Raw genomic sequence first — 116,876 nt, 5'->3', positions numbered from 1 at the left:
GGATGTGGAGGTGTAGCCATTGGAAATGTATTGACAAGTTTTGAGAGCCAGGACACCTGTGAAGCATAGGTACTTCAGAGTGAAAACTTAATTTTATTTTCATTGTGCTTTCAGAGTATATATTCAAATAGCAGGATTATGTTATTTAATATGTGATGATGAAAAAAGAAGAAATTTATAAGCTATTGATCACTTGAAAGCAAAATCAAGGTCACACAGGGTACTTAAGTCAACCAACAATGGGCATTTTAATTGTTTAAATAACTCTCTCTTTTCTGATATGACTTTTTGATCATATTCTCTCAGGTTTAACAAGCATAAAGCTATTTCAGTACAAAGTTGATTCTGTAATTTGATGGCAAGTAGCAGACTAATCTGTAACAGTACTAATGTGTACTTCGAGTAACCAATGTCATTTTGATGGGTCCACCACTTGAGGACTTATCATATGATGTTTTCAGTTTTGCATAAAGATTGGTGAAGAACATCCATAATTGTGAAGACATATAAAACAGTTTACTGAGAGAGGGCAAATTTGCAACGAATAGAATTATTTGCTGCCTTCACCAATGAAGAAAAGTCTCCCCCCCCCCCACCCCCTCCTCCCCACCCCCTCTCCTGGAAGTGGATATGGAGGGCTGTGTGGCATTTAAGTGCAATGTGCAACTAAGCCTGCTTATCATCATTGTGAGGCTTTGTTTTCTTAGCACTTTATAAATGACAGAAATGTATCATTTTTATTTATGCAGTTGTTGATGAGACGTACAAAGAGATCAATATCTTTCATGAATACTGCCTGTGTTCTCATGTTTGTCAAAATTATTCTTCCATCTCAGTGACAAGCCACTTCAGACTTCAGTGAGAATATTAAGAGTCAAGCACAAAGCATTTCTGCTGCTATGCTATGGAGCAGCACAGAAATCCAAACTTCATGAAATGTGGTCAAATGGCAGGAGAGGATGTATTACCTGCCATTTTGTTGTTTGGTCCTGCCAGAAAAACTATTAGGAAGCAGAAAGAAAGGAAACGAACAAACATAAAAGAAAATGTACATCGTCATATTATGAGGACGTCGTGGCAATTTTATTTCGATTGTAGGGCCCATGGACCATACTTTACAAGATCTTTCTGCATGTAATGATGAAAGCAATGAATGCCATGTCATTATGTATGTTAGTAAAGGGTAGGATTCTACTTTCTTTGTGTGTGTGTGTGTGTTTGAATCAGTTCATATAATGCCAAAGGTATGTTCATTTTCGGTGCTGTACAAATGGTGTTTGTCTCTGCATGCAGTTATGTATTCCAGATCAGACATTATTTTTCTTTCTTCTTGCATTTCTCTAGCTTTGATATGGATATGTATGTTTAGGACAGCTTAGATGTGTCCAAAATATTATAAGGGTTAGTGAGAATGCTAAATCATATCTGGTGTATATTTGATGAATATGAATCTCTATTCACACATAGGAAATGAATATACAAAGTATTATGACTTGCAAAATAAAAGACCCTTTCAAATGGTATATTACAATTACATAACCATTCTCAAGGACTTGTGTGAAATAGTGTAGTGAATACTTTGTATCTTTAAAAAATATCAAATTTTAGGAATTTGAGAAAAAAAATGTATTGTCTTGGAATGCCATGTGAAATACAGAGAAATTGCCACATCTGGCTGACTGCATATACATATCAAATTTGTGTCTCTGTCTTTAGATCAGCTTTAAAAATCGTATAATGAAGAACAATATCATATCCACCCCAAACAATATTTGATGTTCATTCTTTCCCTGTTGTTTCATTGGTCCATTTCACAGTGGAATTATTTATTCAGAATAGAGGAAAAGTCTTGTGAAGAATAAGTGCAATCTTCCTCTTGCGTAATTTGCTGTTTGCCAATTTCTTACGATTTTCCGCAAATGTAAATGTTTGATCTTGATTAATGATGTCTGTGTACGGAAATCTTGACATGATGATAGATTAGCCTAATTTCCAGACTTCTGAACATTTTCTTATGGATTTATACGAGCTTAGTCAGCATCAGAAGAACTATACCTCATCAAAATGTTGGTCTAAATAGATCAAGGGCTTGATAGATGTCAGAGGTACATGTATTTATTGAGTTGCATGGATCATAATTCTGTTTGGAGGATTAAAACAAAAGCAACAAAGAAAGAGTTCAGAGCCTGGAAGCTAGACCAACAATCTTGTTTGATATCATGCATGGTGTTATATATTTCTGGTCTGTTTTTACTATCATGGACCTTTCAGATATAAATGTTGTCTGTGAAGTGCATTATCATTTTGTTGGTGGAAAGTAATGAAATAAAACATATTTATTGCTTTTCAATGATATGCCTAACTATATGGTATTGTACTAAGTAGTCATGTGTGTTGTATTGTAATATACTTAATTATTTATTTGTTTATTTATTTGTTTGTTTGTTTGTTTGTTTGTTTCTTTATTTCTTTATTTCTTTATCTATTTATTTATGTACTTACTTATTTTTTCAATTTATAATCTTTTGTTAGAGTAGTCCATCCATCAATAAGCAGTGATCTTCCATGGGACCCTGAGTAACATTGATTGAAAGTTTTCGTGAGGTGAATGTTGTCTACAATAGTTGCATGATAAAAGAAACTCCATATTTGTAAAAAAAACAAACAAACAAACAAACAAAAAAACTTGGATCAATGAAGAAATTATTGTCATTTAAATGTCAGTAAATTAGTATTGTTAGATATGCCCAAAAGTTACTCTTTCAATAAAATCTTCAAGCAAGGCTTGACGTTACTGGCGGCCGGGTGGCCCAGGGCCTCTAAAGATTAATGTCGGGCCACCAAATATTTCTCTAGGTAGCCTGATCAGGTAATATTTTACAATTCTTTTGGCAAATAATTCCATATTTAAGGTCCCGAATATGAAAGTGATGATTTCCCTAGATTGCATGGTGTTACTCATGGAAACACTCAAATTAGATTTCACTTTGTTTCTTGTTTGATACGGGTATTCTTGTACTGAAAAATAATCAGATAAGGAATGAAGCGGGTGGTTATATAAATTATGTCATGCACAAATATACCAATTACGTAGCAGTATTCTTTGAAACTATGAAATAAAGGAGCAGAGTGATATCTCGAACCTTTACATTTTTGTCAAAGTAATTTCTCGTGCCATTTGTTTCTGTAGCATTAGAATAGGGTTCAGAGTTGTTTTATACAAGCAGCACCCCAAACCTCTAACTCGTACATTAAATGGGGTAAAATATAACATGACCATAATTCTTCTTGACACAAAGTGTCTTAATATATACAATATTCTAATCTTTTTACTTAATAGATTGCATTCAATATCAATGTTTATGCAAATTCCAAGGAATGATGTTAACCGACTCTAGAATGGCATTATTATTATTATCATTATTATTTTTATTATTATTATTATTATTATTATTATTATTATTATTATTATTATTATTATTATTATTATTATGTAATAATAATAATAATAATATTATTATTATTATTATTGTTATTATTATTATTATTATTATTATTTATTCGGCAATTCAACATACAATACAAACGGACATAGAATACAAACAAATACATTCATGATCAAATTTCTTTTTTCTGTAAGAATACCACCAGTGGAATATTTACAAGTTTTTCAAACAAATTATCCATTACTGGTAAAATAGATAAGGGTCTATAGTTACCCGGTAGACTTCTGTCTCCCTTTTTAGATACAGGTATGCCTACAACTTTCGCTGCTTTTCACTTTATCTGGAAAGATGCCCGTTGTGAATAATAGGTTTAATATATGCGCGAGCGGTTTGCAAACATAATTCTGACCATATATCAATAGCTGAACCAATAAATTATCATATCCACTGGCCTTTGACTGATCAAGATTACAAATCACTTCTGAACTTGTCACCGTAAAAAGCAGGAGAAGAAGAAGAAGAAAAAAAAGAATAATTCATTCTGGTAGGAGCCTAAATACCTATCATAATCAACGTCTGTATTTTCTCTTTTCAATTGTTTTTGAGAGAGAATGGTGACTATTTCATCAGTTTTTATTATCATTTACCCAGATACAATGTAAAATTGGGACAAGTCACGGTTTTGCAAGGTCTGGCATCAGCAAGTTTTCGCGGAATTTACGTTACATCCACCTCTACCCATCGGTAATTACTAGTACTTTAGCGAGACGCGCGCGCGCATGTTGAAATTGGGAGAATGACGTAATGCTCCTAGCTTCAGTGCAATGGTCTCCGCTCCGAGGAATCAGTTGCGTCGGTCATCTAGTACAGCAGAAACGTAATAAAAGTTAGACTTTGTAGCAGTCCCTTTCTTAATTTCCACAGTGCAAATGAATTTTGTAGTCAGTAGTGGGTGTTGGTCTGTTTGTTTTTGTTCTGAGTTCCTGACTGTTTCATGCCTCCACCATGAAGTGTCACTTGAGGTATTCTCTTTTCTGGTTGTCCGTCCATCCCTCTGTCCATCCTTCTGTCTGTCCATCCGTCCTGTCCGTAATCAATAGTTTTCCGACAACATAACCAACATAACTAAGAACCGATTGAGGTATCCAAATGAAACTTGTCATTAGATTATGTATGTATCATATGAGTGGATACAGTGTGCCTATCAATTTTGGGTGCACACGCTCAAGGTCAAAGGTCAAATATCAAGGCTGAATTCATAAAATTTCACTCTTTCCTCCATATCTCTGCAGTACTTGAAAGTATTTACATGTATTATCCATTACCAGGTAAAGATCGTCTCATTGTCTTTGGCCACGAGGTCAAATCTTTTTAAGGTCAAAGTCAATTGCCAAAAAAAAAAAAAAAAATCTCAATATCTTTTTATGATAAATCAACATGGAATGGACTTAATTATTGATACCGTATGATGTGTGAAAATAAGGAAGACAGGTGTTATGAATAGGCTAATTAAAACATGTTTCCCTTTTGATATTTTTATCAATTCAATTCAAATAAATTTATTTCCTTAACAAGTAACACAATTAGGTAGTATACAATGTATAATTATGTTACATGATTGAATCTTGAATATTCACATTAGATTTTATCAAACCTTGATCTTGCCACACCTTACCTTACTGCAATATTATTTGGGCGGTGAACAGTGCATCAATTCATGTCATTAAAATGGAATTTTAAATCTTGAGAAGCGTGAAATAAGAATAATAAAAAACTCAAAACCACAAATTGCCCATCTTATTATCAAATTCAAATGTCTTGAAAGGGTCTGATATTAACAAAACTCAAACTGTTTTGTATTTGTTTAAAAGTATTATATTGCCATACTCTTCTTGTAAAAAAAAATGAAAATGAGGTATAAAAGTATACATGCTGTACACTGAAAACAGTGGAAATTTATGTACAAAAACCCAATTTTAAATCAAGGGTGAGTTTTTGCAATGCACAATAAGTTGTTAATTTGACCCGTTAAAATGTGGAATGGTCTTCCAAATATCATGAAGCAATGTGCTTCTATTCAAGACAAAACACCTTATGAGAAGCTATGAGAATGTATTGCAAAATCATGGTGCCTTCCTGTAATAAACTCATTATCATTTAAGCTAATTCATTCTATAGTTTTTTGTTCCGGTTTGTTCTGTTTGTGTTATTTTAGTAGTAGTAGTAGTAGTAGTAGTAGTAGTAGTAGTAGTAGTAGTAGTAGTAGTAGTAGTAGTAAAGTCTTAGTTATCCAGGGTAGCCTCTTCAGTGTTGCCAATGCTCTGGCAGACGTACATTTTAATATGCCCGTAAAAGAGAAAGAGAGGCCAGGAAACAAACAAATCAAAACATTTAATAAACAAACAAGCAAACAAACAAACAAACAAACAGGGAAACCATGGCGGGAAACGGAACCTAACCAGCATTCATCAGCATTCATCACCATGAAGTGTTTGATATATCAACTACGGTTTAAAAAAGCAGGAGATGGACATAACTTTATTTCATTAGACACTCCGGCAGAAAGTCCAAAATGTATAGGGCCGATGTAACGTCTATAATAGATAAGGAGGGGTGATATTGACCTTGACCCCCCCCCCCCCCCGTCCCACACGTGTCCCGCAGCACCCCCTCTCTCAAAAAAAGTCCTGTCCCTGCCTTGTTGTATAGTTGAGGCCTCATGACGTTATCAATAAATGTCAATAAGCCATGTAATGATGGATGTTGAGTACCCATGCACATCCGAATTTTTCTTTTAGAGTATATCATGTTAGTTTATAAAAGCAAATATCTTTCCAAAAACTGGGGTCCAACTCCATAGATCAGATCTTAGCTTTGAAGAAAAAAAAAAATTAAGAAAGAAAATCAAAGGATTGAATGACCACAGACAAATTATCATTGCAAACAGCTGGATTTGTAATCTAGTTTTGACGTGTATGTTGTACTGCGTAGAAAAATCTTCCCTCCTCCCTGCACGTAAAAAAGTAAAAGATACTAGAACACAAGGGAACGAGCGAGGCATATGTTTTATGCATATATGCGTGTACAGATGCGTAGTAACTGTGTGCAAGTGGATGGGCCCGTGCAAGTGTACCCGTGCCCATGCTGCTGTAGGATCAGCATCGAAGCTTCATTCTCCATGACAGAGCGTATTGCGTGGTGCTCGTATCCCTCAAGTAAGATAATCGTTAAAAATGTGTTCATTCCTCGCTCCTTTCACCGATTGTACTGTAATTAGTGGTTTTGTTATTTTCAATGAAATTACATGTCGGTACTCTTTCGTTTTTTGTCCTTATCACAGGCATTTGTCAACATTTTTGAACCTGAACTGAGTGGTAGCGTGGACAGAAAATACGATATCGTTTGTGGGCACGCGTGTTCCTTCTGCGAATTCCAAGTTCGTCCGTGACAAAAGGCAGCCGAAGTCATTCCGCTTTTCTTCGTAAACATTCTACACCTCGTCGTGTTTATGTCTTTTTGCAGTTTTAACAGTAAGTTATGATGTAGACAAGTTAGAATTAATGAATCTATGACTTCAATTTCGAAGAGTAATGTCTGTGTCTGTCTGAACATGTTTTAAAAATGTCCAGATGTCTCAATATAGACAATACTCTCGTTGTGTGAACGTAACACATTTCAACGTGTTCCTGTGGTCCTATGGTTAGAGTCCTGACTCCTAGCTAGCTTCAGTCTGTTGAGTTTTGAGTATAACTATAACAATGTATAAATCTGTTGTCTAGATGTCTAACGTTAGAACCGATCCTCCCCCCTTTCGTAAACATGCGATGTGCCGCTTTGCATGTCTTTGCCTTGGACTGACCAAAATGTTTGGCGAGTCAAGTCCAGTGACAGTGTGCCCAGTATGCAGTGCGTTTGCCCCCACGGCCCAATTGTCTGTCATTTTTGCATAAGCCATAAGTTCTAATTATGAAATAAATTTCTTGTTTGGATCAGTTTTAGGGCAAAGCTATCTCTCAATGCATTCGCAGAAAATCATCATTGTAATTTGGGTGGGTGGGGGAGGGCACAATTTATAGTGTAAAAGTAAAAACATTTAGAAACGTAACTAAAATAGCCCAATATCCCTGAAAGTGAAAAGTACAGTAGGTGTAATGGTTTAAAAAGGCTTTTAAGTTGGTTACTATGGAAATGCCCATTTGCAATGTAGATCTATGCATGTACAGTATAATGTATGTGACTTATGTGAAGTTACAGATTAATCATCAATAAAGAAGATAGATTCTAACGTTATAGAGTTGAGACATACTCTAATAGTCTATTTTGCTCTGAAAGAAGAAGGGATCAGTATGGCACACAATTTTCACATTTTCATTTTCTTCTTGAAATCACAGGCATGGTCAAATATGTCGCCAAACTTGGAATGCACTGTTGCTACAAATTCTACAATGCTTTTGCTCTATGGGTGATAAGATATCGGGCCTACAAGTTGTACTACTACATGCCTATGATGCAAAATACTTGGCTGATATTATTGTCAGTGTAAATGCGTGGATGGTAAACTTGCGATAGGCCTAGTACTCCACTGAGTGCTAGACCCACTGAGTCATGGGTCTAATTCTATCGTTATAATCTTGAACACATAAAGGTCCCGTAGCCTCTTCCCATTCATCATATTTGATGCACGGTGATTTGTTGCATAATTCATTGCTTTAATTAAACTGTTATACCAGTATAAATCATGTGTCAGGAATACATGCATGGGTTGAAAAATTGAATTACCGATTTAAAGATAACTGGTTAAAACTGACTATTTCCCATTACATTTACTGTGATGCCTTTTCCCATCCCTGGTCCCCCACAATGAATATGTTAATACTATGACTTGAAATTGTAGGCCCTAATGGTTGTTGTTGTTAATGTGGAAATAAATGAATGAAATGAAATAAATTACTCTGTTTCTTCCCTGCCAGAACCACTGTTGGTGAGATTCACCTGTGCCCAGTGCCAGAGGCATCCCTGTAGAGTCCAGAAGCAACCCCCAGACAGGTTTATGTCGTCACAGGCGCAATATTCCATACGTCCAAATCATCGCTGTACCAGGCGGCCTAGTAAACACCATTATCATCACAACATTAGAAGACAGCTAGCGTGGTCAAAATGTCTCTCAACGTTAACCGAGCGGTCACTGACCAGTTTTACCGCTACAAGATGCCACGTCTCTTAGCCAAGGTCAGGCACATTAGCAAAAATGCATGACAGAAATCGTGTAGTCTTTCATGCACTTTTCATTTCTTTGTTTGCATTGGTGTTTGGATGTTGAAGGACAGTACTGTACTTGTTTCTTTCTCATATTATGACCTCACCCGAGGAGGAAGATAATGTATTTGTTTGGCATTTGTTTGTTTGTCTGTCTGTCTGCAGATCACTCAAAAAGTTGTGAACGGATTTTGGTGAAATTTCCAGGAAAGTTGATAATGACACAAAGAACTGATGATTAAATGTTGGTAGTGATCCAGGAATTTTTACAGATTTTTTAAGGATTTTTTTTTTTTATCTTTTGGCAAATGGGGTCAATGAACTTGGGGAGTTCAAGCTGCATGTATTTGAGGTTTGCATACATACAAGCACTGAAAGGCGTGCTCTGCTCAAGGCATGGCGCAGCATGAAGCTGATGAGGTAAACACAAGGCTTATTTAACCTTGGACGATTTTCAGCATTCGTGTACGGGTGGAAATGCACTTAGCAGAGGTCTGTGCTCTCCGAGTGCTTTTCTAGTTTTTTTTTTTTTTTTTTTTAAATTAATAGTTTCATAGATTGAGCGTCCCATTCACCATTGTCACATCTCTTTTGTTGTTGATGCTGCAGGTCGAGGGAAGTGGTAATGGCATCAAAACTGTCATCACAAACATGGTGGAGATTGGCAAATCCTTGAGTAGGCCACCCACGTGTGAGTACCTGGTGTTTTTCTAGTCTAATAGCTAATGAAGCTATATTACCATCTCCCAAGATGTTCTACACATGAGTTCATATAAAAATCTGAAAGGGAAGCAGGATGTGAAGAAGGATCACTGTGCACTTCCCTAAATGTTAACACTTTCCAGAGATACAGTGGCCATCTTAAATCTTTTTATGTTGACTTCAGCTCGTAGGTATTAATGCTCTCAACTTAACCATTGTCAGGTAAAGATATACACAGGCCTCTCAACCATTCTAAATTTTGATCATTCTCAGCTCTTGTTTCAATAGGATTTTCCTATTTTTCTTGATGAATTCACTACACACTCATATGGGAACTATTCTTGTTTTCCCATTTATGAGCCAAGTCATTCCTATTTTTCAGTCAGTAGGGTTGGGAGGTCTGTATACATGTATCTGTTGTACCTCCAATTTACAAACTGTCTGTCCTCATGCTATGGACTGTGGCCTGTACGTCATGATTGCCAAGCTACCGAAGCATTTGTGCATTAATCAAAATCCTGGTTTTATGTCTGGTTTTTATACCCCCGCCAAACGAAGTTTGAAGGGGGTATATAGGAATCAGCGGACGGTCGGGCGGGCGGTCGGTCCGTTGCAAATCTTGCGTCGCGAACTACTTCCTCAGTTTTCAACCGATTCCCATAAAACTTGGCACAGATGTGTGCCTTGGGTTGTAGATGTGCAAGACGTATTTTTTGACAGTACCCAAAAGTACGTTGCCATGGTAACAGCATATTATGGGCAAAAGTGGGTACAAATCTTGCGTCGCGAACTCCTCCCACAGTTTTTGATCAATTTTTATGAAATTAGGTACAGATGTTCATCTGAATATGTTAATGTGCAAGACACATATTTCCGCAGTGGCAAAAAATGCGTTGCCATGGTAACGGCATGTTATTGGTAAAATATAGGGCAAAATGCTTCATGGCAAAACTGCTTCATCAGTGTTCTTCCAATTCTCATGGAATTCATATTGAATGTTTGTCTTAGGATATAGGTCAGCATGACACATTTCTTGACAGTGACAAAAAGTATGTTGCCATGGTAACAGCTCACATATTATGAGCCAAAATGATGGAAAATTTTGTGTTGCAAACTACTTCCTCAGTTTTTGCCCAATTTCCATGAAACTTACAGATGTGTGCCTTTGGTTGTAGATGTGCAAGACGCATTTTTCGACAGTACCCGAAAGTATGTTGCCATGGTAACGGCATATTAATGGCAGAAGATCAAGGAAAGATTTTGCGGATTTAACTACTTCCTCAGTTTTTTGACCAAAGCTTATGAAATGTTGTTTGGCGGGGGTATAACCAGTCGCTGTAGCGACATTTCTAGTTTTTTATTGGAAATGAAAATTTCTGAAAATGTCAGATTAAGATGTCATGAATGAAAATATTTTATTAGCATTTTGCTCCCCCCCCCCCCTTCAAAATACGAAAGATACTACATTCATTGCTATAGGGTCTTGTGTTGTTCAGAGAAGTCAGCAATTGAAGCAATAGATCATAGCTTTGTTCATTCAATACTCAATCCACCATGGCTTACAATGGATATGAATCTTACAAGTAGACAGTATTCAGTCAGACAAAATGTAAGATTTGATTGACACATTACTGAGGTTAATCTAACATTCAAGGGAGTGTGCAGGGATCAATTGAGATTTGACACACATGGACGTTTGTTGTGTGCACAGACAGCCCATGATGTGATCCACAGTTTGCCAAGTATCAGCTGTTGCTTTCTCACAATAGCAGTCATTGCAGCCTACCTCAAGGCACCAATTTTGCTTCAGCTACAGTCACCATATGCTGGAGTTTGTATTTGTCATTTATTTATCATTATTATTTTTTTTTAAGGAAAAGTATATTATATGTGAGCGGTGTTTATTAAAACTGATCCTCCATTGCCCATTTCAGATCCAACAAAATTCTTTGGCTGTGAGCTTGGCGCCCAAACTCAATTTGATTTCAAGAATAATCGCTTCATTGTAAATGGCTCACATGATGCTAGCAAGCTGCAAGACCTGTTGGATGACTTCATCAAAGCTTATGTCCTTTGCCCAGCCTGTGAGAACCCAGAAACTTTTTTGGTGAGTACTCGTTGTACTGATGTATGAGATGTATTTATGCAGTGTGTAATTTACTTGTGATTTAACCAAACTTAGCGGCCCAACATGTATTCATCAAGTAGAAGTGTCATGCGTAAAATATTGTGGGGGAAGTATTGGAGCATACTCCAGGCACGAGTAAATAGGAAGAACATTGAATTGTCTGTGTAAGCGGTTTGGGACATTTGAACAGGCATGTATATTTTTTAGCTTCATAACTTATTTAGTTAGTTGCTGTTCAGTCATTAAATATAAACATGGAGGTGTCAGAAAGTAGTATGAATCTTGATATCAGATTGATGTGCCTTATTAAGTTAAAAGAGAAGCTTGGGAAGCCCTGCTTGCATTTCCAATGTCAATAGTATTTGCTAAAGTGAAATTACAAAACAAAAAGAGTAAGTCAAGATCACAGTGATGTCCACCATGGGTTGAGTATAGGAAATGTCAGGTATCCAGTTGCAATATGCAGTTTTCTGAATTAGGCTCGCCAAGTGTACATATGGCGACTGTTAGTGTGACAAGAGGGAAGAGAAGGTTCTTAAGCTCTAGTGTGGTAATATCTGAAGAAATTGCAGAAATTCTTTGTCATAAGCCTGAAAATTGAAGAGCTAAACAAGACTTTTTCGTGCTCCACCAGCAGACCCAGTGGGAAATGTGAAACAGGATGTGACGTTGAGTCTTGTTTTATGTGATCGATTCAGGTGGTCAAGAGGGGTGCTATTGGGCAGCGCTGCATTGCGTGTGGTCATGTCGGCATGGTGGACCTACGGCACAAGCTGAGCACTTTCATCATCAAAAACCCACCGGAGCATGACCCCCGCAGTGCTGGCTCCTCCAAGACTACGCGCAAGACCAAAAGTTCAAAGTCCAAGCACCAGAATGGCGAGGGTGATGCTTGCCAGGAAGAGGAGGAATTCAACGATACCGCTGAGGTACACCTTCCCTCCTACCCCCTTCCTCTACCCCCTCCCCCTCTCATCTCTTGAGATTCCAGGAGAGTGTACTACACAGCTCTTTTTCCAACTCATATATGTGACCGGCGACAACGGTTTCAGGCAAAAGTCAGAAATTTTGAAAATTCCTTTTTTCATTGAATCAAATTGCCCATTTCCTAAGCTTTACATTGATATAAAACACTTGTATTCTCCGGTACTGTGAGTGGTCATATGAAGCGAAATATAATGCACTTTTTGATTTGTTAGCCAGACAAAATTGTGAGAAAACGGGCTTTGAAGATTCCCCTCATGCTTGAAGACAATGCCAGGCGGCGATGCGAGGTGAGAATCACCCATCTGTACAATGATGCCAATCGAGATTAAGCTCCGCCTCTAGCAACCACAGCGACTTCTGATTGGCTCACTGAGAGAGTCAAATTTCCCGGGCACCTTCCTCGGAACTCAGCGTATGGAGCCGAATGCACAATGCGTTTCGCTCGGGTTTGTTTACCAGTACGTCTTTCAAGATGGCGGATACAATAACTACAAGCTGCTGGTTACGTGTGCATGGTGCACGTATTACTCAATGGCATCCACACGCTATGCCCTTGTGTATACGTTACGGGAGCGGGTAGCACATTCGTTTCCACATCTTTACAAATCACGTTTTTATAGTGCTTGATTTGTCTTGTAAATTTTATCATGGGGATCCTTTCGAAGGCAGAAGGTTGAAAAGGGTCATGCTTTCTGTAGTTTCTTTTCTTTTAAAGCTGTACATGTGTTGCGTTGTGCAGTAAACAAGCAAGCAAGCAAACAAACAAACACGACTTTACTTAGTTTGGTGCAATTTTGACGTTTACGACAGTGTATTATTTGAATACTGGTCATTTATGAGTCAACCTGCTGTCATATTTACTACACGCACAGTATCAACAAGTCAGTTTCCGATCGTGCGTTGCACGATTTGTGTGGCAATTTGCCACTCTGATACTCTTAAATCATGTTCCCTATCATATCTATTTTCACATTAAGTTAGTGCTGCCTATATAGTGTTGCTGTTCACTTTTGTTTCACTAATTCCGTTGTCAAACATTGCGGTAAAAAAAGCTCGGATAGAAAGCCAAACGAAGAGCTTACACTAAAGACCGAGCGTACTGGTATCTATTGTAGCACCAACAATGGAGCATGCGTGCGTAATTAGCGTGGACAAAACATTTCCGACACGCTGCGAGGCGTATCTCTGAAAGCCGAACTATGTAAATGTGTGCGACGCACTATCCAATCGCACGCGAGATGCCGCGCCGTAGCAACACTCTCTGGGCATAGTGGCGCGGCGTTCGAAAGAAGATCGAAACTGACGAGTGCGCTCCAACATAGGGTGTTTAAAATTCCATTTTCGGTAGGAAAAACTGAGTGTTATGCTGTGAAATTTAGTGTATATGTAGAAAACATATCAAAGATTCAAATTCTGCAGAAACCCAAAATCGACAAAAATAATGGTCAAAATGTTTGTACCCCGCCTAGGAGGGAATTTGCTTTTGCGACTTTTGCCTGAAACCGTTGTCGCGGGTCACATATTACAACCCCCATATCATTTGATTTATGTGCATTTCATGTTTCCCCACAAGATCAGGTATGTTTACTTCACCACCCTATGTTCTTCCTCTCTCCCAAATAAGGAAGACACAAATGCTGTAGTGTGTGTAGTATTCATCCAACCTTTCTACCATGTGCACATAAGTTTGACCCACATCATGTATTGACTGGTAGGCTATTGCTGACACAAAAATGTTATTTTGAATTGTGACTTGAAAATTGGAGAAGTTTTACTAGAGTGTGTGTGTCTAGTGATTGACAAGTGGATTATACTGGTGTGTGGAAATATCTCAGCTTCCGCATAAAATTGCATCTGGTAAAGACTTAGTAAGTGGGTCAACATCCGTCTTGGTATCACTTTAGATTTCACTTTGACTGTTCCACGTCGATCTAAGCGAATATTCCAGTGAAACGATCTGTTCTAGCTGTGATACCAGACAGGCCCAGGTGCAACGATTCTTTGACTGTTTCATCATCATTGGCCACATTGTCTCTCATCTCACAGGATTATGAGTGGTCTGTTGATACCAGTGAGGATGCTGTGAACCAAAGAATGCAGTCATTGACCGGAGGAGCCAAAGGCTTGACCCTCAACGATGACCTTGAGAAAACTCAACAAGAGAGACTGGACATCTTTTACAAGTTTGTCAAGGTAAGGAGATATTCTTGAGAGTCTTATCTTTGAAAAGCCAGACCAAAAAAAACAAATTATTATGTTCATGGAAGTCCACTAAAATTTTGATTAGCCTAACATCTTTTACAGACATTATTGATAGTCTTTTGTTAGTGGGCTTGTGTCAAAAGTCCATAGATAGTCTCAAACACATTGCACCAAGTACAATGACTCCCTGAAATGTGACAGAAAGGTGCCACAAGCATTGCTCAAGTAGAGATTGCAGTTGTATGAAATTCCTTGCTGTGCATGCACCTAACTAGTTGATACAGTACATCACTTTTTTTAATCCTGCCTGTAAGATTCAATTGATAAATCAAGTTCAAAGTACAAGAGGGGAAGTAAAGAAGATAGAGATACTTGAAATTCCTTCCTGTTTCCTATCTGCTACAGAGAATTTACACATTTGTGGCCAAATTAACAATGCCATCCTTGTGGTAATTCCCACAACAAGGGTGTTCTCGGCAATGACATGGCTGTATTTCACCAAACATCAGGAAATTTGATATTTGTGTGAAGCTCTGAACTCATGTGGAGTATCATTACTTCATGCAGCATCACTCATGGAAAATATCACTTGTGCAGAATATCACCAGGATATGGAAGAAAAGTTGGAAACTCGTGCAATACTCATTATAAGTAAAACATTTGGATATCCCAGTACAATACACTCCTGTTAACAACAAACACAGTTATAACGAAACTCTTCTTGCAATGAAGTAAAAATTAAGGTCCCAAAATTACTACCTTTTTTTCAGTTACATACTTTATTGTTAAGCTATAAAGAAATTTCAATGTAGTGAAAGAAAACTGCCAGTCCCAAGGACTTTTTTAGAATGGGAGTTACCTTTATGTAAGAATTGATGGACTTGCCTCCTCTCTCTTACTCTACCAAGGCCAAGAAAGAAGAGGGTCTCCCAAAGGGTGTGGACAAAGACTTCCTGGGGGAAGCAGAGCGTCTGGAGGTGAAGGACAAGGCTGCCCTCGTCCTCGTCGAGCTGCTGCTGGATGAAAACGTGCTGAAGCAGCTCAAGCAGTACAAGCTGCATTTTGCTAGGGTAAGTGGAGTAGTCATCTCTGATATGGATGCCTTTTGACCTCACAAAGCTGTCTGTATAGGGCCAAGCAGTGAGAGAGTCTACATATGTAGGTAATGTAAAAGAAGAAACATTTGCGGCATGAAAATTTCACAAATTGCCACACTTATACAATGCATTTTGTAGAAAGAAGCTTTAGCGGGCATTTTACTTTCGCGTATTGTGGCTTCTCATACAATTCACATAAAATGCATGCACAAGAAAATTTCTGGTTTTACAGCAGTAACTAAATGCTTGTAAGCATGGCACTTACCCAAGATGAAGATCGTGGTGAACAAGATAAGATTTGTCCCCTTCAAGTCACTGGAATGGTAGAAATTTTTGCACTCTTAGTATGTTTCATCATCAGTATGCATCGTCAGAAATGGGATGAGAGTTAGCTTGGATCCCATGAGTCGATCAAGGAGTTGCTTTTCACATGTCCATATATCTACTGATGGATGCTTGTATGGTAGCATCCAGTCATGTCTATAGATTGTGCTTCACATCAAAGCTCACATGGTTTGCTTGTTGTTTTATTCCTAAAGAATGCTAACAATGTAACAAGACTCTCTTAAAGGGAAAATATAGTTCTCATTTGCCTGCAGAATTGTCAATTTTTTGCTCTAAAATGTACACTTGTACATAAGCAGTGTGAAAGTAATGCTAGAGTAACACAATTTCACTCACAGGTAATGACAAAAACGGACAAAATTAATAATTGATTATTGATAATCAACAAGTCTTGTCACAGCAGTATCCTCCGATCCTCTATGCTAGAGTGAATCACATGCAGCTTCTTGGAAAATGTGATGGCTAGGGCATGATCGATCATCACGTAACATTCTATCTACCCACTGCAAAATGGGGAGGTCGCTCCAGGAATAAAATCTGGTTGCATACGACTGAAATTATGTTACACAGTTGAGCTCAAAATACTAAAAAACACTCCTATTCTGGTAAATATTGTCAGCCAGATTACTTCCTCAGTAGACCCTTTGGATGTATTACAAGCAAATTCCAAATGTTGGAAGATGAATTTTGAGCCCTTCTGAGAATTATATCTTGACTGTAAGATATAATTTTCATGATGTCCATTTGCAAATTTCTGATTGGTTATGAGGGACACGATTACTTATGTCACAGCATCACAGACTTAACAAACTTGAGTAGAAGATATTTGATATATCGTGTAGATACTCATGTATAACTGTACACGTCTGTTTAAGCCCAAAAACATAGCAAAAGTTTCAGGCTTATTAACCAGTGTTTATTCAAGATGAAATATTATCTGCCTTTTTCCTCTATCTGGTAGTTTGTCACCGACAACACCAAGGCCCAGAAATACCTTCTTGGTGGTCTGGAACAGGTCATCTCCCTCCACTCCAAGACCTTGATCCCAAAGGTCCCCATCATCTTAAAGACCATCTATGACCTGGACCTCGTCGAGGAGGAGGTCATTATTGCATGGGCAGCTAAGGTGAGGATGATTATCGTGAGAGATTTACCATGATGAGAATAGTGTCTCATCAGTATGATCAATAAGTGAAATGTCACTGTACTTTTTCTTAAAGATCCAGTAGCCTGGGGAAACATGTGTGGTCAGATTAAATCTGTCTTCATTTGCTACCCACTGGGGTACACTCAAATCTACGATTAGCGCCGTCAGCCACGTGTCAGCAAATGTGTGCATAGAAGTGTACGCTGGTTGGTACCATTTGACACCAGTCAAGATTGTTCAGCTGTGTGTGTACTTAAATAGAGATCAGTGATAAAGATGTACACAATTCATTACGGAGATTCTCAAACATATCCGAACTGGGCCAGCCTTCCGACTGCATGTATCCCCATGCTATGGGGTCTTTAATGTAGCAGAGACTCTTGTTAATAGATGATATCTCACTCCTCCTTCCATATGAAAGAGAAAGTTAAATTTGTTTGAAGTTTAAGTTTGTTGCCCAACAAAGAATATTGTGAATTTTGCAGTTTGTCAAGATTTTTCTGTACAAAAAATATTCTTGTTCAAATACCACTTAAGTCAGGGAAATGAAACAATGATAAAGAAAGACAACTAAAAGTGATGAAAGAAGTTGCCTTGCATTCACATCACTGGACTACATGATGTGGAAATGGTCTCTTGAATGCTGTGAATATTTATCAAAAGGGGAAAAATATAATTTTAGTGAAATGTGAACTGGTACACTTAATTTCTCTTTTAATTCAAATGCCTGCAGCCCAGCAAGAAGTATGTATCCAAGGAGATGATTCAGCAGATCCATGAGAAGGCAGCTCCTTTCATCAAGTGGCTGAAGGAGGCCGAGGAGGAGGATTCCAGCGAGGATGAGGAAGTGGAGGTAGGCATTAGACAGCTGCTGATGATTTATTTCTGCAGGATGAGACACTCGGACTGTCTCTACTGTATCCTGTCTACTACTCCAACCTTAGCAATGCGACAGACCCCTTTTGATCATTGTTTAGTTTTGTTGTTGGTACACTGTATGTATGTATGAATGCTTGCTGGTGGATGTATTTCTATGGGTGATTGGCTTACATGTTCTTGCTGCTTTGTCAGAAGCAGAACCCATCTGACATCTTGGCACATGTAAACTTAGAACTTTTGTGACTGAACCAGTTATTTCAGCAGTGAAACATGCTATCATGCAGCAACCCTAGCATGCAACTTGTTGCAGGAGAATATCAACCACTCACACTTTTCTTTTCATTTTTTTTTTTTTTTTTGGATGTTCAGAGTTGCACAGAAACTCACTGTTTTAAGATTTCCCTGTCCAGCAAGTTGGCCATACATCCAAGATTTGATTGAATGGAGGGAGCCCCACAGATGTTACAAAAGGCCCCTTCACACACACCCAGAATTGGTCATTATTTAAAATTGAATTTTGCAAAGTGAAACCAAAAAAAAAAAAAAAAAAAAAAAATGTAGACACACAAAAAATCAGTCCAGGCGGATTTTTTTTTTTTTTTTTTTTTTGGGGGGGGGGGGGGGAGGGAGAACTGGTGACAAGTTGCCCTACACAGCATTATGTTAATGTTATAAGAAAAAAAAAATCCTATAATGCTACTTGCAAAACTTAGTCTGCAAAACTACGGTGCCCAGGATCATGCTCTGGTCATTGTTTAGGCATGCACAGTCTGGAAATCAAAACGCTTCATTTTCATCTAAGTAGTTTATTATTTTTTTCTTTTTTCTTTTACAACAAGATTTAAAAAAAAAACCAACTATAACGACAATGAAAAAGCCTCCTGTTTGTGAATGTGGCTCAAGACGACTGCAATGGAGACAACTTGGTAGTCACGATGAATTCTTTCTTTCATTCCTCTAGGTGGCCTTCAGTCACCGTGGAGGAGCTGGCCTGAAGGTGGAGACTGTGACATCACCTAGCAACACCAAACCAGGCCAACCTCCGGCCCCAGCCAAGCAGGAGGAGGAAGACTTTGACATTGATGACATCTAAAGGGACACCTGTAACACATTGTTCCTTTTTCCTGTGACATCTATAGACCATTGTACATTTGTCCCCCTTGTTTCACCTTCTCTATCCTAGCATTACCCATGTCCGCTCGTAGGTCTGCAGTATATAAGGTGGCTTACTTCATCCATTCTGACCACTAGAAATTTATGATGTAATTTGGTGGATCTGCAGATTATACCAATATATATTCACTGATGCTCTGTCATTCTCAGAAGTCACATTTAAAAAAGAAGTGAAGGAAACTGTCCATACGCCATGTGTATTGCATTATGAAAACACTTGCTGCTGCCTACTCGTATTTACAGTATTTCAGCCACAATACGTATAATTACTAGTGTCACCACACAATTCATCACTTTGTGTACATTGAAAGAGAATGTTTTCTCTGCATGAAAAGGGAAAACAGTTTTTGGAAGATTATATATTGGAATGAAAACAGGAAATTGCATTTGAATTTTGTGTCAAAATTGCTATTTAGTCATATTTTTGATTGGTGTTTCATTGAATGAAATGTCTGGTTGCAAACAAAAAGGGACAAATCTTTATAGTTGTGATTGTGATGAAAAAACAAACAAACATTGGGTGTGATTGATATTGCACTAGAGGGGTTTCGTTCGAGACATTGGACACATTGTGGCCCTTAAGATAAAAGACTTGTCATATTATTGGTATGTGTGGTTCACTCTTTTGAGTTATCTTTCTCATTTGTTGAATATTTGTTTGAATGCATGAAGATGAAATTGTAATTGAAAATTGATCAATATTACCATTTATTGTCTCATCGACTTCATGGCTTTGTTGCCATCAAGCATGATGTTGGAGAACTATGATGTACTGGTATACTGTTTTGAATTCATCTGTATACTTGATACAATACTGCTATCTTTCTGTATCTGAATCATCAACAAATTGTAATAAATATGTAAACAGCAGTCTGTATAGATGAGTTGATATGAAGGATCTGTAATAAAGAGCACCAATGTAATCACATACTATTCTACATCTTAATACGGTTTGAATGATATGGTTGAAACCTAATCAGAGTGTTGCTCTTTAGAGCATACAATGTGTGACTTTAATTTGTCATTGCAAAACCATATAAATAAAGTTGTGATGTCTGTATCAAGATATTGAATTGATGTAGAAACCTCCAAGTCAAAATGGTCGGCAGTATATTTGAGACATGTATTAGTTTACAGTTTGTGTGATGCGGTCTGTTTAAGAGACTGTCCGTATGGTCCGGAAGACAGAATTAAAACAGATGATTCTTTTATAAAGTGGTTTTCCACTTTAAGAAAAGAAAATGAAGAAGAACACACTACTTTTTATCACACTTCTGAATTGATAAGTAAGGTCAAGGAACTCAAATTAAGTGAGTGAATTACAGTATTGTAAGGCAACATTCATACCCTGAGCTCATATGTTGGTTACTTCTCCTTATTCTGTAGGTACAGTATTATAGCCATAGCTATGTTATAGATGATGTACTGTGATCACTGATGTAGTGCTATATGTTGGTTCTAGGAACTTGTGTGAAGAAAGGCAGTTGTCACTTTCCACACCCTAGATGTCAAGTACATAACTGCAAATTTAGCAGACGCTTGTGACTTGTGCTGTTAGATACATATCACGGTTTTCATGACTACTTGAAAAAGTGAATATGACGCTTACAAGATACAGTGACATGTGGGATTAAAGAAGGACATTATTTTGTGATTGACTTTGTTGTGCAAAAAAAAAAAAAAAAAATATCACTTGTTCTATGTTTACAGAACAAGCATGGTTATATGTTTTGTGTGTATTATGTGCATGCCCTGATATGAAATTAAACTTGAGAAATATGTGTCAAGTAAGACTGTTGTTTCCATTTGTAATGAACTGTTCAACAGCCTATTTCTTAGTGAAAGGACATGAAAGTTTGAGGGATTGAGAGAGAGGAAAAATTACAGTGGAGAATAATGTGGAACTTGTAGTCTTAATAAATGCCTTTTACACTCATGTAGCGGTTATTTATTGAGAAATACACTACATGTAGTTGTTGTACTAAAGGACAATATTCCAGTATAATAATGGTAATCAAAATTGTGTTGTATTCAACAAGAACATAAATTGGTTATGTTTATGTAATCAATTTAATTAATCGATTTAATTCATTTTCACAAACATTCACATAATCAGCATTTACACATAGGCCCTACATGTCATCTAAACATGTACATAATAAAATGCGTGTCAATTGCAAAATTAAAGCAGGTTTATGTGCTGTAGAACGTTGTGTGGGACAGAATACTACATATACATGCAGATAAGTGAAAGTGATATATTTCAGAAGGAAGGAAGGGCTGAAATGAGAAACCAAGAGGGAAGTGGGGAAGGAAGAAAAATGGAGAGAGTTGTGAATTGGGATATACTTGCAGGATGTATGGAGGACAGTGCAAATTTGGCAACACTGAAACGATATTGAAAATTGGCTATTTGAAGTATTATAATGGCTCTTGTGTGTGCAAATTACACCTAGTATTGAATCATAAACAAGATGTTTATTTTTAATGTGCAGATGGACATTGTAGCATTATGACAGGTGACTTAACATTCAAATTGTCTCTAGTATCTGATTTATTCTCAGATTATCAGTCTGTACATGTTTCAAAGAGTAAATCCAGGAGCTAGAGTAGAAGAATACAAGCAAAGTACATGTATGTAACTGTATTAAGTCCTCATGTTATTGTTTTGTTGTGTGTGTGCTTGTGTGTGTGTCTGTGTGTGTCTGTGTGTGTGCATGCACACACACACACACACAAAACAACAACAACAAACAACTCAACCACCTCTGTATTATTTTGCATTCAGCATTTTTGTCTGCACTTGTGTCTGTCTTTGTAGGTGTAGATCAGTTGACATACAAACTTTACAATACTTTCTAGTGTCCAAACATGCTTCACTAAAAGTTCTTTGCACTGCACATGTTAAGTTTAGATCTCCTGACACCAGTGGACTTCAGCATTGAGTCGGTATCTCACTGTATAGGCCTTGCTGTGACAAGAACATACTCTGTGTACATAAATAAAACACCATGTATTTTTGTGAACAGAATGTATGCCAAGTACAAAGTACAGTGTGTAGTATGGTTTTGGCCATGCACATTCTGTACACACGAGTCTGGTACACACACACACACACACACACACACACACGTGCGTGCGTGCGTGTGTGTGTGTGTGTGTGTGTGTGTGTGTGTGGTTGTTTTTGGTTGTTTTTGTTTTTTGGTTTTTGGTTTGTTTTTTTTATTTCTGGTATAAAAATAGAGACTGCTTTTGAAGGACACTTGTACCAAACATCCATGCATGAAGTTGTTATGTACTGCAGGTTAACAAAATTTAGGTATCAGCTGTTAGAAATGACTGATGATTCTTGGCAAACATCAAGGGAAAGAAAGAACTCAGTGCAAAGAAAACTCATTGTAGTCATGATAAACTCCTTTGCCTATTGCATCCTGAAGTGAACTTATGACGCCAAAAGAACCCAAAACTTTTCATTCTCTTACTCCATGCTTAAAGGGTATTCATTTAACAGACATGCTTATATATTATATATATATATATATATATATATATATATATATATATATATATATATATATATATATATATATATATATATATATATATATATATATATATATATATATATATATATATATATATATATATATATATATATATATATATATATATATATATGTATACAGTATATATACACACATTTGCTGGATGTAAATATTGGAATAATCTCTGTGAAAGTTTAAAAGCAAACAAGTTTTAGTTCTTTTCAAAATAATTTGAAGAACATCTTTTTGATTATTTATAAGAATTCATCTTAGTCTCAATACCAAAATTAATGTCTTATATTATAATAACATCAAGGAATCATAAAATTGTGCTGCTCCTTTAATGGTTGCAAAAGAACCGGAGAATTCAACTTTATTTTCTGCTAAAATAAAGCAATCACTGCTGAGTGGCTCCAACCATCCATTTAACTCTCGTCTTGCTTTAGTTTTCTATCTTTTATCTTTACACCACGTTATCAGTCTCTCTCTCTCTCCCTCTCTCTCTCTTCCTTCTCTCTTCCAGCATGTCAGCTACTTAGTGTAGGTATTTGTCCAGGTTAGTTAGGTTTCCATATCTTGGGTCTAGGGCAATTACCCCTTGGGCAATTACCCCAGACCCTTCCCCTGGCCCTTATCCTAATCCTAATCCTGAACCTAATCCTAACCCTAACCCAAACTCCTAACCCTAACCCTAATCCTAATCCTGACCCTAAACCTAATCCTAACCCTAATCTTTGCTCTAACCTTACCACTAACCAGTATTTAGAGCCGGGGAGGGGGGGGGGGGGGAGTAATTGCCCTGATATATTATGCATATCTTATTTTCTCTTGTAATTCTGCTTCTTATATATTTAGCAGTATATAAATGATACAAGACTTATTGTATTATGTGTGTGTGTGTTTGGGGGGGGGGGGGGGGGATGCACTCTACACAAGCATTGCTTTTTAGCATTTCTCTCCATTTCCAGCATTACCGTATACCTACAATATTCTGTATGCATATCTTTTTATTATGTATGTTGTGATTTAATTCACAAGTTCAATTTCTGTAAAATATCCGTATATGTTAGTGTTGGAAATAGAAAAAAAAAATAAATGCATGAAAAAAGTTTCATTCCATTTAATTTCCAACAATTAACAAAAAAAATTTTATATAGGCCTGCATAGTAACACAAACTCAGTACAATGTTGTATCAAAGAAAAATATCGTGAATTGACAATAAATACTGAGGCCTTCTGGTTATACTGAATTAAATTAAAGTTGTTGGAAATGGTGGAGACATGCTGAAAAGCAAAGCTTGTATTTTGCAGTCTTCTCGTGGAGAATTACTGAACTGAACTTATGAAATTAAAGCAAATTGTCTTAAGAAAGGAAACAAGCATACACACATACAAATTAACTCTAGACAGCTCTCACAAAGATAGAGGGAGAAAGAGAGAGAGAGAAAGAAAAAAAGCTGAAGGTGCTCATCTTTGTTTAAGCATTCTTGATATAGAAATATATATGTATATATATATATATATATACATATATATATATATATATATATGAAATGAGAGAAGGGGTGTCAGAGGTCATCAGGGGTTAATTGTATTCCCCTCCCCACTTCAAAAAAAATGTAAGGGTGGAACCTGAAAAAAGTCATGGGTGTTACGATTTGTCCCATTTTTTTTTTTTTTTTTTGTGAGTGTGTGTGTGTGTGTGTCTGATTTTTTTTTTTTTTTTGGTCCGATTTTTCCCCACCAATTTGTTTTTATTTGTTGTTGTTTGTTTGTTTGTTTGTTTTAGACCAAAAAAAAAGGGGGGAGGGGGCAGGGCCCATGCTATTGACCGATTCGGGTTCGTTGAGGGCAGCAGACATTTTACGGCACAGGGCGCAGCCATAGTGGGTGTATCAGCCGACCCCCCCTGCTCTCCCCCACCCCGGGGCAACATGTTTACACGCACTTGTAACAAAGGTTCGCGCACTAAGCAAGCATTCGCGCACTCAGTACGAGACGCCTATTGGCTAAAGCAGTTTTTCATTCTGCGCGCGTGCTAATGTAGGGAGAGGGGTGGGGGAGTGCGGAGGGGGGGGGGGGGTCGGCTGATACACCCACTATGGCTGCGCCCATGCCAAAAATACACATAGCGCGTCACAGAATCGGTCAATATGATGGCAAGAAAAAGAAAGATTAATTAATGGCTGCACTGCATTAACAACATTGGGATTTGAAGCAGCATGATAAAAACAAACAAACAAACAAACAAAAATTGCATGATATGATAACAGATGATGACGTGGGTTGGCCAGATTAGTAATATTCTAGAACCTTTAAACAAAAGTGGACATTTATTCCCTAAACAACATTTCAAATCCTCAGGGAAAGGAAATGCAATATGTTCTCTCCGATCGGTCATTGTGCCATGCACTCAGTTCTTTTTCTTTCACTAATCTTTGACAGATGAAAGTTGGTTTTGAAAATGGAAAACCTACGCTTCTACCTAGGAGGTGTTTCTCATCTACTACTGTGCGTCGAGAACTCGGCAGTTGACTGTCAGACCTAGCCCTTTACCTTCGTGAAATAGCGCCATCTGCGAGGCACACACCCTAATCAATCGTAGCCATTTGTGCCGGAGACGACGACTGTAGCCTGCAAGATGCGGCTGCTGCGTAGCCACTCGATTAATAGCCAATGCACTACGTAAGCAGCAAGTAGAACTTCCACATTGCATGCATACATACGGTACAGATTCGATTGTAGTCTTGAGGCGTTACTGCACTGCCATCGCTGATGCGGAGCAAGTCAACGAAAATCTGTTTCAGCGTAATACAAATTCACCCATATTTCCCAAATGGCGTGAAACAGTGACAGATAAACCGCTAGTTGACAGGGACCTCAAAGAGTGAGTATTATTTTAATGTCGATCTGATAAGATAGTAGGCACCAAACCCTTTTAAAATTAAATTTGTAAACAGATTCACCAGTCTTCTATCAATGCCCCTAGCACCAAGAACGTAGTAAAATTAACTTTTAGTTCAAGTTTCTATCTTGCTTACAGATCTAACACACATCTAGTCTAACGTTAGGTAGTTTTCTACCACTGGTCTGAGTTGCGTTCTATGCTACTTGTGTTGTAGTTATACACAACGTTAACTACACGCAGCCGCTGTCGCGAATCGCGACAGCGCTGCACCTCTATTCCTTCGCGGACGTTGTTATCGTTCACTGTTTCCTTCATGAATATCTTTATTAATCGTGGAAAACTAAAATATAAGGAATTATCGTAATCTATGACCATCATTCAATAACCGGTATGCGATTTTTTGTTTAATTACGTCTAAAACTTACCGAAATCAGGTCTGTAAACGTCCTTACTGCTTCACTCCTCATCTGCGTGTTATATGAATGGCATTCACTCTCGTATACTACAACGTAGGTAGTCGGGGCGAAAGTGATGAGATAGTCGGGTGACCCCGACTAAAAAAGGTCAAATCATTGCCGGTGCAGCACGCGCGGATTTACTACAAGTTTTACGTAACACATGAAACGCACGGGCGCACGGGCGTAGGTAAAAAGCAACCACTTCTGAATGCGCATGCGTGGTAGTTGATTTTTTGAAGCTCTCAAAGGAAAAGATGCCACCGCACGATCTATACTCCGAAAAATTCAACAATAAGGTCTGGATACCAACAAAACGCCGAATTCAACTCAACAATCAGGAAAATATGCTGTAGGTAAGTGTTGCAATTATATTACTCTTAAAATCATACAAAATAAAAGGTATTTTATGTGATTTTGCCGTCAATAGTGACGGTCGTTTACAACGTTGAAACACTAACACATGTCAGACCCTGTGCGCAGCACAGTGTCTGGTCAGGCTAACACAACGTATACAGCATGAACAGACACCTTTGCTTTGAGGAAAAGTTTGTGTGTGGATGATGGCGTTTGGTGTAAAATAATGTTAAAAATTTACGTAAAACAAGTCTGCCTTGACTCTGTGAGTGCTCAGTGTAAAATTCTTGTTCCCTCGCTTGTCATTACATTTGTTGTTATTGGCAGTTCATTCACTGTCATTCTAACAGTTACATGCTAGTGCCATTGACACATGAAATGTAATTTATTTTATTACCAAGACTAGACTCTTAATTACTGTTTTGTGTTTGTTACCACCATTATTTTATGCACCATTATAAGCATTATTTGACTGAAAGATTGGTCTGTATCTTGTCGTCGTGATATGTTCAGTGGAAACTACTTCTATCTGGCTTAATGGAATCCCCTCCTTTGGAGAGCCATAAAAAAAAAAAAAAAAAAAAGATAAAAAAAAAAAGACTCCTCCGGACATCGGACAAATGGATGTTTCTGTCTGTGGCATTATAACGCTTGTCTGTTGAGATACTCTAATTGCAATTTGTGTGTTGCATTTATTGCATTAAAAAACCTGCACCAAGGTTCGACCTCCTGTGCCAAAATTAGACCATGTGCAAGCCAAAAGCATCTGTTTTACATGTAATTGGCAGTCAAATTTTGGACAGCGTTGTGGTTGACATGGGCAGCTTGCTTTATATGGCATACCCTCCTCTATGAAGCCAGCAGAAGCTGAATTTCTGCACATGAAATTTTCAACAAGTATTCCGTACTGGCGAAATCTGCATGTTGATATTTGATTCATATTGATTGGCAAAGAGTTGTGGGTTTTATGCAACACTGCATACTGGCACTGGTCCGAGAGTCCAGGACCAGTAAAAATCACTGTCGATGTCGGACCAGTAACTTTTTCACCAATGAGCAAGTCAAAAAAGATTTGAAAAACTGGGTACCGTCTGACACACAGGTCGGACCAGTGGAAAAAATGGGTTAGTGTGCAGCCCTGTTTTATTGTACTTATTGGTACACGTGTAGGCATGCTGATCACTGATTAGGGAAATTTAACTCAGGAGATTGTCGGTGCTGTTCATGACAATGTGATGTTCCCTTTTGCAGCTAAAGATTAGTGCATTTTTGAGATTGTTGCCTTGTTTTCTTGGTGCTTTGCCAGGAAAGTTAATCTTGTAAAACTGAGAATCCAAACACAACCATGTGATGTAGTGCTTTTCTAGTCCTTGGTCTAGCCCATCTTTAAAAATGCAAGTGAGCTTCATGTAATGTGATGGCAAGACTTCTTATGTGCCCCCACCCTCACTTGCCTAATGTGGGGTGTGCATGAATCCATACCTACAATGTACACTAACAAGAGTAGGGCAGTGTAGAGTGGTACATGGCAAAATTATGGGGGGGGGGGGGGGGTGGGGGCATAAGGAAGTCATTCCGTTTGTTGTCCAGAGACACAGTTTTACCAGTGAGAAAAAACTCTTTTCTTTCATCATGTATATGACCATATATGAAACTTCAACATTTTGAAATTATTAAAGAATTCTGATATGATGATGGTAGATGGTTGTCAATCACCAGTGTGAGATAAGTTGTAAGGTGTTTTGAAGAATATTTTGGCACAGTATAATGTTTGATACATGATTTATGCGACCTGCTAGGTGAATACGACATGTTTCCCTATGACTGCAAGTTTCTGCTTCTGTGCTTCATACAATGCTGAAGTATTACCTAACAGCAGTTCTTCCTCTCTGGCCATACAGAATGTGTGTAACCTATCTTTTAATGTGGGCATGCATCCATTAAGTCTGTGCTTGCATCATGAATGGACAAAGGAAAACAACAGTGTATAATTTGTATTTGTTTTCACTGTCTATCAAGGGTATTCTTCTAGGTATTTTGCTTACTTTACCCATAGGGCTTACTGTGTTTCTTTCCCATTTAAATTGGGATAGGTAACCTGGCATTCAACAAAAAAAGAAAGAAAGAAAATAAAAAGAGGAAACTTCTGTAATAGAGTCTTTGAGTTGTCTTGATGTATAGAAGCAGTCACACATCAGTCAGTAGGCATTGAAATGGAATCTTTTCCAACTACCATGGAACTACATGTCATGTAAAAATTTGGGTCATGATGTTCGTTACTTAATAGATATGGATTTGCATCTAATTATAAGTCTTTATATTATGGTATCAGAAGAATTGAACTACAGACTGACTGTGGTACAAACTGATCTCTGCATGAGTTAACTCATTGCTTGAAAGTGCTTTTCGTAGATTTACCATGTACATGATATATTTACAGGGAATCATCTTCTGAACAGGATTAAATTATCATGGTCAAAGTGCTGAAAACTGAACAAATTTATCAATCCTGACTGTATACATGTTTTGTGCATGTGCAGTATCATCGCTGGGGTGACAAGGCCTCGTATAGCCTACAAAATGTCAAATGTTCAGGAGAGCCAAAAAACATGGCGGCCAAAGCACTATAGTGAATCGGATAGCCTTTCCTTTGACATGCCGTGGTGGCTTCATTTTTGGAGTAAGACAACTGGGATTTGGACAGGACATCATTTAATCCATTATTTGATCATTAATCCTAAAAAAGTCATTTTCACCAAAAATGCAGATACATTGTACAAGATCTTGTCACCCCAGTGACAGTATATATTTTTTTTAAGATCCGTAACTGATGTTGACAGTGCCACAATTACACTCTTATAAATCACACTCAGTTTCAGGTTTGATTGAAGGAGCAGGAAGGGCTACTTTGATCTGTTATCATGCAGAAGCAATATTTTACAAAGCAATCACTATCAAACTAAATCAGTTTACTTTGCATTGCCAGGAAGATCTGAGAGTATTATTGTCTTTTTTCATTGACATGATCATGCGAATACATTGTATACCTTATTAACCTTACTTGCAGTACACAGTAGATGGGAATGAAGAATGTGTGTACAATGTAGGATATTGAGTATTGCACATTATGTATGATTGCAAACCATCCACACAGTGCCATATTGCAACATAAAACATTGTACATTGTAGAGAAGACTGTAGTATGTGTGTGCAGGATATTTATGTACATGTACAGTATGCTTGTGAACCAGCCACACTAAATGCTTTATATTGCAAGATAGTAACTGACGAGTACATCGTAGGTGACATCAGTGGTACACTTTGAGGAGCCATGGTAACATTTAAACTGATAGAGAATATTTTAAAATGTAATTACCTTTCATTTCCTTAAATAATTGGATTTATGTACTTACATTGTTTGTGAAGTGTATTTGTGACCATGGATATACTGTAATTATTTGCCAGGACTGTCGTTCATCAATAAGACAGTGACTGCCAATTTTTCATACTGAATACACATTCACATATATGAAAGTAAACTGTGGCCTGCTTTCAAGCCTGTAACAATGAATTACATGCTCTGCAAAATGATGATTGCAGTTCACCATGGTGACTAAAATGTGTTAACCAGTGTTACTTCTGTCTTGGTAATGTGGATAATGCTGTTTGTTAGAATCTTAACTATGTATAGCGATATAAGAAAGATGCTGTTATCTAAATACCCAAAGTTGAACAGAACATGCAGGATGTAAGATGTAAGCTGTTGTCTGTCCCTTGCCTTCACCATTGGGATTAAACTCCTGTCTCTAGTAGTTTTGTCCTGTCTATCAAAAGAACATGACACCTGAGGTATGATGAGCCAGCAGTGCAAACCACCTCTTCCCTCTATAATTTGTAAAATGAATTTGAATTTTACTTTAGGTTTTGTCCCAGATTATCTTCACTGTCAGTCTCTTTCTTCTTTGAGTACAATGTAGTTCAGGCTATTGATGTTCATTTAGTATTTGTTTATTTATTTATTTATTCATTTATTTTTGTGTGAATGACCCAGTCATATGACTAGTACCTCCTTGATATGACATATCCATATGCTTCAAATAAGATTATCAATATAACATGTTCTGCATTGTATTATGTGTAGTATACACATACCAACAAAATGGATCTGATAAACATTAGAAGAAATGCTCTGCCACTCTATCAAAAGTTGTCATTCACAGTAAAAACCAAGCGTCAGCTTCAAGTTCTGTCAGTGTGAGACTCACTTTTATGCCTCCCAGAACTATATGTTATCAGAAGACATGGGTCTGAAATCAGCATGCGGTATATTATGTGAAATTGTGGATAGCATGTTGCAAATTCATATGAAAGAAAGAAAGAGAGAAAGGAATGGGTAGCAGTTAGAAAAACAAACTTGGGGTTTACTTGGAGCTTTGGACTCTGGATGTCAGTCAGATCGGCTAAATACTGGTTAGTTGTAAGGTTAGAGTAAAGATTAGGGTTAGGGTTAGGTTAAAAATAGGGTTAGGAGTTTGGGTTAGGGTTAGAATTAGGTTCAGGATTAGGATTAGGATTAGGGCCAGGAGAAGGGTCCAGGGTAATTGTCCTAGACCTGTCAGTTGCCTTGACTAGTTATGGGTCTGTATCATTATGCAAATGAATACACTACTTGATACACCATGCATGGCATGTTGTGTTGTTTCTAGTGCATGTAGATGAGGTGTTAAACTTCCTTGAGCTATTTTCTGTCCGAGACCAACCTCAGGTCTTATGATGCTTTGCAAATAAGGCAGCTGCCTTCATTGATGTGAGGTGAAGGTTGTTAGTTTTAGAGATTGCAAACACAATTTATACGGTACTCAGTTTACAACATGGCGAAGTAGTGATCAAACTTTCCAGGTACAGAAACTCAAATCCACATTTAAATTGTTCTCTGTATGAAATTGTATTTACATGTACTCAGACATTGTACCTTTACATTTGTACACTATATCTCTGAAGGCATTAATACAAAGTGAATTCATATTCTATCATGTGACTGAGGAACCATGTTTAGGTTCGTCACATTCTTCAAATGCTGCTCCACAAATTGTAATTTTTATCTGACTTTAAGTGAATGTGTGGGTGGTTGTCATTGTGGTCCAGGTGTTTTTGCTGAGACTGGAAAACTATTTGTATTGTTTAAGATCCTGTTTGGAAACAACAAGTACTCACTAGTTTGTTATTACTACACATACATGTATATCACATACAGAGATGTACCTTTTGAATTCAATGTCCACAAGAATATTGTGAAAGTTACACTAGTTTTTTGTAGATAGCTACAGTACGGATACCTCACAGGTTTTCACAAACTAGATGTACAAGTTGTATGCAAGACACCTTCAGTATTGCTGTGGTAGGTTTCGTTGTAGTGTGTTCCTGTTTTGTATTGTGTGTGTGTGTGCGTGTGTGTGTTTGGCAAGTAAAGTCTATTGTTGGAATGAGTTATTTGTCCCCGCCGAACGAGTTCGAGCAGGGGACTATGAAACGGGCTCCGTACGTGTGTGTGTCCGTGTGTCCGTCCGTCCGTGTGTCCGTCCGTCCGTGTGTCCGTGTGTCCGTGTGTGCGTCCGTGTGTGATCAAAATGTTCAAAATGCTACTCCTTCGCCATTTCTAACCCGATTTTGATTCTGTTTGCTTTATATGATAGCACTACATGGGAGCTTTGAAACTTCTACACAGAATTTTGACCTTTGACTTCTTTGACCTTTGACCTTGATTTTTGACCTATATTGTACATTGCCTACAAAATGCTACTCCTTCGCCATTTCTAACCCGATTTTGATTCCGTTTGCTTTAAGTGATGGCACTAGGTGAGGGCTTCAAAACTTCTACACAGAATTTTGACCTTTGACTTCTTTGACCTTTGACCTTGATTTTTGACCTATATTGTACATTGCCTACAAAATGCTACTCCTTCGCCATTTGTAACCCGATTACAATTCCGTTTGCTTTAAGTGATGGCACTAGGTGAGGGCTTCAAAACTTCTACACAGAATTTTGACCTTTGACTTCTTTGACCTTTGACCTTGATTTTTGACCTGTATTGTACATTTTCCTACCAAATGCTACTCCTTCGCCATTTCTAACCCGATTTCGATTCCGTTTGCTTTATGTGATGGCACTAGGTGAGGGCTTCAAAACTTCTACACAGAATTTTGACCTTTGACTTCTTTGACCTTTGACCTTGATTTTTTTTACCTATATTGTACATTGGCTACAAAATGCTACTCCTTCGCCATTTCTAACCCGATTTCGATTCCTTTTGCTTTATGTGATGGCACTAGGTGAGGGCTTCAAAACTTCTACATAGAATTTTGATCTTTGACCTTTGACCTTCATCTTTTTACCTATATTGTACATTTTGCTACTAAATGCTACTTCCGGCGGGGACATATATTACGCACCGCGTAATTTCTACTTTTCCTTGTATTTTCATTCAGGTAATCAAGGACAGCTGAACTTCACAGCTCACACAATACCCCTGCTATGAAAGGCTTGTTTTTTTTTTTTTCCCCCACAGGTTGTGTAGGAATACAAATCACATAAATACATGCATTATCTACCTGCATTGATTTTGGATAGTACACTGTACATGTATCCTAATATAGTGTTTTGCTGTTTATGATCAATACATCTTTGTGATACACTAATTGGTTTTTTACACTGTACACTGGGCCTGCTTAGGGTTGCATACAATGTAGTGTGATACTGATATATACACCCACTATGATGAAAGAAGCTGGTGTACATGGTAGCGTAGTATTGTACAGGCACTGACATACTGTAGTGTAGCGTTGTGTTGCATAATATAACATAGACATGGCGTACTGTAGTGTAGTGCTGCATAGAGTTAGGTATAAATTTCATATACTGTATTTTTGCATTGTGTTCTATGCCGAAAGTACACAAAAAACAAAAATGAAACAATTCTTTCACGTATCCTTTGCGTAATTTGGCCTATTGTTGTGCAGGCTAGGGTAGGCACAGCGTAGGGTAATGTAAGCTAGGCATGGTTGTTATGCAACGCTATGCAAGCCTGGTGTGATCATGAAAGCCCCTTAAGCTGCTTGAAACATGTATGACATTTTACCAGCTTTTCTTTTGCCGTTATTAATTGACATCAGGTGCATATCCCATAGTGCATTTGCCAATGAACAACTAAATATTTCCTTGGTATCATAAAAGCATTGAATCTTAGTACCCAAAGATGTACTTGGAACAGTTTACATAGAACAAGGAATTATATACATTGTATGTGTTTCTATTCATCCATTTACATGTATGTCGGGTCCATGAAGAAGCTAATTTACAGGATGCTAATTTCCTGAAGATTTAATGAAGTCTGCGTAAGTTCATACTTTGATGCATATTGCAGGATAAGTCGTGTATGATTTAAAGATTAGGCTATTGTGAATATTTTAAAAGATAAATTATCTAAAAGTAGAACCATTTCCAGTGAAGATTTTCCAATATAAAAATGCCTAACTGAACATTTACAAAGGAAAAAAAAAGGCTGCTAATTGATGTATCCTTCATTATTTCTTGTGATAGCATCTCTCCTTGTACAGTAGTTGTATGGATATTAAAAAAGTAAAAGTCATATCTCAATATTGTGTTAGAATATTGTGATGTTTTCTATCATGTATTTCCCATTCAACCCAATTTATCCCCAAAACATTGAATTTGGAAAAAAAAAAATACTATTATGGTAGTTACTAAAGCAACAGTATACTACAAACATAGTGAGAGTCTGCTGATAATGCAGATTAATACCCCTTTCAGTAACCCTCCTGGCTTGGGCCAGGCCCGAGCTAAGGTATAAAATTTCAAGTTTATGAATTGGTTAGGCCAAAGTGGCCCGCGACAGGCACGGACTGTTTTGCCGCTGCTGCAGCCTAATGCCAGGACCAGGTCAGGCTCGGGCCTGGCACTGATTGTTAAGAGTTTATGACAAGTAGCAGCACCAGGCTCGGGCCAAAATTCCTTGCACGGTCAAAGGTCACAATTACTTGGCTGTGCCTCCGTCGGAGCGGGCATTCAGTTACCATGGTACATTTGTAGTTGTCCCTTACGTGGCCGAGTTCGTGAATGGGTCATTGTAAAAGAAGCGCAGCTCTGCTATATAGTTACTGAACGCAATTTTTACTGCTTGGCGTGGGCCAAATTAGCTCGGACCAGGAGCTGGCCAAAAATGCACGAGTTACTGTAAGGGGTATAAGTCGTAAATGTTCTGTGAAAGCATTTTTTACAGTATACAATTTACACTTTAGGATAAGAATTTGATGTGAGGTACCATGTAAACTGTGAGGGTGTTTGTGTCTTCATTACATTATAGTCCCACACCTGTACAATGAGGAAGTTTTTGATACTGATGCTGCAAGGACTATTTTCGTGTTTTGAATGAGTCTTATTATTAGAGTCTACGGGGACAGCTGGCTGAGTTGGAAAACTGACCAAAAACAAAAAACAAAAAACAAAAACAGTAGCTGGCTAGGACAGGCATACATGTATTCCCATGACACTTAACCTTTCATCATTGACAACATGCCTGCCCATGCTCCAGGAATTTCTCAGGATTAAGCATGTAACTCAATACCGTACCATGATTGAGTTTAAGTAATTAATATTCAGATGAATAGAACAGTATCAAGAGTTTTATACATAAATCTTGCTTGGAAAGGTAGGAAAGTAAAGGAATTTGAAAGTTTCATATATTTTTGCATTACACATTTACAGTATCATTAGTTCTTATTACAATGAATGCAAATAATGCTGTGATGATACCAAGGAGGTACTACGTAGTACGTAGTACCTCCTTGATGATACCAGGCTCTCATACGTGTAAGTTTTTGTTTGATCTACGTTTCTGCACATACATCTTCACTAAATTTTACTTTCAAATGAAAATATGATATCCTTCACTGATACATGTATATATTGAAATCAAAGCTGGGTAAAATAGCACAGGACTAACAAAGTCACTTTAAAAAAGGGCTAAATTGTTTCATGTAAAAGTGTGCAAGACATACAAATAGTGTCGTTGTTTGCAGAGTAAATTTCTTAACTTTCCTTACCAACACCTCAGGAATGACTCTCTATCTTTCTCTCGCTCATTAAAACAAAGAAAAAGAAGAAAAAAACTTGACTTAATCTGCTATCAATTGAATATATTGTGATTCCCAGAGACTTATAATACAGTTACCTTTCCTTGGGAGAGGAAAAATTAAAAACGTAAAGTAGTTGAAAAGTCAGGATGAGTGTGTGTGTTGGTTTTTTTTTTTTTTTTTTGCTTTTTTTTAAAAAATAATTCCCTTCATGTATGCATTATCCTCAAATGTCATAACATGTAATGTCATACCAGACATGCACCATTTGTCATTTGCTGTAGCTGTTGAAGTCCCCTTTTCCCCACATAGCACAATTTTTATATGGACCCTTTAATGGACCAGCCCCTTCCAAGAATGCTTCTTCAGACATCCTGGTCATTATTCAGACAGTGTTTTTTTTAAAAAATCAATAATAACTCTTCAGCCATTAATTGTGGCATCTGTTAGATTGGAGCGACAAATAAAAGCAAATGATATGATCATACATTGTACCTTAATTTTGACAATCAAAATGACGGGGAGAGATGATATATTTTTGAATAAAAAAAAACAACAACAAGCAGTGCAAATGTTAAAAACAACAGTAACTATATGGGTATGCGCAGAATACTCTAAATAGAAGCATGCATGATTCTCATGCATGGAAAGGGGGTATAAAGTATGGTGTGATGCATGCGAGTTACGTGAACATGCTCTTTTCAGATGCAATGTTTGGAAAGTAAAGTGATATTTAAGTAAAATCCAAAGGCTCTGAATTTAATTTGTAGGGGCAGCCTGCAGGCATGGACTTGCATGTTATGAGAATACCACTGCCTCTCTGGTCTCTAAGAAGTGGATTCAATTCCATTTGGACTTGAGAGAGAAAAACATGGAGGAAAGAGGGGTGGATGGAGTACAAGCAGCGGGAAAAGATTGTGTTGTAAAAGGGAGATTTTTGGAGAATGGAGCAAGATACATGTACACAATTTCCACTAGAGAATATAGTTGAGTGGGATTGCAGAATTTCAATATTTTCATGCATCCAGGAAAACATGGACACACACACACACACACACACACATGTAATGCACACACACAAAATGTTTGCTTATTATAGTTTTGTGTTACATATTTGTGACTGTAGATTGTCAGCTCAAGGATACCAGCTGTGACCATCTGCCGAAAAGATTATGTTTTGTCACATTTAGAATGTAACCTCAGAGTAAAATGTTTCTTCTTGTAGAAAATGTCAGTAGTCTCAAAATAGAAATAATACTTGTGCACTTTTATTGTGTCTTCTGTTCCTGAATCACCATCATTGAAGTGAACACTCCGGGCACGCACCCCACCCCACCCCCTTTTGTTTTTTGTTAAAACAAAAGAAAAAAAATGGGGGCGTGCCCCCCCCCCCCCCTTTACAGAATTCCTGGATCAGCCCCTGGACCCTGTATAAAATGAGCAGGTTTATGACCCTTTGACTACAAAATCTTGTTGGTGAACTTGACCAACTGTAGCTTTTTTTCAGTGAGACAAGTCTGAGTATTGCTGGTTGTTTGTCATATTTCACACTGAGAGTTGCCTTCTCTGTTTATGGTACATGTATGTACATTTGAATTCACAAAGTTGATGGGACCTCTAGCTCTGTCTGCAGGGAATGAGGTAGTGCTTACTTTGTTGCTGTGGTGTCATCCCTTGTGTCCAAGGATGTTGTGATTATGGGAGGATGATTACGTTTTCCACCAGTGCTCACGTTCATGGTGAAAATGTATGCAGAGTTGGCACTGTCCACCTAGTGTCCTAACACCCACCCACTCCATGGATCCCCACACTGAGGGGCTAGGGTCATTGTAAATTCAGTATGTGGAGAGGCACTGAGATTTGGTACATATGCAGGGTGCGAGTGCAGAGTCTGTCTAGAATTCCTACAGTCTCTCACACACAGGGCTAATACACACACAGCACAATATACTTTGCATACGCTTCAATGCAGGTCCCCACACACTCGGGAGAGGCACACAGGTATTGTGCATAGGCTTGTGCACAGTAGTGCATGGGAATACAAGCAGGCTGAATGCACGCTTATGGATTGCAGCAAATCATATTCACACACATCTAATTCGTGCGCGCACAATTAATGCATGCTCCCTGCTGACGTAAACGCAGTAGTACAAGTGTAGTAGGCGTGCATGGTTGGGCAAGCAGGACTCGGCTGTATTAGCCTCAATTCAAATTCAGTTGATGTTGGTAGTATTTCTGCTAGGAAGGATAAAACCTGTCTAAATATCTAAGAATGATATCCAAGAGACCAGAGTGAGTTGTTTTATCTGCTGCGATTGCCATGATGGGATTTTGCCATTGTTGGATATTAAAGGGACAAACTTCTAATGGCACAGGAATATAATATGGTAAGTTTCAGAAGTTCACGCCATATGAAGAGTCATTTATTTTATTGTGAATATCAGAAGCCTATACCGGTATAAGATCTTTTCAAGAAAGCAGGAAGAATCTGTTTTTCACTTCTAACTGCAGGTGACATTTCAGTTTAGTGATGCTAGCACAATCACATGAGAGGGACGTCCAGTGGTGAATATATTAACATACACTGTATTCATGAATGAAACAGCTCTATGTACGGTCCTTAGCACTGATGAGTGACCAGAAACATTCCTTAAGAATATGAACATGTTGCATTAATGTTTTGTCTGTCAATACCGTGCATGAATGCTATAGATGCACCATGATATCACAAATTTTATCCTTCAAAAAGCTTTACCACTGTAAGTGGACGTTGTGATTGTTTTGTAATAGTAAAGTTGAGCAATTTACATACAAGAGGTTAAGCAATATTGAGAAAAATAGCACCATTGCCTTGGGATATTAGCAAGTAATATTTTGAACAGCAGTCTGAGAGAGAGGCAAAATATGTAACATGTAATTACTTCTGACCTAAATCACAGATGGTGCAGCAATACCAAATTGTGAAAGGCGAAGACATGGTGCATGACCTCATTAGGTGCTGTGAATAGTAACTTGCTGAGTACCCTAGGGCCCACAGCATGAGAAAGATTTGGTTATCAGTCAAGACTGGATGAAGCGCAAGCTTCTGTGAACATTTTTTAGGATAACAGCACTTGGTAGGGATGTTTCCTGTTCAAGACTTGTCATGGTGTCAGTTTCATACAGTGTTGGCAGAATTGTAGTGAGAAGTAGAAAAAAACAAACTTGATACTAAATCATGTATAATGGGTATGCATCCACCATGAACTCACAAGCGTATTTATGACTCCAATTAATGATAAAGTATAGGCATTATAGTCACAAAGAGAAACAATTGTCAAAAGAGATGTATACACATAGGTCCTGAAAGTAGCAAGTGAAAGGAAAGTGCTCAAGAGATTGATGACAATTATAGCCTATAGGCCTAATGCACAGATACACTTATTTGTTTGACCGCAGGAGTGCCATCCAACATGATTGCTTTGCAGGCTTCTCAGAGTACCATGTTTGAATACTCGCAGAAAATTCCTCCCACGGAATAGGGTGTGAATTGTTCCCATTTGATTGCATTGCATTTTTAAAAAAATAACTTCAAACACATAGTGTTCATGCATTCCTATGTTTAAAAAAAAATGCTGTGAAAACTGAATAGAATATCATATTTTGGGAATTGATGTATGTGTACTCGGCAAATAAATATACTGATGCATATGATATCAATGCATCCAACAAACATTGCAACTTGTTGACCAAGGGAGGATGCTCTTGTAATGATATTTGCCTTTCATGAATTTCTAGTAATCTGCTATTTCTTATGCATTAACTTACCTAACGGTAGTTATTTCAATTCTGAAAATTTTCTCCTTTGAGGCAGTTTTTCTATATGTGAGATAACTATGGCCAGATGGAAATGCCCAGCAGAATATCAGTTGATTTAAATTCTTGTCAACTTCTGCTTAAAGCCAGAAATTATCATCTTTGGAAAATATTTAAGTTCTGTAGTTATTCACAGAGCTTAAATGATGACCAATTTATGACTGCAAGTATGCATTTGTACCTGCATGTTTTTTTTTTTTTTTTTTTTTTTTTTTTTTTTTTAGTAGGCCCCTAAATCAGGGTTCGAAATTGGCGATGGTCCGCTGGCCATTGGCCACCCAAAGTCACGTCGGACTAGCTAAAAATCATAAAATTCTGAAGTTACTAGTCCGTCTGGCTAGCCAAAATATTGCTTCAGTGTTAAAATTGATTCTAAGTAGTCCGCCTGGCTAGTTAAAAAAAAGTTAAGTGCGACCCCTGTAAATGGTTTAGAATATGTTTGATTATAAATCATCTCCCAAGAGAAGAGCTAAGAATGATAGAAATCAGACATTCAATGTTATAGACCGATTCTGTGACGCGCAATGTGTATTTTTGGCATGGGCAGCGCCATTACTGCGGTGTATCATCCGACCCCCCCTCCTCTCTCCCCACCCCTCTCACGCGCACGGAATGAAAAACTAATGCATGGTTGTTTTAGCCAATGGGCGTCTCGTACTGAGTGCGCGAATGCTTGCTTAGTGCGCGAACCTTTGTTACAAGTGCGCGATAAACATGTTTCCCGTGGGGTGGGGGAGAGGAGGGGGGGTCTGCTAATACACCTCAAAATGAGCTTATGGCTGCGCCCAGTGCCACAAATTGTCTGCTGCCCTCAACGAACAAGAATCGGTCTATAGAATGTTGATAGAACAAGGAAATATAATGTTTTCAATAACGTGATAATCCATGCATTGCAAATTGCTATTCATAATCTATGCACAAGAGCATGAACAGTTACGTACATTCAAAAAGTGTCTGTCCTGAATGAACATGCAGGCGCGGCGCTAGGGTGCAATTAACTCGCCAAAAGCTTATGACCTCGAAGCCTCAGTTACAAAAAGTAGACAGCTTGTGTGCGTAAAACCGCTGGGGAAGTGTTGCAGGACAATCGCAATATCTCACCTCAAAGCCATCAAATGATTAAATCTATACAGCAAACTGAAGAAGAAACTATTCTCTAACTCGTAATGTTAGTTATTTGGGGTTTTATTGAGGATAAACGTGTGAAAATAATGTCAAAACTTAGCTTCCAAAACAGAAAATTTGGTCTCAAAACAAGTGTTATTTTCTCACATTTCCCTTCATTGCACAAAAATGAAACTTCGGTATATGACTTATGGTAGTATATCCATGCTGCTCTCCAAATATCTTTTCTGTATCATTTGGCGCACAGCTATGTCTGGAAAAAATCGAGATCACTGTCACTTGTGACCCACGTAAAATCCATGGCGTAAGGAATACGCAGTCCGATGTATTGGTTTTTGTGCTGCTTGAAACAGTTGAAGCACAAAGCAGGGTTCCTCTCTTGCCCACTCACCACCCTGCTGACCGAAAATCGACCTCTGTCGCATTGCGCCGAGCCTGACACCGCTGATTGGCTAAGCGTGCACTCACCAGTAGAAAACGCATGCGCAGGAGGATGATCTAGTTGTGCATGTCCAGTATCTTCTCTTAAAGTTGGTTGTCTTTTTGCTCTTATTTTTACCTAACCACTAATTGCACAAACACGAGACTTCGCAGGTAGTGAGTCTGGTGTATACAGACTAGTAATATGTTGATCAAATGCATATTCATGCAGGCGCAGACTTGTGTCGGGAAAAAATCGTAACCCTTTCCCACAGTCGACTCAAGCAGAAAAATACACATATCTCGAAAGATACATCAGCGTTTTCGCCCAAAAATCATATGAAGGATGATATATTCATATTTGATATATGTGTGAAGTTTCAAGGGATTTGGTGGTAAAATAAGGGAGATACGAGGAGGTGAACTTTCGAGATTTTTTGTCCTTCCCTCCGCACAGCGCTTCGATGACCGTTAAGAATTCAAAAGCTTTGGCCTCTTATCAGTGAGTTAATTGCACCGTAGCACCGGGGCTGTGGAGAGAATATTATGATTAAAAGTTGTTATTGCGGGGGAAAACAGTTTTTCACATTTTCTAAAGCACTGAAACATAATTTATTATGATGTCACCAGTTGTCAAGGGGACCGATCTTCAAAAGCCCTGAACAACACTTTCAGCTGCTGGCAAAGTATGATCATTTCCTGTAACATACAGTATGACCTTGCCCTATAGCCACACAAGACCTTGTGTGGTTCTTACAGCTTGAATGACTTATTACACCTTTCTATGCAGTGAGTGCTATGTTTAGCATGAAACAGCAGTATTACATCATTCTACATGAAAGAGCAGTTGAGCATGGATTCCTCTTCAGGTTTGCAGTCAAAGGGATTTGGATTTGATATGGAGGTTTTGCTGTCAGTCCATATTCATGAGATTAAGGACCAGCCTCACCCTAGATTGTTCATCCTGGGATTCAGTTTCCCCTTTCTCCATCATCCAAGCTGGGATTACTTTTATCAGGGACTTTGCTGTCTGTGAGTCTGGAAGAATTGATCCCACCAACCATTCTTTCAGAGAAATAGGAGCCCTGTAAACCTGTCGTACTTGTTTACGTCCATTGCTATGTAGTGAAATTGTCATACGCTTTGATAATACATGTACATCAATGCCATGATATTTCAAAAATGCCATGATGTGATGCATCACACGTTACCCCGGGGTACTGTTGTACCCCGGGGTACCATGTTGTGTAGCGCCACCTCACGTCCACTCGAGGACAGCCGCTGGGAAATGCATGCACTGTGTGTGCGTGTACATGTACATAGTCATTCCCATGCCACTGCATGTTATACTATGCATGCATGGTACGCTGTGCTAGCAATAGCGTGTGCTTCAGTGCAGTGCAGCATAGTGCAGTGCAGTGACTAGCGCGTGCTAGCTCCAGCACCAAAATAATTTCCCACTTTTTGGCAGCCAGGGTACAACCTTTAAAAAAGAAAAAAAAATTCAACAAAATGGCTGATTTTTATTTGGTACCCCGGGATACCATGTATGTCATCATATTTCAAATATATATCTATAAAAAATAAAACCTACATATGGGTCGTCAACGTGCAGAACGGCATTGAAACATGAAGTCATTGTAGGATCTGTAAGCATCTTCTAGTATCATGCAAGTATTCATCACTATAATTTCAGAAAAGAAATGCAATGTACATAATGATTTGGGTAATGTTACACCATGTTGCAATGAGCCTTTCTTTGTTTCAGGACTTGCACATTTTGGACAAGGATTTCAGCCCTCACATATGTAGCCATTAGCATTTACCTTCCCTCAGTAGATATTTCCATGAAAGAATGCCACAACAAAGGGCATTACATTTGTGCAGATGAGATGAAATCACAACAGAAAAATCATTATTTGTCGTCAATAAATTATGCAGAACAAAGGCATTTGATTAATAGCATACAGGATGGTCCATGAGGGGTTTGAGCATGTCACTGCATAATCATGCTCAGATTCTTAGCAACATCTTCAAAAGCCAGCAACATGCTCAAAATAAGATGTATATTCAAACATGTGAAAAACTGCCAAAACTTGAGTAACAGCTATCTTCTTAGAAAATTTGTGTGCAAAACATGAGACAGAACATCAAACATGAGCATCTCAACAAAAAAATAAGTCATGACTTATTGTGTGCTGCACGCTCGTGATGTGCACACATTCAATTTCTGCAATATTCTCACATTCAGAGCCTGCAACGTGCTCAAATTTCAAGTTGTGCACCATCCTGGACATATTGTATAGGCACTGTACAATGTGAACTCAAATCAGTTTCATAGAGACACTACACTGTAAATTTGACTGCTCCATCATATCTCTTCACACCATAGCCAATGAGCACTAATCTTCATTAGGATGTGAACTGGCTTTGATTCATGCATTTGTACGGCTACTAGTATTTGAACAACCTTAGTCATGCACGAAACAATGAGATTGTACCACTGTGTAGAGATCTGTCAGAAGAGAGGCTCTTTGCATCTCCAGTGTTTGATCAGCCTCATCACTGACATTTGGTGTCTGATGCATGCTGGGTTTTTCAGCGCCTGTATTGACATTTAACCATTGTTGGGTCATTGTAGGGGATATGAGCAGTTATCTAGTTATCACATGACGTGGCTGCATGTCCCACAATTGTCACATGTAGCGATACCAAAGTTCACTGGACAGGAAAGGATGCCACTATATCATAGATTTGTAGCCGATCTAGATTAGAAAGTGACATGACAGTAGATATGATGTTGGAAACAAACTTTCATTACATTACAAGGCAGGTGTACTGAGCAGTTGGCCCTGTATCAGGTTTCCCCTTATCTGAGCTTTATAAATTATTTTCTGCCTTTTACGAGTACATAATTTATTGAAATAATGATTTTGTCCCTTTTTTCCCAGAACTCAGAGAGTGTGCTTTCTGCTGTGAAGAGGATCCACCATCATTGAATTTTATCGCCTGTAGCAACAGCCCAAACAAACCTTGTGCCAGCTGCTTGTGGGAAGAAGGCGTGTGTGACTCCCCCTGCGGTTCTGGTACCCCACACCCCCCAACCCACTGCAGCCAAGCATGTCTGGCTCCAAAAACTCCACCTCAAACAGTGGGGGTGTGCAGAACCTGTCCCAAGAGCAGATCATCACAGGCACCAAGGAAGTCATCAAGGGCTTGGAGCAGCTCAAGAACGAGCACAATGACATCCTCAACAGCCTCTACCAGAGCCTCAAGATGCTCAAGAAGGACCAGCCCGGTGACTCCAACCTCGTGGAGGAGAAGACCGACATCATTGAGAAGTCCCTTGAGAGTCTTGAGCTGGGTTTGGGTGAGGCAAAGGTGAGTCTAGCAGTGAGAGCTATAGAGCTGTAAGGAGGTATTGGGGGGGGGGGGGGGGGAGGGAGGGGAGAGAGAGAGAGAGAGAGAGAGAGAGAGTGTCTGAATGAGTATTCAATGCATCCTGATGATGAGTGGCGTAGGATGTGTTGGTTTGTTTGTTTGTTTGTTTGTTTTCTGATGAAGGATAGCTGGTGATGTAAGTGTTGATTGTGATTTACCTTGCAGTGATAACACTGGTCAGCCATTTTTTTTTTCTGCTAGAGGCATAATATACTGTGAATGACATTGAATGACAACAGCTACAGCTGTAATTACATAATTTAGATTTGAGCATGTTCGAGTATTCTATCAATTGGTAAGTGCAAGCATATTGCTGTTAGAGCAACAAAACCTCTTATCTCAAAAAATTCAATTTATGTTTTGGAGAGCGAAAAAACGAAACAAAAAACAAAGAAGCCAGAGCACTATAACAAATGGGATTGCCTTTCCTGTGACATACGGTGATGGCTTAATTTTTGGAGCAAAACAGCTAGAATTCGGACAGGACATCACGTAAGTGACTATGTGACAGTAATAAAAAAAAGTGATTTTCACCAAAATCTGAGATACAAGGTCTTATCACCCCAGCGACAGTATATATCATGCCCACTTGCAAAATATTGAGCTGCCTAACCACTGAGTGGACTTATTGTTCTATTTAGATATGAATATTCATGACAGTTTTATGTTCTATTTTCTTTTTGTGGTTGAACAAGTTTCAAATTTAGGTGCCCCACTTCCATTGACCACTAGCCTGATTGTGGCATTAGCAAAAAGCAAAACAAGACAAAACAGTATTGATCAAATGAAAATATAAGAGCAACACACAGGGTCTGCAAAATCATTAAACTTTCTTTCTGCCATATAGCCTTTTGGTCCACTGTGCCTGCCAAAAAATGCATCCATCATAGTTATAGGGATGACAAAAACAGAATGTAGCCATGTTTGCATTCAATTGGCAGGGTGTAATCTTTGAGACAGGTCAAGTGCTAGATGACCATTAGGTCATTTCGCACTGAAAAATAGATTAAGTTCGCCCAGTCATAAAGATTTGTTTGAATTGGCCCTGTCAATCCTGAAGCCCTGTTTGATATCTGTCATTATATTGTATCTATAACTATTTCCAGGTGACCTGTTTGGTGAAAGTGGGCCAAATTACATCAAATTGTGCATAGCCAGTTTAACAAGATATGAGAAACCACTGAAGCATGACTGGGAAGAAATTTATTTTGTTACAGATTTTCCATTATGCAGGTTTCCAAACCTATGTTTCATTACTGGCAAGAGGTATTATGAAACAAACTTGTTTGTTTTTCTCATGCATGGATAACTCCAGTAGCCTTAGGCACAAATTAGATTGTGTGTTTGCAAGAATACAAGAATTTCAAAGGTTACAAACATGGCATGCATTGTAAGGTAAAGTGACAGAAATATACTTGCATATGATAGTGTTTTTTTTTTTTTTTTGTTAGTCTAGGTGTGGTAATGGTAATGGTAATGGTTTATTTAAAAAATTCATTTGCAACCATGAACATGGCTGAATTGCAGAATTTTGTACAGTGTAATATTTCATTTTATGGTAACATACATAATCATACAATCAGTCTACGATTAAAAGATAAAACTACACAATTATATACATACATATAGAAAGCCACCTGATAACCAAAATAGCAGAATTAATCAAATACACTTATACACACACATTGAGAAATCTGCTAGGGAAATTATACATAATCTTCATATCACCATCATATACATACACAAACGTATAGACTAAAATATATCAAAAATACACAAATCATTACACTTTTCCGACAACTTTCAAATTTTGTTTACATCAAATACATGTGCTGAAAAAAAAAAAATTAGGCCGTGTGAGTTTTAAAATCTGAATCACAGATATTGATTGGACCATTGTACTAAACAGTGTCAGATGGTGCCAAGGACAAAACATGGAAGAGACAGGGTCTATTGTTGATGGAAGGCACCACTCCTACTGGCTGGGTTCATCACATGGATCAATACTCTTAACTAATTAATACTGCAGGCAGAGCATTTCCAATATAATGGCTCTGGAAATCTAAGGGGGTGGGAAATGCATTCAATCTGGGTTTTGAAGGATGCTAAAAGCATTCAAAACTGAAATTTTAATTAATCTGACAGTGATGCTCTCACTTAATTCAGCTTTGCTTTCCAGGGTGCCATTTGTAAAGCTCCTTTGTATCTGCAGTTTCTGATTCAGTGGAAATTGAATTAATGTTTAAAATTCATGCTTCAATGCTATTTACAGAGTACTGTCTACTAAACTGTGCTTCTGCTGAACAAAAAAAAAAAACCCTCAACAACACAACTTTGCAATAAGATAGATTCACAGTAATGATTTTTAGTGTCAAAGTGTTATTTTGACATTTGTATCTTAGGACTATAATATAAATGTTTTCATTACCATGTGGTTCATCCTGTTATTTTTTAATTTTGTTTAAGGGGAAAATGTAGTGATTCTGTGGTTTATAGTATCGCTTGAAATGTCACTGGTGCCCAGATTGTGACAGATTTATTTGCAGATTGTAGGTGTTTTCATAGGTTTGATTTGATTTGATTGAAAGGTATTTTATAAAAATCATGCATGGCAGCCATCAGGCTGAAATGCAGACATGTTAACATTATGAAACCAGTTTGAAAACACTGAAATGGGTACAAAACAATAAAAGATACATAGGGAGAATAAAAAAATATAAAAAATATCCATGGATCTTGAATATTTCACGATAGAAATGGGCCTTTACTATAAAACAAAAACAAATAATACGGTTGCAATTTCTACTTATTGTAAAAAAAGAAAAGAAAACAGTCCAAAAAACTGTCATAGATTGAACATATCAATTAAAAACTAAAATATATTAACATTAACACAATGAATTTCAATGTGCATTCTATCCTTTTTCTGGCACCTCTATGCTCATTATTACATAATTATTATTAATTTTATTACATAATGAATATCAGTTAACTGGCAAAATTCTGACACAAAAAAAAAAAAACACTATGAAATATACACATATTCAGTAATTACGTTATTCCGCATATTGTGTGTAATGTAATACTGCAAGTTGAGGTTGGCCATGGGGAAAGATTGCTGAAAATGAAAATTTCTGCTGAATGCTTTTAAAGGTCACAACATTAGTTCTGAAAAGAACTGTCTTATGTTGTATTTTTCTGAAATACTTCTGTACGGTAATTGAAAACAGCCTTGATATAGTGGTGCATTAATGTGTCATTCTGCCAGGTCTTATGTTTGTACATAATGTACATTATAATGCAGATTGGGGAAGTCATCTTTGGACTGACATTTTGGACTACATGGTTTGTATGGAAAGATACCACCATGAGACATCGTTAAACACTGCAAGTGCATCTCAGTTTACCAGAGAACAAAAAATGGAGATATTTTCTGTTTGATTCTGTGCCATAAGATGCTGTATCTAAAGGTTAGCATTGCTCATCCGGGATTAGATGCTGGGCGCCCACAGGGCATGAATACATAGAATACATTAGATGATGACGAGGGATGAAAGATTGGGATGGATGGAGGAGAAATCCATCAAGGGAGGGAGTAGGGGGTGGGAAGCATGTCTGCCATCTTGTCCGGCTACACACATGGATGACACTGTATTCCTTGCAGCATCCTGTTGATAAATGCAGCTGATTATGGTGTTCTACTTCTGCTATTGATCCCGGTAGACAATCATTTCAGTTCTCCTGTATTATTCAAAAGAAGGCTTAGCTTGCAATACTTGAGAACACAGGTTTGGGCACGACATATTGTAAGCTGTACTCTCTGAGCATTTATATAAATCATCTCTTAGCACACGCTGTTCTTGAGTGTTTTGATAAGAAGTATCCATACAGCTTTACTTCTAGGCTGCTGTGCTGTGCGCACATGCATGCCATTAAACGCTTTGGGCTCTATGCAGTACATATTATGAAATTCAATGATCTCCAGACTTTGATTTACAGATTATCACTGCTGTGCATTTAAGAGCATTTGTTTTACCTTGTATTAGAAATATTGTGATAGTAATATCCAGATCAATATAATCGGGCTATATGTTTTTGTTTTTGTTTTTATTGAAGGTAGATGTACAATGTAGAAAGTTGTAGTAATTGTGTTATGAATATCACTAGCCTGCAATTCTCATTTTAAGGAATGTCACAATACAGAAGAAAGAGAGTTCCAAAAGCCCTTTATGTGAGTATAATCCACTTGTGGAAGAAGAAAAAACAAAAACAAAACACACACACACCAACAATCGTGATGTGTGTATGCATACGGTATTGTGCCACTATTATGCTGTATTAAATGTCAAGCCTGATAATGCTGAGATTTTCCCTTGCTATTGAGAGTGAACCTTTTGGGCTGTAATCCTGAAATCAGGCTGATGATTGTGATGATGTGTCAAAGAGAAATTGTGTGTGCTTATTTAGAATAAGTCCCTTTAAGCCTCTTTCAGGCCATACTGTAAGTACATTGTACCATGGTTTGTGTGAAACAGACATGGCATTCTGAGCATTCCAAGTCACGGTTCAGTAGAAAATTTCAGTAATGCAGGGAGGCCTTCTTAGTGGAAAGTGGAAAGGTTTGTAACAGTACTGTAGTGGGTGATGAGCTGAGTAACATGAATCAAGCAATTGGAAATGTATTGATTTGTTTCAAGGATGCTGGATAATATGCCATAGACAAGATGATGAAACTATTAATTGAAGAACAACTGAGACACTAGGACAATACTTGGAGATTATGAATACATTGCAGTGCCATTATGAAGAATGCGTTTGGCAAGCTTGATGGTCTTTCTGCAGTCATTCGGAGGTCTGCTAGACATACACAAGAAACTATGTCATCTCTTCATGTTGTAAAGTGAGAATGCATTATATTGTTGACATTTGGTTGCCTGTCATCATGTGCTGTGTTTACAATACAAGCCAATTGCCTTTCATAGATTTTCAAAGACCTCATGAACATGTATCTGGATTATACAAATCATGATATTGCAAGGCAGGAGTGATTGCACATTTGTTCTCCTAAATGTGCATTAAGATACTTTTTATGCTAGTTTTTAGTAAAACTATTTTGTTCACATTTTGTATATTTGAGTAGTTAACACTGATTAATATTTTCATGTTGTTTTTTATCCCTAACTCACATGTTAGAAATATTTTGAACCACTACAACTGTTGGTTTTTGTTTTTGTTTTGTTTTTTTGTCTGCAAATGTTAGCATTGGGCTTTCATACAGAGAAAGCAAATTTATCGCTTTCATACAGAGAAAGCAAATTTATCAGACTAATTTAGAAAGTACTTGGGTACATTTCATGGCTTTTGTGTATGACATTTACATCCATAGAGATTAGAGCACATCCATATTAAAACACAAGTCAACTCATGTGGCTCAGACTTTTGCTTTAGTGGTTCATCCTGAGAGGAATCTTTGATCCTCAAATGGTTACAATATTTTTGGTTACTTTTCTTATATTACCCGCATTTTCAAAGATTTTTTTCTTTTTCTTTTTATGTTTTAATGTAGACCAACCGTTTTATGGAGGGGAATTATTCATGAATGTCTTGAGCAGCTTGAATTGGACACAGCACTCAGATAATTTGATTGCATTAAAAAGAAAAAAAAAAGGAGTGCATATTCTTGAATTTGGTATGCTCATTTGCCCCCTAATTTGACAGTTAAATGTAAAGATTTGTGCAATTTATTTTTAAAATTGTTTCCTTAGACATATTAGGCTTGATTGTGGACCAGATTGTGATTGATCATTTTGAATAATTCTTCAGGCTGAGTGGATTATAAAGCCAGTAAAAGTCAACTGAAAGCCCTGAAGTGCTTTGCTTCATTGGTGATATATTTCTGTTAAAGTATGCTATTCTAATACACAAAGAAATGTCATGGAAAGCAGGGCACGATATTGTTGCCAGGGAAATAGTATTTACTTTCATTACCTCTGTATCAGTTGGGGCTCCACACAAATTGGCAACAGGCAGCAGCATTATTGACCAGTGATTTCAATAATTGCTGATCGGCAAGTTCGTTTGACTCGTCCGTCATGCAAATTTGGAGGCCTTCTCGCGAGAAGCTGTGCTCTTTCCTCCACTGTTTTCACACTTGTCGCCAAAACAGAAATTACATCAGCGCCAAAAATGTACTTCGCCGCATGTAAAACTTCCCCCCTCTCCTCCGATTCTGGGGCCCCATACCCATGAGTCATCCATTGCACGACCACATCTCGTTGAGGACATGCGTGGATGGTGATGATGGTGATGCGGCAGTGGAGGAGGAGGAGACCAGGCTGCGGTAGGAGAATGTACTGTACAGTGTGTATGAGGAGCCCACCTGCTTCTCTCGACTGCGCATGCCTGATGTCGCCGGATGATGCCTTTTTTTTCTGTTGAGATGGAGGATAATGAGGCCCCATTTCCCTGTTATTTCTTTACAGCTAGAGAGGGAGAGAGGAGGAGATGAAGACAGGAAATGAGAGAGAGAGGAAAAAAAAAAAGAGAGAGGAAGCATGTGATGAATATAGCCACATTTTGTAATTTTCCAACTAAATACAGAGGAATAGATGTATGAAAGCATTAGACAGTAGAACACAATAAACTTGTTGAAAAGTAAAGAATTCATTTTATCTTTGCTTTCATTTTAGTATTTATGTCAAATAAATTGAGCAAAGTCATTGTGCTGGTATGACATTGATATAGAAAGCTTTTTTTATTTTTTTTTTTTTATTAAGGCAATAGCACAATTTTGAGTTTTTCAGATTGTTTCATTTGGTTAGGAAGATATGACATCAGATATCAGTATCAGTTACATCAAGCATGTGAAGGGATTTTCTGATGACTTCCAAACAGTATTAGTGGCAGGAAAGTGTTCTCTCTGCAGATTTGTCTGTAGAACAGGTTAGATTTTGCTCTGTTTTTAAGAGATTTAGTTCTACATCATTTTGCTACCTAGTGTGAAATGTTCACTTTGTGTTATGTACAAAGATGTACACTTGGACAAATGAGAGATTTAGTCATATTTTCCAAAGAGATCAGTTCTATCATTGGTGTAATGCCTGTATGAACCCCTGTGCAGTATGAAAAGGGTATTTATGTATCAGCACTATGTCATCTTTAGTGTAAACTGCTTTTTGAGATGAAGACAGTCAGATCTTAACCTAAAAGAGTGAAGAACACAGGACTTTGTGTCACAGGTTAAGTTCTGGTAGTATGTTTACATCATCATTAGACAACATTTTCCTGTCAAACGTTGCTCTCAGTATTTTTGGGAAACACGGATCAAAGTAGAAGTGATGCATGGAAAGGAGAAACAAAGGATTATTAAAATGCCAGCACAGATTTACGTAGGAATGACAAATCTATGTTTTGATGGTGATATTGAGGGGGTAGAAACAACAGATTAAAAAAGACCGCTATTTTGATCATACCTTCAGTAATGTACTGTGTTATACTCAAAAGGAAATATCACTTCATGTTTGGTCTTTACATTATGTATTTCACTGTAGATAATGCATTATTGAATGAGATGCTTTACAGCGAGATTTTTATAGAGTTGTATGATCAATTGCGACACTGCGGCTGCGCTCCTCCAACCTGCGGCATTTATTATAATCATTTGTACAGACAGTGTGTGTGCCATGAACCGAGGTGAGTCACCAGTGGCCAGAATGCATTAGCAGTCAGTGGATGTAGAGTAGTGTGTATGTATATCAAAAGCATTCAACAGTACAATGTATCAGCAACATACTGGAGTAAATGCGCCATAACTGTTGTGTTTCTCGCCAACGGAAAGTTCATAGTTCAATGAGGCATTTGACAATCAGTCAAAGCACCTCAGCTGTACTTTTTCATCCTTTGCTGTCAATCACCGTAGATGAGCAGTAAAACTGTTAATACCATTCTTATAAAGCTGCCCATAATTATGAGCAGCAAGCAAGACAATAGAATGGGTGATATATTCACTTTGATTTAGTATGTAGTTTTTCCCCTTACTAACCATTGTATTAGTAATCAGATTACCAGCGACATGTACAGATTCTTGGATTTTGCGTGGAATATTATTAGAGTGTAGCTATAGGTGACTTTACTTTCCATTGATGGCAATATGGAAGAAAGCATTATGTGTGCAAGAGAATGTAAAGAGACAATATTGCTTGTAACAAAATCTGAACAGGCAAATTTCTAACAAAAAGTTGTGTTCTTGCTGTCAGTAACTGTGTCAGGGTACACATCTAGAGCAAGTGTTTGTAGTGAAGTGTGATATTTTTTGTCATTCAGTTTGATCCATAATGTTAGAAACTTGACACATTCAACAATGCAGGGCAAATTAAAGTGGGATATCTATCAAAGTGCACTGTTCATTACCAAGACTAAGAAACTTATAATATCTTGACAGTATACAGAAAGTGTATGGAGGAATCATACGATGGGACAGGGTTTCCTGTGTCAAGCAAGACCTTGGTCTTGATATAATCCATCACTCATCTCTTCTTCTCATCCCATATTGTGCCTCAAGAATGGCAGCCATGCATCATTATGAACAGCATAATACATGATGTATTGTGGTTTCAAAATATCAACATTATGCTTAGTATTTCACTCTAACAGTTTTAGGGAAATCATATTTTGCAGACTAATGAAAGGAATAATATATACAATTGTTGTAGCCATCACATTTCTCTTCAAAAAGCAGTCTACAACAAGCCCCACCTACTAACCAAAATTAAATCTTCCCCAAGTGGACGTGCCTGACAGCATCTTTATCAACGATGGTGAAAAAACGTGCACACTTTGGCATTTAACTTGAATGAGGGCAGCATACAATTCTTTTTTTTTTCTTCTTCTTCTTTTTTTTTTTTCTGAGGGGAGAGCCAGTGAAATTTGGTGGCATTAGGTATGGGGGGAAGTATCCAGGCAGGAGAACTATTGAAGAGGACAAGTGGCGGCGTTCAGGAGAAGTACCTTCCCTGCCTCCCAGCTATTGCCACATAATCAGTTTTCTGCTGTAGGCACTCCCATAGAAATCTGCGCGTTGACTCTGCCTCCTTCTCGTGTTACGGGTGTGCTGTTTGATGCAAACCAGGGCGCGTGGCTTCAACTTTGATGAACAGAACATTCGAGACACACTTTATAGTCAGGGCATGAGGAATTATGTGCGACAAAGAAGATGAGATAAGATTGGCAGAAAAATTGGAGTTGATTACCTGTTGCTACCCAGTTCACATGAGATTGTTGGGTATCCTTCAGTAAAGAAGCAGAGAGCATGATGATATCTATGGTGGATGATGACTTTTCAAAAAAAAAAAATGTCCATGTGATGCCTTAAAATGGGCATTTGATATCAAATAGCTGATTATTTGCCCTGCACATTCATGCAAGCTGAGATACACAGTTCTTTATAGTCATTGTACACTGAAAAATGTAAAGTGAACTATAGAATTACTTCCTACTAAATTTCCATCAAGGTATTCTGAGCTTGTTTGAAGATTTGATGTGGCACTGATGTGGCATTTGTAGGAGTTCTCCATGACAAGATGGAAAAAGGCCAAGCCCAAAGCTGATGAAATTAATTCTCTCTTTTGATATTTTAAATATGACAGTATATGTGGGTATTGCATCTGTCACCCGTTTCAAGTAACTTATGGTGTCATCTCTTTGCTAATTGTCAACTTCTAGACAAATGAATCTGATTTTTACCCAACCATTGCCATGTATTATTTCATATCTCACTCTGTAGAGTCATTGTACAGCTGTGTTTAGTGGCTATAGACTCAAATTAATCCTTCTTGAGCAATATAACATGATATTACAGGGATGGAAGTTTTATCAGGGAGTATAAAGACTGTGAGTCAGACTCCAACACTAATTTTAGCATCCTGTGTGTAAATGTGGTTTCAGGGATTTCATGATCACTAATGGGTTGCATGCATGTGTGGTATCATCTGATGAAATAATGTCCATCTTTTGTAATAGCTATAGTGAAACCCATTTCAGTGAATAGATGGGAGTACTGTGTATAAATGATCAGGAAAATCTAAGGTAACATATGGCCCCACCCGAGGCTGAGCGAGTAGCTTGCAAGCAATCACCCACACATAAACATCAGTATAGTGACATATCATATGGCAAATTGCAGCTGAATTTGATTATGCTTGGTTGTCATTTTTTTTTATTTTTTATTCTTAGCTTGAAATGTCACAAAATTTACATGCATTTATGGATCATGAACATTTTTGGACTTTGAAATAATGTCATTGATGTAGTCAAATACAGTATGCTTTAACTAAAATTTGCAGAGTCTCCGAAGACAGTACATTTTATATGTTTGCATGTTTCTGTAATTCTGTCTCATGAATGGGATGAGTCTCCCCCCCCCCCCCACCCCCTCGCTCTGATTGCTATTGAAAGAAAGCTAGAAAACCCTATCATCAAGAAGATCAATTATTTGCAGTGTGGAGGTTTACATTTCTCTCAGAGTTTGCAAATCTCTCATGTTTCTTCCTTTGAATTCCTACCTATTTCTCCACCCTTTGCACTGTACTGCATAAACATAGAAGTAAGCCATGCCGGTGTTTGCCAGAATAAATAAGTCTCTGCATGCCTCCCGGGTAGGGATTGATTGGAGAAGGGATGAACAGCAGGTTGGAAAGGAGAAAACAGAAAGGAGAGGGAGAGGGTGGAAGCGAGAGAAAGTGGAAGGATAGAGAAAAAAAAAAGAGGTTATGAATGTGCAGTTCTGTTGATGTAGGTATTATGTTTGCAGGCATTGCAAAACAGACCGCATATTTTCTGGAATTGAAATGTGTTTGTGTGTGTGTGTGTGTGTGTGCCATAATCCATTGATTTCACTACAGAAATGAAGTTATGCCGAAGTATGTGAATTACAGGTACTTCACTTTGTATTGTTTATGAAAATTCAAGAGAAAACAGGATTGAGAAGTCTGTTTTGCCACTCACAACAAAGTATGTCTCAGTCACCGTAGTCAGGGCATGAATTATTGTCTCTTGATTTCGTAAATCAGAGAATACAGTTTTATTTGCTCTGCGAAATCATTTTGTAACTTAACCCGTCGAAGCTGAGTCCCAAGAGTACTCTGGCAGGTGTCTATGAGAAATGTGTGTTGTAGTAAAATCAGTCTGTTCTCAGTTGGTTTAGAGTGAAACACCCACATTATGAAGTATGGAAAATGTTTCTTTTAAAAAATCAGGAATCTACTATTTACAGGTATAGCAGATGAATTTTCCTACCCAAATGCAATCACAGATTGCTGCTGAAATATTGCAGTCCTCCAGACGCCCCCAACTCATTTTCAACTTTACGATTAAATTTGCCCACATATGTAACCGAATACCGAGTATATGCCTGTGTATATCCAAGCATAAGAATGTTGATGTGAAGTTGGATTGTTACTTTATGTATTATAGTGGGGAAAAATAATTTGAGAGTGTAGCCAGCACCCTGTGAATATTAAGAAGGTCTCTAACCATGTGGGTATTCCAGTTAGTGTCATTAGGATGTGCTGTAACGTTCCTCCCAGCATGTCACCATGAGCTAACCTGTCCTGACTTCTTCCTGCTGCAGGTGATGATGGCTCTCGGCCACCATCTCAACATGGTGGAGGCAGAGAAGCAGAAGCTGAGGGCACAGGTGCGGCGGCTGGTGCAGGAGAACACCTGGCTGAGGGACGAACTGGCAGCCACCCAGCAGAAGCTGCAGACCAGTGAACAGAACCTGGCGGAGCTGGAGGTCAAGTACAAACACCTGGAGTACATGAACTCCATCAAGAAGTTTGACGAGGACAGAACACCAGATGTGAGTTTCTCGCCTTGATCAGTTTGAGTTGTAGATGAAGATTAGATGTAGAGACTATCTGTACTGGGGTTTGTGACTCAGCATTCAGCTTTTGTTAGACTTTCGGTTTGTAGGCCTGTGGCAAGCTAAAATACCACATGTGTTTTAGCAGGCATGATTGAATGTTTGATGTATGGCAAATTTATTACTCAAGACAGTAATATTATCAGTGTTTCAATATGTTCATTACTTTTATTGCCTTTTTATTTGAATATGATTGTCTTATCAACATTTCCTCATACACTGTTCTAAAAGGGCAAAAGTTTTATTCGGTTGTATGATTAACAGCTAAAAAGATGAATGACATGTGGGGGACAAAGAATAATGTAGTATCGAAAATTAATAAGCATTCAAATTTATGCAGAAGAAAATCTTCCAGTGATTTTTTTAATGGAAGCAGCTATGTTGACAGTTATGCATCGTATACCATGAGGTCTTCTTGGATATGTTGATTGGGAAATAATATGACAATGGAACTGTGTGAGATTTCAGGGAAATGGTGTAGGAGGAATATTGGATCGATTGCTCTGTCCATCACTAGCGGCTATCCGTGCTACTGTGCCTCTGAGTGGGAATGTTGAGTTGCTGGTAATTTTGCTGCGGGATGGTAGATTAGAGGCGATGCATTGTAAAGGTCATGCCATGGAAATGAACGTGAAGGCTAATGTCATGAAGAGCCAACATGAAGGTCCCAGAGATCGTGTAATGGCCTTGCAGAATTAGCAGAATGGAGACGGGAGAGCTTTAATGGCAAATTACGGCAAATGGAGTTTTTTCGTCTCGTAGAAGTCATTGCTCATCACGTACATGTAGACTCCTTTAAACTGATCTTGTACAAGTTCCTGGCAGTGCCTTGCCAATGTAAATTTGTTTTAATTGATCTTTATTTTATATTTAAACTATCTAGATATAATGGCAATTGTTTTCTGTAGATTTGAGGTACTCATATAACCTCAGTGGTACATCTGCTACAATAAATTTCTCCAAGCAAACTTTGAAAACACTTGTGATTACCTAATAGATTGACAAGTACAGGTACAGAGATACACCATTGAATAGTTGACATTCCAGGAAGTGTATTCAATGTACTTTTTGCAATTGGTTTCCACGGGAAAGCTGATTGTTTTGTATGCACATAACAAAAAAGAGTAGCATGGGGGAGTGGGAGGCATTAGATCTTGTAAATTGTTGGCTTAATGGCAGATAGAAATGACAATTTTCCAAGGTTTTATGAACATCTAATCAGAGTTTCTACATTAGCCAGAATTACATGGTAATGTATGCACAAATGTGGATCCACCTCCCTGATTACATGGTGTAGATTCTCGTTTGCATGTTCCTTTTTTAGTTTTACTGTCAGTTGACGTGCATGTCTCATGTGTACTTGTACTCTGGCATGTATGAGGTTTAAAAGCAACCAGAGCACTCTCTGTGCATTTAATGAAATTGATAATGTGAAATCAGTTTGGAGTCAGGAGTCTGTGTTTCCAATTCCCCCCCCCCCCCCCACCCACATACATGTAGGATGTACATTAAGTAGCCTTATATGAGGTAAATGTATTACAACCATGTACCGTGTTCAACTCCGCCATTTGTTGTGAGCATCTCTTATGGTTCGTTTGAGTGATTTATATAGATGCGCATTGTTTGAGATTGTCACATGGGATTGTGTTTAGATTAGATTTAGGCTTGTATGTAATAAGCAGACATGTGTTACTTTCTTTTTGTGTCTGTACATGGAAGGATGTTCATTGCTTGTTGAGCACTTGTAGTAAACATACTTGTCAACTTTGATGTGTATTGTGCTATTCTTTGTTTCTTGAAGGAAAAGTGAAAGTATGAGTATCATGTCAATACATTTCGTATCTTGCATGTATCTTAACTTATTCAACAGGAGAGTCCACACATTGTTGAATCATTTGATTTATTCTTTATTTATAAATGTGAAGTGTAGCATACATGCAATCAAAGACAATCGAAATTCATATCATTGCTATGTGACAAATTCAGTAGAACTATGCAACATCCCTTATTTTCAAGTTTGTATTAGCAATAGCACAGGTACAGTGCTTTACAGAGATAGCACAATGTACTCTCATTCACAATTTAGTTTAATATGTGTTATTTTTGTTCTTTCATTATATCTGCATAATTGCAGAATATGAGATATGCTGTAAGCTTTCTTGTTGAGTTGTATATGACACCAATGTGCGTCCTGATGGATCTTGTTCTTTCGCAAGGCATCAGATGAAACATATATACATTTGCCTACTTCATGGCTAATTTTCTTCGTGGTTTATTGTCTTTCTTTTGTTTGTTTGTTTTTTCTTCTTCCTCCTCTTCTTCAGGGGGACGATACGTCATCAGAACCTTTAGACCTTGGCTTCCCTGAAGATGACGATGGTTCACAAGCAGATGGTAAGAGCCTCTTCCTAATTCTCTGAATGTCTCTCAGGAACTCTTCCGTCTACGTGTCACAATTCTGAGAAAGAAACTGTGTTAGGGTGGGGGGATGGATGGTAGGGAGACAACATAGCAACATAGCTGTGCATTCTCCCATGCAGTGTGTAATATTTCCTCCATGCTTCACTTCTATCCCCGAGGCAGCCTCACAAGTGAGAAATACTCTGAGGCACTTGAAAGTAACACGGGAGCAGAGCGTCTATTCCGTCTCATGTTGCAAGCCCTTTTAATATCACGAAGGCTACTGGATTGGTATTGATTAAACCTCAAGGATTTCAGCCATATTCTACCTATTTTACATATAGAGAGGTGGCTGCATGGAGGGCGCTTTCATGTCAGATTATGCAGCGATTTAAATGGAACTGGGACATTTGATTGCATACTGGCAGAGTGACAACTTTCATACCAGCAGTTCTTCACACAGATCCAATTTTAGTGAACTTGCATGTTTATCATTTCGCAAGTATATTTTATGTTGATATCTACACACACACACACACACACACACACACAATGGTGTGTTATTATTTGGTGGTCCTTCTGAGGAGTGCAGAATTTGTGAAAATTTCCATACCTGGAAGTATACTCCACATTTACAATGATAATGTCCTCAAAATGAGAAATGTGATGACTTCAATCCCACCACTATTTAAACTGATGCTGCTTTTGAATCTCTAATGAGGTGGTTTTAAAGTGAAATAATCTTGGAATTGAAATTGATTTATTTCATACAAGTCCTGCTTTCAAAATGAATATTTTTTTTTTTTTGGTAGTGAGGTTGAAGCATAATTTTTTAATGTGATGCTGCACATCCCAGTATATGGGAAGGCAGTCTTTTGGTGTGATACATAAAAATCTTTGTCAATGTATTTTTAGCCAACTGTTTAAAGATTTGCCATCCTCACTGTACTTTCTAAATTTGTGCCTGCACAGAGAGCTACCAGCCCCAGTCTGGTGGAGGGTCTGTGTCTTCGGTGGCAGGAGGTTATGAAATCCCTGCCCGCCTGCGGACCCTGCACAACCTGGTCATCCAGTATGCCTCACAAAGCCGCTACGAGGTGGCTGTGCCGCTCTGCAAACAGGCCCTGGAAGACTTGGAGAAGACGTCGGGTCACGACCATCCAGACGTTGCAACGATGCTCAATATTCTTGCCCTTGTCTACAGGTATGTGGCTCGCAGACGGTTTTAATCTCATTTGCCAAATTAGCATTGCAGAGCTGGGGACAAGGTCTTACATATGAAACAACAATTTCCCATCTCTCAGTACTTTACCATGTGTGTTTGAGACATATGGATGTCTGTCTCTTGTTTGTCATAGTTTTGGATAGGTGTGCAGTCTGTATTAAGACCATTTCTCACATGTATAACCACAGTATGCACTATTCTTGAATATGGGAGATACAGTCAACTGTCAATCTTCGATACCAAAATGCTTATAACAAACTGTTCTAACTTGACATAGGAGTTGTCATTAGATAATCATGTAAATGGAAGAAACTGCAACTGCAAAAAGGATTAGGTTCATGTTTTGTGATATTCTAACTTATAATCTCTTCTTTTGTATTATATATTCATCATTCCTACAATTGTGTGCACTTTTTGTTGTGGCTGATTCTCTTTCTCGTTGAGATTACAGGTCTTACCTGATATCTTTTGTCATTATCTTTTAATTTCCTGTCTATTATTCCATGACCTTTTGTACTATCACCTGTCTGTCTGTCTGTCTGGGTTTTTCTGCCTGCACTTACCACTGTCCCATAAACTCTGAACCCTCCTCATGTAACTCCAATCATGACCTGTACCTAACCTACGCCCACTTTTACCTTGCAGGGATCAAAACAAGTACAAGGAGGCTGGTAACTTACTGCATGATGCTCTAGCCATCAGGGAAAAGACCCTAGGACCAGACCATCCTGCTGTAAGTATGGTTTAAAAAGTCATACAGTTTCACTATCTGTACTCCTGAGATGTGTGTCCACTGACTTTCATAACAATGACCAGTACATAATTTGCTTGTATGTGAAATTGTTTGGACAGTATTTTTTTTTCTCCTTTCATTTCATATTTGTCTTTATTCATTTCAATCTGTGCTTCCTACAGAGGAAGTTCATGTGATGAAAGGGGTCGTATTAACAGTTTCACTCTACCCAAAAGTAAGATTGTGTTCAGTATGTATAGGACTCAATGAAAATTAGACCATCTTGTATCTTTGTAATGCAATATTCTAACTGTAATTCAGATATTGCCCACAGATACTGATTTATTTCCTAAAACACGTCATATATTGTGGAAATTAGTTTAGGTTCCATTTCCGATCCCTCTTTCTTCAGCATTTCCTTCAGCAAACGTTTTATAAGTAGATGAAGCTGCAGAACATTGCAGATTAAACAATATCTCCCCATGACCTTGCAATGCTTCAAACTGTCCAGTCTGAGTTTTGCTTAGTCACTTCTGACCCTGGGTGATAACACATCTATGATATAAGTTTCCATGCAATACCAACAGTTGTGATAGTTCAGATGAAGTTGATAATTAAACCAGTAGCACAAAATCCATTAAGTAATGGAGAATGGTACCAACCAAGATTTGAATGATGATTGTGGTAAGAATTACAAAGGTGATGCCACTGCTTGTGAAGACGGAATGTTTTGCATACAAATTATGGATACTGGCATAATATCACTAGCAGTCTTGAGTTTTGATGTCGACATGAGTGGCAGTGATGATGGTGATTCTCTTGCAGTAGCATAACTGGAATCAAGTGGTGGTGGTGGTGATGTGTAATAACCAAGTGATGATAGTGGATGACAATCACCACAGCGTGCTTGAATCCATGTCGGCTCTTATTGACAGAGATCGGCACTCTTCATATTGGTTTCTGTTTGGACTTGCAAAGCGTCATGATGCCCTGTGTGTGTGTCGCGGTGGCCAGTATCCTCCGGGGAGAGATATTGCTTCACGCTTCGCTTCAGTTATTGAATGCTGTCATATTACACATTCAATCCTGACGTGACAATTCTGTGCGAGGCATAATTACTCTCCCTCCCAGTCTGTGTCTCCATAGGAGGCAAAGCTGTTTCATTTTGCATCTCCTAGTACCATGTTTGACATTTAGATGTTGCCCAAGCTTGGATAAGAGCAGTGTCCATTTTGTGAGTTACTTGTGTGTTAAAAAAAAAAAAAAAAAAAAACCACACACACACACACAGACAAATGTAGCAGATGGTTTGGTACTGTAAATGGGGAGAAAAAAAAAGAACAAAAGATGTGTTGTATTTTGCAGCAATTGCATTGTTTCAGAAGTGTTTTATTTTTTTTTTTTTTTTAAGTGTTGGTTTCATGTGAGAGACTCCTTGCAGCTCTTTACAAATCTTGACATCAAGCTGGCAAGATGACTTGATCTTTTTGAGGTTGAGTAAAACTCAGTACAGCGTTAAGAATTAAATCCTTTGAAGGGCATTCTCTCAAGGCATGATTGATACCATTATCAAATGTAAGTTCCGAGCAATGGACCCAGGGTGAAATTACCAGTGGGGTGACAAAAGATGAATACAAAATGGATATGATAGCTTCACTGTCCTCCTGTGAACCCAAGAAACCAACAGAGCAAAAGAAAACAAGATGAGTCAATGTACTCTCCTATGCACTCTCAGTCAATCGCCTGTGGGCAATGAATAAATTCTGATTATTTCTACCTCAAAGAGTTCTTCTCACCAAGGGGTGAAATGATAATGGTGTCGACATCAAGGCCCAGTATCATTCGATCGTGACTTTTGGGTGTGATGAGTCAGATCATCACATTAAGAACAGGCAATTTGATATGCATGGCATATGTAAAGGTAATTTCGCATGGAAGATGTCAGCTACAACTCTGATGAAATATTGATTTTAAAATGAAAGGTTGGGGGGGGGGGTATGTCTTTTGTGAAAGTTACATAAATGAGCAATGGTACAAATATATATAATTTTCTGAGCAGCATATTTACTGCAACATGATGGTACATCCTACCTGTTTCAGTAAACTTTGTAATTTCATTCCCTGTGTTTAATGTTAAGTGCCTACATACATGCAATGCTGATCATGTTAGAATCACTATCCCCTGAGTTTGTATCCATGTGATCATTCAATTTTTGCTCATTCTGTTTCTCTTAGGTTTTTTCATCAGACATTTTATAACTCACATCTATCCTTATATAATCTGTATCTGCCTTGACTGACCCCGTACAGAAATGTTTTAAAATGATTTACAAACATCCACATACCAGGCCACAATAATATACACACAGTGTATGGTTGGATATTTTGTTGTTGTTGTTATTCAGTCTACATTTCAAGTTACTCCTTATGGAAATACCTTTGTCATGGGATCTCCATACAAAGGAGCCATTAATCATGTGTTCTGCAGTTAGCTCAGTCCTTGTGATCAATAGAAGCAAGTTTGTTTAGAGTGGGGAGACAAAAGATTTATGTGGTGTTAGCCTGTGTCATTTGTCTCTGTAAATTATTCTTCTCTGCTTTGCCCTGAATCTTTGCACACTGGGAGAAATTTGGTTCACAGGAATTTGTAAATATTTACATCCAAGGGACTGGTGAAATAAAAACAATGTCAGGTGCAGGAGAACATGTGGTATATCAAGTCCTTTTGCAGAAAAAGTCTTCCATTTTTTTTTTTTTTACAAGACACTTGATCATGGCAGTCTAACTGATGCTGTTATTTTTAGGCAATTTCATTTAGCTCTGCTGATTTTCCATAAAATGTGCTTATTATTATTTGCTCATTTGCTTATTCACTCATGGTAAGATTGCTACGTAATAGTATTGTACACCGGTCAATGAAGTGTCAGTGTCTTTATGTACAGAATGAATTCATTTTCATGCTTTTTACATCAAAGCGTGTTTTTTTAATCAATGTGACTTGCTGTTACAAAGCCTCTATAGAGCTATTCATGGTAGGATTTATTTTATTAATCCTCTAGGTTCTTTGTACTATCACATGTAACAAAGGTTCATCAAGCCACTTTCCACTGTGTAGATATACAGTAGGGCTGAATTGAGCAATGTCTTGTTGACAAAAAGTTTTTGACCTCTAAAATGATTGCGTGTCATGAGGGTGGCAGGCCTCGAATTAACCGACGGCCACCGACGGCCATGGCCGTCGGTGCCCCTCTCGTTGGCCGCAATGCCTTTGGTTTTTTGATCAAAGTTACGGCCAAAAAAAATGTGCCCTTTTTCTTGGGGCCGTGGTGCCCTTTTAGAATGAAAGTTATTATTTATGACGTATGATATGCCCTTTCTCAAAGTCTCTTTAATAAGCTTGAGCAACTTTCCTGATCTCAAATATCATACCTTCAGTTCACTCGCGTCCTGATATATCTGATTCAAACTCTTATCTTTCCGTGATACGAAACGACGTGTACGTACATCCCCCATGTATGCCCGACCGGCTTTTACCGTCCCAACTGCCTCCGCAGCGCAGCGGCCGCGAGTATGTACTAGCTAGGCAGCGCATATTCAGATAGAGTAGTGAACACCAAGTTCACCAAGAAAAAAGAAAAATCCCACGATGCCAAGGTGTGCCAGACTGGGGAATGGGGAGGGGTGGAGAGAGAGAGACCAATCAACAGAAGAAACCGCGCGTACTGGCGCATTCTTGGAGGTCATGAACTGTCTGTCACAGACTAATCATAGCAATCTACACGCGCACGCAAATTCCTTTGCCTTGTGGTTTTGCCAGCCAGCTGTCGGAATGTGCTTTGAAGTTTCATGGCAGCCTAGCTGGCCTGAAAGGGTGTCGAGTTTCAATCAATGCTACTGTTGTTTTATTCCTGTTTTAAAAAAATGTCGTTTCACCTAGAAACGCAGAGATCGGGAATGTGTTACAGCTGTATAGGGAAGAGGTTTTTGTTGTGTGAGTGTGTGTGTGTGTGTGTGTGTGTTGTTTGTTTTTCTTGGTTTGTTTTTCTTCTTTCTTTTTTCATAAACACCAAACATGCCCTTTCCAATGTGGCCTTGGTGCCCCTCTGACTGACTTAAGTGCCCTGGCCTCTTGGAAAAAGTGCCCTTTTCTAAATGGCCGTGCCCCTCCAAAATCCTATTTCGAGGCCTGGGGTGGGATAGTAGCCTTTCACTTTCATGAGAAACATTTGTGCACTGGAAGGGTTGAGAGTTGCTCAATGCAGATGATGAGTAATATCTAGCAGGCAGGTTGTTTCGTTGTTATGGGAGAGGAAATGTAAGGCTGGGAAACATGGCACCGAGGCAGGTCACTGTGGTACTCAGTCTTTGTTATATTGGTGTTTGCTAGATGAATATGATCAGATTTAAAGCTCATGTTTGCTTGATTTATTCCTCCCATGTTGTCATGATGCCTTCAAATGGTCATCTGTGCTCTGGAAGTTTGATCTTACAAGATCCCAGCAAGATCCTTGTGTTGTAGTCCATCTGATTCCAAGCATCTGTTAGATTCCACGTTTTTGTTTATGTGTGTGTCTGTTAGGGTGCAGTGTACATGCAGAAACTGAACTTCACGGGTAAAATTAGCATTATATACATAAGTCAAATTTCTTTGCTCTGAGGGGTGTTGTGATATGTGACCAATTCAACGTCTTTTCATACTGTTTTGTCGGTAGAAACTGCAGACAACAAGATGATATTTGATATGATGGCACCAGCATAAAAAATGACAATAGGGGGATGCACTGAATTCCATGAAATGAAGATTATGGCAGGAAATAACAAGCACCAAGGTAATCAAAGCTGTCACAAGTCTTGTATTTCCTTTTTCTCTTTATCTCCCTGCAAACAGGTGGCTGCCACACTGAACAACTTGGCAGTATTGTATGGCAAGCGGGGCAAGTACAAGGAGGCAGAGCCTTTATGTAAGAGAGCTCTTGAGATTAGGGAAAAGGTAAGTTAGCCAGCATTTAACCCATTTTCCTACCTGTCGGAGACCGATGCTGTTAATACATACCACTTTTTCAATTATGTCATACCAATAAAGAATTTTGCAGACTATTAATGTATTTTCTTGATATTTGGCCATTTTCATGAGAAACTCAACTGCTTTCTAAAACTTTCATATGACAGTTGATTTAACACTAATTATATCAGCGAGCATGGATTAGTTCAAGGGGTAAAAATATTTCCCAAATCAACAGTTTATGGAACATGTGTGAAAATAGAAGTGTTAATATTTTGGGGGTACTGTTTTTGTGTGTAGTTTACAGAAACACTTTCATCCCTGAATTATAAACATGTAAAGTTCATTGAAGTTCATTGGTTGGGGGGGGGGGGGGTGGGGTCAAGAAGCAACGGTGAAATGAAAGGAGGTTGAGCCAGAGAATTCTTTTCAGTGATGAACATCTGCTTCAGTGACAACATGTCAGCTAGGTGTTCTGCATGTGAGCAATTTCTTGAGGGTGAATGGTAATGTGACATCTTTGACTGTAGCTGTGCTCCAAGCAATGGATAATCTCGTTGTCCAGAGATGAGAGATGAGAATGAAAAAGATGGGAAAAAAGGATGTGTGTGTGTGTGTGTGTCTGTGTCTGTGTCTGTGTTTGTCTGTGTGTCTGTGTCTGAGTGAGGGAGGGAGAGAGAAGGGGGAGGGGAAGAGAAGAGAGAAATAGAAAAAGAGAGCACAGGTCCCCCCCTAGGAGGGGGTGCAGTGCTGGATTGCCATCTATCTCATAACGCAGTACAGCCTAGGCTCGAAAATATGCATGTCGCATGCCGCGGTGCAAGTGGGCATTTTGCATGTGTGCATGGTTAGGTTTGATGAGTGATAGATACATTGATGGAATGAGATGACTGCAGTGACTGTAAATTTCATGCATGCTTACCACTCTCTCTCACAGTCAGGAAATAAATATGGAGGTCTTACCCTCATGTTGACAGTTAAGAATGTGCTTTATGGTTACTATGTTTATGTCTATGTTTCTATATTCAAACAATTTAGTTTTGCATTGATACACAAGTTGCTTAGTTCAAATAAGTTTCTTTTTGAGGCCAAATATCAAATTATCAAGTGGAGATGTGATTTCATGGAAAGGACATAATGTTGATTAGGTATAGATATTTCAAAACTAAAGTACATTGTAGATAAGAAATAAAGACAGTCGAAATATTTCAAAAGGTGCTAATCAACATGTGATGCTCTGTTTACCGGGTAAGAAATGTTGTTTACAAAAGGGGCTGTGTTATTCATTTTGTGGTTTATTCAGTAAATGTCATGGTCTTGTGTAATTAGTTTTCACTCTATACATTTCAGGGAATAATTTCTCTTCTCTAAATTTGATAGCAATTTAGTTGATGGACATACATTTTGAACAAAATGGTAAACAAGTCTAAAAAAATGAAATTGCTATACACATGAAATTTTGTATAGCAGTCATATCCAAAATGCATAGCGAACAGCTATATGATACCAGGAATTCTGTTGTTGTTGTTGTTGTTGTTGTTGTTGTTGTAGTTGTGCATTTGATATATGCACCTTCATGAAAAGTACCTGTTGAATTTCCACATTCAGCCTGCTTGGCTTAGTGTTCACCTCAATGCAACACCTGCCCATGTACATGCACTTACAGCCATGGTCTTGACTAGTTATGTCATTAGCCTATGCCAACATCACTGTAAATCAGCATTCCCTTCGCCATACACTATGCCTGCTAAGTAAAAATAACAAGGCCAACATTAAAGTGGAACTGTCTTTTGTACCCATATTTGCCCACACTGAGGTATGTATGGCACGTTCAGACACACCATCTGCCTCGTCTAGTGAATTATCGATGGTACAATGAAATATTGATCGCAACCTCTGTCAGTACAATGTCAGACGATGGGGAGAAAAATGCCATTGGGTAGATGGGGTTTGCGTGTGTTCTCACTTGTGCTGCAGCTAATGGAATTGTTGGAGCTTCTTTACTGTGGATCATCATAGCAAGTGGTATTGGTAATGATCACCTTGAAACCCTTTCAGTGGTTCCAGTGTAGAGCTAGTTGCTAAGCTCTGGTGATAAACTATAGATGAGGCATGACCTTCAGGAAATTGACAGAGAAAGAGAAGGGGGGGGGGGGGTAGATGGAAGGAACCTCATTGTACACAGACACATGCACAAATGTATGCATACACAGAAATACACACACACACACACATACACTCAAATCCACTTCAAACATGAAACCATCAAAACATAAATTTCTCCTCTTGTAACTATTCCTCATGATGATGATGATGCATATTGTGATTGATGTTGGTAGTGACTCATGCAAACATTTGGGGTCTGAACCACTTCAGTAATGGAATTGTCTATGGTATCTTAAAATGGTATTACATTTTAAATTCACCCAGAGAGCCATCAAGGTAAATGCACTATTGCTTATTGAGTAGGATATGATTATGTTAATGAAGTTGGCATAAATTGATGTGAGAATGTAACAAAGTAAATGACTGTCATTTGAAAGTGTGCCATGCATGCAGAGTATGGAGTGTATGGAAGTTGGTGCTGCATAATCCCTGCTATTTTCTCTTCCTTGGCAAATTTTGTCCCTTAGCAAAGAACTACATTACTTGCTGCTTATTGAGTTCTGTGCATTCTGCCACAAATGACAGTTGATGTAACACCGAGTCAGCAATTAAAGTATATTGGTTTGGGGGGACTAGTTATTGTGAGTCAATGTGTTTGTGTGTGTGTGTTTTCTTCTTCTTCTTCATAAACTGCAGCTGCATTATGTAGATTACACAATTAAAAGCAGATGATATGCAGAGACGGGAAAGAATGAATTTCTGCAAAAGTTATGATATTTGGATGGTGTCTCATTGCTTATTTCAGAGGAAGTCCAGTGTTGTGTGTACAGAGAAGTAGGTAAATTCCAGCCTCGGGGCACGGCATCATACACATATGTGTGCCTAGTCTCTTACTCCAGCATTATACACAGACATTCACACGAAATATCACCCACACAGCCACATTAAAAGATAAATTGGTTTGATGGATATAGGTAGTGAAGCTTAATAAGTGCTCATGGTGAGTCTGTGCATTATTTTTTGCTTTTACCTTCACAGGTTCTAGGAAAAGATCATCCTGATGTAGCTAAACAACTTAATAACCTGGCTCTGCTCTGCCAAAACCAAGGAAAATATGAAGAGGTAAGACTTTCTGTGGGTGGATGACGGCACAGCGCGTACATTATCTCAAGAATGTTTCTGTTGCCCTGTGATGGTGATACAATGTTGACAAATTGATATGAAATGGTTTCACATTAAATGTCTTTATGGCTCTACTCCTCTTTCTTGAACTGAATTTTTATGGTGTATCTGACACAAGTAAATCACTTGTAAACTAACTTGCAGTTATAACAAGATGTTTGTGATTTAGCAAGTATAACCAGTTCTAAAAGTTGCATTATCTGCGAAGACCTAATTTGCATCATTTCTGTTTGTGATGCTGATTTCCCATTTCTGTCCCCTTTCTACTTAGTTTTCTCTCTTGTTTATATTTTTCTTTCTGCCGTATCATTTCCCCCTGCCCTGTTTGCTGAGCCAGGTTGAATGGTACTACCAGAGGGCGCTAGAAATCTACGAGAAGAAGCTGGGCCCCGATGACCCCAACGTGGCCAAGACCAAGAACAACCTGGCTGCAGCGTACCTGAAGCAGGGCAAGTACAAGGCCGCCGAGACTCTCTACAAACAGGTCCTGACCCGGGCCCACGAGAGAGAGTTCGGCATCAGCGGGGACGATAAGGACAACAAACCCATCTGGATGCAGGCAGAGGAGAGGGAAGAAAAGGTGAACAAAAGAAAACGCAGGCCATCCAAATCATAAATATATAACCTTCCCTCCTCCCCACCCTCTTACGCCTTTGTGCTCTGTATTCACTGCATTTATATATACTGGTCAGCATGTATGTACTTACTAAACCCAATGATCAAGAGCATGATGTGCACCGTAAACATGCAATATATATCCTTATATCATGCACTGTTACACTTCAGCCATTATTACTCTGTATCATGACATAAAGGGGTAAAGTAGAGTCGTATGGACATTGTAAGATAAGAGTTGCTTCATGGATTAGATTTTCTTCGAGAAAAGCACTCTGAATTCCTGGATTCAACCAGGAATTAACAAGATTCAGTCATTATTTCTTCTGGCACTTTGAAAAAAAAAACAGTTTTGATTTGATATGATCCATTTTATTAGTCATTATTGAATATCACATGCATTGACAGGCTCTACTTCTTCATTTAACAATGAACCAGTGAGTTGAAACGGTCAACCGATCGCCTTTGATTAGGCTATGCATTGATGCAATGTTTCAAGACATGGTTTGTAGCTCATTACAGAAAAATCTAAATTGTTCTCATTTATCTCATTACCACATACTGGTACATGAAGATGTCTCTCTTGCAATTGATGTGAAGTTAGCCATAGACATCAGAAAGCTGTATGTGGGCTTTATGATGCTTGTAAAGATGAAGGTTTGCTGTTCATTTGTAGAATACCAGACTCATATGTGCCATTTCATAATACTGTACCAGACATGTAGCATGTAAATTGTAGCTTAATACAAACTCATCATTGTTTGTTAGCCAAATATATTTGTCATGGAATTTTTATGAAAATTTTACACCAGCCAGTTCAGGTATGCAGCTACATATTTCTGTTTTGGTTTTATTTTTTTATTTTTTTTTTTTTGTTATTAGCAATTTTTATTGACTGATAATCATCAGAGCATTCAATCTTGTCACTGAAGTCATAAGTTTACTGCCAAATTGATCAAAAGATGATATGAATCTAAAATGTCTCTACAAGTAGGATGGAGGCAAGAGTGCTGTGCAATGCAGTATGCTGTCACTATGTGGTATGTCATCAGGGAGAGTTACAATGAATCATCTATTAATTTGGTGATGTCACCTTTCCATGAGGCGGATTATTTGAATTGACCACACTTCACTGTCTGCTCCCCCCCCCCCCCACCCACCCCTGGTACTGGAATGCTACTCTCTCTAACTCTTCCTCATTCTATAGCGTTGTTGTTGAGTGTTTTGTTTTTATTCTTGTGTGACTGTTTGTTATATTGTGTATTCTTCATCTCAACTGACAATATATGATTCTATTCCTGATCATGTGTTTGGTAACTAACTGTAGCCTGCAAGGCAGTCAAGTATTCATCATCAAACCTGTTCTAACATATCAAGTTTTTAACAATTCTACTTGCATCGGTATTCTAATATGAAATATCTATGATATGTGATGTCGACATATTACCTTGTCATCTCTTCATGTTTGAGAATTCAGTCCTATTGTACTATTCATGATTTTGCAAGCACAAACTATATCTCCATCTCTCTATGTCTTTCATAAGTAATGCAATGTTAGATGGATGAAATGAATATATTAAGAAAGAAAAAATAAACTGTTGCTGATGTCTGGGATTCCTGGGATTTCTGGGGATTGCTTTGATAATGTAGTAAATACTTCTTACCCAAAGTCAGATTTCACTGAAAGATGAAATTCACTTTTCAATAGATTGTTGTTGTTTAATGTTGTGGCATCAGTTAGCTGAAATGAAGACTAGAAATCAAAATATTTGCTCACAGATCAGGGCTGGAGTTTAAATTTCTGTCAAAGCTGTTTATTATTATTATTTTTTTTTTTTTGTAATCAAGCACATCAAAAAAATTGTGCAGTTACTTGATAAGTTAAAAAAGAAGAAGGGATTTTTTGTGAGTTGGAAATGCAGAAATTTTGCAATAAAAAGGATCAGCTGAGAGTATGAATGATATTTACATTTTGAACCTAAGCTTTAAAGGGTAGAATTGCTTTTCTTGTGTGTGTTGTGTCTTAAACTATGTCACTTTTAAAGGTTAGAGAAATTATGTCCTCGCATTGACACTTTTACAGAAAATTGATTGAAGAGAAGTGAAACAGCATTGCATGGATTAGAAGACGATGTCTATTATTTCTCTCTGCATATTGTATCTATGTATTGAGTTCTAGGTGTATGTTTTCTGTTTTTTTGGTTTTGATCTGATATCGATCTGTCTGCATGTCTTATCTCTGTGATTCTAACACCCTCGTCACATAGTATGTGTTGTGGAGAAGACAAGTCAGACATTACATTGAGCAGACATGGGACCAACTCTTCAACGTCCTAACCCTGTCAGCTGAACAGCCTTTGCTTTGACCAACACCGGATTACACCCTCACCCCATACCCTCCCCCCTCCTCCTACTCTTTTTCTTTTTACCTCCCTACCTGATTTTAACCCTCTGTAGAGTGTGCAATACCAAGCATTTAAAAGAGTATTTTCTCTCAGTTATTCAATTTTTATACCATCATTATTATTATTATTATTATTATTATAGAATGTAGAAAGACTGTAATCAAAGGTGAAATATTGTGGTAGATTGTTGTGTTGTGGAAAGCAGATTTGTAGAAGCCTGAGGATGAAGACAGATTCCTGATTGGATTAATGAGATTATAAAGAGTAATGCAAGGTTTTGCAGCTGGGTTAGTGTTGGGATTTGCTTTGATAGGACTAAAACTTGAAAGAGCTGTTATTTAAAGGAATAGCAGAGTGAAAGTGCACACAGGTATCTGTAATTAGTGATCATATTTTATTACTATAAGATATAAATATGAGAGTATTATCATCAATGGACATATTTCATGCTTAATTTGTAGAATGGAAATAAGTTATGCACCTTAATCATTTTAGTCAAATTTCCCTTCCATGGCATAGCAGTGAATAGTAAATATTGTGAATCTCTAGTTTATTGAAAGGTGTTTTTTTTTTTCTTTAAATACTGTTACTTTAAACCTTCAGAAAATGTAAACAGCAATAAGATTAGATACTTCAATTCTTGTTTTTGGAAGTGCATGTATAACATGTAATATGGTGGTATTGACCGTGGTCAATTTGCAGTACTTGAATATCGCGTACATAGAAAATATTTTATTTTCAGACTTTGTATGATACGTATTGAATTGTTCCCTGTATGTTTCATTCAGCAGTAAAACTGCCATATCGTCTGCCACATCAGTGAATATATCTAGGCAAAATAGTTATGTGTGCTGGTTAACTGTTAAGCTTCAGTTAAAAAGTACAATCAGGACGCTTTGACTGATGAATGAATATGTCAATTGTGTGATACTGTATATGAGCTTAAAGGTGAGAGGATTAGTGTGGCTTGATTTGTACAGAAATTAGCATCGATAAATAATGTCTTTCCTCTGCAGCGTACATTGCTTGGTCTGTTGAATTTTATGCTGTTGTTTTTCGCTGAAAGTGCTCTGCATGTCCAGCTTCAAAGCAAGGCCAATTTGCACGAAATCAGAATCACATAATGCTGCTGAAAGTACCAGAATTAACACGAGGCATGCACTTACTAATGAGCTTTAGTATTTCCAGGGCACTGTAAGAATTGTGTACCTACTTTTTCACTCTGTGAGATATCTCCACTTGCTACTTAACACAAGAAAACTACACGGAGCATGACAGAAAAGATATAAAAGTAGCAATGATGACTTTTCATTTGTACTATATGAATTACAAATATATTCTTGCCAAGTTGCCACCGCTCCCATATCACTGCTGAGTTTGGCTTTTTCTGCACCTCTATGCTTTTTTTGTTAATCCCATGATTCATTGCCAGTATATTGGTGAATGACTAGCACTTTTTTCATTACGCACCATGCAGCAAAAGTAATGATAGAAAACTAAATGTTAATGTGATGCACTGCACAGCAGTACCTTTATAAGAGCTTTTGTAGAATTTCAAGTCACAGAGTGATTTTTGCTGAAGCACTTACAGTCATATGAATGCCAATCTGTATTTATGCAGAGTGCATGTCACTATTCTTTTTGTTGTTACCAACTGCATGTGGCTCCCTGCTGTTTTGTAGCATGGTATTGTGATACAGTGAAATGCATGTGCAATAAATTCAACAGACCAATTGCAACCCAAGTGCCTTGTAGTTCTCTGTCGAATTTCTTGCATGTGCATGCTTGCTTGTGTTGTCAGTGTTGCAAAGTTAGAGGACAGCTAAAGGAGATAATATACTACTGTATACGCCATATATTTAGCGAGTCTAAATTTTTGCAAATCAGGACTTCCCAACGATTTCACGAGTGGTTAAATTTGTGACTGTGGAGCACTGTACTGAACAGAGAATTGTGTACGTGTGTGTCATATTCATTATTTTTGCGTGTTTTTAATTTCGCGAATAGCACCTGACTCGCGAAATTTGCGAAAATAAAAACCTAGCGAAATATTTGGCGTATACAGTATGTAATTGAGCTGATACTGTCAATGAAATCTGAGTGAGAGAAAGAATCCATAATCAGCACACTGTGTAAAGGGGTGATTCTTGTGCTTAAAAAGGGGGGCCTCATTTTCTGCTTAATTGGGTTCACAAGTAAACACTTCCTAGCAAGCAAACCAGGTTCTAGATAGCATACAGTTAACCTCACAAAGAGATAGTAGTGCAAAGTCAAACACTTGTCCAGGTCAGTGGTCCATAAAAGAGCGGACTCTGTAAAGGAACAAGGTCCAATTTGTGCTTTAGCTGAAAAATTACATCAGTCTTGGCCAATTCTACAGTGCTTAAAGGCTAGGCTCGCCCAAAAGGTACTGCTGACTAGGTATTCTGTGATGTTCTAAGAATATTGTGGAAAAGATATAATTTGTGCTGCTTTGTGTCATTACAGACATACTATAATGATTGCACACTGTTATAGCAATGGTTGTTCAGCCTGCAAGGGATCTGGCTGTTGCTATGGTAGCTTCAATTATCAAAGCTCCTTCTTGATACTACAGCTAGTCTTACTCACAGCAGTCGTAAAGTGCCTTGTTAATCCACATTGACTGAGACACTTGGTGTAATCTGATAAAATATAGGTAAAAAATGGGCTGTGTGTGAATGAGAATTAAATTAATGTAGCATCTTGTAACACACACCGTTAAAAACAGCAGTTAGAACACAGAGTTGAACTTGAACAGAGTCTTTAAGCCATTCTACCATAATGACCATATACAATCATTTGCTAGAGCTAAACTGTAAGGACATGTTAAACTCAGGAACCATACTGTATGCACAATATATTTTGCAAGTCAGAGCTTGTAAAGCATTTTCAAGAGTGATCATTTACAGATCCAGTGCAACAAGATATAAATATTATCGCTTTAAAGAATATCATTTATTATATTATCTTATATTATCTATTATTATGTCAAAGAACATATTAACCCTAGCATTTTCTAACTAGATGCCACATGATCAATCTATTGTTAAAACTACTGCAAAATGCAGTAGTCTTCAAAAAAAAACTTGTTTATGACTGAAATCATGACAGCACTTCAGACATTGATTAATTCATCAACAACAACAAATATGTTATTCATCTTTTTATAGTATGTTCACAGCAAAATGTGTGTGATACAGATCTGAAAAAGAATATAAATACTGCAAATTTAGGAACATACAGGGACATTATGCCAGTCGAAAGAGGATCATAGGCTAAGCAAGAGTAATACAGACTGACATGGATGTCTCACACCTGTGTAACTTGTCATTATGTGCAGCACATGCATCACTCCGGAAATACTGAGGCGGTGTTGACGTTCACAATCAAAATGTGGTTCGCAGTGTCAATATTTTACAACGTTTATCAGTTGAGACATGACACGTCCATGTTTGTCTTCAAGCATCAAATAAACTAAATTCATTTATAGATGGTAGATACAACATTCTGGCATGTAACATCTCTGATGACATGAAGGTCAACCATTATTGGCAGAGAGAAGTTTATTATTATATCTGACTGGCTCTGAACATGACCTTGTGTTTACATTCAGCTTTGTATCCTACTTCCGTGCCTGTGAACAGTGTCACGTTCATGTGTGAAAGCTGATAAAACCCTCTGCCAGATTGCACATTCTTTGCATAGTTCATCTCTGATTCTTAATATCGGCATCTACACTCAACTACTACATTGAATGTATCCTCGGTAGTAGTATTTTGATGTTATGGGGCTGATAGGGTTAATGTATTCCCTCTCTTTGCTCCCAGCAGCCCCTTTCCCCTATTTCTTCCCCCGTCTGGAGTTACACAACAGCTGTTATTCCCTATAGTCATTAATATGATTAGCTCTCTCTGACAATATTACAGAAGCAATGGTGGAATATTGCACATCTTCTTTACTAGACTTCCTCTGCACCATAGGTTTTGGAAACCATTATCAGACTGCATGCCTCTTGCTATATATAGGCCTACACAAAGATTACTCACAAAATTACTTACATGTGAAAATATCGCCTCCTGTGACACAAATGGCTATATTTGGTCTCCATGGTAGGAAATTCAAATCACTAATTCTTGTCAAAAAGGAATGGTGCTTCTTTCTCATTTTACCACATTGGTTCTTGATTTGGAATTCAACCACTCCCAAATTGTAACATAAGTCTCAATTCATGAAATAATATACTCACTTCATTTATTTGGCATATTTGGTATGTAAAAGTAGTGTGAATGAAGAAGATACTGTGCATTTCTTTCAGAATTAGTGTCAAATATAATAAGAAGAAGAGAGAAAGAAAAGCCAAATGCATGTCCCAACAAAAGTGGATATCTGTCCATACTGTGAACATTGAACCAGAATATTGCCCTTGATTGTATAGGGGTAGAAATTACCAATAGTTCAAGCTTCTGTTTTGCATTGGGTCCTCTATGTAGAATGAAGTTATTTTATAGAGGTCATGGACAATGGACTGACCTACCTGATCCATCCACATATTTGCAAGTATATTACCTCCTATTTTGAAGGGTGTTAAACTCTGTACCATGCATGCCCCTCGTTATTTTGTTTCTTCTTGTGTGTGTCTGTGTGTGTGTGTGTGTGTGTGTGTGTGCTTGCAAGTCCCTGTGTCAATGTAATATAATATAATATGTCCTGATTGCCATCAACTATCCTCTCACAAGGCCTCTTTGCAGCTTTTGGTAATATATCCTACTCTCTTCTCTCCTGATATTGTAACCATGGTAACGTAGTACTCAAAAGGTATAATCTGATCAACAGAGTTGCTAGGTCATGCTGGCAATTTCAATGCAACTTGTGAAAATAATTGTGGTCTTTTGTTGTTCATACATGATCAAATTTCTAGTTGGTAGGAGGGAATGGACAAATATGAGAATTATTGGCAAAGAAGAGTCCAACCTTTTCATTACAGTGGCTTGTTATGGAGACTATCGGTATACATGGCAGAAATGTTCGCAAGATTTTTGTTGAAAATGCAGTGTGTCTCTAATGATATGTGCGTGTGCTGGCTGTGAGGGTGTGTGTGCGAAGGAGTGGGTTAGTCTCTGTTTACCTTCCTACTCCTTAACTTGACCACCTCATCGGTTGCTTTACTGCATGTGCAGTTGTAGAAACAAGCTGTTGGAGAAATCAGTAATGTCAATAATGCTGAAGGCTGCAATATTTCCAGGTCCCTGTCTTTTTGCCCCCCTCCACACACACACACACACACATACACACACATACACCATGAAAGCATGGCCGTGGAGAGGTAGTCTGGTCTCATATAATTATCAGACCCAGTTTCATTTTCATGTGAGCGATTTGCCTTCTACCTTGGCCATTTTCAGAGAGGATTTATGTGTTTTCTTACGTTGCTTGGTTTTGTACAACGTTTTCTTATCTAAGTGGCAGGATAAGAAAAATTACTATTGATGTCATATTCTTTTGGGGCTTTACCATCACCAACATTTCATTCATATCTACCTGTTTTAAGAAATGTAATCTTGACTTTAGGAAAAATAAAAACTTTAAATAATGATAGATAAAGCCTGAACTGCTTCTCCTATGAAGATTATAGTTACCAAAGCAGTGAGTAATTCTTGTGCCTGTAATGTAACGATAATGTAATTCTCCTAATTGATTAGAACACTCTACTACAAAATACAAGATTTAAGTCATCTTTGTTTTTGTCATTTTTAATGTGATTTAAAGTGCTGCACTCAGTTTTTAGCCTTACCATTTTCAAACACTTATCAAAGGTGAATGTCAAACAAAGGGCTGTTTATTCTTAGCATTGAAATCCAAACATTATCATTATGAGACATGTATTCCTGATATGAAACTAGGGTATTTGGTGGTCAGGTCTAACCCATTGCCTGCCGTCTGTGAGTGTGGCATGTATAAAATCTATGGAAATTAACATTTGTTGGAGGCGAGCAGTTAAATGTGCATGTGAAACATCATGCACATATTATAGATGATAAACTCAAGCATGTAATAACATGTTAACATCTGTTCACTTGTTTTCTGTGGTAGCACATGTGATGTAACCCACTCCAAATTACCCTAAGACTACAATGTTTGTTGAGAACCAGAAGGGTTTTTAAGAGTTATTGGTATCATTATGTAGAGTTTGATCTCATCTACATTATGGTGTCAATTTTGAATATTTTCATTTTAAGTAAAAAGTTGGAAATTTAAATCACAGGATCGCTATTTTACCCTATAATTGGAACAATGCTTATAATTCTACCCATCTCTGATTAAATAAAATTTTTATTTCATAAAAATAGATTTTTTTTTTTCGTTTGTATTTATGCTCATATCGTAGAATGCAATAGTGCCCTTCTGGTTCTCAGCTGATGACAATATCTTGTGCAAGGGTAATGCAGAGGAGAGGAAATAGGTGTTAGTTTAATCACCTCACCCAGGGACTTGAAGTACATCTCCTATATCTAAGTATTCCCCATAACCAGCAGGATTAGAGTGCTGGCCACACACTTCAACTTCCGTTATCCTGACAGGTGAGAGATATGGCCCCACTTGTCTCTCCCAAGCAACAATACCACATTCCACGTTCTCTACCTGTCTCGGCTCTCCACCTTGCTATGCTGCAATTTTCTTCACCCTTGAGGGCTTCCTAACCTTACATGGTCATCCAACAAGTAGACTGTAAAGGTGACGTGTTCATTCTTCTTCGTCTTCTTTTTCATCACCTACAGGGGAAGTTCAAGGATAATGCCCCGTACGGTGACTACGGTGGTTGGCACAAGGCGGCGAAGGTTGACAGGTAAGCATTGAAATTTGTTGCCATGGAAACCAGCGGTAACATAGGGTAGGGATACATTGGGGAAAGCATAACAAGCAGGATAACAAGATTGTGTAAGAAGAGATGAATAGAACAATATCCTTTTTCACATTTCGGGTCTTTTTTTTTTTCTTCAACTTTTTGTATTAGAGGACTCAATTTACTTCCAATGACAGACCAATTGTAAATCATGTTTAGTACTGCTTTCTGCTGATTAAACACAAAAGAGAACCAACAAAGATAGAGAAACAACAAGCAACCTTGATTATTCAAAGAGAGGATTTTCTGATTTTAAAGTCTGCAGTGGAATTTTGTGGTTTGAATTTGAAAGTTAAAGAGATTACTTAATTGTAGTTAATTAGATTTGTGGAATTCCAGTAATAATTTGTTAAGCTTTGTGTTAAAGATGATAGAAAAGAGAATAAATTGTTCTGATATTGAGGTGATAGAGGCATGTAGATTGAGAGGATTTTTTTTTCTGAATTATCCTAGAAGGGCTTTCAATCCAATCTTTGACCCAGGTGAAGTTGAACATGGCTTTTCTCATAGGCTTTCTGATTACCCTCGATAAATACCTTTTGGAATGCATATGATACGTTTAGGAACATCGTATTCCAAAAATTCAAAAAATGACAGGCATTAGGTTAGCTGTCTTAGGACTGTTTGTAGGGGTTTTCAAAATCATTTTAGGCAGGAACAAAATATAGATTATCTTAGTGATTTATAAATGAATAGATGAATACCCTAATTGAGTTGTTCTTGCTAAATTGTATAATCTGACCAAAAGTGAAATTGTTAACCAATGTCATTAATTAATCACAAATATTTTCCTCACTTTATTTCATTTATATATTATACACATCATTCATGTCTTCACATATTCACTAATGAAGATTAATCTGTGTTTAATGATTTTATCTAGTTCAATGTTTATACAACAAGTTGCATTTGATAAAATGTTACCCTTGTATAATATCTGTGTGTGTGTGTATGTATGTGTGTGTGTGTGTGTATAGTCTCCTGGCCATTGGTTTCTTTCCAGCATAACTATATGACTGATGAAATGCATGCACTTATTTATCAGAACACATATATCTAAAGAATATCATATTAGTAGTGATGGTATCTTTAGAGAATATGTAATCAATAAAGAACACACAAAACATCCATCTTTCACATACAGAACTACATTTCTTTTAGCACTCTTTTCACACTCCCATCATTATACAGTGTACTAGTACCTCACTGTCTATGTATCATTGGCAAGCACGTGGGTTGTCAGAGTTAACCTCTCATGGAGTGTAACATGGGCTCCTGTGGGTTTATTAACTCCTCCAATACTGACAGGAGTTTTTGTTATTCATTGTGTCTACTGATCCCAAAGCAGTCCGACGGTGACGACAACCCTTAAGAACCTGGGGGCGCTCTACAGGAGACAGGGCAAGTACGAGGCAGCTGAGATCCTCGAAGAGTGTGCTGCAAAGTCAAGAAGGAATGTAAGTATTGAATGGTGGCATTCTTTGTCTCTGTCAGGCTCGGAAAACACTTTTCATATCATGAAAGAATGTATTTTGTCACAGCACATGGGCACGGTATAATTTGAAATTGTTAAGTGTGTCGTGCTTGATCATTTTTTTACACAGTCAAATCTTTTCCACTTTGTATAAACATGCAAGAAGGATAAGTTTTGATATTTGCAGTCATTGTTAAAGGTGTTTTACATGATTATATGTTTTGTGAACTCTAATTTTCGTCCAATGTGAGTCATTGCCTAAAATGCAGAGTGATCTGCTTCAGTGAAATGGCTGTGTGTTGCATGCAACTAGATAGACGTGTCTATATAAATACAAATATGATCAGATATTTATGTTTTAATGAATCACCTGATTGGATAGACAGATATAAATATACATATATATATATATATATATATATATATATATATATATATATATATATATAGATAGATATATGTTAGTATTCAGAAGATATTTCTATGCTCTACGCAGCACAAAATGCTTTTTGTCATCCAGTGGTCTGATATAGTGCCTCATTAAAATGTATCTGTACTTTTTGTGAATAAGTAGTTTTATCACAGACATTTAGTTCTGACAGGTATTGGGACCATTTGAGCCACTGGAACTAAAATCTGTAAGAGCATTTTTCCATTCAATATGCCCAGGGAAGGCGTAAAAAAGAACCAAACGATTGTGCAATTAAACATGCATTTAACAAGTACCAGATTACACTTTTGCTTTTAACCACAGAAATTGTGAAAGAGTACCGGCCAGACTGTATACCAGGATCTTATCTACAAGGCATAACCCGATTTAACTCAGAAAAAGAGCTCATTATAAAAAGAAGGTTGAAGTCTTGAGTAATGTTTCCATTCTAGAAGGGATTTTTAATTTCCTTATTCTCCAGCAAAGATATGTACTCTGCTGGGTCGTGCTCGGTATTTAGACATGGACAATGTCTTTTATTAGCTTGCCCATGCATCAATCAAATGAAGAGCATTGTACATCACTGCACTGTGCTGTTTTGCAATACTTTCATTCATTCCTGTGAACATAGCAAGCAACATGCAACTGTAGGGAGAAAAAAGCAAAAAAAAATAAAACAGTGTTATCCACCTTGCATCCATTTCATTGAGTATATTTGTTCATGCTCTTGAGTGATAGACTGCAATTGAAATCACACTGGCATTGTATGTTTCCTACTTCTTACCTTAAAGGTGGAATAGTAAATTGGGTTCAAAATCAGTGTGCATTCATTTGTTGTCTGTGTAAGTCAGTGGTAACATCAACAACATATCGTCGGTGTTTTCACGAAGTGGCACGACCGGCCAAAATCGAGTAAATTTTCGATTTTAAGATTTTTGCATGTTATGATAGTAAATGCCGAGATCTACAACCTGACAAATTTTTGGACCTCAATCTCAAATAATTACGTAATAATAACGACCGTGTCACTTCGTGAAAACTTCGACTGGTCGGTCTACGATTTTCACGAAGTGGCACGATCGCGGGTTGATTGTGCGTATACGCCGGACGTCATCATAAATCATTTATCCGCCAAACGTCCTCGTACGCGCGCGTCTAAAATGGCTGCGCCCAGAGCAACGGAAACTAGACGGATGAAATCGGTAAAGTTACATTTCGCTCTGTATTGACACTTTAATTGTTCGAATTTTTCACATTCTTGAATGTAGATTTATGAATGAGGGATTAGAATATCAAAACAGCGTAAATATGTATTCTTGCAGATCAAATTGACTTCGTTTGGTGCTGTCCTAGGTTCGTTATCTACGTGTGCAGTCCCACATCTATTATTCGGTGTAAGTGGAGAATAGGCAGGGAAAGTGATTCGAACTAAAGTCAAATGAACACGTCTCACATTTGCATCGAATCTTAAACGCACTAACTGGTGATATATTGTGAAGTTTTATTGTTACCTGTATTACGAGCTCAAATATGTAATGCAACGACCTACTTCCCAGGTGGCAGGTAGACTGATTTAACTCTCTTATCTTGCTTTCTCTAATATGTCTGAATCTTCCTGGAATTTAGATCCATTTAAGGGAGTCTATATCTAGGCCTACAACTTCAAGATCTAATAACAGTTTTACAGTGTTACAGTGTTAATAGTGTTCTTGACCTGTCCAGGTTACCTGTCCATGGTAACTCTAAAAGTGATGTTATTTCACTGACTACCTTTGAATTCTCAATGAAAAAAAAAAATGATTTTAGAGTTACTTCTGCTAAAAGTCTTAACATTAAATCAGGGAGGTCCTCTTCCCACCTCCCTGTCTAAATTCAGGCGTTACCAACAACAATGAAGACTTTGATAATGTTGTCGAGAATACCGTAACAGCAAATTTGATTTGGATAGACAACAATTAAGCAAAATGCAACGTTTTTGCTCAGCACCTGAATTCATAAATTGTTCTATCATGCTATATTATGAGCCTAAAAGCCTCAATTTGGTCGTAATTGGCCTATACGTGGCAAGTACTTTTGCCTTAGTTTGCAATTTTTCGTTTTGTTTGTTTTGATTTTCTACAATCTATGGTTCTTTGAAACACTAGGGTTTTTTTTTTTCGGGGGGGGGGGGGTGGAGGCTGGGGATTGGGAGCTGGGCAAATTGTAAAATTAAACCAAAGAGATGTTCATTGTTCATAAACTTCTGATTCCGGTAAGCCGTAGAATATAGACCTGAAAGGGATTGGGGGGGGGGGGGGGCAGTGTGATGTTTTGCAAATCTGTGCATCAATTTTATGATCTTACAGAACTGGTAGTGATGGAGTTTCATGTGACTGACATCTTTCATTCATCTTCCATTACAAACAGATATTGAGGCCTTTGTGTGGACAACCCAACAACTTGCAGACTGGAATGAAATGAGTGCTGTCCTTCGATGATGGGCTACTTTACAGTATTGTACTCCGTACCGCATTCCTGCAGATTTCTCCTATCATCTCAAGCTTGAACAAGACCCGTAAGTTACATTGCTATCTGTCAAGGATTTAGAGTAAATTAGACAGACCAGTGTGTAATAGACAGTGCAGGCACACTACAGTGTACTAGTAGTAATAATATTACTAATATGATTTGCCACATACTAAAATAATTGTTTTGATTAACTTTGAATTCTCAATGAAAAAAAAATGATTTTAGAATTACTTCTGCTAAAAGTCTAACGTTAAATCAGGGAGGTCCTCTTCCCACCTCCCTGTCTAAATTGAGGCGTTACCAACAACAATGAAGAGTTTGATAATGTTGCCAAGAATACCGTACCAGCAAATTTGATTTGGAATAATGGATAGACAACAAGCAAAAAAAAAAAAAAAAAAAAAAAAAAAAAAACCTGTGCAACGTTTATGCTCAGCACATGAATTCATAAATTGTTCTATCATGCTATATTATGAGCCTAAAAGCCTCAATGTAGACGTAATTGGCCTATATGTGGCAAGTACTTTTGCCTTAGTTTGCGATTTTTCATTTTGTTTGTTTTGATTTTCTACAATCTATGGTTCTTTGAAACACAGAGGTTTTTTTTTTTGGGGGGGGGGATGGAGGCTAGGGATTCGGAGCTGGGCAAATTGTAAAATTAAACCAGAGAGACGTTCATAAACTTCAGATTCTGGTAAGCTGTAGAATATAGACCTGAAAAGAATGGGGGGGAGGGGGGGGAGGGGCAGTGTGATGTTTTGCAAATCTGTGCATCAATTTTATGATCTTACAGAACTGGTAGTGATGGAGTTTCATGTGACTGACATCTTTCATTCATCTTCCATTACAAACAGATATTGAGGCATTTGTGTGGACAACCCAACAACTTGCAGACTGGAATGAAATGAGTGCTGTCCTTCGATGATGGGCTACTTTACAGTATTGTACTCCATACCACATTCCTGCAGATTTCTCCTATCATCTCAAGCTTGAACAAGAACCGTAAGTTACATTGCTATCTGTCAAGGATTTAGAGTAAATTAGACAGACCAGTGTGTAATACACAGTGCAGGCACACTACTAGTAATAATAATATTCCTAATATGATTTGCCACATACTGAAATAATTGTTTTGTCTTACTCTTTCTTTAATTACAACTGTATTTGTAGTTTTATGAATGTGAAGCACTGACATAACATGGAATCCAACATTTTGACATCTAATTATCTGTAGTCATGTTGCATTTTGGTATAAAGGCAATGCTGTCCCTCAGTCTCATTTTGATGTGGTAGCAGTATGCATTTCTTCAGTGTCATGTATCTTTCAGGACTGTTGTAACTGTAGTTTTTTATTGTTAGTTTGATTATTGTTGTGTTTTTATTTTTTTTATTGGGGGGGGGGGGGGGCAAGGGAGATGAGGAAGAACAGTTATACACTCTGTACCGATATGAGATACCATCAACTTTGCAAAAGTCAATGGCACATACTGTATGACAAATTCTTGGCAGAGACGATGAAAATGAACTGTCTTAATATACATTTATAGTTTTACTCATGTCAATGTGTTTTTTTCTTTGTTCACTCAAAAGTCAAATGTCTGAGACATTACTTACATGGAATTGACTGTGTCACTGATGTTTACTTGTGATGTCCTGCTTTCTTTATTCTTTACTTTAGTTCTGCTCCTGATTCTAGTCAACAATGTGTTCATTCACCATTTCGTCTGGCGTAGCATCCTCTTCTTACTGCACTCAAAGGTTACATTGTGCACCATGCTAAAGGTGAGCAAGATCAATAAACAGCAATCCATGCAACACCTTTTCATGTAGTATTTGGTTTTATTTTGTCATAGACAATTACTATGAAAATCCAGTGTCAATGGACAATTAGGTGTAATCCTACTACAGTCTTGTTATGCACATTGTCACATTGATTTAAACTTTATGATTAGAAAAAAATGCATTAGCACTTTTGAGTAAAACATTACCAAAGTGTTGATATGAAAGGAACATTATCATATAATTATTTTCTTAGGGAAATCGGTGTAGTTTTAGAAATGTGTAAAATTGATTAAGAAGTATGTTATGACTGTACAGTTGTATCAAATGTCATCATTCTCCTCTGCAATGGAGAAGTAACATTGTCTGTGAAAAACAATTGTTCCTCTTTGCATAGGGAGAGAAGCAGATAACAACTGTCTACTGGAGAAAGCCAAGAGAAACCTGAAACAGCTACAAATGACTAGGGTGGCTGAGCTGAACATCTGCACTAAAATCCAAGCCGTGGGATCATTGTGGAAGGAGATCATAGCAATATTTCACCACAATCACAGAGTTGCTCCACACAGCAGCATCAAACTTTTCACAAGAGTGTGTGCTTTATGAACAGACAGGCAGGTTCTAGCAGAACATTTCGATGTTCTTTTTGATTTTCTATTTAATGACTTTGGGTTTGTATGTGTGCAAAAATGGGGGGGGGGGGTAGTGGTGTCATAAAGTAGGACATCATTTTTAATAATGATAATGATAATAATAATAATAATAATAATAATAATAATGATAATCATCATAATCATAACAATAAAAATAGTAATAATTATAATAATCAACAGTGCTTATATAGCATATGGAAACATTCTGTATTATGCCTTTTGTGCTCAAGGATAGAAATGATTGAACAAAAACATACAATTGCAATTACAATGATACCTTTTTTCACGTTTAGACTGTAATGGTAGAGACATTCCAAGCAAATGTATGCCATTGCTTTTTTATTCAGAATAACAAATAAGTCACTACCTTTTGAACAAAGGTTTCTCTCTGGTGTGTTTCCTATTTAAAGTAGTTCTTTCAAATAGTGTGGATTCAAAAGTTAATATCAACAATTTGATCTGTATATGAATTTTGACTGGAAGCTAGTGCAAGCTTCTTAGCACTGGTGAAATTTTTGTTCATTTCTTTTTTTTTTTAATTTGGACACTACTCTTGCAGCAGAGTTTGGAATAGCTTGTAATCTCTGTATCTGTTTGACTGACAATCCACAAAGTAATTAATGACAAGATCAACATGTCACATTAAGAAACCATGAACTGAATGTACTGCTGTGCGTTTATCAGTAAAGTCTCAAATTTTCAAAATATTGTATGTGAAAGAATCAAGGAGACATTAAGGGACATTAATCCTACGTACAGTATCTCTCACTGTCACCTTATTCACTGATATTACTCTTGATAACCATCAATCCACGGGTCTCTCTATACTGCTTTGTCACAATGATGCCATCCTCAATTTCTACTGTATTATGCTTCCCCTCTCTGACTTTAAACAGTGCTTTTCACAACAAAACCATAGCTATGTCAAATACCATATAGATGTCTCTTCTTTTACTTTGTTTATGAACCAGCTCTCCCATCAAACTATTCATTTTGTCTCCCTTAGCCCAGTCACCATTAGGCCAAACCCATAAACAATTTTCAGTATTTTTAAATTATGCCTACCCCAGCACCTGTGACACTCACAGCAGACATAAACTAAAGTCAGGACCAAGTCAAGTCAAGTTGTGCAAGTTAGAAAGGTATTAGTAGACTGCAAGAGGGATATAAACAATTAGATGCTTACATTTCCTCTGCTTGCTCTCTCTCTGCAACTGAAAAATGACTAATAAACTTTGACAGAAAATGTTTTCTTGGATGATAGATGTACTGCAGTACATAGCCATATTATTGCAGTCTGTGTCCACATCAGAAATTATGGCCTAGACATCATTATCTATGTCTTTTTATATTGTATATTTTTGTGGATTTTACTTTTGAAACAATAATGAGTAAATGCAGATCTGATAGCCACTTCTTACTGAGCTTAGATAAGGAACTTTGTATATGGTATCCTCTAGCAGTGAGAGAAAAGAAAGGGAAACATGAGAATTTTTTATCTTGCAAAATAACATGGTATGGTAATGAATAAAATTTCAGGCACATACTGTGCATAATATGAGTGCTTACAAACTTTTAAAAAATTAGGGAAGATCAAGACTGCTTGCAGAAGATTTATAATACACTTTGTGAACTGTCACAGCACTTTAAACGTCAATTAGTTCAGTCACTGTCTACGACATTGTATTGCCTTTAATATGAAGAAGGTTATCCATACCAAATCAGCTAGTGTCTTTGTAATTATGTACTTGTATTCATATCATCAAATTCTAGATTGATTATAAAGTCAATGTTTGGTAAACAGCATTTGACCAGGTTGAAGTTAGGTGATGGGATATGGAAGGAGGTGGAACATTTTGGTCATTATTTTGTAAGATTTTGGGGCTTTAAAGGCAAGAGTCAGTCTAGTCTCATACGTCTGAATAACATTTTTGAATCTACAAAAAAAAAAAAGAAATATTGTAGTACCCTGAATGCCATGAAATATAGATATCATCAAGGTGGATGATACATACAGAGCTTGGTATAAATGTTAGAACATAACAGAAACCTTCGTTACATCTGAAAAATAAATGAAAGGTAATGAACTGTACCTTTACTTCATTCAAGTTGGAATCTGCATTATATGAGTAGTATGATCCACGTATAGTTTATTGAAAAGCCATATTTAAAACTCGTGTACACACGTGGTAATAAATCTATGAATGAGAAAAGATACCCAAGTAAAGCTCATTTAGTTTTTATGTACTTTAAAAAGTTTTGTAAGGTGTCACGTGTAGGAAATGAATAGAGAGAGGGATTGTGTGTTTGTTTGTGTGTATGTGTGTGTTTGCGTGTGTGTGAGGGAGAGAGAGAAAGAAAGCGAAAGAAAGGGTGGAAAAGAGAGTGAAAGAGAGTATTACCAGCACAGAATTATTTTCTTTACAAGAATGACACATTCACAAAGCAATAGAGCAAACTGATTACATTTCATATTCGAAAACAACATGCTTCGTGGTTATAGCACGAGATACAGTAATGCTCCGAGGAAGAGAGTGAATCTTGAAAATTATGATTCGAAATAATGTGCAGAAAGACCGATGCAATGAGCTGAGAGCAATGATCAATGTGTAATATAATGAAGAACAACTCAATAATAATGCCTTTCTGCGAATGGATGAGAGATTTAGAAGGGGGAAAGAAAAAAAAAAGTATCAAACAAAATCTTGATACCCAATTCATATCACTAGTATACAAAGGAGCATCGCTAATGCGTGCGCTCGATTATGTGCGCGCGCGACTATGAGAAATGATGAAGATAACCTAACGCGCAGCGCGTGCGCGCCGATGGTGTCACTTCGTGAAAAATGAAATTCGCACCATGCGCGAAGAATCGAAGCGGCACGGCCGACGGTGCCGGTTCGTGAAAATATTGGAAGCGTTGTTTACGTGTTTTTGTGTTTTCACGAACCGGCACGACGAACTTTGCCCGATATTTCAACGAAACTTTTGTTTTTCACGATGAACCAAGAACATGAAACACACAAACAACTCCTAATCTGTCGTGCAGTGTGATATTTAGGTAACTGGACGTGAAATATAGGCGCAATCATGGATTTTGCAAAGGCAAAAACTTCAAACGCGATTATCTCGAAACTTACTTTCGCGGCTCCGGGGCCGGCTGTGCCGGTTCGTGAAAACACCAGCGATATGCCTGCTCCGAGTGATTTTTAACCACAGTATGTGTCCTAACATTAAACTATCATACAGCTGTGAAGTGTGACAAAGAGATTGGTATGTGATCTTAGCTTGTCATCTGGCACAGTCTGGGTGCAACCCATGCTGGGAGATCTTGGTTCCAGTCTGCTTAAATGGCTGCTGATTTTCCATACAATACATCACCTCACATTCAAACCAGCTCATCTCATGTCACTGAAATGCTCTCTCTCTGTCTCTCGTGGTCGATGTTGTAGCCATGTTGTCGCAACAGTGAAGCACCACTGATGACACATACTTATAACATTCATGGCCCCGGTTGCACAGAACACCTGTGATAGGTTCATGTCATAAAAGCAGCCACCAAAGCAACAGCCAATCACACTCTAGGATAATTGCATGTTGCCATGGCAGTTGCTGTGATTGTTACAGGTGGCTTTGATTGCAAATCTTCCTCTGAACAAGTCCATGATGTAGAAGATGGTGTGGTACATGTCCATTCACTTTCTGTATATTGTATACTGTGATTTCTATCAGTCTGTGGTTAGCTCAATGTCTGTTCATGTTTGTGCGTTCAGTTGATCGTTTAATTCTGTTTTGTTATCCAGTAGTGTGGTTGAAAGAAAAATAATAACATTCAGAGGAAGACACCTTTATATTTTACAATTTCTCTGAAAAGTGATAAGAAACAGTGCAATCAGTGCTGTGAGACGAAGGATCATAAGACATTTGTATACTCTGATTTACATTTGTAGATCATGCTGTCCGGTTTGAAAATCTGTCATTAAAGAGTGCATGAAAGCATACCTGTACTATTGTAATTTAGATGGTAGTTGCTGAAATAGTCTAGTATGCAAAATGTGCATCTCAGTTACAAGTAAGTCTTCCAAAGAAAAGCATTAGTAAGATGGGTTCCATGCAGTGGTCTCTGCAGGTGATGTGCAATATTACATCTAGGGTACAAGATGGGGAAAGACTGAAATAATTTCATTAAGTTTGCCAGTGCAAGCCCAAGGGAATCTGAAAGCTTTAGCCTGTTGTTAGTGCCTAGAAATTGTGTTTCATATAATTCATTAAACTTATCAAAGAGTTTAGGGATGGTTGGCATAGGCCATTGAAGGTGTAGATTTATATGTTGCTACCCTTGTATCTCACCTTCATACTGTGTATCAGTGTTTTGTGTTGTTCTTGTTTATTGATGTCATGTTCGGTGTGAGGGATCCCATCAGGATGTGCCTTAGCAGAAATTAATAGTGAATATTTGGGTGAATGGTTTTTCAAAAATGAGCATGTAACTGCAAAAATGGATAACATTAGGAGAGCTCAAGGGTTACTACAGACCCCCATTTCTCAAGCAATCCTTGGTCCTAAGGGTGCCAACTCAGCACAACACTCTGTCTTTCTTTCATACTGTTTGTCGCAGCTGCTTCCACGATAGCTTTCTTAGAGGCAAGCATTTCTTCTTTGGTCACTTTCTGCGATAGCTGTTTTTTTTTTTCTGTCCATCTCATTTTGCTTTATATGTTCCGGCCCTCCCCTTTCTTGCTCTTCCTTCCTTGCCCTCCCCCTACCATACCCCACTATCTAGGCCCTGGACATGGTGAGAGAGACCAAAGTACGTGAGATCCTGGGACAGGACCTGTCAACCGATGTGCCGCGGTCCGAAGCCATGGCCAAGGAGCGGCACCACCGGCGCAGCAGTGGTACGCCCCGCCACGGCAGTACCGAAAGCGTCTCATATGAGAAGGCTGACGGTAGCGAGGAAGTGAGTATAGGCGTGGCATGGAAAGGGGTGAGTATAGCAGAAATGCAACAGTGTTTGACCACGGCTTATACAGATTGGATCTTCTAAAATGTCCACCCCTTCAGCTCTTGTATGACATTTTTTTTTTCCCTTCTGGTTTTTGGTTCTGAAAGATTTAAGTGTGGAGGATGGGGTGACATATGTGCCTTTCTTCTATTTCTCTTTCAAATTTTGAAGAGCCCACTGTGTTTTCCTCAAGACCTGTGTGATTTTTGCCTGCAAACCACCCCTCAAATCTTTGCTTCTTCTCAGTTCACTTGTGTGTGATTTATGCAGTTCATTCAGATCACACTTTGCTGTTGATACTAAGTTTTGGTTCCCTCTGAGGAAAATTAATGATGTTGCAACATTGAGTTTTAGTAACCAATGATTCCTTTTGACATTGGTTTACCTAACTATGCTGTTTTGCAAGAAGTGTTTATGATTTCTTCTTCATCTTTCTGTTGATTTTTTAAAGATAATTCTATGATTGTCAGCTAGTATCTCTTGCATGTGCTTTCTAAACCTCCATGTCATGTTTCAAGAGAAGGGCAGTGTTAAACGCTACGTTGATGTTCCCAAGGCCACTGTCTATGCACTGCACATGCTTTGTGTGAAGTCTAAACCTAAAGAGATTCTTGAAACACCATCCTCACAAAACACTGAAAACTTGATGAACACATACTCGACCAAACTTACAGTAGGAAATTCCACCATTCCCTTGAATTTTTAGGTGGTGTTTGGTACGTAATGCAGTGAATCTAAAAGGCACAATATATTTGATACACATTGGATGGGTAATAACAAGTGTACATGCTCCAATATGCTCAGACAGGTAAACTCAAGGGGAAGATCAAGAAGAAGATAGTGCCTGAAAAGGGATTCTATGGAACATGAAGAGTATGAATGATTATATTTCCTGTGGTTCTTCCAGTGTCATGATGTGTTAAAAAAACCCTCCTGACTTCCCCTCAATCCTGTGTATGTGTGTGTGTCCATAGAAACGGAAACAGAAGGATCGGATCCGATCAATCCCAGAGGGCTATGTAGAGATTCCACGCAGCCCGCCTCACGTACTCGTCGAGGTTAGATCATGTGACTCATATCCACTCCAAAGATCTGTCCTGACAAAGACTAACCCCTCATTTTGCTTGTCAATTCATTTCATGTACACAAACATGACAAGCTACCTTTTATTTAAATCAGATCTAACAAAGGAGATGATGTACATTCATCCGTTCACCACCTGTAGCCAATCTTTGTGGGAATGACAGCTTATATCAAGATTTATATAATGCCACAAACTAACCATCATCTCTCACTTATTTTATTTACGTACATCAGTGCCTATTTTGATATTTGGTTGTCACGCATCAGATCGTTTGCAGCTTTTTTCCTTTTTATTTCCAGCTTTGAGGAGAAGGGTTATCTCTTTTTGTGGGCTTGATTTAGTTACTAGAATTGACTCAGAGTTCTTTGTTTTATTCAAGTTCTTTCATGATACACCCATTTAACCACTTTCTCAGGGTTGATCAGAAGTTAAGAGTCCACTTAATATTAGTCCAATATTGTTTATATAATAAATCCAAACAGTAAGGCTAAGCACAAGAGATTTTACTTCTGATAAAAGTTTTTTTTTTTTTCCTAATAAAGACTCCTGATCATCATGGTATTATGTATACTTTAATTGGTATATATATATTTCTTTATAAATAGAAGTTGCATCTTAATTAGATTTTATTGACTTTTTATGGTTATTTACTTTTGCAGAAAGGTTTCGATAATGTTCTTCCAGGAAAGGTAAAGGAATGGAACATTTTTGTGCTATTCAAGATAGCAGAGCCCCAAAAAAGAAAGTGTTTTATGCATTTAGAGTCTGCCTATATCTTTCATTAGAGATGGTAGTGTGCGATTAATTTGGCTGAGATTAAAAACTAGTAGTGTAGTTAAAGAGGCTGATGGTTTGAAATTAACACCACTAGATGGTCATGGCAAGACACTTATGACAAAGATTTGGATTTTGCATACTTTGTGTAAAGCTGGCATTTTAGAGTAGACAACATTCATTTAACATATCCTGCTTCTTTATATAGACTTATAGAGACAAAACAAAACAAAACAAAATGTATGTAATACTCTGAGCTGCCTTAAGCCAACACAAATGCAGAATAGACCAATTATTATGCAAGTGTAACCTCATATAGTTCAAATACATGTGTTTAACCCGGTGAAGTGGTCCCGCCTCACATCTAACTGGACCCCATGGAAGACCAGCTTAGTGTAGCTGAATATGGGCTATCCAGCCATCTTCTCAGATGGAAAATGAATAAACAAATATGTTTAACAGTGTTTCAGAATTGCTGTTTTAATCTCTGTGATGCCATTATGGGAATTACAACTGACGACATCATGAGAACACAACTAATCATTATAACTTAATCTGCTGATTAATTAAGTCATCACCATATAGTAATCCACAAGTTGGGATAGGAGGACAACTGAATATTAGTAGTTTCCTTTTTCTAATATTCACTCATAAGGAATTGACTTTCTGTCTTCTGGGACAACCTCATGATTGTAAAAGTGAAATAACCACAAAATAGTTGTTGTGCAGATTATCTGATATACTAATTTTCACTCTTTTTTTTTTCCAGTTCTTTTGACACAGCAGACTACTGCATTCTAATAAGGGTTGTCATGTGCATCTAATGGGCTGCATTATTCACTTTATAACAGTCAATATCCTTTACAATCCATTCTTTATGGCCCATTAACAATCTTTCCATATCTGTCACAAGAAAACAGGCATATGTCATTAAACTTTGTTAAGAGCAATAATGACGCAAAATTATACAATTATTATGACAGACTCTTTGGGGAATAAATCTTCCGATGTGATATACAAGTGTCAACATGTTTCTGTGTCTAGAGCAGCCAATTACAACCAGATATCACACAACACTATTTTCCATCAAGGGCTCCTGGTTCAGAGCTACACGACTGTATTTTGAAGTAGATTGCTTGCATGACGATGACACAAATCATAGAACGGATTCAATATGACAAGATGTGTATGCATCATCCTTTGATGTACCACTAACTTTACACTTGACCTCCACCATTACTGTGTAAGCTGTTATTTTTTGGGTACAGATTTTTTCGCAAATTTGTGACATTTTCATGTGTTGTTAAATTTGTGGTCCAACAGTGATTTGTGAAATTCGCGAAAATTAAACCCACGCGAAAATAACAGTTTATACAGTACTTCAAAGATGGTACATGCTGTTTCACGTGAAATCAGTACAAATTAGATATCAACATATATACTAGATGTGTGACATATGCACGCATTGTAGAATTACAAATGTGTGATATGTATTAACAGTGTTGTGTGCCTCCTAACCCAAAGTGTTTTGAGAGTTAGTATTTGATACCGTTACACAAAGCATTTGACTTGCAGCCCTAAGTGAAGCCATGTGATTAATGTATTTTACATGCCTAGGATGTTCATATTCCTATAGAAAAGCAACAAGGTTAACCAAGCAAACATTTCTTTGTCCCAAATTTTGACAACTTTTATGAATATTTCACAGAGTATGTATTCATGGCATTGCTGAAGATACCAATTCAAAGAAAATGTACTTCAAAAAATTAAGATACAATGGTAGTCATGTCTATGAATTTGCAAAATTGGGGGAAAAGCAGCAAATTGTGCTTACTAGGAATGAAAGATTTTATCTTTTAAACATGGATCAAAGACTCTTTCAAGAATGCTTTGTGAAACACCTGAAGTAAACTACTTTTCTTATTCTCTCCTTAGCTTTCTTTTTCTGTCACTCCTTCTAAGATTTACACCCAAACCCCAGCTGAGATATCAGTCCTTTTTTTATTTCCTCTGGGAAAAACTATGGGTCACATTGGTTGATATATTTTCACTACCTCACTGGGTCAAACACTGTTGTTTTTTGCTATATTCACTCTTGTTTCTGTCTGTATGGGGGTAACAACAGCATTCTCTTCATTTGCTTCCTTTAAAACTGTAATGTTGTGTTTTGAAAGCACTCTGTTCAGTCATAATCAGCTGTTATAGGTACAAGCTCTTGCATTTCACATCCTTAACTGTGCAGCTTTGAGAAAATTCTGTATGTGAAATTGAGAATTAAGCTGGTTCCTATCAGAGATCAGTGTAATGCTATGTACTGACTGTAAAACATGATATTTTCGCGGCATGAAATTTTCGTGGCATGAAATTTTCGCGAATTGGAGCCGACGGCCTTTTTCACGGCATGCATTTTTCGCGAGTTGCCTCTAACATTCAATGCATATCGTGTAGACAAGAACTTTCGAATGCATTTTAATTTCACGAATCTTGGCTCTCGCGAAATTCGTGAGGTTAAAATGCACGCGAACATTCCTCGTTTTACAGTATGTGCATTGAGAGCTTAGTTTGCTTCATCATGAGTCTTATAGCAAACAGACCAGAAGATTTTCATCCATTTCCCTTGACATTTGCTCTGATGGAAAGAAAAGATACATAAAAGTATAGGTGCCTAGGAGTAAGATTGATCCCGTGTATTCCTAATTTAAAAGAAAAAAACAACAACTTTGATTTTGAAAAAAAAAGAGAAAAACCTCTTGTTTGATTAATGATTTGTGGAATATATGCAAGAGCTTGTACCATTCTTTGGAATTATTTATTGCATGCTTGGTTTCTCAGTCAAGAATTTACATTTATAATTCTTGGCACTTCAATATGTCTATTGTTTACCTCTGCTTTGATATTATTTAATACCTTCTGCTTGTAGCACATGTATCCATGTCACATGTTTGTTTGTTTTCAAGTTTGTCTGACATACTATGCCTCAGACACTGTTTCATTTGATGTTTGATTCATTTCTAATGATAAGATGTTATATTTCTCTTTACCACCCAGCTAGAAAGTAGAAAATGCTTCTCTCCCGGTGCAGTGCATGTGGTTGGGTGTGCACCAACAATCTTAGCTATCTCACTGGACAAAGCAAAAGATCCTTAGAGAGTAATAGGTGCTCTGAACATTGTATTTTTCCTCCTTCTTATGTGTTTTTTTTTTTTTTTCAGCAGGTGACCCTTGACCTTTTCACAAATAATAGATAATGACTTGACCACATATTGCTATGCATGTGCATGTAAACCTACTGAAGCATGGTGCACTGTTCTGTCTGGCATTTATCAAGCTTTCCACTCTCCTGTCTTGCTGAACACTTGATGCATCTTGCGCTGCCTCCTTGTCAATCTTATCTCATCCATTTATATTTGGTATCTCTCTGATAGTGAAAAAAAAAAAGAGCAAAAATTAAAACAAAGAATGCACTCGCAGCCCTTTCCAAAGGAAGTTTGCTATTTCAAAAAGATAACTGATTGTAGTGTAGCGGATGTCTAATGAGATGATTTAGAAAGCCTTTGCAAAATTTCTTTTGTAAGTCACATTTTCACAGTTTTTGATTCATGAAAAATTATACTGTTTTTTTTTTTGTGCCATCTTGGATGGTGAAGAACTTTCATTCATGTACAATAATTCAAGAACAGAAGCAGAATTCCATCAAAACTGTTGTTTTCTGTGTCTGTTTGTGTTGCTTCTTTATGGGTACAAAAATAGAGCAAAACAAAAAAACTCTCACTTTATGTCAATGTTTGTTTTGTCCTTAACATCCATGTACAATGTATTTTAAATTGTATTGTGTCTGCACCATTCGTGTTTGTATTGATTTGTTTCTTTCATCTGGTTGTAATCTACAACATAAGTGTGCATTCTTTGCCCAGGGATGCCATCCGTTGATAATGCTGATATGATATCTATGATGTGGTTCGTTGAGTCCCTCTACAGAGACCAGTGTGACATGGCTGCGTTTGCAAGCGTCATTTCATGGACAAATGTCATATTGGCGTATAACATTTCCATGTTTTAGAGAGATCAAGCCAATACACCTGCATGCCCGTCAATCATGCCATCATCTTGTCTTGTGCTCTGTAAGAAAAGATGCTTCTCACTCTTATCAAATCCATGTTTCTGTCATCCTTTAATAGACCAAGCTGCCTGCTAGAGAATTCTACCATGTGTCTTCAATTAATCATGCTGACTCGTCATTGTTTTTCGTAGCATCAAAGTGTAAAGGATTGCGCTCTTAGAAAATGATACAATGAGATAATGATAATTGTTACTGCCTTCAAATTTCCATAGATATTTTCTTTTTTAAATCCTTTAAAAGCGAAGGCATGTGGCAAACATATCCTGAGTTTTTTTATTCTTATCATGCCAAAGAAAATATCTTGTTTATGAAGCATTAAATTGTGTCAAACCAAGGGAAAGGCATCTTACCCAGTTTGAGGAGTAGGATCAAAGCTCCCTGGCAAAGAATGCATACATGTAGGACCAGATGAAAACTAACACGAAAAGAAAAAAAACACCAACAACTGAGGGATCCAATAGCTGGCTCGTAACTCTTATGTTGTGTGTCTGTGTTATATGTGTTCTTCTTGTTTGTTGTGTTATTCACTTTGTAAACAGCTATGTAATCTTTACCATGCTTTCGTCTATGAAATGAAATGAGTAAAATGCACACATTTGGAATAACTGTAATATAATAACATTGAGGATATTGGGACAATGACTAAGATCTGGTTACAGAGGTTCAATGAAGAACCATTTGTCATTGGTTTTCATATCTTTTGTGTTAAATACCTTTGCAATGATAGAGCTGCCTTGTAGAAGATGTGTAGGATTACAAGCACATGGTTTTAGATACAAGAATGTACATTGATGTTTTGGGGAGTTTTAGTGATTTTTATTTTATTTTATTTTATTTTTTTTTTTGGGGGGGGAGGTGTTATTGTAAATAATGTTGCCTAGATGTTGATAATCTTGTTGAGGTTTTGTGAACATCTAATGTTAATGAGTGATTAGTCTACCATTGTACCATTGTCATACTGTCATGATTAGACTACTGATGCCTGTGTTCATTGTGGAAGTTTTATGATGAAGGCATAGTGTGCGACTGTGTGTTTGGACAGTTCAGTTCATCTCAAGAATTTAATCTGGCTGCAATTTCCATTTGGTCTTTTTCTTTTTGTCAAGAAAACAAAAAGTAGATATATGCTCATGTGCTGATGCAAATATTTGAGGGATCCTTTTTGACTTGCTATATTACCAGGCTCATAATTTACAGTTTGCTAGTTTGATGATTTGCCACATTTATGATGATATTATATTGTATTATATTACATAGAAGGTACATATGGATGTTTGCTGCAAATGGTAAAGTCATCCGGGACAAGACTGAGCTTTAGTGAACTAGTGTTTACAACTATTTTTTTTTTCTTGTACTGGTACTTCATGATATAGTTAGATAGTGTCGATTGAAATCATGACCAACTTATCAAGGTCAATGAAGTGACTACTGGTACTCATATGACTTGCAGTTTTATTAGTTATTTACACACCCTGTATATAGGGGCTGGTTAAACACTTTGTGTGAAAGAATATGTTTTCCACCATAGTAGAGTTTATATGAATTGTAATCTTGGTCAAGTCAGAGTTGTATTAAAGCGCACATAGGATCTTTTCTTTCCTATCACCATTTCTGACTGTGAACCACACAGCTTTCCTTTACCCTTAGTCTTAATACCCCAGTAGGCAACCAATGTGGAATGCACTCCCCAAATGTAGTTGTACATGATAGATTAGAAGTCATTTGAAGAGAACACCATGCTTATGCCCCATTATAGCACCTCTATGTATCAGTGTTTCCCAAATATATGTATATTATGTGTTTGTGTGTGTGTGTGTCACTCTATTGATGTGCAATTTTGGTGAGCATGCTCACATGACCAAAACTGATGTCGCAAATCAAGTTTCACCACTGCATCATGCACTTGCGCAACACTGCCATGCTACTGAGTTCCAAAATGAATTGTAGTTTTCATTTGTATATCACAAAGAGTAATCAAATGACACAAACCATTATTATTATTGTGGGGAAAAATGTAATGACTGTAAAAGGAGAAAGTTTGTGGACTACAATCAAAGAAAGGCTTCATTGCTGTTTAGTGGTTTGTGCATTCTTCAAAGTGCTTGATTGTTGAGTAAAGACAAATTTTGATATATTTTTCAACACAGTCCATCATTCAGTTTTATTCCTTTTTGATGTGACATAATTTGTCCCATGTGGGAAAATTCTAAATTTATATTGATTTATTGAAGGGAAAAAAAAAAACCTCAACTCACCCTTTGGTACAGCTATTTTGCAATTAAGAGATGAGATGTTGAACAAAGAAGATTGATTTTTGGCTGTGCAGAAAGATTCTACATTCTGCTCCAAAAATCTAAAATGAGAATAATGTCCATTTCCTTTGTAATGAATGGTGGGTATATCATATGATGACATGCATCATTGTTACCTTTTCTCGTCCTTCTGAATTCGACTTGAATAGAATTGTGTGAGTGCAATAGAAAACTGCATCCCTTCATGTTCATGAAAAAAGAAGTCACATTTAAAAGCAACATTATGAAGGAGGTCACGTACCTGGAATATACTAAGAGTAGTAAAGACAAAGTGAATGCAATGTTATGATTTGTTGCAACAATCAAGCTAAAAAGAAAAAAGAAAATAAAGTAAAACCTTGCAGAAAATCTGCCACTGCTCTACAAGACACATTAATCGGACACTATTAACTTACATACTGGTATATATTTCATTCTAAGTTTGTGTAGTAACACTTGCCATTGTGTATGATTGGTTCAACTCCAGCTATTTGGATAGCTGTTAGTATCAAGAAGTTATTTCCTAATGTGAAGTGCCCCTACTAAATCAAAATGACTTTATATTTCCCCTCAATGTGTCTTTCATAAGTCTGTGAAATACTAATACAAATTCAGTTGAAACATTTTGCCTTGCATTCTATGAAATCAAATGATGTGGTCACAACAAGGTTTTAATGTCAGTATTTTATTTTCTGGTATGATTTAAGGGCTCACAGTCATTCCTCTGCAGTGTCAGTAGTTGTTGTTTTATTGTGGTTATTGCTCCATTATATTTCATTTCATTTTTTTAAATTTCATGCTGCCTTGAATGATGTTTCTCCAAAGTCCTTGTCGGTTATGATTTCATTTGTCACTTTTTAATACATGTTGATATCATTTCTCTTGTAACCCCTTCCATTTTATTGCAAACAGATAGATTCCAGGCATCATTTTTCTCTCCTTCCTCGTGCTGTGGTACGAGTGATGTGAGGGACTAAAATCCATTTTGTTGGACTCCAGTGTGCTCTGCTGTTGATGTACACCATCAACGGTGGAGTATACTGAAATAAACATGGAGTAGAGGGAGAGAGTGAGAGAGAAGAAGGAAAAATAAAGCTCCCAGCATGCTTGCATGTCACACCCAACCCTGTATATTGTCTCTCTTATCACGTCAGAATGGGGATGGAAAGTTAAGGAGAAGCGGTTCACTGTCAAAGCTCAGGGCCTCGGTACGGCGCTCCAGCTCTAAGCTCCTCAACAAACTCAAGGGCCGAGAGTCGGACGATGATGGAGGGTGTGTATCACAGCTACGCTCGATTCAAACCTAAGTCTTTCCTCCCACTTCCTATAGGTGTAAAAACACTTCTCTCGATTGCCATCACAGCATTGCTGTAAATCATAATATGATAAAAACAGAGATACAGATTTCTAACCTAGTGATGCTGTCATCGTGAGGCACATTTAATTGTTAAAATTGTTTTTTAATTACAGCTGTAAGCAAAAATTAAGATCATTGTAAGATAGTGTGCAAATGATGACATAACAATAGGATGTGTTATATTTTGCTGTGCCACATTACCTTGTGAAAGATTAGAGTTTTGTATTTTTCACATCACTAACATAACGAATGGCATGTTAAAAATCACTTCTAATACTCTTACCTATACCTATGTGGGATTATTTTTGTACACTTAATTTTATTTCTACCACCTACAAATATGTATCATTCAGCTAGCATGAAAGTACACAATACTATATCTATTACACGGATAGTGTCTTTATGAAGGAGCACCTACTGTAAATCTATGCTGCTTACATTTTTTTTTAATGAAAATTAATTTCTACCTCCTTCAAAGCAACCTGTAAGGTGAATACACACTGAAGGTCCAGTCGTATATATACCATATGTCCAAAGAAAAAAAAATACAGTGGGACTCTCTGCAATGATAACTTTAAAAATAATGAATCACTCCAAATACAATTTCAGGGTATGAAACTAGAACTTATTACCCACATCTTACAGAAAACCCCATCCGATTTGCTTCAGTGGTCAAAGAGAAATGAGGGTCTTTGTAGAGCATTTCAGAAATCCCTTCCCTCCAAGTTCTGTTAATTGTGTTCACACATTAATATGCAGTTCTAAGAGCATCCAAGTGCTAAACTTGGAAGAAACAGACCCATGACATGCTTTACAACAATGAACATTTCTCTGTGACCACTTACCCAAATTGAATGGGGTTTTCTGCAAAATACAGGTACGAAGTTATATTTTCAGACTCTGAAATAGCATTCAGACACTTTAATCATATTGAAAGTTATCAATGCAGAAATCTGACCGTAATTTCTTTTGACAGACTATACACTTGGGCTTCTAGAATTCAACTATCATCTTTTTGATAATACCAATTGGCAGACACATTGCTTAGTTGCTATCAAGCTATTATCTAGATAAAACATATTTCAAGCACAATGTCTTTATCTATGTAGAAATTTCAAAAATTGTTTGAATTATGCAAAATGAAAATTAAAAAGGTGGCAAATGAGAAGAATAAGGTTGTGAGGATTGACATTTTGTGTGATCAGAAAAGAATGAAAAATCTTTCGAGATCTGTAAAATCTGCCCAGATATTGTGTTATGGGTATAATATACGAGCATGCATCCAAAGTGATAAAATCAACCATTGACACCAACTCTTCCAATGTGTTGCTTCAAATACATTGGATATGAAGCTGCTACCTGTAGATAAAAGTCACGAGTTCAGTAACTGTGGTTAGCATTAACCAATCAAAGCAGTGATAATCCTTTGAAAAGATATGGCCCTTACCAGACAACTATAGTGTAGCTCTTGCAATTATTGTGCTTTTTTGATAGATTCAGAACACCCATATATTTCATAAAAAATGTAGAATTTTTATTTGTCTTTTTTTTTTTTTTTTTTTTTTTTTTTGTAAGTCATGTCAGTGTTAAGGAATGGAGTGTCAGGGTTGTAAGTTGCCATTTTGGTTGTCTTCTGCGTCTTCCAGTAACTGTTTACAGGATCTCAGAAAATATGTATTTTAATAATTTTTTCCACACTTTTATTTCCTTTCACTCCCTGCAAACATTTGAAAAAATTCCAAAAGGTCTGACATTTTTGATGGTTTAATGGATATGGTGAAAACTGGGTGAGTCCAGCCTGTCATGCTGGTGTATATATACTTTTTTTTTCCGTGTAGAGTGCCTTGTGTGCCTATGGGGGAGCTAGAATCGGTGTCGCGTCTTATCAGCTGTACCCAGCCCTTCTAAAAGCATAGGTTCATTGACAATGTTTTGATGGATGGAGTGTAAGGGTGGGAGTGAAAGCACAGGACTTATAAAAACACATCTTGATAGGAATAACGATGCCTTCTTTGGTGTGTCACATGTGACTTTTCCCACTCATATATTCCCTAAGAAATGGCCCTTTGGCTTTCAAGCTCAGGTGCCTCAACAGTTTATTGCAGTTTGAATGGACATAAAAGAAACAATTATCAAAGAGTTGTTTACAAGGTTTGGTTTAATTTGTAGGGTAATGCTTGTTTTTCAAGCAATTTTTTGTGTTTGTTCTGTGTCACGCAAAGTGTGCCTTCATGGCACTGATGGCTAGAAGACAACTGAAGAATTGTAGAAAGAGATAATTGATTGCCCCACAACAAAATCACCTAACATAGCTGAGAAAGTTTTGTAGGGCATATTATTGGTGGGAGTTGATGACATCTTTGTATATATTTAGTGCTAATAGTTGATTGGTGTATAGTTGCTGTTAGTGTTGGGATGGTATTAGGTCCATGTGCTGCATCTTTCACCCAAACACTCTGTCTGGTGTTCAGGTCCCGGTGGCTCTCTCAACGCTATCTTCTTGTCAAGATTCAGATCAGAAAAAAGAAAAAAAAATGTGTGCATAGTACTTCAATATTTTCATAAAAGTTGCCTGATCTCGCTTTTTTTGTTTTTTTGATTCCTGCTTGTGAGCTCTCCCCCACCTGCAAACTGTTGATGTCAAATAATTATTTATTTACTGTCTTTGTTCCTATTGGTATTATGTCAGTGGCTTTTAATGTGAATGGCGTTTTTTAGAGTGTATCAATATTTTGTGCCTTTTCTTAATATTTGCAGACAAATTGTGTATGAATTGCTGTAAATATTCACTCAATTTTGCCGTACATCGGTGCACTTTCACACACATACAAACACATACACACATTCAGATACTTGCCTTCTAAGGTTTACTGAACAGCAATCTATTGTGCATAGTTTACTCATACTTGAGCAAGACAGTAGACAGGACACAGGTTTGACTGACTTACATCAGCATCAGTGCCTCAGGCCATGAATCCCCATTTCCCTTGGATCAGCTGCATTTTTACACAATTTGCATTCTAGAAGATGTATCTAGCAACAGCGGACATTCAAAAGCAGTGTGTATGTGTGCCCACAGTTATACATATTGAGACATTCATATGCTACAGTCAAACCTGTCTGTCGCGACCACCATCTGTAGCAACGACCCTGTATATGTCGGCCACCTGTCTACAATGGCCACTTTTTTCGTCTCCCTTGGGTGGCCGCTATAGACGGGTTTGACTGTAATATGCACTCACACACACACACACACACACACACACACACACACACACACACACACATACACACACACCACAACACAACACAACACAACACACCACCACACCACACCACACCACACCACACCAAGTAGATCATAACATGGTCTTGATTTTACTGATGATCCAAAAAGGAATTTCTTTGAAAGTGATGGCGTCATATTTTCTAGTGAATATCACTACAGTTTCTGAAGTGATCTCACACATCAAAGCAGTAGAAATAAATGTTGGATTTCTCTGAGCTAAGGAGGCATGACCCAGACTAGGGTATGGTATATGCATACTGAAAGAGAAGGCAACTATTCAATATAACTCACATATTTCTAGAGTTATGAAAAAAAATTGAAGATTTTGGTAAGTCTGTGATTTTCCAAATGTAGTCATCCCTTCCAACTCAAAGTGATGTGCAGCGCTATACATCTATAGCAATGTGTATTTCCTTTTTTGTTTTGTTTTGTTTGTTTGTTTGTTTGTTTATTTGTTTTTTTTACTTATCTTCTGTCTGAAAGGTGTGCTCTTTAAGTTAACCGAGAGCTGAGCTTTCATGGTACCACAGTGCTTATATTTGTAATCTCTGCCCTTTCCATACACAGATCAGTGTAACACTTTTACACTAGCACACACTTGGCTCACACTTACAATTTGTGTGATACGTCATATCCCTGTGTAACAGCTGTTCAGTGCTTTGCAAACCCTTTGCTTCAGAAGTATAGTTTTAAACTTATTTCACACCCCCTTCTCCCACATACCTGCTTGTGTTTTGTGTGCGTGTTTACAGCACTTGTACTTGTACCCAGACACAACTTTCTATCCACAATAATCCTGTGTACAAGCCGCGCTTCAGAAGCAGCCTAAAGCGCCTCCGCCCTAGCTCCTATACCCCAGCTCCTATACCCCAGCTCCTATACCCCAACTCCTATACCCCAGCTCCTATACCCCAGCTCCTACACCCCAGCTCCCCAGCTCAAACCCCCATCAGAGGCTACTAATAATTTTCTAGAGACCAACCAAGCTGTTGTCTGCCTGTCCATAGCAGGGAAAGTTGCATTATGGGATAGCATTGTCTTGTTACTGTTTCCCGTTGTGACTCGGAATCGTTGCCGTGGTGAATGTTGTTTCTTGTAATGTGTCTGTTTCTTTGTCCTCAGTTTATTCCTGTGCTACTTCCATTTCCTGACAATCACCAATTTCCTGACAATCACCAATTTCCTTCTCGTTGCCGATATGTGCATGTGATACTTTCAAAATTCTTTGTTGCTGAATTCAAAAACTCTGCATGAAAAAGAAAAAAAAAGACACACTAGGAAAGAAACTAACCGTGATAACAAACAAATTGAGAGGGCTCTACTGGAAAATATAGGGATTGGTTGCTTTTCTGTGATGTTCTGTCTTGGTATTTCTTTTTAAAAAGATACTAAGTATAGCAACTATTAGATAGGGATGAGCTGTCTTGATTTTAACTCTTTTTTTTGTCAGACTTCCTTTTTTTTTCCATTTCTGATCTTGTGATTGTCCAGACCATCAAGAATTGTGACATTCTTATTCAAAGGTTTGCAGGAGCTGACTAATCAAAATTACTCTCTGAACAACTTTATGATTTGTAACAGGTAGGTCATTTAGATAGCCAAGGTGGAATTGAACGAGAGAGCTAAGTGGTAAGGGATGAAATTAGTGTCTTTGCAGATTATTTCATGCCATGGAGATGTAAGTACAATTCAGTATCTAGTGGCTGGAAGTACAGTGTAATCTTGATGTCAGTCACCAAAAACAAGATGGGCAACATGGGTGTTTGCAGTTTTTCTGTGCTGACATAAGACAAAAATCATCTTTATCATTTTGAAGTAACTTTTGTGAAGTCTCCTGCAAAATATGTGATTAAAAACAAAGCAAAAGAAAAACCGATTGAGTATGCTATTTCAACAGTTCATTTGGTAAACTTGTAAGCAACTAGTGGTTTGCTGGAAATGATGAAGGCTGCCCTCTACTGTTCTGTTTGCATTGTGGCAATTTAACCATACACAACTTCTCAAGCATCTTGCGGTGTGATAAACACAAGCAACATGAAATTCACCATGGCATTGAGTGTGCATTAGTTTGCAAGTTGATAACCTTGTTTGGTTTGTACATGATTTTTTTTTTTTTTTCTTGTGAGACAAAAGGTGCAGGCCTTCGGCAGCACCAGACTGTCTGTCAAAGGATTCATGAGAATCTCCAGTTAAAAAACACATTTTGAAACATTTGTTTGCCATTGATCCTCACAGTCTCAGCCCTGATCTTCTTGATATCTTTGTCTTATCTTTGTCCTTTATCTTTGTTCCTCACGTTGGTTGGCCAGTTTCCGTAGAAGTAATGGAATAGAGGTGTGTAGAAGTCACTCCGTCCCTGTAGAGGTATATGTACGTAAGCCACTCACTGGCCTCGCTCGTTTCGTAGTCACGGCGGATGCATGTCCGGCCAAGTCATGTGACCAGCCTGCATGCCGTATTCCCCTGGAATCTTATTTATTTGACTATTGTTTAATTCAGTGATAAACTCTGTGTCAGACTTGCTTCTCTGCATCCTTGTGCCAAGAGATATCGTAACTTGAAATGTCCCCTAGTGTATTGCCTTGTCTCACACCTAACTCAAATCTTTGTTTTCTCATCTGCCCAGCATCAGTTTTAAGGCACTGTGGTTACCATGGAAGCAGCTTTTTTGACAAATAAAGTGTTATTGTTTTGAAATGTGTGTATCAGCAGAATGCGAGTGTATCGTGATACAACATGCACGTCCAATGTTCGTCACACAGACATTCTCTCAAAAACATTGTAGCCCAGTAAATTGGGCTTGTTTGGAATCCAGGTTGATTTAAGCTTGATAAAGCTGTGACATTTCAGATTATCATGTATAAGTGCCTGGGCTTGCATGTTGTATCATATGAGTCCCCAGAGCAAAATACTAAGCAGTAGAAACAGTTGTGAGTCTATCCTTTTTTACATGTCAGCCTGGTGTTTTTAAGAGTGAATTTTAAATTTCAAGTTTCTTAGAAAGGAAAGGGAATGCAAGACCAAATATTACATGGTGTGTATCAATCATTTATGTGTCTTTAAGACTGGGGTAACAATGTGTGTCAGGTGGTTTCTTGAACACCAGTCTGGCATGCTTCCATCATGTTGGACTAAATTTAATTCATATAATGTTGGCTCTTGGAATGGCTACTTGATACACAGGCTGCATGCATTGTTATAATTTAAGCTCTTGATTTAATCAGTCTGATTATATTTATTATTTGCAGTTATTAAAATCATTCTCCCATCTATCCATAAGTGTAATGATGTTGCACCTTCCACTATATTTACATTGTGAATTTGCATAGATCTCATTACTGTTCGTTGATGTCTTATACTCTCCTAATTTATTTACATTTGTGTCCCCTTATTTTCATTTTCATTAAGTTATAACTGATATTCTCAGAGTTCATTTTGTATTCGCTGAAAAACTATAAATATTTCCAATGTCACTAGTGCGTGTCTGCTGCTATAAGGCAATAGTAGCTCGTGTGTTGTGCCTGCCATGACACAAGAAAGTTATCATAGGGGAATATAGACAGAAAAGCTATTAATATCAAAGCCAAGAGAGGAAAGTACATGGAATGAAATTCTGTGACCTAGGATATTAATGTTAAGACCCAAACCATACTTAAACTAAGGCCATCACGTGATGAAAGAATGGGAAGTAATGTTTAAGGTTACTGGTGTTTGATATTGTAAAGTCACAAGTATGTAATAATCAGATGACACAAGGACAGCATCTACACATGCAGTATATATGGATGTATTGCCATTCCATTTTAAAGTCATTTTTATTTTTTTGCCCTTTCTGTCATAATATCATCACATCAAACTTTTTTGAGGTTAAACACATTTGCACCACTTTAATATCATAACATTGCAATATGGCCTTTCCATTCCACCAAAGTATCAATGACATGGATTTTTTTTTCTACAGAAGGGATACATACAACTCATTACTAATATAATATATCTAACATCTATATCTAACAAAGCACAAGAAAGGGGAACATGAACATGTTTGTATATGATGTAATAGGGATGGGTGTGTTATTGATGTCGCCCTCTGTGTTTTGTATTGTACAGTCAACCTCCAGTGAGCATATACCAACCCATTCTTTCAAAAATTATGTAATTTATATCAATAATAGTTACCAGTACTTCCTCTGTCATAGCAAACTTTCATATGAACTCATACTAATTGTTTGAGTCATTTCACAATATTAGTATACAACTACAAAACACCATTCCACATGCAAACACAAAAAGGATATATTTTACATTCATAGGAAAAAATAAGATCCCACCTGTTACTATGTACTCCAATTTTTGTGATATCTTAGCAACCCCATATCATTCCCCAGAACAAGAGTTCCTGTATATTCTTTCATACCATATGTTTTTTTTCTCTCTCTCTTTTGTTGTGTTTAATTGCTTTACTATGTTTGTATTTCTCTCATTTATGATTTGTATTACTTCTAAATTCTTTGCTAATGGATACAGGTCTATTTAATTTCTGTGACCTTCCTACAACATGACCTTTTGATTTAATTTGTAATGCATGCTACTACAGTCAAGATTTTGGTTTCCTTTTTGAACAGTAATGTGATGATAATTCTGTTCTAGAGAAGGGACATGTTAATAAACCCTGCTTACATTTTTATTTCAATAGAATTAGAAGTTTATGACTAACATGCAAACATTTATTTTAATCCTGAGAGTGATTGCAATGAACATTGTCCTTCTGTGCATCGTCCATTTTGTTGATAAGATGAATAGACACTATTCTGACTTAAGACTTAAGGCATGTAACCATTTAGAATCCAATATATTATCTGTAAAAGGGAATATTCATTATTTTGTCTCATTCTTTTTTGCTCCTGTCAATCTACCATATAGCATGAAAAGAGCTAGTTCCATGTCAGTGCTACCAAGCAGAGGAAATGAGGAGGTGAGATAACAACATGGGATTGATCTTTCTTCTGTTTGATAGGTTGTCTTGTCTGACTGTCTGTCTGTCTATGTGATTGTCTATCTGTTTGTTTATTCTGTCAGGGGTACATCCAGAGTAGCAGCCCTCTATTACATACCCAGCCCAGGGATTCCCCTCCAAAATAAGAACATTTATCTCTGGAAGTTAGTTACACCTTCCATGGCTGACCTCATGTGTTGAGTGTGAAGTGTTTCTAGTCTTACTGTATATGTGATGTGCATTTTCTTTATACAGTAACTAACAGGCACCAAAGAATTTTCCAAATTCATTGTTAAGTAGGGGAGCATTCTCAAATACAGTTCCAGTCATGAATTGAATATGTAAATTCATGACTGCATCAAAAGACATAAACAAATTCTTAGATCCTATTTTTTGTTCATTTTCAGTGATATATAAAGGAGTTTTGCATTTTAAAGTCCTGTGTGCTCTAGATCTTGATTAGTCTGAGATATACATAAGATGTTCAGACATTTAAGTCAGTCTTAAGCTTTGACATTAAGATAGATGAATAGTATGAAGTGCTGTCTGTAATAAATCAATATGCCTATTGGTTTCCTCTACAGTCAACACCAGCACCTATTCAACTCAGTCAGCGTGGTCGCATTGGAAGCCATGACAATTTATCACATCGTCGACAGTCTGGAAACTTCTGAGATGACCCCTTCATCAGAACCTCCATCCATTGCACAATGTTAGAGTTGAGATCATCCCTGAAGCAGAGAACTAGTCCTTCCTGGCAGTTGGAATAATTTCTTTCTCCCATTCCCACCCCTCCCCCTCATTCTTTAGGACTGACGAATGGTTAGAAACTTAGTATTAGTTTGTTCAGCAGTCTATGTTCCAGTTTGATAACATTTTACTGCCAGTATATGTTTGAAGATTTCAGCTTCTTTTCACTTTTTTCAACATGTGCTCATCACTGAAGTTTCAAACCAGAATGTAGACTGATAATATATGTGCGTCATTTCACCAAGCTTCGTGCTAGATTTCAGTAAAGCAAAGACTGAACATTCAAATCTTTTAGATTGTGCTCAAAGTTTCTTATGCGTTCCATCTGGTTGTGTAAAATTTCTTCTCCACTGAATTCCAAGTGTTTCATAGTCTGCTTTGGTCTACAGAGTTGAGAGATAGATGAGGCACAGGTTTTTGTTCAATTAAACTTCATTGTTGAGCATACACCCGTTGATGTTTACAAATTGATACTGACAGTGCAGTGTTTGATTTTTTGGACCTTATTCACTGACTGAGCATATGAGATCATGCATATACTGACTGACTGATGTTGTCATTTTCCTTGGAGATTCCATACCAAAGTGGCGTGTACGTAGCATAATTGGTATTTAAATGAATTTAGGTAGACTGTATAGTTCAAATTCACCTACTGATTTGATTTCATGTACATTTACTTCATAATTGACAGATGATGAAATCAAGCGGATGATGAGGCTCAAAAGTGATCGGATTGTAGATGTGAAAGAGTGTTCATGATCAATTTAGTCTCAGAGATAAAGTGCAAGATTTAGCCAGGAGGAGAACCTTATCTTACCTTTTGCATTATAGAGTTTGATTGTAAAAACAAATCAAGAATTGTAAAAAGAAACTCAGTAATTTGAACGCTGAAGAATCCAGATGAAGTGAGGTTTGTATGAATGCAGTCTCTTCAGTAATATACACTGTACTCTCTGTTTGCCAATGACAGTTGTCTTTTTGCATTTCACCCATCTCTTCTTTGCTCTCAAGGAGTGTAGATTTTGTACAAAGATCATCTATTTCCATTCAGCTTATCCTCAACTCACTGGTTTTACATCCTTGGAAAAGAGTTGCTATTCTGTGTAAAGATATCCTAGGGGTTGCTGTTTAGGATTTGTGTTATATTAAAAATGAATTATGAGGTAAAATCATATGAGAGTGTTGCTAACAGTGATCTCTAAAAATTCCTCATTTCATTTCCTCTCAGATGAGAGTCACAGTCGAGTCATACTATGTTGGTATAATATGTGACATTTTTTGGAAACTTAAACTGAATCAGTCAATTCTAGATTGATTCCTTTGTGTGTGCATGGGATAAAAATTCATAAGTTGAGAATTGATTGTATTGTGGAGTATTTCAGTGGCTTTCTGTTTCAAGTTGTGAGGCCAGCCGTGCAGTCTGAGTTGTGATATTTGTATGTTTGAAGAGTAGAGTCCCATAGCGGCTTGGGACTATTGGTCCATGTTATTCTCTGCAAACCAAAGTGAAATCAGCATCATGTACATATAAAAACCTGTGAATTGTTGTTTGCTCTAATTTGCTGTAAAACCCTGAGCATTTCTTGCACACACTGCTTCCCTACAACAGAAGATTTCATCACTTTTGCTTGTACAATTTCTATGGATGCAAAATCACTAAATCTGTGAAGTTATGGTTACATCTTTAAAACAAGGTCAGTGCACTCACATTCTATTAAACCTGTCATTTGCAGGAGTAATGTTTTTTGGGGAAAATTTAGTGCATTGTGATAATGTTTGCCTGAGGTTTTGCCGCATGTAGAAATAATATACAGATGCATTCAATTCGTATTGGCTGTAAGATTAAAGCAGAGTGATGTTTTACTGGTTGAAAAGAATGACTGCCAAGTAGAGACTTTGTTATGTTATGATAAGACACAGTATTTCATGGTAATTGCTTCACATCATTTGTCACATTTAGCATTTCCTCTTGTGCAGGTAATGAGGACACAAGCCCATATTGTTTACAGAGCAAATAATGACACCCAAGTTGGCCAATGTGATATCATGGGCATTATGAATTGAAGAAAAGACTGTGCTGAGTATAGGCTACTGAGAGTTCTCTCATTTGCGGGAGTATGCAGTTCCAGCCAAAACAACAAAGCTAGTTATGTGTGTGCATTAAATACAAAGTACCACTAGGTAGTCATTGTTCCTGTTACGTATGAATTTGTGCAGTTAGCTGTATACATAGTGCCAGGAAAGAAGGAAATGCATGCACTTCAAGTTGATTCTCGCTAATGGCAGGTTACTGTATGTAATCCGCATAATACATGCATTTGTGCAGAAAAAGGAATCACTATAGTTGTATGCTTTTGTATACCTGTATGTCCGGTTAATTTCCATTCACAGGTCAACCTTTTCATTCTTTTTTTAAATAGAAATGTATAGAGTTGCCTTGGGTAGTTACAGGTCTTACAAAATTAAAAAAACCTCAGTGTGTATCAAATAACTTAAAAATGCTAGATCCTCCCACGCACAAGTGAAACTTGGATGTATCGTCATGTTGCAGTCTAACAATCTTTTAAAGGAGCCCTTAGTCTCCAGAGACTTCGTGTAAAAAAAAAAAAAAAGAAGAAGAAAAAAGATAGTTGCATGTTACTGGGATATTTTGACCAGGATGTCTGTGCTCAAGGTAGCAGTGTATTTTTGTGTCTTTGATCATGGTGTCGAATTACAGCTTCTCTTAGTGGCCTAAAAACGCAAACCTCTTTATCCTAAACCTACACACACACACACACACACACACATTGTGGTATACTGCTAAGCAGCCATAGGACAACAGTGGTGATAGGAGTACAGCAAAACTAGTAGGGTTCAAATCAGCTTTGCCATTTTTGATTGGATTTGATGCAGTGGAAATTCATTTTTAATCATGTATAGAATACTCTAGGCAGTTGAAAAAACGAGTGTATGTTCAGTTATCTCTCAAATATTTTGTGTCAGCTCAATGTATGTGGTGCATCAGCATAAACAATTTATTGGGCCTGCTCTGAAGGTGACTGAAGAAATTAACAGAAGAAAAATCTCAGGATGTGATCAACTTTTTTTCTTTATGAAATAGAAGATGAAGCTAGGTGTTGTTGTTGTTTTCCTGTGGTTACCATGATGATATGCCTGACTAACGTGGGTGGATCTTAACATGGTGGGAGAGTAAAAGAGAAAAATTGATAAATTTTGGACAACATTTTTGATGGGTTTATAGTTATGCTTCAAAATGATTCTTTTGCTAGATGCATTTTGCTCTTATTTTGTGCCTTGAAGATGGTCTGTGTGTAGAGATCTTATTTATGTTGTGATATGTAAATGAAAAAAAGAAGTATAGATATGAAAGAGTAATTTTTCTCATAAATATTATGCATATAGATTTTGCTGTCTATAATTATAGCATAAGAAACATTAACTTGCCTAGTTCACAGAGCCAACATATTTCATCAAATTAGCTTACTGACTGTCTGTACTTGTATATACTGATAGTGGTGTAACTGTGTCAGTCATAGAAGTAGATTCTTATATCTTTTTTTTTTGTTTTTTTTTTTTTTTGAAACAGCAGGTCAACATTCAGGACAACAAACTTGGCTGTGAAATAAACACATAATGCTGTGAACCATGTCAGTGTAGCAATGAAGTCCATGCGATTGCACAATTTGCAAGAAATCCATTCAAATTGATTTGCATCAAATGGAGAATGGAATTATCTCCTCATGTGTCATGTTTTGAATAGATGTGAGAGGCATTTATTCTAGGTCATTAGTAGAGATGCAATGCAGTGTGTTAGATGTGTATCCCAACAATTAGTGCAAATCAGGAACGAATGCTCAGTCAGGAGGAAAATGTATATTTTATCGCAAAATAATGCTGCCACATTTAAAAAAAAGAAACACTTTGCCTTCAGGATCAGTGCAGACTGTGTCTCATCAAAACCTTGTGCTATGACTTTTGTGAAGTCTGTGTTGCCATGATTATAATGTGCAGGTCAATTGATATGTAGAAATTAAGCTCTAGTCTAGGTAGGCTTGTAAAATGCAGCTTGAACATCCCTGGATAACATCTTTGCTGCCTACTATCACTCGCTTTGTAACAGCAAGAATCCTTTTCCATCAGACTTTGTCAAGATTACTCGCTCTGTTGACATGTTTCAAGGCTTCATAAGGTTTGGCATTATTCCATGACTAAGGCATCTCTTCATGATGATGTATGCCACTAGAAAGATAAAACAACACATAATGACAGGGCCTAGGTTGTCCAGTAGATGTAGATATGTAAGGAGACTGCATTTTCATCTGATATTATACATTTCAGGTGTAATATTACTCTTGCAAAAGGTTCCCCCACAACTATAGTCTTCTGTTTCAAGACTTTTTTTAATGATGATTGGTTGAATTGAATTGAATTGAATGATAAATGTACATGGTTTGGTTGTAGAGCAAAAAAAAAAAAAAAGATAGATTTAGGATAATAAAAGTATGTTCTAAGTTTCTGGTAGCTGTGTATGCTCACCACAAGATGACAGCAGTCAACATATTTATTATGTACTTGATTATTCAATCAAGCTTCTGTTTCATGTAGGAAGCAGTGAAAGGGAGAGTCAAATCTAATAAGAGCTTTGTCATCAAATCTACATTTATTACGCTCAAATCTATCAGACCAATGCTAGTTATTTATTCACACTTCTCTGATAATTTGGCTGTACATACAGTGTTTTGTAACTAATATAGTTGAATCTGATGACAGAATTTGCAGGAAAATGTGGTGAGGCAGCAATAATGATGCCGTTCGCAAGTGTGACTTACCATAATCTGGTTAGGAATAGCTCAAAGAGAGGACAAGAGGAGATTAAAAAGAAAAAAAAAAAGTTGTCCACATTTTGTATCTTGACATGTGCTCCAAGATGCTTACTTACTGTATTAGATAATCTGAAGTTACTTGGTTAAGCTTGTCAATAGCAAAACTGTTTGGGATTAGTATAGAGTCTGTGTTAGCCCTCAGCTTTGCTGTAGCTGCTTATCATTACAGTATATCTTCTAGCCTTTGAGTGGAGTCTTTTTCTAAACAGGCATCCATAACCCCAAACTGCATTCCTTCTCAGTTTAGACTCATACTTTGCAGTAAAGTTGAAATATACCTAATGATATATTATGTAATATGTACAGCAGATGTATCTTGAGCACAGAATGAACATTTTCTTTCAAGAGTTCCACAAGTACTTGTATAAAAGTTTAAACAACAGGAAAAAATCAGTGTAGTCATTGTTGTGTGTATTAATGTGTGATGCTTGCAAAAGAACATGATGACACATATGTATGAAAAAATAAGGTCCATGTGCAAATAAAGATATAAATGTAAGTGCTACTTGCCTGTGTTTTATTTGTTCATTTCCCCTGCTGAAGAGGTGTTTTGATTTCCTGGTACTTAAATTTTGAAATGTTTTGTTGTGGTGTATTGTTGTTTTGATGTGTGTGAAGCAATATTCTTTTTCTTCCTGATACAAAAATCCTGTAAAAACACCCTTTTACTCACATGTATCAGTCTGTGGAAAAACATAACAAATAAAAACCAAAAAGTAAAGCCTAACATGTACAGTGAGATTATGCACCTTCCAAAGTGAATGTGCACTCACGAGTCCACTGATGCAACATTTGCTTCATTATTCTTGGACGAAAATTCTGCTAGGATCAAAAGCTCATGCCCGTTTTCACTCAATTTTACTCCACTGGCTAGCTATCACTGGATAAACAGTTTTCAGCAACTTTTTTTTTTCTGCATTTGTTATCTTCTAATCTCAATGTCACATATCAGAAATGTACCTTGTAGAAACAAGTGAAAAGTTTTATTGCAAAACGGGTTAACTCCAATCTTTTCAATTTAAGATATGTATTTTCATGGAAAAAATAAGGAAATATGGGATAGCTTTACTCATGACTTCAAGAATATTCCTTGTTATGCAACAAGTGACTCTGAAATATCATTGGAAAGGTTTTATTATGTTCTGTTTGATTATGGCCGGCCTTTATGTTTGAAATTGCATGTTGCTTAACCTGTTTTGGGATCAAACTCTTGAAAGTGTATTCTGTAAATGAAAACCTGGTGCTCCCAGCCAGCTGGTGACAAAGAGTAGAGAACAAGTACTAGGGCAAGGGTGCAGGTAAAAACAACAACAACATACCATTTTTTTTTTTTTAAATAAGCATTTGATGCATTACTTCTCAACACAGAGTGACATCAACATGGACATTACAGCAGGCAAGAATATACTGTAAAACGAGAAATGTTCGCGTGCATTTTAATTTGGCAAATTTCGCGAGCGCCAAGATTCGCGAAATTAAAATGCACGCGAAATTTCTTATCTACATTATATGCATTGAACGCAAGAGGCAATTCGCGAAAATTTCTTGCCGCGAAAAAGGCCGTCGGCTCCAATTCGCGAAAATTTCGTGCCGCGAATATTTCATGTTTTACAGTAATCATAACATGTTTTCTCCATGCTCAATAATATTTTCATGACCATCAACAAACACTATAATTTCACAAGTTATGGTGTGATGCATGTTGGAAGAGGGAGAGAGAGAGGTTATATATCTTGTCATTCTCACAGCTAGACAATGGAGACCTAATGAAGGGCCAGAACACATTCCTGTGTTTTCAAACCTGTATTTGGCTAATGAGCACGATACACACCCAAACATTCAGACTATGGCTTCTTCAATGACGTACACACACATACAAATGAAGAGTAGTGTGATGTAACTCAATGGGGCACTTTGGATGTAAGTTGTGTGTTGTGTGTAGACAGAGATCCCTTCCCACCCAAATCCCCTGCCATAGCCAATGGCACAAACTGGTTTGGATGTTCATGTATTGAGAGTGTCTGCAGTATTGCTCCATGCCTCATAGCTCTACATTCACCAGATTTAGCCTCAGTATTCTACAGACATTGCTTAAAATCAAATGTTGTTTGTTATTCAAATTTACATTAATGATTAATGGAGTGAAATAGAATAGAAGAGTGAAAGATTGCCATCTGGACTAAATGGGAAAAAAAATGTTCTGGAATTCTACAGTTCCCCATGACATTTTGGCATGTTTTCACACAAGAGTAATAGAGGGTTGAAACCACATTCAATTGAAAAACTCAATAGCTATAATGTCACTGCCTCAAAATTTTGTCCATTTGTTTGCATATGAAAGATGGTTATGGA

At 37.5% G+C, this 116,876-nt stretch overlaps 2 protein-coding genes across 4 annotated transcripts; both read left to right on the top strand.

Moving 5' to 3' along the window:
• The first annotated feature begins 6,559 nt into the window (after nucleotides 1-6,559).
• On the top strand, nucleotides 6,560-21,153 carry LOC140233269 (eukaryotic translation initiation factor 5-like). Its single transcript, XM_072313384.1, has 11 exons — nucleotides 6,560-6,661; nucleotides 6,787-6,976; nucleotides 8,417-8,675; nucleotides 9,312-9,393; nucleotides 11,339-11,511; nucleotides 12,231-12,461; nucleotides 14,566-14,712; nucleotides 15,630-15,791; nucleotides 17,125-17,289; nucleotides 18,044-18,163; nucleotides 19,151-21,153. The coding sequence occupies exons 3-11, from the start codon at nucleotides 8,604-8,606 to the stop codon at nucleotides 19,280-19,282; spliced, it is 1,284 nt and encodes a 427-aa protein (XP_072169485.1). The 5' UTR covers nucleotides 6,560-6,661; nucleotides 6,787-6,976; nucleotides 8,417-8,603; the 3' UTR covers nucleotides 19,283-21,153.
• Nucleotides 21,154-25,702: 4,549 nt separating this feature from the next.
• Nucleotides 25,703-115,023, top strand: LOC140233254 (kinesin light chain). Of its 3 annotated transcripts, none has more exons than XM_072313368.1 (16): nucleotides 25,703-25,794; nucleotides 44,129-44,558; nucleotides 56,245-56,475; nucleotides 58,863-58,932; nucleotides 59,911-60,142; nucleotides 60,809-60,896; nucleotides 65,785-65,886; nucleotides 69,043-69,126; nucleotides 69,524-69,766; nucleotides 79,004-79,071; nucleotides 80,465-80,585; nucleotides 90,756-90,959; nucleotides 91,952-92,035; nucleotides 100,401-100,519; nucleotides 108,816-108,867; nucleotides 109,473-115,023. In XM_072313368.1, the coding sequence occupies exons 2-16, from the start codon at nucleotides 44,298-44,300 to the stop codon at nucleotides 109,560-109,562; spliced, it is 2,049 nt and encodes a 682-aa protein (XP_072169469.1). In that variant the 5' UTR covers nucleotides 25,703-25,794; nucleotides 44,129-44,297; the 3' UTR covers nucleotides 109,563-115,023. The 3 variants fall into 3 exon arrangements, with proteins under 3 accessions (XP_072169469.1, XP_072169478.1, XP_072169473.1); XM_072313372.1 differs by lacking the exon at nucleotides 25,703-25,794 and adding an exon at nucleotides 38,105-38,164; XM_072313377.1 differs by lacking the exon at nucleotides 91,952-92,035 and having other exon boundaries at nucleotides 90,756-90,932.
• The last annotated feature ends 1,853 nt before the right edge of the window (nucleotides 115,024-116,876 follow it).

This window comes from Diadema setosum, chromosome 1 (assembly GCF_964275005.1).
Source record: "Diadema setosum chromosome 1, eeDiaSeto1, whole genome shotgun sequence".
In the NCBI taxonomy this organism is placed as follows: Eukaryota; Metazoa; Echinodermata; class Echinoidea; order Diadematoida; family Diadematidae; genus Diadema; species Diadema setosum.
Note: the sequence above shows the minus strand (reverse complement) of the source record. Positions and strands in the feature narration are given on the sequence as shown.

Coding starts and splice junctions, on each gene's coding strand:
- LOC140233254 (XM_072313368.1), top strand. CDS start 44,298: ATGTCTGGCTCCAAAAACTCCACCTCAAACAGTGGGGGTGTGCAGAAC. Junction 44,559..56,244: donor TGGGTTTGGGTGAGGCAAAG/GTGAGTCTAGCA, acceptor TTCCTGCTGCAG/GTGATGATGGCTCTCGGCCA. Junction 90,960..91,951: donor TAGGCGTGGCATGGAAAGGG/GTGAGTATAGCA, acceptor GTGTGTCCATAG/AAACGGAAACAGAAGGATCG.
- LOC140233269 (XM_072313384.1), top strand. CDS start 8,604: ATGTCTCTCAACGTTAACCGAGCGGTCACTGACCAGTTTTACCGCTAC. Junction 8,676..9,311: donor TGCCACGTCTCTTAGCCAAG/GTCAGGCACATT, acceptor TTGATGCTGCAG/GTCGAGGGAAGTGGTAATGG. Junction 14,713..15,629: donor TCTTTTACAAGTTTGTCAAG/GTAAGGAGATAT, acceptor TACTCTACCAAG/GCCAAGAAAGAAGAGGGTCT.